The 126,188-nt window shown below is 30.6% G+C and overlaps 6 protein-coding genes and 2 pseudogenes across 16 annotated transcripts; 3 read left to right on the forward strand and 5 right to left on the reverse strand.

The window, feature by feature from the left end:
• Positions 1-5,586: 5,586 nt before the first annotated feature.
• On the reverse strand, positions 5,587-12,063 carry LOC111301225 (tryptophan--tRNA ligase, cytoplasmic). 2 transcript variants are annotated; one of them, XM_022896741.2, is made up of 11 exons: positions 11,626-12,063; positions 11,315-11,500; positions 11,162-11,213; positions 10,944-11,009; positions 10,560-10,646; positions 10,187-10,279; positions 9,338-9,418; positions 6,871-6,942; positions 6,341-6,409; positions 5,994-6,104; positions 5,587-5,880 (listed from the first exon to the last, which is right to left on the reverse strand). In XM_022896741.2, exons 1-11 carry the CDS (start codon positions 11,955-11,957, stop codon positions 5,830-5,832), a joined length of 1,200 nt encoding a protein of 399 aa, XP_022752476.2. In that variant the 5' UTR covers positions 11,958-12,063; the 3' UTR covers positions 5,587-5,829. The 2 variants fall into 2 exon arrangements, with proteins under 2 accessions (XP_022752476.2, XP_022752475.2); XM_022896740.2 differs by lacking the exon at positions 10,944-11,009 and having other exon boundaries at positions 11,626-12,059.
• A 322-nt stretch (positions 12,064-12,385) lies between these two features.
• On the forward strand, positions 12,386-18,395 carry LOC111302437 (molybdopterin biosynthesis protein CNX1-like; annotated as a pseudogene). The gene is made up of 11 exons (XR_016328266.1): positions 12,386-12,640; positions 13,162-13,288; positions 13,851-13,981; positions 14,738-14,839; positions 14,908-14,991; positions 15,632-15,859; positions 16,010-16,200; positions 16,336-16,744; positions 17,020-17,206; positions 18,074-18,180; positions 18,291-18,395. The product of XR_016328266.1 is annotated as a molybdopterin biosynthesis protein CNX1-like (transcript).
• Positions 18,396-24,936: 6,541 nt separating this feature from the next.
• On the forward strand, positions 24,937-25,279 carry LOC149514751 (molybdopterin biosynthesis protein CNX1 pseudogene; annotated as a pseudogene).
• A 3,060-nt stretch (positions 25,280-28,339) lies between these two features.
• Positions 28,340-33,808, forward strand: LOC111301226 (5-methyltetrahydropteroyltriglutamate--homocysteine methyltransferase-like). Of its 2 annotated transcripts, XM_089744715.1 has the most exons (13): positions 28,340-28,446; positions 29,111-29,464; positions 29,551-29,638; positions 30,443-30,570; positions 30,684-31,075; positions 31,166-31,329; positions 31,690-31,770; positions 31,866-32,032; positions 32,120-32,225; positions 32,337-32,361; positions 32,497-32,587; positions 32,666-32,867; positions 33,242-33,808. In XM_089744715.1, exons 2-13 carry the CDS (start codon positions 29,115-29,117, stop codon positions 33,608-33,610), a joined length of 2,163 nt encoding a protein of 720 aa, XP_089600841.1. In that variant the 5' UTR covers positions 28,340-28,446; positions 29,111-29,114; the 3' UTR covers positions 33,611-33,808. The 2 variants fall into 2 exon arrangements, with proteins under 2 accessions (XP_089600841.1, XP_089600840.1); XM_089744714.1 differs by having other exon boundaries at positions 32,337-32,587.
• On the reverse strand, positions 33,779-37,738 carry LOC111301227 (calmodulin-7). Of its 3 annotated transcripts, none has more exons than XM_022896742.2 (3): positions 37,571-37,738; positions 35,928-36,297; positions 33,779-34,124 (listed from the first exon to the last, which is right to left on the reverse strand). In XM_022896742.2, the coding sequence occupies exons 1-3, from the start codon at positions 37,644-37,646 to the stop codon at positions 34,010-34,012; spliced, it is 561 nt and encodes a 186-aa protein (XP_022752477.1). In that variant the 5' UTR covers positions 37,647-37,738; the 3' UTR covers positions 33,779-34,009. The 3 variants fall into 3 exon arrangements, with proteins under 3 accessions (XP_022752477.1, XP_022752479.1, XP_022752480.2); XM_022896744.2 differs by having other exon boundaries at positions 33,779-34,159; XM_022896745.2 differs by lacking the exon at positions 33,779-34,124 and having other exon boundaries at positions 35,595-36,297.
• Positions 37,739-44,645: 6,907 nt separating this feature from the next.
• On the reverse strand, positions 44,646-64,000 carry TTN7 (Structural maintenance of chromosomes (SMC) family protein). The gene is made up of 30 exons (XM_089744717.1): positions 63,671-64,000; positions 62,687-62,726; positions 62,501-62,576; positions 61,794-61,832; positions 61,628-61,695; positions 61,473-61,544; positions 59,008-59,087; positions 58,808-58,886; positions 58,568-58,685; positions 58,281-58,456; positions 56,752-56,997; positions 56,537-56,658; positions 55,983-56,127; positions 54,902-55,068; positions 54,720-54,819; positions 51,807-51,943; positions 51,496-51,697; positions 50,509-50,596; positions 50,270-50,420; positions 49,039-49,189; positions 48,730-48,921; positions 48,458-48,641; positions 48,303-48,373; positions 48,072-48,223; positions 47,568-47,736; positions 47,323-47,469; positions 46,864-46,962; positions 46,357-46,531; positions 45,191-45,382; positions 44,646-44,995 (listed from the first exon to the last, which is right to left on the reverse strand). The coding sequence occupies exons 2-29, from the start codon at positions 62,699-62,701 to the stop codon at positions 45,192-45,194; spliced, it is 3,612 nt and encodes a 1,203-aa protein (XP_089600843.1). The 5' UTR covers positions 62,702-62,726; positions 63,671-64,000; the 3' UTR covers positions 44,646-44,995; position 45,191.
• Positions 64,001-66,070: 2,070 nt separating this feature from the next.
• CRR42 (DUF3148 family protein) lies at positions 66,071-66,862 on the reverse strand. Its single transcript, XM_022897985.2, has 2 exons — positions 66,363-66,862; positions 66,071-66,260 (listed from the first exon to the last, which is right to left on the reverse strand). The coding sequence occupies exons 1-2, from the start codon at positions 66,644-66,646 to the stop codon at positions 66,158-66,160; spliced, it is 387 nt and encodes a 128-aa protein (XP_022753720.2). The 5' UTR covers positions 66,647-66,862; the 3' UTR covers positions 66,071-66,157.
• Positions 66,863-67,571: 709 nt separating this feature from the next.
• Positions 67,572-81,358, reverse strand: TSL (Protein kinase superfamily protein). Of its 6 annotated transcripts, XM_022896753.2 has the most exons (17): positions 81,047-81,184; positions 80,627-80,921; positions 79,998-80,087; positions 79,579-79,785; positions 74,618-74,668; positions 74,288-74,395; positions 74,147-74,209; positions 73,196-73,308; positions 72,180-72,246; positions 71,910-71,976; positions 70,631-70,728; positions 70,333-70,512; positions 69,957-70,170; positions 69,530-69,794; positions 68,773-68,827; positions 68,358-68,519; positions 67,572-67,884 (listed from the first exon to the last, which is right to left on the reverse strand). In XM_022896753.2, exons 2-17 carry the CDS (start codon positions 80,885-80,887, stop codon positions 67,789-67,791), a joined length of 2,097 nt encoding a protein of 698 aa, XP_022752488.2. In that variant the 5' UTR covers positions 80,888-80,921; positions 81,047-81,184; the 3' UTR covers positions 67,572-67,788. The 6 variants fall into 6 exon arrangements, with proteins under 6 accessions (XP_022752488.2, XP_022752491.2, XP_022752490.2 ...); XM_022896756.2 differs by having other exon boundaries at positions 69,957-70,167; positions 74,147-74,191; positions 80,627-81,358; XM_022896755.2 differs by having other exon boundaries at positions 74,147-74,191; positions 80,627-81,253.
• Between the last annotated feature and the right edge of the window lie 44,830 nt (positions 81,359-126,188).

Raw genomic sequence — 126,188 nt, forward strand, 5'->3', positions numbered from 1 at the left:
TACCATTTTACAATTCAATGCTGCAGTTATTCTGGTGCTTATTGTCTACTTTTAAGGCTGAAAGTCTAAAAAATAGAAAAATAATATATATATATATATATATATACTAGTTTTCTTTAACGCGCTGTGTACATAATTATTAACTAAATTATAATTTTAATATAATAAAATAATTTTAATATTTTTATAATAATAAAATTGAAATAACTATCATCATATTAAATTAAATTGAAAATATAAATTTAAGTTTGAAAAAATTAAATATAACAAAAATTTTAAATTAAAATTTCAATAAAAAATAAATATTTAATCTTTCTCTATTTTGATTTTTTTTAGAAGTTTTATTTTAAGTCTTTTGATTTTAGGTTATCATCTTCATTCATTTTATATATATATTTTAAATTTTTTCAGATAATTATATTCTATCACAATCAAATTGAATTTCATACTTCCTTTTATTCTTTATTTTATATTTTTTCTTGAGTTTTTTCTTTTAACTTTTTTGGTAGTAAATTTTTATTTTCAATTCTATAAATTTTTTACACGATTATCGATGAATTTATTTAAACTCTTGCTTTTTATATATTTTTTATTGAAAATTTAAATTTTTTATTTTGATTTGAAATCATATTGTTAATAAGTTTTTGTTGCTTGAAATAAAGCAAATATTTAATGTTTTCTTTTTCATGATCAGTTACTTCTATTTTTGATATGTACTTATTAATGTCATATAAATCATTTTGTAATTTAATTTTATAGCAAAAAAATACATATTTACATGAATTTTACTAATTAATAATATTAATTTATAAATATATTCTAAAAAAAGAGATTTGAAGCAATCAAGAATTATTAATATCTCGATGTAATCATCAATAATGTTTATTTATGTATTTACAATGAATATTGACTAAAATTACTTTTAATATCAAATATTAATTTCTTAAAAAGCTACTAAATATACATAACTTACTAAAATATGTTATAATAAGAGTTTAAATAATGTAATTTACTCAAAGGTATATCTTATCATAATCAAATAGTAATTTTATATTGTTCTTTAAATATTGAAATACTTTTCTCAATTAACTTTAGTTCAATATTGTTATTATTTGTTAAATAATGAAATATAAGAATTTTAAAATTAATAAGATATGACCTATTTTAGATAAATATCAAAAGATGTTATTATATTTTGAAGGTAAACTATGTTTTAAATCTTAAACTTTAAAATTGATAATTAATATATTTTTAATATTTGAACTCTTTTTTAATTAAAATTGAGTAATTTTTTTATTCGACGAATACTTAATTATATATCTAGTATAAGTCATACAAAAAATTCATCATTTAACAGATATTGTTATAAAATTATAATTTATAGAATCCATATTATTATTAGTATTATTAAATCATATATTTTAATTTAAAATATTATGTACTTGAAATAATAACTTACAGATAATTTTTTTATGGTGTTTTCTAATAAGTTTAGACTTATTTTTTCTTTCTTTTATTTTAAAAATATCTTTAAAGATAATAATTTTTTGTATAATTGCTATCAATGTTGTAAAGGATACCACATAATACAACAATTTATTTTTAGTAAAGATATAGCATTAATCTAGTTATTATTAATTTGTTATCAAGTAGACAATCAATGACATGTAAATTTAGATAAAGTCATTCAAAATTTTCACTTCAAAAATTGATTTTTTTCAATAAAATTATGTTGTTATAGTAATTGGTACATGGATATTGTTTTAATAATTTATATGTGTACAATAATCACAAATATTTGTAATTCAATATCTTAATATTAAAATGGCAATAAATATAATTTTTTTAAATGAATCAAATATGTTAGACATATTAAAAAAATATTGCTCCATATTAATATTCAACCAAAACATAAAAAAAAAATTTACTAAGTTAGCAATGATTTACTATTATATATTATCAATGATTTACTACTACGTTATATCACTAATTTACTATTAAAATATGAATAATCTATTATTAAGTTATCCATACTTTACTATTAAGCTAAAATTGATTTATTATAAATTATCATTAATTTATTATTATTACTAATTTATAATTAAATTATAACTTATTTATCATTAAGTTATTAATAAATTAAGATTAAGTTAACACTGATTATTATTATAAGTAATTTATTAATAAGTTTTGACTTTACTCTTGCTAGTAACCAGAGTTTAATCATTAAAAACTTCAAGTATAAAAAAATTTATCACTGATTGAAAATTAAGTTATCATTGATTTATTACTATGTTATTAGTGATTTGTTATTAAATTATCAATGATTTACTATTAAGTTATGAATGATTTACTATTAAATTATTGATAATTTATTATAAAGTTATAGCTAATTTTCTATGAAGTTATTAATGATTTACTATAAAATTATCAATGATTAACTAATTTACTACTAAATTATCATATACAATAAAATTATAAGTGATTTATTAGTATATTATTAGTGATTTACTACTAAATTCAATGATTTTCTACTATTTTATTATGCATTTACTAATTACCATTTATCTATTAATAACTTGTTAATAATTAGCTATTAAGTTATCAATTATTTACTATTAAGTTATCAACTGAATTACAACTAAGTTATTTATGATTTACTATTAATTTATCAATAAATTACCATATATGAGATCATTTTCTTTTTATATAATAACATCATTGTTTCATTCAAACTTATAATTTTTTTACTAAATTTTTTTAATGAATAAGTTCATAGTAGATTCATTCTAGCTCCTAATGATAAAAGTTCAAGCTTTGCTCTTTTTAGTAACCAAAGTTCAATCACTGGTAACTTTAAGTATAATAAAATGTTATCACTAATTAACAAATAAGTTATCAATTACATATTATTATCCTATCATTTATTTACTACTATATTATCATCAATTTATCACTAAGTTATAGATGATTTACTACTGAATTATTGATAATTTACTGTTAAGTTATAGATAATATATTATAAAGTTATTACTAATTTACTATGAAGTTATTGATAATTTACTATGAAATTTTTAATAATTAACTAATTTACAACTAAATTATCATTATTTTATAACTAAATTATCACTGATTTATAGCTAAGTTATCAATGATTTATTACGACGTTAGTAGTGATTTATTACTAAATTATCAATAATTTACTATTAAATTATCAATTATTTACTATATAACGTTATGCATTTACTACAATATTATCATTAGTTTACTATTGAGTTTTAGTGATTAACTACTAAATTATCATTGATTTATTGCTAAGTTATTTATGATTTACTGCTAAATTTAATTAACCATGGTAATCATTAAACATAAAAATGTATATTTATCATAAAAATAAAAAAAAATCAAACATACAAGCTTATTATAATACGTGTATTACTCTTTTTGAATAATTTTTTGATAATTTAATATATAATTTTGTATGAACTTTAAGGACTCATGATATGTACCATTAAAGAAAATAAAGAGTAAATTAGATTGTATCTTGAAAATAAAAAATTATATGCTTTACTTAAGATAAAGTTAAATGTTTTTGGGGCATGCACATTATGATCTAATAATTTAGAATAAAATAATTAGTAATTAAAAAACAGGAAAAAGATTTTGTCTATGTTTTATTCAATATCATGGACTCATAGTATGCCACTGCCTATAGAATGAGAATGTATTTTATATAAATTTGATTAAATTATTACTTATGAAATTTAACAAAAAAAATCTAAAAATAAAGATGTGAATAAATTTGAGTTAATTTTGAACAATAGATCCACCATATCTCACAAATAAAATTTTAATGTAATTTAATTTAATATAAATTTTATTTGTAAATTTTTAATTGATTTAAATTTAAATAACTAACGAATAAAAAGTTATATATTTAATGACAAATAATTTTTATTAAATAAATAAAAAATGATTGAAATTGAAATATAAATTTGTTATTTTTTAAAATTTATAAAGGTATTTATGTTATTCATTTCTAACACTTTTAGATTTAAATTTAAATAACTAACCAATAAAAGCTATATATTTAATGATAAGTAATTTTTATTAAATAAATAAAAAATATTATAAATTTAAAGATAAATTTATTATTTCTTAAAATTCATAAGAATAAATATGTCGTTCACTTTTAATATTTTTAAAATTCAAACTTTTAGAATATATAAATATATATATATATATATTCAAGTTTTTCGAGTGTACTCACCAAAGCATACCATAATTTTTGTGAGAATTGGTGATATATGGTGCTTTCATCGAGTCAGCTTATCCCGATTGCATATCCATGTTTGAATTTTTTGTTTGTAAATGTGACTAAGAGGGTCTATATTTATGTCCCTGGTTTGTTCTTTTCTGTCAGAACTAATGTGTAGGAATCTTCCACACCATATTTATTTTTTAAAAGAATTTTATCACTTTATTTAAATAAATTCATATATTTTTATTGTATTTAAATAAACTTTTATTTTTGGATTTGTATTCTCATATATCTTTATTTCAAACAGAAGATTTATTTGTGTTAAAGTTTATTTAGGTATAAATTAAAAAATAAGTGTTTATTTAGATACAAATTAAAATTTAAAAAATTATTTGAATGCAAAATAAAAATGAAAGGTATATTTGAGTGCAATAAAAATATAAATTTATTTAAATAAAATGATAAAGCTTAAGAATTTTTTTTTATTGTTTTAGACTCCTTCAATCTATTAAGTTGTCAACCGATCCTTGATGAATCTCAATTAACTTGAGAGAAAACAGAGTGTTGAGTACGAGAGTAGCAAAGTTTCATCACCATTATGATCTAGGTTTCAAAGCTTTAACATCATACGGTATGAAGCTTGGTTTTCCTGTTTATAATGAAGCCTTTTCATGCTATGTTAAGGCTGTTTAAAAGCGTGATTACCTATGCTTGGCATTTTAATTTGAAGTTGGTTTACGCGCAAAGCAAAGAACCATAATTGCTTTACGTGTTTGAACTTCAAATTCTGCATCATGCGGACTTTTGTTGGAACTTTGCTGGCATCTCGTATATTTATTTAATCATTTAAAAAATGGCAGCATCACGCCCCTTTTTTTTTTTCTTTCTATCAAAGATGATACACTTTTGATTGAAAGAGTTCTACCAATTCCAACAATTTTTCTTTTTGATTTGAAAATAGTTTGAATTGGAGCCTTTCGATTTCTATATCGAAAATAGACTTACAAAGTTGTTCCAACTTATTGATTTCCATTAACTAACCTTAGATTCTTGGCCCTGAAAAGTGGATGCTTTTCGAGCTCCTTCCGGAATCAAACCTGAAAATCCAAAACCTGAACCAAGCCCCAAGTCCAATTTGCTTCAGTTCAAAATTTTTTCAGATTCCATATTGGAAACCCATCATTTCAAATTGAATTGCAATGAGCAATAATGGTATGATGAACAATGTAAAATTGAAAATCCTTGGTCTAAAATGAAATCTAAATTGGCAACTGAAACTAAAATCTGACTCAAATTGACATGCAATATTTTGCACAACTCAATCATTTTGTAAATTGCTCTCCCTTCATTATGTCTCTAAAATTGAATATTTGTGTTCAAAAATTAAATTTCTAATTAACCCCGGAATTTCATCATAAAATATACTTCCCTAAAGCTGAATTCAGTAATTTACCGAACGTAGGATGCAAGGGAATACAATTTGAACCTGAAATTGTGTTCTTGCACTATAATCTGGAAAACCTCTCATCAATTTCATTATCTTGAATTCAGTCAAACATATTGGGAATTCAGTCAAACATATTGGGAAGGGGTCTCACAGCCATAAATGCATCCACCATCTGGGAGAAGAAGAGTTCACTATCAGTTCTTGATCTTGATGATTGAATTAGTTGGGATTAGAAGATCCATATATCAAGGGAGTAATCCTTACTGAGCAATGCAAGAATCTTACCTCATCAGTTACTGCTGCTCGAGCCCTGCGGTGTCTTTCTACTAGTTCAGTTAAAACTTCAATAAGTCGCTTTTTCACCTCACCTGTAAGCATGCGTCCCGCACCATACTCCTAGTAGATGATGAACAAGTATTTATTTATTTTTTCACAAAAATTTAAAACATGCAATATTAATGCATTAAAAGCAGCAAAGATGAGGACAAAATTGGATTATAGGGGTTGAATGCATCGCAAAAGAAAAAGAGAAGCAAAAAAGAAAGAAACTGGCAGTTCAAGCAAGGATCAGACAAAACCATAAAGTACAACAGCAGAAAACTAGATGAAACCACTGAAGGCAGCAAGCTTACCTTCTTTATGTGCTCAAGTTCAGCATCGTCCTCAAGGAAAAAGTTGAGATATTTGATTGGTATATCTACCTGAAACCCAACCAAAAAAAAAAACATTTTACCATTCAGTATTTCAGTTACACCATAGCTACAAAATAAAGAAGAAAGCAAAAATCAAAAGAAGGATACTAAAATGGTAAATCTTATGCAAAGCTAAATCCAAAATGTGTGCCTGAGTAGATGCATCACATGCACACAGACAAACAATAAGTCCACTAATCCTGGCTCCAAAAGAAAGAAGGAAACCAGAATATCAACAGCTTCTGCAAAACTAAACAAGGACCTATATGTTTGTTTGCATGTATGTGCATTTGCTTCTCTATGTGTGAGTGTCTGCATTCTGTGCAGCTAATGAGGAAATCAAATCACCATCCCCTAGTGGTAATAACATTACAAAGGAAACTTCATGTGATACTTAAAAGCTAAGCACAAACTGGAAAGGAAAATTCATCTGATATGTTAGAAAGACAAAGGAACTACCAATTTAATACCTCAAGATTTGCTCCATATTGCCTGTGTTTTTCTATGGATTCTTGACCGCCTGTGAATGCATGTTTGTTTACCTAAAGATAAAATGCAAATTACAGTCTGTAGAGAGATAAATAAGAGCAAGTAATTAAATAGTAATCTAATTGATATTTCTCTTTGCTATAAGCTATCCTCATAATGATCCTCTAGTCACAAAATACATGTAACATGTACAACACCACATGGCTATCACTTATCAGACGGGGCAAAGACCTTATGCCCCTTAAAATTGCTAGAAAATGAATCAAGAAAAAGGAAATTGATACAAGTCAAGAAAATAGAGTGCAGAATTTGCAATACAGCAGCAATAATAAAGCAAGAACAGGTACAGGAAATCTAACGGATTTATAGATGTTGGTAATATGCCCTAAGACCAATCGGATTGGCTACAGAATACATGTCGTATTATGCATTTATATTATTATCATTGTATACACATAATTAATATTACTTACTTCTTATAGATAAAGTCCTTAGAATAAATATACTTTGCAAGGGAAATACAGTGAGATTGTAATTATGAGATCGCATTAAAGCATTATTCCTAAATTATTCCTAGTCAATGCTTTGTCAAGAAAGAACATTAATAAAAGCTATTAAGACCAACACATGGTTATACTCTTACTTATGAAGCAAGCAATCGATCTCACAAGTTGAAGTTTGAATAAACTTGAGCTAACATATGGGTGTCTGTTGCAAAACAAATTCATTGAACATGACCTGAGACAAGAATACTATATGGTATTTCACGTAGTGTCTATAGCTACATTCTCATGTGATGGTTAAAGTCTATGGCTACATTCTCATGTGATGGTTGTATAAGTGATCTTTTGACTTGAGAATACTTATGATCTTATATGATAAGTGTTATACTTTGACTATACTTTATCTATAGTTCTAACCAAGAACGCTCTAGTCAAGTGTAATTGGGTATAACATGAGGCATATGAAGATGCAAGAAATAATCAAGATAGGATTCATCACCCTGTGTGACCAAAAGAGTATCTCAATTAGTCTTGATTGAATTAACTCAAGAAATTTTTAGCCAAAGTGAAATAAGAGTTTAGAATTATTCTAAAGCTTATTTGCAAGTTAATGTCAATGACAAGACTTAACATGATTGAACAAAAAATTTGAGTAGAAACTAAACCATACTTGATGTTCAAGCTGATATCCTTAGTGATGAAAGGATATTAATTATACATCAAGACCATATATGAATAGGTTGTCAAGCCATATTGACTTTCTTTAGTAATTGGAGGTCATGACAATGTAGCTAGCATTGATCATAATTCATAAACATTAGATTGGCTAATTATATAATTGATGATGAAGTCAAAAGGCTTGATTCATCTAAATCTGAATATAAGGATTACAATACTTATGTTTATTGCCAGCATGCTAAGAAATGTAATGGGTCACATACAATAAGACATGTTGTGCAAGATTAAAATTGGGATAAATTAAGTTGGACTTAATATATTGGGTTAAAATCTAATATAGAGAAACATACAAAAGTCCAATACTAAATGGTACATTGTATAGCCGGCCAAGTAAGTAACCCTATTGAGAATAGGACTTGGTCAAGGGGTTATTCTATTGAGAATAAAATTAAGCATGAGGAAACCCTAATACCCTAGGGTTTTGACTTACCCCTTGTCTTTACATAAGGAACTTAAGCCGCCCGTCTCTTTTAGCATTCTAAAAGAATAGACATCTCATGCGTTGAGAATAATTAAGAGAAAACACAAAGAGGGCAATCGACTAATCTCACTGGCTAGAGAATTTCGTTTTGTTCTTCCCATCCCTTGGAAAAGTTTCTTTCACCTTGTTCGTGTGGATTACCATTAGAGGCTGAACGTTTGGACAGCTCTAGGCTTGCTAAAACAAATTCGGTGAACTCTAGATTGGTGCAAAGTGAAGTCGAAACTAGAGTTAATATACTATTAGCCAAAACTAATTGTTCTGTTTGTATGATCTTGTTGATTGATCTTGGCTTTAGGGAGTTGAAAAATTTTAAAATTCCACAGCTAATACTCTGTATATTGATACACAATTCCCTTCAATAGATCCAACATGCTAATCTGAAAGAACTACATCAGACTCAACAGCATTTAGATTGACATTTGATTGACAATCTTCCAACAAGTGCTTAAGAATAGAATGAGCAATAATATTCTACCAACTTTTAGATCATAAAAAATGATTAATCTTAATGAATCACGAGGGCATAGAAAGCCTTGGAATATATCTATGACGCACAAGATGAATCTACTTAAACACAATGAGAATTAACTAAACTCCCCATCACAACAAATTTTTAAGGTCTTTCCATTACACTAGAAAAAGGCAGCAGGTCAAACATATACCATGGTGTCTAGAAAGTTAGAAAGTAGCCCAACAGAATGAAGAGGAATTTCATAAACAAACCTTGTTCTTGATGTCCTTTGCAGAATCAGTCACGTAAATCGCAGAATTTGGATCACTAGCTGACATTTTCCCCGTCTCTCCCTGCAATTATGCAAGTGTAGATATATAATGGCTAATGTTACCACTAAAGAGTAATTACAAATGTATAAATCTATACAAACAGAAATGTAGCATATTTTGGATTGAACATGGCATCACATTTAACATTCCACGGCCTAAATTCATGTCTGAGGCATCTCACATAAATGACATTTGAAGCCAATGAAATGATGAACTAAAAGAACATAATGGTAGTGTGCAGACAAATGTTCCAGTATAAACCTAGCAAAAAAAAAACACTGCCATGTGCTCATAGAATTAAAACATAAACTTTTGTGACAGTAAACGCAATGCCATCATGTAGAGAATAACATGCAATTTTTAAGCTCTCAACCTCAAATGAAATGTCAAGAAACAACTAATTAAATGAAGGAGCTCAGAGTAAAACAATAAGTCCATGATTGCTTTATAAATTCATATAAAGAAGCTACAGTAAATACATCTTTTGCTTTAAATTGCACAATAACTGAACAACCCTTAAAAATATATGAACTATTTAGAAGATCAATGACAAATAGAAAAAAGGAAAAGGAAAAATAAAAGAAATTTAAACCAAAATAGAGGGGCACAATATCAAACTTTGCCCACATATATGCAACAGACCTTGTTTGCAAACTTGTGGGCTCTATTGTTTAAACTTTATCTTACAAGAAATAATCCAGTTGCTGTGGCTTGTCAATAGTAGATCTTTATCCAGAAAACATAACAATATCTCATGCATAATAATGCTACTATGCCCACACAGAATACCTGGAGAGCAGGGAAGAACAATGATTCAATCAATGCAGGCTTGTGATACCCTATCCGAGGAGCAACATCCCGTGTCATTCTGAAATATGGATCCTGAGCACATCAACAAGTATAAACAATAAAAAAATTTCAGAAATAGACCTGCATACAAACAGAGCTATAAAGAAAAACCCCAAGAGAAAGGATTGGAGGGAGAATCATTTAAAATAACCAGGGAAAAACATCAGTTTTTACCATTTATAGACAAATGATTAACTATGTATTTCAATAAATTTTAAAATTACTTTAGGTTAAGGTTTAGTTTAAGTTGCATAGTGACAAGGCTACAAGACCCAACATCTAAAATTACACGAATCTAAACAAAGCACTGAACCTGGTCAATTGCACATGGAATTAGACAACGTAGGTCATCCTTGCCAGAGAATAGATGTGGGAATGATGAGGGAAATGATGGAACAGCCTGCATCAACAGAATATAAGCATAATCATCACCACATAGATATATTTGACACAAATAGGTTGCAAAAAAAACAAAGCAGCTATTTGTTCCATAATTCTTGATGAGTCACATTAGATTTCATTATAAGTTGGTAGTAGCAACATTTTAAAGAAAACAATATATAATTAGGAACAATCTCTGAAGCTCACATCAAAGCAAAAGGAGCAATAAAAGAGCAAAAGATGAAAGAAAACATCATTGTGACCACACAAGTAAAAGTCATCACTAAGCAGTAAATAGTGAAGCAAAGAAATTTACCTGCACGGGTGGAAAGCTAACTTTTCCGATATGATCCTCACCCGTGAACCCAAATATGCCAACAACCTAAACATCAGTGATAAGGAATACAACAACTCAAACAATTAAGACATATATATCAGCAATAAAGAATACAATAACTCAAACAATTAAGACGAAGACTCCTCCACCACAGAGAGAAACGAATAGAAAGAGAGAGAGAGGAGGTGAACAAGCACCTTGTTGTACGTGACACACTTGGCAACCTTGACCATATTCTTATAGAAAGCACTGCAAATTAAAACAAACAAACAAAAAATTTATAATAGCTTCCAAAGGCTACTCCACAACAAAGTTAAAAAGAAATGCTTAAAATTCCTCTGTTTTCTTACCCTCCAACATAATCGAAGTCTGAGAATATGAATGTCTTTGATATATCAAAACCACAAGCAATAATGTCTTTAGCGTTCTCGCGGGCAAGTCTTTGGCTCTCCTCCACAGAAAGGTTTTTCCACATGCACTTCTCATCATCAGTCAGTTGTATAACGAGAGGGACCTTGAAGGCATCTTGAAGATATCTGCAAGAAGCATCAAGCATGGAACAACTGATTGATGAAAAATCACAGTTTTTTTTTTTTTTACAATAATTAAGATGCAAATTCCGTTAATTTAAACCAACTGATTCATAAAAAAAAAAAGTTACTTGGTAAACATAAAAGGAATCAAATGGCCCAAATGCAAAGCTTCAGAAGAAGGTCCTCGGCCGGTATACAAATAAAACTTGTCCCCTCGCTCGTAGGCATCCAAAATTTCATTTAAATCCCGATGGGCGAAGAAGACGCCACGGCGGAGGAAGACGTGAGGAGGACGAGAAGTGAGACGTTGGACGCGGTCGACGAAGGATTGATCCAGCCTTTGGCAGCCGAATTTGTCAATGAGCTTGTCGTAATCGATCTTTCCGCCGTCTTTGGCTGACACTTCCCATGGATTTACCACTTGCTCTTCTTCTTGCAGATGGCCCTCTTTCTTCTCCATTGCGGCTTCGCTCTCGCCAGCCAGGAAAGCAAGAAACTGATATTTTACTGTACTAGGTTATGGAGACGGATCAAACTGACTGACAATTTTTTTTATTTTTTTAATAAAATTGACAAATAATGTTACTGTGTGAAAATAAGAGTAACTAGCTAACCAGATGAATTGACAGAATTGCCACTTAAAATTTATGAATTGAAATGAGTTTAGTGTATAATATTTTTTTTTCGGTTTGGTATACAGTGGGAAAATAAATTTAAAGTTAAATTAAAAATAAAAATAAATAAATACATATAATTGGAATCGCTGTTTGGTTACGAGTATAAACGTCGCCGCACCTTGCGCTTGTGTCCAAACAGCCTGTCTCAAATCTGCTTATCCAATCACCCATTCCACCGTTTTTAACACCAAGTCATCAACTCCGTACTCTTGTCTTGTCTGAGACGTCTCTGACTTACACTCTGACACTTTCAATAAAAACGTCGGAAATGGCGGAGACCGGCAGCGTCACCTGCGGTAGCACCAACCAGAAGATGATCTCAGCCGACGAAGCTCTTCAAATTGTTCTCAGCGTGGCCCAGAAACTGCCACCTCTCACCGTCCTACTTCACCAAGCTCTCGGAAAAGTTTTAGCCCAAGGTATCCGTGCTCCTGACCCCTTGCCTCCTTGTCCAGCTTCAATTAAGGTTTCCCAAAAATCCAAACTTGTTCTATAAAAAAGAATCAATTTTGAAGAGATTAACAGGGTTGTTTAATTATAGTTTGATTGGTATTTTGAGTTGTATAGATTGAATAGGCACTTGAGTATTGGTTAGTTTTTTACTTGAAGGGCAAATGATTGCCTTTTTGAACCACAGTTTTATTAGAAACAATTGGATGTTTTGGTTTGTTACATAAAAGTTGCAGGATTCATCATCTTGGACTTGCTTGCAATTTCTTTGCTTCTTGCATATAAATGGCTTTGCATTTTGCTTTTTCGTTTAGATTTAGGGTGAAAGTTCCTTGGCGGGATACGCAGTGCATAAAAAGACAAGTTAGAAATAGTAGATGAAGCTATATTTCTGTAATAAAGCATCTTCCCTTGTTTTTAAGAACCTAGTTCTTAGAAGAAAATAAGGTTGTTGTATATTTCATAGTTGGGTAGATTTTTAGTGTGAATTATCTGAATATACTAAGAATTTGGTTGCATATATATGATGTCTTGCAGGATGGTTATGCAGTGGTTGCTTCAGATGGCCCTGGAGAGTATCATATAATAACTGAATCAAGAGCTGGAAATGATGGGGTTGATATCACAGTGACTCCTGGAACCGTTGCATATGTGACAACTGGAGGTTAGTCTCTTCGTCCTGTTATTATATGGACACTAAAGAGTCCTATTATTTCTGCAATTTTGAGGACAATTGGCATTCCATGTGCGATAATTTAAGACATCTTTCATAATGCGGCCCTTAATCACTCTTGTTAAGATTAACAAATTCAGGTCTGCAAAAGGAAGCCAATATAAGCAGGTGAAAAACAAGCATGTGTGTAGGATGCATGTGGCTAACCTATATATGTCATTCATCTTGAATTAATCTTCCATTTCATGATGGGGCATATTATTCGTACATGATAAATAAATCTGTCTTAACATAACATTGCTTCTTGAATGGCCAATTGAGTTATTGTCTTTTGCTAAATGAGCAAGCTCTTAAAAATGATCTTAAGCATGATCATGCATTTCATAAAATGAGATTGGCAGCTTCTTCTTATTTTTTGGCATTGTATGGTTTCTTTGAGCCTCAAATATGTTTGAATCATGCCCCTAATGGGTTAAATCATTTAAGCATGGTGTTTTGGGCAGTTCTTTTTCTCAAAATTTGCTCCCTTTTGGACTTTTTTGTTGCCCCTTAGGACCAACACCTGATACTGCTGATGCAGTTGTCCAAGTTGAGGACACTGAACAGGTGAAAGCTCCTTCAGTTGAATCAAAGCATGTAAGGATATTGGTGCAAACTAGCAAAGGTGTTGATATTCATCCGGTGGTATGACATCATTGGTTCCTCTCTCTTAGTGTACTTTCCTCTCCTCTTTGCTTTCTCCTCCTCTCTTTACCTTTTTCTGCTCCCAACCATCATCTGTGATAAAAAAAAATCTTGGTTGTTTTGCCACTCCCTCAAAGTCCTTATTACAACAGCTAAGTCAATGATTCTGAAGATTGAAGTAATATGTTCATAGTCAAAATTTAGTTATTTATAGCCCCCTGGTGGTATTTTAAGGTGTCAAGGTCTCAGTTGGAAAGTACACCTCATTTGAGTTCTCTAAATGTCAGCATGCAGTTGAGGTGGTTCTTAAATTCTAGATCTACCAACTTAGCTTTGTGATTTTGGCCCAAAGGTCTTGGTATGAGTAGTTTATTTAGTTCTATGTGCGGTTAGAAGTAATTTACAGCCATAGTTATTGTTTAAAAACTTTAAATCTTAATTTTTAAACTGAGAGGCCCTTTTGGACATGCTGGCAGCCCTTGCAAACTTTATGGTCTCTTAGCTTGGTGGAGAATATGAATGAAGTTAAACTTCCCTGGCTTCTCACCTTCTATATAAATTGACCTCTTTGTTTATCTATAGTGAAATAAAAATGAAATAAAAAATGGAGAAGAAGCAGAACACTATGCACTTGACTACAATGTCCTGTAGTGTGTAGTTTCTAACGTTTTTCTTTATAATGATTGACTTGATTTTAAGTAACTTTACATTTGCATGCTTTCTTTTCAAAAGCTCAAACAAGCATCTATGTTGCAGGGATGTGACATTCAGAAAGATGCAGTGGTTCTAAAATCTGGAGAAACAATAGGTGCTTCGGAAGTGGGACTACTTGCTAAAGTGGGTGTTACAATGGTGAAGGTACTATATTGCCCACTATTTTGGTTTTAATGACTTTGCATAATCTGAAGGATATGGCTGATTTACAGGTGCAACCTACACCAACAATTGCTGTACTTTCTACTGGAGATGAACTTTTAGAGCCAACAACAGAGTCCCTAAGTCATGGCCAGGTATTGTGGGGCTGTCTCAGAAGTTCAATGTGCATAATGTGGATTATTGTTTCGAAGCTTTCAGCTTCTCTATACTAAATTTATTCAAGGTTGAATTCTCAGAAGGATTTAGGGAAGGTTATGGCTCTTCCCCGAGCACCTCCCCTACCCCAAAAGGGGGAAAGAAAGAAGAAAAGAAAAACTGAATCAGAAGGAGGGCCTGTATGATTGGAATTAGTAGAAAATTTATTCTTGGCAGAAAGGTTGGAGTTGGAGAGTTTGAGGATGTTGAGACTTGAGATATTGCAACTATGGTGATAGTGAGATTATACATAACTACATGGGATGCTAGTGAGGTACCTTGAAAACAAGCCTTCGAGACTTGAGTATGCTAGTTGTCATACCTTACTCTGCAGTTATCTTAAGAGTAGTCTTTATTTGATAAAAATGGTTTTTACATGGACCATATTTACAAAATCTGCGAGCAATAACGATCATTCTCTGTCTTTGTTGCTCTCTTCATCTCTTCCTATTACCGTTTTTTGTAGATTTCCCCCAGCCCATATTTTGATGGATGGGCTTCTTTTTCCTGCACAAAACCTACCATGTTACATGAATTGTCCTTTGAGATATCATCTAGGTTGCCTGATGTCTTGTGCAGATTAGGGATTCCAACCGTGCTATGTTATTGGCAGCTGCAACGCAGCAATAATGCACAGTGCTTGACCTTGGTATTGTTGGAGATGATAAAGAAGAACTTGAGAGGGTCTTGGATAGTGCTTTTTCTTCTGGGATTAATATTCTTCTGACTTCTGGAGGTGTTTCCATGGGAGATAAGGATTTTGTGAAGCCACTGCTTGAAAAGAAAGGGACAGTGCACGTCAACAAGGTCATTTTCCAGATAGATTTCTTTGTGAGAAAATTTGCTTTTGAATAATTAGGCCAACACGTGCAAACTGTGTCTAGGAGCTTTAAATTTTTGTATGATATCCTGAGCATCATGAAGTAGACATCTATGTTAACTTTGTTTGCTCTACAGGTATGCACGAAACCAGGGAAACCATTGACATTTGCAGAGATATATTTAAATCGGGCAGAGAATGAACCAGTGAACAAAGTTCTTGCGTTTGGTTTACCTGGAAATCCAGATAGCTGTCTAATTTGTTTCCATCTCTTTGTGGTCCCTACCATTCGTCACCTAGCAGGATGGGCAAATCCACATCTTGTGAGGTTGCTGAAACTCCCAGTAAAATTTTCAATTTCTGTTACCTGTTTCTGTTGCTGTCTGTTCATTGTTAAATTTAAATATAGTGTAAAACAGATTTAATTTGTGACCATCATGTTTTCCTTCTGTTTGTTATACAGAGTGCAAGCTTGACTTCAACAACTGATAAAGACAGATCCAGGCCGGCCAGAATTTCATCATGCCACTATCGGATGGGAGGTTAATGATGGATCAGTCAATCCTGGGTAACTTTAGTGTTATTGTTTTCTTGATCACAGGTCTCTTCGTTGTTCAGTTAGATCCTTCTTGGACCTGATTTACTCTTTAAATGTCATGGTTTTTGGTGTTTATTCTACCCTGAACACTATAATAATTGTGTTGAGAGGCACTGAGCGATGCTGCTTTGTCATCAGATTCAGGTTCTAGTACTACACGACATAAAAGTGCATTGAATGAAATAACCATAGATGGATCTCAGGATGCTCAGTTCAAAGTAGCTGTTCTTACAGTGAGTGATACTGTTGCATCAGGTGCGGGGCCTGATCAAAGGTATGTTATATAGCATATTACTTCTTCAAATATTGAATCATTTCCTGGGTTAAGTTCCTTATGAATTTCCTATAGAGGAATGTGTAGCATCTCAAGATATCCCTTTTTTACCAATTGAAAGCACCTGATTCCAAAGGCTACAACCATTGACATGGAAAACTTGAATTAGGATAATTTTTAAATAATTTTCTTTTAGGATATTTGACTATAAATCTTTTGCTTCTTGCAAGTTGTTCACTTAAATGTCATCTGTTTGAAATTAAATGTGATGGTAGGGATATGGCCGGGTGCATTTTGGGTGTGTTTCTAATACTCTTCCTCAGTTACATATTTTGAGGGGCATATCACCCCTAACCACAACTCATCCACTGATTCTTTAACATCTAATCCTTCTACCCCCATGATCATTTTATGGTGGAGAGTGAGATTATGAAGGTTTCTTGTTCAACCGAAAGCATCCAGGTACACCACTTTGTTCTAGTTTGTCAAAATGTTCACTTTATGGATGCTAAAGTGATCATGCAGAGTTGATGTTCCACTGTGTTCAAGTTAGATATGAAATGGATGAAAGCTCTGCTACAATATAGAGCCAAATGTTTATTTGGTATTGATCATGTACATCCCTGGCTAAGTTTATCTTGTGACTTTTCTTTTCTAACAATGGTTTTCAAAGGGTAATGGATTAATCAGGCTTCCAGTTTAAACGCATCTAGATACACCTTTGAATAATTGTTTCATAAAGGTCACAAAATTGATGCTAAAGAAAACGAGCAAAGTTGATATTTTCCCATGACAAAGTGAGACTTGGGAATACTGAATGCTTTGCAGCAACATTTGGAAACAGAAGTAGTACATTTTGCATGAAGAGATTTTGCATTTTAAGTCTTAGTTTTTTAGGTACTGTTTCTTCTGTAATTTTCTTCTATCTTTTTCTTGGGTGCATTTCACTAATTTGACCTTAACCTAACCATCAATGTCTTAGCAATTTCACCCTTCCCTTTAATGGTTCTATCTATTGATCTCAGACCAGAAACGTTCAAAATGCTGCAATTGCAAGTTGTCTAAATTGGTAAAATGACCCATTATCTATATATAATTTAACTGATTCTTAACAATCATTGCAAGTCACTTGGTTGAAAATAGGTAGTTGCTCCCACCACCCGTTTCCATCATTTTCTGCTTTCTAATGCTTTGTTCTGTGAATATCTTCTAGAAGGTTTTTCTTCCTTCGTACTTGTTCATCTAAACTTTTTATAAGAAATTGTAGAATGATTATGAAATTGAAGTGGTCCTAGGGCAGTGTCCGTTCTAAATTCCTCATCTGAACAGTTAGGAGGAGCAAAGGTAGTTGCTACAGATGTGGTTTCGGGGAAAGATCAAGGAAGTTTTGCAGAAATGGAGTGATATCGACAAAATGGATCTTATCCTTACACTTGGTGGGTTTCTTGTCCTCGCCATCCTCCTTTTTCTTCATTCGATATAGACATTTCCTTTTTGGTTTTATTTATTTTCAGCCCTTTCTCAAAGTTGTATTATCTTCATTAAGGTGGCACTGGCTTCACCCCAAGAGATGTGACCCCTGAAGCAACCAAAGAGCTGATTGAAAAAGAAACACCTGGTCTTCTGTATGTCATGATGCAAGCTTTTAAAGGTAATAAACTGCATAAAATTAGTTTAGAACTCTTTTTTTTCTTTTCTTTTTCTTCTACATAATCATTTTTATGAGAGATGGTTTGCCTGTTGACTTTATTTTATAATGACTCGGCCTTGTAAGTGGAACTGTCCATGGGCTGGGCCCGGCTTATTTCTAATATTAGCAACATTTTATGCTTTCCCAGGTCCAGCTTAGCTTGATGTGCAGTCTATACCAAATAAATGAAGCTAAAGCAGCTCCTATAAACCTACATACCAACATCCATAAGAATATGTGGTGGATCTAGCTGAAAGATCGAAATTGACATACCCATTTAAGACCGAAAATGTATACAAATTAAATCAAGCAAATCTATCTTAAAAAAAAAGGCCTCAAAATTCATGATGAGAGACGAAGGCTAGTGGAATAGAAACTTCCTTGTCATTCATGCAAATGAACACAACCATCTGACAAGCTTGCAGGCTTGAGCGGATATGCCAGGCCATGGACAACTTTATTTGCAAGTTGCTGATATGGAATTACCCCTTATAATATCTTATGACAATTTGTCAATTTTCAGGGTATGGCATTATTTATTGCCCAATAGATTCTCAATTCCTACATGTAATTTGTTGTTTCTTAAGTATCCCAATGAGTTGACCGTAGTTTATGTCTTAAGAGGTTTCATGAAAGGCTTAATATGCAGGAAAACTCTTATTTACAGTTGGTTGTAATATTATAATTTGTATATTTATATTTGTATCTCTAGAATTAAGTATTTATATCCCTAAAATTAAGGACAAAAAATTAAGATAGACAATCTCTCAATTATAAGATTAGTTTTTTTAGGAAGATTTAGTTTCCTAGTTTAACCTTTAGTTAGTTGTATATAAACCTAAGGTTATTGTATATTTCTTAATGAGCAGTTTTTCAATATATATTCAGTTTTTCTTTACTTTTTCACAGATTTATTTTTTAGTTTTTTCACATGGTATCAGAGCTTTAGGCTTTTCTTGAAAAATAAAATTTTTAGCATTCATTGCTGACTTCTATTTTAAGCTTTCATTGTCGAACCCTGTTTAGGCCTTCATTGCCAACCCTTTCAAAGAAATATATCATTACCACCCAATTTGAGAAATTGTCAATTAAAAAAATCACTGGAGTACTACAGATATCTTGAAAACAATGAGAGTTTGACAGGGAAGAGATTGAAAAGTTGAGAAACTTATTGAAAATCCTTGAAAAATTTACTGTGGTATTTTTCTTGGGTAAAGTTTCTAGTTCAAGTAAAGCTTTTGGTTCTCATGGATTATATGTCTCGGTTAAGCTTATTACAAGTTCTTGGGTCATTGACTCAGGAGTTACAGACCATATGACACATTTCTCACAGAAGTTTAGTACATATATCATGTGTCCTAGTAATAAGAAAATTATTGTTGCATTTGGTTCACTTACTACAGTGACAGGATTAGGAAATGTTCAAGTTAATCCCTCATTTATTTTAAAAATTATTCTTCATATTCATAGATTGTCTACTAATATGATATTTATACAAAAACTTACCAAAAAATATGAATTGCAAAGTGACTTTTTATCTCTCTTATTATGAATTTCAAGACCAGAGTTCGAAAAAGATAATTGGACTTGCTAAGGAGAAGGATGGACTATATTATCTTAAGACATAAAATAACACAAGTAATATCAAGAATAGTTTACCTTTGTCATTTCTTTATGAAAAATCTTTCAATAAAGATAAAATTTGGCGTTATTATTTTCGTCTTGGACATCTTTTTTTTGAAACTTTAAGAATCATGTTTTTTTTTTATTTGAAGGATTAAATGTCGAAGATTTCATTGTGATGTTTGTGAACTTGCAAAGCATAGATGTGTCTTTTTCAATTAGTAACAAAAAAGTTATACTTTCTTTTACTTGATTCATAGTGACATTTTGGGTCTCTCTATAATTCTTAATATTTCTAGTGCAAGATGGTTTGTTTTATTCATAAATGATAGTACCAGGGTCTCTTGAATTTTTTTACTTAAATTCAAATCAGATGTGAATAGTGTGTTTTTAAGCTTTCAAAATATGATCCAAAATCAATTTGAAATGAGAATCAAGAGATTTAGGTCTGATAATGCAAGAGACTACTTCAATCAAAGTTTATCCACCTATTTTCAAAAAGAAGAGATTATTTATGAGTCATCTTGTGTTAATACTTCACAGCAGAATGGAGTGTCAAAGAGAAAAAATAGTCATTTACTAGCCATAACCCGAGCTTTTTTTTTTCAAGTAAATGTACCTAAATCTTATTGAGGGGAAGCTGTTTTCACTGTCACACACATTATAAATAGGTTAAGTGCAAAGGTTTTGGGATTTAAAACTCCTATGAAACTACTCTCATAATTTTATCACAACCTTAATACCACAAATAATCTCACACTTAAGATATTTAGTTGTAAATCATTTATTCATGTTCACAGTCATAATAGGGGAAAGTTAGATCCAAGAACGATTAAGTGTATTTTTGTGGGGTATTTTTCAACTCAAAAAAAGATATAAGTGTTATCATTCTCTTATCAAAAAATTTTATGTGTCTGTAGATGTCATTTTTTAAGAAAGTAAATCATTTTTTACCTAACCTTATCTTCAGGGGAAGACTTCATTCATGAAAGATAAGGATAAAGACTTATTTTTGCTTAATTTGTCTCATTCTTCAACATTTACACCCATTAATTCTTTTAAGTGGAAATTTGATTCTGCTGAGCTCAAGTTAAACACTGAATTTAAATCTGAACCTATTCCAAATATAGAAGATGTGACAAAAGATAATATTGTTCTTGATTCTATGAAGGAATTACAGGTGTACTCAAGAAAGAAAGCTCTAGATCCTGAATCAGTGTCAGTCTAAGAATCTGATCTTAACTCTGAAAATAAGATAACTATAGTTTTTTATTTTATTTCTCAAAATGAGCATGAATCTCTTAAAATTATAACTAGTGATTATGATCTGTCTATTGTCATTAGAAAAAGAATCAGAGAATGTACTAAGCATCCATTAACCCAATCTTTAATTTTGTGTCATTTGAAAAATTTTCATCATCCCACAAAAATTTTCTTATGAGCCTAAACTCTATTTCTGTTTCAACTACATTATCCGAGGCATTATCCAGTGAGAAATAGAGGCAAGCCATGAAAATAAAAATGGATGTCTTAGAGAAAAATCAAACATGAGAACTGGTAGAGTTACCTAAAGAAAAAAATTCAGTGAGAGTGTAAATAGATTTTTACTGTAAAATACAAAGATGATGGTACTGTTGAAAGGTATAAAGCCAGGTTAGTGGCTAAGGGCTACACTCAAACCTATGGAATAGATTATCAATAAACCTTTGTTCCAGTTACCAAGATGAATACAGTTAGAATTTTGTTATCATTAGTTGCAAATTACAATTGGTAGCTTCAACAATTTGATATAAAGTATGTTTTTCTACATGGTGATTTGGAAGAAAAAATATATATAAAGATTCCACCGAAATTTGAAGGTCATCTAGAAGCAAACAAAGTATGCAGGCTGAAAAAAGCTTTATATGACCTTAAATAGTCTCTTAGAATTTAGTTCAAGAGATTTGTTAAAGTGATGCTAGTAATGAGATATAATCAAAGTCAAAGAGATCACACATTGTTTATTAAGTACTTTGATTCAGGGAGAGTTACAGTTCTATTAGTGTATGTTGATGATATAATTGTAATTGAAGATGATGAAAAAGAGAGAGAATCTCTAAAACAGTGTTTGGCTAGAGAATTTAAGATAAAAGAGCTAAGGGAATTGAAGTATTTTCTAAGAATTGAAGTAGCTCACTCATGGCATAGTATCTTCATCTCACAATAAAAATATATGATGGATCTTCTGAAGGAAATTGAAAAGCTCGCATGTAAACTTACAAATATCCCTATAGATCATAATCATAAAATTAGAGAAGCTAATGAAGAGGTTGTTGTAAATAGAGAGATGTACCAAAGATTAATTGGAAGATTCATTTATCTCTCACATACTAAACCTAATATAGCATATGTTGTGAATGTAGTAAGTCAATTTATGCATAGTCCTAAAGAAGTACACCTACAGATTGTCTATCGTATATTGCACTATTTGAAGGCCAATCCTGAGAGAGGTATCTTATTAAAAAAAATTTAGGGTTAGTTCTAGAAGTATATACAGATGCTGATTATACAGGTTCAGTAACTGATAGAAGATTCACCTCAGGTTATTGTATTTTTTTAGGTAGTAATCTTATGACTTGGAGGAGTAAAAAATAAAATGTAGTGACAAGATCAAGTGCTAAAGCAGAGTTCAGAGCAATGGTTCAAGAAATTTGTGAACTATTATGGTTAAAGATTATCCTAAAAGACTTGAAGATCAAGTGGGATAGACCAATGAGACTACTGTGATAACAAGTCTGCAACAAGCATTGCACACAATCTTGTGTAATATGACAGAACAAAATACATTAAAGTAGACTGATATTTTCATAAAGGAAAAATTAGACAGTGGGTTGATTTGGCACTTTATGTATCAACCAAGGGTCAACTTGCAGATGTGTTGACTAAAGGTCTTAGCAGTGCAATATTTCAAGAAATTATTTTCAAACTGGGAATGAAAAACACCTATTCACCAGCTTAAGGGGGAGTGTAGGAAAACACTTATTTATAGTTAGTTGTAATCTTGTAATTTGTATATTTATATTTGTATCTCTGAAATTAAGTATTTGTATCCCTAAAATTAACGACAAAAAATTATGATAGACAATCTCTCAATTATAGAATTAGTTTTTTTATGGAGATTAAGTTTCCCAATTTAACCCATAGTTAGTTATATATAAACCTAAGGTTTTTGTATATTTCTTAATGAGCAGTTTTTCAATATACATTCAGTTTTTCCTTTGACTTTTTCACACAGATTTATTTCTTAGTTTTTTCACACATACCATTTTTATATTTTCTTTTTGTGACATAAAATGAAGGAATGTTGATTATCTATGCAGTTTTATCATTGTCAAATCTTCAGTTTCTGGGGTATATATGAAGAAACTAACTACAACAAACCCTTGTGTGATGATTTTTTATTTTTCTTGTAATTTGTTCACCATTTTATGCAGAAAATGGTTGATTCAACTCAAATTTTCATGTTGAGGAAGCATATTATTGCATGTATCTAATCTATATTTCTACATGTATACATTACAAACAATGTCATGCAACATTAGTTGTATATGAAAATGTCACTTAAAAACTGACCTCTTTTAACAGTTATGATCAAGGATTCAAATAGCGATTTAAAAGCGGAATAGCGATCGTAAAATAGCGGTAGCATCATCACCTGCCACTGTTATTGGACAAAACACGGTTGTGAAATTCATTCACGATAAAAACGGAGTGTAACAGTCGCAAATAATGGCTTAACAGAGAATAACGGTAATAACGGATCGTTATTGTCGCTATTTCATTTTTCTACATTGATCTAATACACGGATCTAATAATTCGAGAAAAAAAAATTTCAAGTTTCAACCATTCAGCATTTCAACACCCAAATTCAAATCAGCATCAAGTTTTCAATCAACATTCAAGATCAAATAAGGTAAGAAAAGAAAGTTAAATTATTTTTTTTTTATAAAATTTTTGTAAAATGATCTGTTGTGAGAGTTTGAGACTTGAGAAAGACGAATGAGGTGTACTGGGTAAGTGATAATGATAAAAAGATGCGAGAGAAAATGAGAGATGAAAAAAAAAAAAAAAAAAGAAGAAGAAATTTTGCTATGCTCTCAAGCTCAACAACAGAAACAAGAGGGTCAACCTTGGTAAGTTTGAAGTTATAATTGTTATCATTACAGTTAATTACATCTTCTATTTTGCTCCGTCTCACAGAATTTAGATTTAATCTTCGCTTATTTTGGTTTGATAATTGTTTTTGTAACTAATAACTTAGTAGGACTAGGCTCCATTGCTATGCACTCGTGTTGGTTTTGGGTGTGACGCATGGGTATAACTTGTTGATTGCCTTAAGATGCAAGGGTAAAGCATAAAAGGTCCAAAGATGGAATTAGCTATATGAATTTAACTTGATTAAGATTTGACTTTAGGTAATAGAGATGATTGACATGTTGATATGCCTTCACCGTAGACCTAACAATTTAAAACATGACGTTAAACAATATGAAAAAGGTCATAAAGGTTAGATGATTTAAAATTTTAGCAAGAATTATTTATAGGTTTAACTAAAATCAAGTCATGTATTTTATGTTTATGTGTAAACATAAATTATGACACGTAATTTTCGTGTAAAAAATAATACGAATATATGAATTACTAGTGTTTTACATAAATATAGATACAAGAATTGTCATGTCTCACCAAATGTGATTAATTCTTTAATATAAGTTTGCAATTTCATTTTGATGCGCTTAGGGAGAAAGTGAAAACTCAAGCCATATTATGTGAAACTAGGAACTATTATCTGTACTATTCTTTTACGAAACATGTTTATAATGCTATATCATTTATCCGGATCATCAACATGCCCGGAAATCCAAATGCAGTCGCTGAGTGCATGGAGGCTTTGTTGCCTGCCCTTAAGCATGCACTAAAGCAGATAAAGGGTGACAAAAGGGAGAAATATCCCCGGCATGGCCATCACCAACAAGCTACTCCCGTGGATACCGCGCAGCCATCAGTTGGCCTCTCTGCCGGTGGCATTGGAACCCACTTGTTCTTGTTCCCATTAAAGTTGACCACTGCATTGTAGCTTGAGCCCAAGCTCCTTTGGTTTCGGCCTAGCCTGGTTTCGCTTATTGGTCCTCTAGCCCCAAACGCATAAATCAAACAAGCTCTTTAGTTTCATTTCTAAAGAAATTTGATATTACTTAAAATATCTCAAAGAGAAATATATTTTTAATTTTTTTTATCAATATATCATATATGATTTGTGCGCATATGTAATTTTGTATCGTTGTTTGAGTCTCAATAAATTTTATAATGAAAGTTATAAATGTCTAATTAATTTTTAGTAACATATCATCTTTTTGACCTAGTGAAATTAAACTATAGTATAGAAAACAAGAAGGAAAGTATATTAATAATCCCAAAAAAATGTAAAATTATCTTAATTTTATATGAAAGAGAGGCTTACACAAGAACTTCAATGGATTAAAGTCCCCCTTGACCTACTTAACAGCAACAATTCGTAGATGCTTATTATTGAGAAAAAGGAGGAAAAAAAAAGGGTAATATGTTACAAATTTGCAACTGACTTTTAATCCTAACAAATCCAGCTTGAGTAGAATGCATGCCACGCAAAAATGGCAAAGAAATTGCTTGCCAATAGTACCACCTTTTGCCTATCAACCCGTATCATACTAGCACTAATATATTGGATTCTATCAAAATTTTGACATTAAGCATACTTGGATTAGAATAATATTAAAATAGGTGACGTTTTACTTTTTAAGAAGTTTTCATGCTAAACCCATTTTTTTTTTTATTTATAAAAAAAAAAGATTATAAAATGAAAAATCAATTGCAAAGATTTTTGGTTAAGATCATGTTTGTTTAGGATTATTTCATTCCACCAAAAATCTACATATCATCAAACTCAATAGTTAATGGACTATTTGTTGTCACATAAAATATGATCCTATGAATATATAAATGTTTCTGCCTAAGAGACATAAAGTTTACTTTGATTAAAAAAATTAAATAAAAAAAAAAACTCGTCTTATTTTTAGCTAAAAAAACATTTCAAGTAAAAAGCTTTGATTCATAATCTAAACTTCATATCAGGCTTTAGGAGAAGGAACATGCAAATTCTAAATGTGGAAGAGAAATTGCATACTGTATATTAATCTAACAATTTTAATCTGAATAAAACTATTTGATCATTTTTGGTCTTTTCTACATGTTTTCCAAATAACTTTTATTATTCCCAAACAGCATCAAACTTCGGTTCTATATATCAATATCAAGCAGGGACGGATCTACATGGAAGTTCCTAAAATTTGCCCCCACTGATTCCTAAATTTTTTTGGGTTTATTATAAAAATTTTAAAAAGTTTTGAAAATTCAAAAATTTGCCCCCACTGAAAATTTTTGTAATCATATTTGCCCCACTAAATTACGATTAATACAAGAAAATTTTTATTGTTTATCTAGTAATTGAATATTGACATTTTAAGAGCTAAGCAATTTTAATATAATATATATTTATATATTTTCAAGTGTGTAAAATTGAAGTAAATTATTTTTAAAGAATTTAAAATTGTTAAATTTGTAATATCTCTTAAAATTTTGTTTAAATTGATGCAAGATAATCTTATAAGGGTAATGAGACTTGAAGCTTGCATTACTTTAACTACTTTGTAACACCAAAAAATAACATAAAAATACAAAATAATAAAAATAAAAATAAATAATCATCTTTAACTAATATAGATTTATGTTTTCATTCTTCTTTTCATTATATCTAAGAAAAGAATCATTTTTATTCTCTAAATTATAATGCAAAAAAATATATTTATTTATTAAAAAATGATAAAACTAATATATTAAAAGTAAATAATAAAATTCGATATATTAATTTTTATTTCATTCTTTCACGTATTATATCTTTTTTTTAAAAATTTTATAAGTAAAATTTTTTAAAATTAATATATTTATATGTGTCTATTATGAAAAATAATTTTCATTAAAAATTATATAATTAATTATGCAAAAATTATTCTATTGCAAAAAATATTATACATGTTAATTTTATTTATAATTTTTAAAATTAATTTATATTTCAACAAAAAATTTTAAATTAACTTAAATTATTTAACCCACTGACCGTAAATGCTACCTCCGTCTGAGATATCAAAGTTGGTGAATGATCTTTGGTGTAGTAGACCCCTGAATTTCTTGCAAACTAAACACCTGAAAACTCCTATTCCAACCAAAAAAAAATTTAAAAAAAAATAGTAGTGGCAGGTAAGAGAGGAGGAGTGTGCAAAAGAAGCGGAGGAAGGAGAATAGAGTAGAACGTGTAATGTTATCATGTAGTTACAAGAATGATGGTAGTAGATTAAGAGATAAAATAACTTGGGTTACGAAGGAATTTACCAACAAAATAGAAATAAAGTTACAAGAAGAAACAAAGAATGTTGATAAACTGTCACGTGAAGTGTACGATTTTGATTATCAATTAGTTATGTGACAGTAAAATTAGAATACTGAATATATTGGGAATAATTGTGAGTTTACTGAATATAGTAAAAATAGTCATGCAATAGTAAAATTACTGAAAATGATTTATAAATCTGTAAATAATCATTTTAAAATTATTAATAAAAATTACTACTGAATCCTCTCTCAATTTTTTTTGTCTCATATTCTACTATTTTTTTTATATAATCTTTTTTTTAATTTAATCTCTTTCGTCACTATCCATTTTATCACAAATTGCTATATTTTTAGATCTCATATTTTATTATTTTTTGGTTTAATCTCTTTTTTTTAGTCTAATCTCTTTCATTATTATCCATTTTATCACAAATTACTATTAGAGTTAGGTTCATCTAAACATTTTGAAAAAACACAAAAACCAACCACGCATGATAAAAAGTACTCGATATAATATTTTTCATGATCAAGTTACAGAAAAAAATAAAAACAATGCAAGGCATGAAAAGAACTAGATTTTTATACTGTTTTTTAAATAAAAAAAGAAAAATTATCGATCAAAGTTTAAACAATCATTTCAAAATTATGAATAAAATTTACCATTGAATTTTCTCTCGACCTTTTTTTTTTTCAATTTCATGTTGTACTCTTTTCTATCTAATCTCTTCCATCACTATTCATTTTATCATGGAACGGTAAAAAAAAAACGAGCCAAGTCTCTCTTAAATCTCTCGCGCCGTTGTCTTCTCCTTCTCTTGTTTCCAAAACAAAGTTACCATCTTTTCCTTTTCCTCGCTCTCTTTCTTTCCCCAAAACCTCTCCTCCTCTTTTTCTCCGTTTCACTTTCCGTTCTTTCTCTGTAAGGTAACTTCTTTTCTGACAAATCTGTTTTTTTTTTTTTTGTTTATGTTTGGAAACGAATAGCAAATAAAAGAAGCGCAAAAGTAAAAATTTGAGCTTTTGTTAAGCTAAATTGAAAACCCGTTTTGAAATTCCTTATTTTAAGGATTTTAGAAAGTGTTTATGATTTGACAAACACTGGAGTTTTTCTTTTCATTTCCTTCTTATTCAATCTATTTCTGAGTAACCAAACAGACTACCAAGTTAATTCTTTCCTGTTTCGTTTCTGTTTATTTTTTGCTGCTAATTTTGCCTCTTTTTTCTCTCATATAATGTACCGATATCTGATTTTTATAGTATTATTTTGTTCATATATGAAATTCAAGTTAGTTCCTGTTATTGTTATCTTTGTTACAATTCAAATTTTCTTGGATCAATTTTTTTTTTTAATTTGATTTGAATTTGTAGTATTCAATTGGAAAAGTTGGATTAAAAATGTGTACTTTTGATTAAAAAAAAAACTCTTAATTTTAACTAGTTATGCTTCAATAGAAATTTAAATGTAGTTTCAAATTACTCCTTTTGATGACAAAAGGAAATACTTTGTTTGATTTTACTTGCAAAGATCTTGACTTTTTGGTTGAATCCGAGTTTGAAATCATAATAATAACCTTTCATTCTGAAACAGAGCAATGGCATCCCACATTGTTGGTTACCCTCGGATGGGTCCCAAAAGGGAGTTAAAATTTGCATTGGAATCTTTCTGGGATGGTAAAAGCAGTTCCGACGAGCTGCTGAAGGTGGCGGCAGATCTCAGGTCATCCATCTGGAAGCTGATGGCTGAGGCCGGAATCAAGTATATTCCTAGCAACACATTTTCATACTATGATCAAGTGTTAGACAACACGGCAATGCTTGGTGCAGTCCCTCCTAGATATGGTTGGAATGGTGGTGAGATCAGTTTCGATGTTTATTTCTCGATGGCTAGGGGTAATGCTTCTGTGCCTGCGATGGAAATGACTAAGTGGTTTGACACCAACTAGTAAGTGACGAAAACTTTGTATACAGTACTTTTTGCAAAATTTATCTTATTTTTCTTGACATTAATGACATTTATCATTTTTGAAGTCACTACATTGTCCCGGAATTGGGACCAGATGTCAAGTTCTCCTATGCATCTCACAAGGCTGTTGATGAATACAAGGAGGCCAAAGCCGTGAGCTTGCTAATTCTCATGCTATCCTTTTCTTTTCTTTTCTTTTCTTTTTTGCTGTTTAAGATTTTTAGTTAACAGGGAAGTTCTCAAAAAAAAATTTTTCTTTTATTTCAGTTCATTTTCCATAGGCTATTAAATTTTTATCTTCTCGTGCTTCCTTGGTAATGTTAACACCATTAATAATTGAAGGAATTGCTACATTTTTTTCTTTAGAAAGAAATGCTAAGGCATTTTTTATTTTCGTGAGATTCGATTTACTATTAATATAATGAACCAGTTACGATTATATTTCTGTGAGTTCTGTTTTTCTCTAAACTTTTTGTAGCTTGGAGGCTATATGGTGTAAAAATATGAAAATAAGTCCTAAAGAATAAGCCAGGAAGATGTATACTTAGCTAAAACAAACTTTTACATAAATCCATATGTTATAAGGATCTGTTACACACTTGAAGCCTTAGATATGGAATGTCAAATAATCTTTAAATGGATTCCATATATCAGAACTACATTTGACATCTATTGATCCAGACTTCATGGCTTTACTTTTATAGTATCAGCATTGCAGATGAAAGTTGTTATTTAAGAGGAATACCATTTTAGCTCCATAACATGGCATCCAAATCATAAAATGGTTGCTTTTCATTTAGAATGTCCTCCTAGGAGTATTTTACTTGGGGAAATTGTTCATTGACTGTGAAAAGATGCTTCAAGGTTTGCTTTTTCACTTTATTGACAGTGTTGGAAAATTCTCTACCTAATCATGTTTGTTGAATTGCTAATTTTTATTTCATTGTTGTGATGCAGCTTGGAGTTGACACTGTTCCCGTCCTTATAGGCCCTGTGTCTTACTTGTTGCTATCGAAACCAGCAAAAGGTGTGAATAAATCCTTCTCTCTTCTTTCCCTAATTGGCAAGATCCTTCCAATTTACAAGTAAGGCACTAAACTGTTTGCTTGACCTTGGTGAATCTGCAAATTATTGGGCTAAGCTGTGCTGAAATCAGTGCAGGCATATTGTCTTCATTCTTATAATTGTTACTTGTCAGGGAAGTTGTTGCTGAACTGAAGGTAGCTGGTGCAACATGGATCCAGTTTGATGAGCCCACCCTTGTGTTGGATCTTGAGTCGCATCAACTGCAAGCATTTACTGATGCCTACTCAGAGCTAGAATCATCTTTATCTGGCATGAATGTTCTTATTGAAACTTACTTTGCTGATGTTCCTGTTGAGACATACAAAACACTTACTTCATTAAAGGGTGTAGCTGGCTTTGGATTTGATTTAGTTCGTGGAACAAAAACACTTGACTTGATAAAGAGTGGATTTCCTTCTGATAAATACTTGTTTGCTGGAGTGGTTGATGGAAGAAACATTTGGGCTAATGATTTAGCTTCTTCACTTGGTACCCTACAGGCTCTTGAGGGTATTGTTGGTAAAGGTATTTAGACATTTACATTCATTTCTACATGGAATTTTAGTATGTAATTTGCTAAAAGTTAAGAAAAATTTTTGTTTTGTTCTCCTACAGACAAAGTTGTGGTCTCTACATCATGCTCTCTTCTCCACACTGCAGTGGACCTTGTGAATGAAACTAAGTTGGACAAAGAGCTCAGGTCCTGGCTTGCATTTGCAGCACAAAAAATAGTTGAAGTAAATGCCTTGGCCAATGCATTGGTCGGGCAAAAGGATGAGGTATTTCTTTCTTACTAGTTTTGGTGGGTTAATGCTAAATACTATTAGACTGTTGCAAGCTTTAACTGGTATTAGTCAACAACTATAGAACTTTATAGAGGATATATGTTTTAGCTATGTATGAGTTTTCCGCACATTTACATTCCAGATACTTGAATTACATTCCACAACCACCTTAGCTTTATACCAGCAAGCTCGCACCTTTCTCTACCTCACTTCTTCTCTTGATTGTCAATCTACTAGGCGGACGAATGATTGCTCTCTATAGCTTTGAAATATGTTGTATATGTTCTAACTATTTATGGTGATGCAGTCAGTTGGAATGCTCTAGGCGTCTTATTATTTTTATCTTTTTTATAGGCATTTTTTGCTTCCAATGCTACAGCTCATGCATCAAGAAAATCCTCTCCTAGAGTGACAAATGAAGCTGTGCAGAAGGCTGTATGTAGTTATCGGAGAACTGTCATGGTCATTCATTTTCTGAAATGATTTATGACCTTGTTTTTTTACTTACATTTTGGTCCTTTCTTGTATAGGCTGATGCCTTGAGGGGCTCTGATCATCGTCGTGCCACTACTGTAAGTGCTAGACTGGATACTCAGCAGAAGAAGTTGAAACTACCGATTCTTCCTACCACCACTACTGGATCTTTCCCTCAAACCATGGATCTTAGAAGAGTGCGTCGTGAGTACAAGGCTAAAAAGTGAGATTATTTGCTTTTTAGTTTATGTTGCTATTCAAATCTTTGTTCATGTTGCATAATAAACCAGTTTTGCCCATATATTTTTAGGATCTCTGAAAATGATTATGTCAATGCCATCAAGGAGGAAATTAACAAAGTTGTCAAGCTCCAGGAAGAGCTTGACATTGATGTTATGGTGCATGGAGAGCCAGAGGTGAGCTTTTATCATTATTAAAATGGTTAGGTATGCCTAGGCTTTAACTTCTGATGGGAATAAAGGTCTTAATTTCTCATTGTCTTATGCAAATGTACTTTGTCAATGCAGAGAAATGACATGGTTGAATACTTTGGTGAGCAATTATCTGGTTTTGCCTTTACTGTGAATGGGTGGGTTCAGTCATATGGATCCCGTTGTGTCAAGCCTCCTATCATTTACGGTGATGTGAGCCGTCCTAAGGCCATGACTGTTTTTTGGTCTTCAACAGCTCAGAGTATGACTAAACGGCCTATGAAAGGAATGCTTACTGGCCCTGTTACAATTCTGAACTGGTCCTTTGTGAGAAATGACCAACCAAGGTGAGTTAATGCAAGTAGTTATGATGCAAAATTATATATTTTCTATTCTTTAACTCAGTACTGTTGCCTGTTTCTTAGGCATGAAACCTGCTACCAGATTGCTTTGGCTATTAAGAATGAGGTTGAGGATCTTGAGAAGGCTGGCATTACTATTATCCAGATTGATGAAGCTGCTTTAAGAGAGGGTTTGCCTCTTAGGAAATCTGAGCAGTCTTTCTATCTGGAATGGGCTGTTCACTCCTTCAGGATTACTAACTGTGGCGTCGAAGACACTACTCAGGTTTCTAATTCCTATCCTCTTTTTAGTAACTGAGGCATCACTGAAACTACTTGGCTTCTTAAGCCTTTAACCATTTTATAAATCAATGGTATTCTAAAACATGTTAGATGTATAAATTACAAGGTTAAGAATAATAATATTTACCATTGTTAAAGCTTCTAGAGCAATGAAAATTCTTAGAAAAAATCAATGAAAGAATCTTTTTTCTTTCTTTTGAAGAAGGAAAAAGTTTTGAAATGACACGAATAAATTTATAGAACCTTATTAGCATTTGTTAATACGATTCAATACGGAAATTTTCTGTATAAAATTTGATTTACGTGTACAAAATGTTTGGATTTTTCTGAACGTGATATTGCAAATTTATTGGATAGATTCACACCCACATGTGCTACTCAAACTTCAATGACATCATTCACTCTATTATAAACATGGATTCTGATGTGATCACCATCGAGAACTCGAGATCAGATGAAAAGCTTCTATCTGTCTTCCGCGAAGGTGTCAAATATGGAGCTGGCATTGGTCCTGGTGTGTATGACATTCATTCTCCTAGGATCCCATCCATCGAAGAAGTTGCTGACCGCATCAACAAGATGCTTGCAGTCCTTGAGAGCAATATTCTGTGGGTCAATCCTGATTGCGGTCTCAAGACTCGCAAATATTCTGAAGTCCGGCCTGCTCTTAGCAACATGGTTGCTGCTGCCAAGCTCATCCGTACCCAGTTGGCAGGTGCCAAGTGAGTTTAAAGAGTGCCACAAGATTATCTCGAAAACTTTCAGAAGGGAAAAGAATCTGCCAGAGCATGAATAATATTTCGGCTTTTTGTTGAAATGATTTACCTTTCTTTTTTCTTTGCTTAGGAGTTAATTGCTATGTATTCATATCCGGATAGATCCGAAGGTCTTACATCTTTATATATATCTTTCGATCTCCATGAAGCTGGGTCTCCATTCTCTGAAGGTTTTTTCATTTTTTCTTGATACTTGAGATTGTCAAATGAGTTACAGAAGCTAGGATTTATTTAAGTTGCAACATGATATGCATTATATAATAGTATTGTGCTGAATTATTGGAGTATGGGACTAAGGATGGTGGTGGTGAAGCAGAAGCAGCAACCCTTGGCCTTGAAAATGGTAAAACTAGAGAAAAACACAATCACGAATCTTGGCTAGCTTACGACGTTTCTGTCCAGCGTTTGCTTTCTTTTCCTTTTCCTTTTGGCTCCGTTTGCTGTTCACTGTCCTCTCCTTCCTTCTGTCAAATTCAAATCAACGCTAGATTTATTGGAGCTGAAAGAAAGAAAGAAAGGTTTGCCAAGAAATGTTGTTGAATTAATAAAGGTGAAATAAAAATGGCATTGTTGCAGATTGATGGAAGTGGAACCCCCCACAGGCAACAGTGGACGCATCATCCATCTACTATTTTGGAATAAAAGGTCTCACTTTCAATGAAGGAAGATTGAAAGACCCAGATTTGTTCCATTTCTAATGAACCCAAAAGATTCGTCAATCTCAGTTTATTTTTTCATTTTTTGGGCTAAAACAAACAGGATTTTTCCAGATGGAATCAGGTGCTTTTCGATAGGGACGCTAGTGGGCCAATTCCAACTTTAAAACTAATACCTGCATATATTCCGATATAGGTTAATGCCTCCATATATTCCGATATAGGCTTTTGGAATTTGGAAGATATATATCGGAAATCTGAAGTCTAAGATTTAAAAAAGAAAAAAACAAAAACAAAAATACTTCGGTTTTATAAAAACATTGTGAATTTGTTTTCCGACTGGGAACCTTATTTCCCTTTTTGGACCGGAAAATAAAGATCAGCGGCATGCTTCAAGCAGCGGAGTCCACGGTCCACACCCGATAAAACTCATTTTCTCTATCTAGGAGCATCATTTTTTTCTAATATACCACAAACCCACAAACCATTTTTTTACTTAAAAAAGAATCCTTGTCTTTTTTTTTTTTTTTTTATTTAAGTTGCATATAAAAAATCAACTTGGAACGAGCCAACCATAAAACATAACGAATTCAGTATTTTTCCTTTCACTAAACAAGTAATAAATATGTTTCAAAAAATAAATAAATAGATAAATAAAACGCTTTATATCTTTTTGCTTATCGAACAGTAGAAAATGAGTCAATGAATTTATAATCTCAAGACGAGGAAAAGTAAATTAGTTTGACCCTACCACTAACTTGTCGCACAACTTGATATTGATATCGCTTGGTCTGGGGTTATAGCCATCGGTTAAAAAGTAACATGGAAAAAGGTTTTTCTCATCAAGGATGAATTCTTAATTATAAAACTTAAATCTTAGCGGCGAATTTGTTTGGTTACACTTATGAGCGCTCATTTAATTCGTTCTAAGATCTTTTAAGACCGTATAAACAGAAGCAACTTACTCGGTCAAAACAAACAGCTTTGAGAACCTAAGTTCAAACTTTTAAAGGATTAGAGAGGTAAACGAGAGAAATGACTCAAATTTTCCTCAATAAGAGGATGAGATGAAGAGAGTATCAAACCAAACATAGATTGGATAAATTCAGAGAAACCAACTTAAAACCAAATAACGTTTACAACCTTGTTTTGTCTCATTAGATAATGGGACCAAAGATAAGCACAAAAGAAGAAAATGTGAGCTCAGCATATTTTTGTGCGTGTGTGAGATGATCAGAGTAAGCAAAACGCGTATTGAAAATCAAATCAGACAAACCATAGAAAATAAAGATATACTGAAATTTTGAAAGATACGCAAAAACGTCAAATCTTTCAAATTGGTCTAGGTTCATGGCAGCAAGAATAGAAAGAAAACACCAAACGTAAAAGATAACCGCTAACAACCCATACTACTGAACAAAAAACAGAGGAAACAAGCAGGACACAAGGTCCGGTCCATAAAATAATGCAAACAAGAAACAGACAACCACCCAACCAAAGCTAGTAACATAAAAACATAGATGTCCTACTGAGAAATAGAAATCTTAGCAAACTTATCTGCCCTGTTCCCTTTTTTTCCCATTTTTGGATTATGGTTCGAGAGGTCCTTACTTGGCCATCATGACTTTCACGAACTCCTCATAGTTGATCTGCCCATCACCATCAACATCAGCTTCGCGGATCATCTCATCAACTTCCTCATCTGTTAGCTTTTCGCCAAGATTAGTCATGACATGGCGAAGCTCAGCAGCAGATATGAAACCATTCTGATCCTTGTCAAACACCCTGAAAGCCTCTTTAAGTTCCTCCTCTGAGTCAGTATCCTTCATCTTCCTTGCCATCAGGTTAAGGAATTCAGGAAAATCAATGGTCCCATTTCCATCAGCATCAACTTCGTTAATCATATCTTGAAGTTCTGCCTCAGTAGGGTTCTGCCCAAGTGACCGCATCACAGTCCCCAGCTCCTTGGTAGTAATGCAACCTGGACAAGGATGAGAAAGAAATGCGACAATATAAGACTACATTATTGGTTATAAAACAACGAACACAACCAAATACATTTGACCAGAAAAACAGACAAACAATTACTTTAATACCTATAGAAGACAAAAAGGGTCAATAATATTTTCAAACTGTTTTCATGCCATAAATCTCCGCCGATATACTTCATAGAGACAAATACATAGCCAAACAAGCACAGAAGGGGACTCTGAACATTTTTCCAATGTGACAATAAAGACATGGAAATTTGCACAGCAATGTATTCAGTCTAACTTATCGAGCTACAATAATCTAGCCACTGAAAAGTTTCAGACTGCAGAAGCATCAAGAATTGGAAGTTTGATAACTCATGGATCAGCTCATAAATACCAAAGAAAGATGTAATTACAAAAAATAAGTATACATATTTTCTGGTCATCAACTGATTCGATAACCTTCAAGTAATAAGTATCAAATATAATATTTCATGTTTAGGATTATATATCACAAAATTAACCAATTGAATGGTCCACAGAAACTCTTGACTTTTCGCAACTTAACAATAAAATGCTGATTATGATTCATAATTATCAAGCATGCATAATACAAACATAACAGCTGATATCCAGGATGGAACAATGAGTCTGACTATACTGCCAATACGCATGTCCCATAAAATACTAATAATGGTCCTATATCTTAATATAGGTTGAAAATGCAGGTTCAATCAAAGGGAATCACATTCAAAACCATGGGAGCTTTGCTAATCATATTAAAGTTAAACACTTACACAAAACAAATGAACCTTTAATCATGATTAAATCGCAAATCAAATCAAATCACAATCCAAATCTCAAACATAAATTATGCAACAACTCACCAAATAAAATGAAGATCTAGGCAAGTCTCGTTTGCATCTAAAAGGATCTAACCCTAACAAGTCAGATAGATAATGAAACTGAAAATGAAAAAATAATTAAAGCGATGAAAATCAAGAGCAACAGCAATCAAAAAACAAGGAAATGAAATAAAAATAGAAGGTCAAGCAGGACAATAATTCCATAATCGGAACCCTAGATCCGTTACATAACTCAAATCACAAAAGAAAGCGATCCAAAGTTAATTAATGAAACAAAAATTAAGCATCAAAAACAAAAACGATGCTTAGATCCGCAAATCAGAGCTGAATCGGACGAAGAATATCATTAAAACATAATTAAAATGAAAAACATCAAAGAAGAAAATAAAAAAGAAAGAGAGATGAGAGAAAGGACCATCGCCGTCCTTGTCAAAGAGGCTGAAGGCCTCCTTGAACTCAGAGATCTGGTCGTCAGTAAGCTGATCGGCCATCTTCCCTTAAGCTTTTCTTTTTCTCAGAAAGGATGTGCTTGAGGAGAGAGATTAGCAGATGAAAATGATAAGAGATTGCGAGATTGATTGTTGAAAATATAGAAGGCGGTGGAAAGGGTATATAAAGGGCCCAAAGTTGGGCCCAACACAAATTAAGGCATCTGATTCTCTCTCATCCTCACGCATTTGCTCGCTCTCTTCTTTTTTTTTTTTTTTCCTTCTTTTTTGAATTCTTTAACTGCTACTTATTACGTATCAAGTTCTACGTATTTTTTCATTGTTAATATTCCACGTGTAGGGATGGACCTACTATAAATTTTTTATTTTATTTATAAAATTAAAAATTTTATTAATATATATTAAATAATTTCTCGTAAAATGAATTAAAAGTGTATATTCACTATTTCTAAAAGCACAAAAGTGGGAGTATTATTCCGCATGGTGGGTCCATTGCCTGTTGGCCACGAAATGCACAATTAGGAGAGTTGAAATTTCAAACAAACCTTTACTCAAAATAAAGGACGAAAAGCAAAAGAAAGTTTCTAGACAATGAGTGAAAAGAACAATGCTACAATAAAATATCATATCAGGAGAAATTCTTTGTGCTTTTTTTTTTTGGTTCAAATATAAAGGCAATTCTTGGTGCTTTTCAGCTAAGGGAAATGCCAAAAAGTACATAAAAATAAATACTATTAAAGATTGTTGGAATTAAGAGGATAATTGATTTAGATTTGGTTTTGTCTTTCTTTGAGATGCTTTGTTTAGGTTTGTGTAAAATAATTTGTTGTGTTACAACATCTAAATCTTGTATTACTTAAATGATTTTAATCATTTTCATAAAAAAAAAATTTATATATGAAAGAGAGCTATATTAATTATATGTTGACTGATCCTTTGATCAATTGATATATCATTAAATTAATATTTAAGAATTACGAATTTAAAAGAATTTATACATGTATTATTCTCTTCAGTCAAATAAATATTAAATAATAGAGTAAAAAATTTAAAGATAGATTAAAATTTTCAAAAAAAATTTATACAATACTTAGGAATTTTTCCTTTACTTTTTTTTTTTTTGTTTATAATTTACTGTACATATATTTATAAAATTGTATGTGAAAAGGAGTTGTTTATCAGTTAATTAAAACTCCTTTAGATTAAGTTTAAAAAAAAAAAAGGGCTGTTTACTTTCCCAAAAAAAATTTCTTTATTTTTTCCAATCTCACCAAATACAAAAATATACAATTATGGATTTCATTTTCATTTTCCCTAATATATTTCTTGAACCAAACATGACCTAAGGTTTTTGTGATTAAAATTAATATTGTAAAGTTAAAAATTAAAAGAAAGTTATTTAAGAAAAACTATAGTACAACTTAAAAAATTCAAGTAAAATAGTAATGTTTTTTTATCTTCACTAAAGTTTAGTACATTTCAAGTCACATATATATATTTATATTAAATCATGTTATAAGTAAGTACATTTTCTCATAAAATAAATAATTAAGTAAATGTATACATGTGATAGGTTGCACAACCAGAATTAATACTCTTTTATCTCATAAATTTCATTTTAAAATTCAAATTTAAATTTTTAAGTTAAAATCTTTAATTCTAATCATAAAGATGTTCTTTTGAAAACTATGTATTTAATTAATTAATACTTGCTTTAGGTGTTTGTTATTTTATTATTTATTTATTTTATCTCATTAAAATTTATTACATAACTTTTAAAGTAGAAATCTACTTATATTAATATAAGTGTTACACTCATTTTTGACCCTTTAATTAAAATTAAATTCATAAAACTTACAATTTAGTCATTTTAATCCAAGAGTCTAAAAAAAATGTAACAATGTAAGTAGATTCCTCTTTAATTTTTTAAATTATTAATTGATTACTCTAATGGTTGAGTAAAGATTAAATAATATGAATAAAAAATTATGATTAATTAAAAATCAAATAATATGAATAAAAGATTATATTTATTTATATGGACATGAATATTATAATTAACATTTGGTAAATTTTTAATTTGATTAAATTAATTAATTAATATATATTATATTAATTCATATTAAATTTTAATAATACAAAAATTAAAAAAAATAACTTTTTATTATTTATATTTAAGTTTTTAATATTTTAATATCCCTACCAGGGGATCGAATTGAGATTTCGAGCTACGTTGATGATTCAAGTGTTATCTATGAGTTGAGACTTGGACCATCATATCTCTTTTGCTCCAAAACAAAAATGGATCTCTTTCATTTTTAAATTAAAAAAAATGATGAAAGAAAGAAAATGATAAAGACGAAAGAAAAAAAAAAAACTTTGATTAAAGAAAAGTAAAAGTATGTCAAAATATTTATTTTTTAGTATTTAAAACTTTATTTTTTTGAAAAAAGTTGAGTTTTTTGATGATTTTGGAAGCTAAAAATGAGCTTGTTGTTTGGTATTTTACATCTTTTTATTTGATAAATTGGATTTGTTTTGAAATTATTAATAGATATTTTGTGCTAGAAAAACCAAAAAAACATTATGTAAATGATTGACATAAAAGAAACAATTGTAAATCATATTGCGAAAGGGTTTAATTATTTTTTTGTAATTGGTTCAATTTTAATTAGATAAATAAAAATGCAGAATTTGCAATTTATGATGTGAATTTTTGAACCGTTTTCAAATTATTGATTTTATGTATATGTAAATAGTACTGTGTTCGTGAAAAGTACTATAATGAATAATAATGAAACTTTAAAATAAAAGAAAAATTACAAATTGTCAAAGACAAAATGATTTTGTGAAAATTTGTTATAATCATATAAAAATTACTACTCACCCAAAAATGACTTGAGTATTTCAATCAATTTCTTACCCAAAACCTCTTATTTATTGTTAAAACCCCTTACTTTTTGTTTATTTAAAAAAAAAAAAGTGAATTTGAATTGCATTTATGAGACAATGGAACCAAAGATATGGTATTTATAAGCCTCCTTACCCATTTTATAAATTTCATCCAATAATTTAAATTTAATCTTACTAAATCTTCCAACAAATATTTTAATGGTCTAGATTAATTCTCACATCAAAGGTTAGTACTAAATTTTAGAGTAAATTATTTTCATGGTTACTAAATTTTGAGGTAACTATCATTTTGGTATCTAAATTTTAAAAAGTAATAAATTAATCCTTATATTTTTATGATTATAACAAGACGACCCTTTTATTAAAAAAATCGTTAATCTAGCTATTAAAGCAATTTCAAGGATAAAATTAAAAATTAAAAAAGAAAAAAGGATAATGATAAAGCTTTTTTACATGTTATAATTATAATAATAAGTATTTACTAAGAACTTTTTTACAAAAATAATTGCTTTTTTTCCTTTAATTTTGTTAATAAATTTTTTTGGGTTCAGTTTTAAGATAGAAAAAGAAATCTATATTTTGAAAATGAAAATAACTTATTTTTTAAAATTTATTTTTTGTTTGTTTAGAACATACAATTAGTTTATACATTATTATAAAATATTTCATTGTGTATTTGTCATTTATTTTATAATATTTCATCATCATAAAATATATCTTCAAAAGCCAAGTATTTTTAATTATAAAACATTAATATAAAATTTTCAATGAAATATTATAAATTTCACACTTTCACTTATTAATAGAAAATGACAAAATTGAATTATTTAGATTGCAACTAAAAAATTTCATAGACTGAACCAAACTTGGATAATATTTTTAGGTTATATTTGATGCATAAGATTTTTGATATGATAGAATGATAATAATTTTATATCATCGTTGATTTGTATCTAAAGAGAGAGATGTGGATTGTAAATAGGATTATTTAATCTTCTCTAAGTGGAGAAGATTATTTTTAATCCGTGAAATTAAACTTAAATATCCAATTATATTCTTAAAAAATACATCAATAATTTAAATTGTATAAAATTTAAGGAAATATAATTTTGACAAATAAATAAATTATCATATCTTAATATTTACATACATCAAATATAAAATAAAATGACATTATTTAATCTAATTTTATTCATAATATCATTTTATCATATCCTATCATAATATTTTGTATCAAATATGACCTTAAAATCTGACCCAAGATCTAGCTTGACTTATTTATTATTACTTGTCCATTTTACTATTAAAAATTAAAATATTAAAAAAATATTTTTATATTAATATTTTGCTTTTTTAAATATAAATTAAATAAATATATTTTATTAATAAAATAATAATTTGATTGAGTTGAGTCTAGGCCTTAAAAACTCGACTCAAGTCAACTTTGCTTGTTTATTTGGTTGGCAGCTTAATTTATAGATAAATCTATTTGCAGCTTAACAAATTTTTTCTTGAAAAAATAAAAAATATTAATTAATTTAAGAATTAGTATTAAAAAAATAATAATAATGATACATAAGAATTAATTTTCTTAAAATATAAATTAAGAAAATAAAAATTTTCAAACTTTTATTTCCTTCATAATCATTATTTTATCTTTTAATCTTAAACTTATAATATTATCAATTCATTATCTTACTTTGTATTTTTTAATAATGCTAAACTCATAGTTTTGCAGGCAGAATGATTGTTTGGTTACGACCTTCAAGATATAAGGATTAATATATATTCTTTTTTTAAAATTTAAAGACTAAAACGATATTCATCTTAAAATTTAGGGATGATAGAAGTAATTTACCCTAAATTTTACAGCTAACTTTTTCACCATTTTGCTTTAAAAAAAAAAAAAAAAAAACCTTTTTCACTCGACTTGAGTCAACTTTGCTTGTATGCAGGTTGACAGTTTAATTTATAGGTACATCTATTTGCAATTTAACAAATTTTTACGTGAAAAAAATATTAATTAATTTAAAAATTAGTATTACAAAAATAACAATAAAAATACATAAGAATTAATTTTCCTAAAATATAAATTAAGAAAATAAAATTTCTCAAACTTTTATTTTCTTCATAATCATTATTTTTTAAAAAAATTTAAACTTATAATATTATCAATTCATTATCTTACTTTGTATTTTTTTATAATGCTCAACTTATAGTTTCTCAAATGGAATAATTATTTGGTTATGACCATCAAAATATAAAGATTAATATATATACATATATATTACTTTTTAAGGTTTAAGAACTAAAATGATGTTCACCTTAAAATTTAAGGGATCATAGAAGTAATTTACCCTAAATTTTACAACTAACTTTTTCACCATTTTGCTTTAAAAAAAAAAAATTCACTGATTTAAATTAATCCACCTAACTTTTCATTGATTGATTGCTTTATTTTGTTCATAGTATTGTGTTGATGGTATAATTGACCATTTTGTTGCCTTCAGGATATTACATGCCAATTTGGTGCTACTTCTTGTTCTCACCTTATATGTTGTGGAACTATATGATCACTTTCTTGAGCTGATTTTCACTGATATGACAAACAGGTTATTTTCAATTGGGCTGCATAAATTTGGCAAGGGTTACCGGTGGAGTATATCGAGAAATGTACTAGTGGCTAGAACACCTACTCTGGTGGCTAACAATGTTGAAAAGTACTTTCTTCGATAGAGTTCCGTGAAAGAGAGGAAGAGAGCGAGCATCCATGAGGACCATGACATTACCTCAGTTGATAGCATCAGAATCGATGTGCCTGTGGAGCAAAATTGGGTTTCTCTGCCAGGTGGTCCCGTTCAACAGGTACCTGCACTGCAACAGTTACCCTTGCAAGCCATTTACCTGCTCGAGGAGGAGGGTCCTTAGAGTATCAAAACTATGGCTTTCCAATGTAAAGATAGATCAGAGCTCCAACTCCGTATATAAACCAAGTCCCTGTACTCAATAATGCAATTTGTTAAACATGATGTTTATTCGAACCATGAAAAGTAAAGCTGAAATTAAATTGTTCGAAAAGAGTCGTCTTTTTATCTGAAAACATTTTAAAAAAATGTTGCTGGAATAAATGAGATCTATGGAGGAGACATTGATTCTGCAGGTACATGTCTGAACTTCAGAAATATTCTGACTTCATTTTTTTTTCACTTTGGTCATTGGATGACTTGGAGAAGTCACCTTCCTATGAATAATAACATCAGAATATTTTTCTCCATGCTCTGATGATCAGAAATTTTTTCTTCTTGCTCTGATGATCAGAATATTTTTCTTCTTACTCGATGCCGTTCACACTTGCTCTGACACCCTTAACACTTTGAGATCTTTGAATGTTCTGGACAATTCTATATATTTTATCATAGCAGTATCACCCTTTATCTACAGCAACTTCATTACAAGTTATCTATTGTCAATGCAGGCATATATGAATTCTGTGAAATTATCCCCAAGTTCATATCTTGCTTCTTACTTTCTTCCATGTATTACCTAATCTATGGTGTAGCAGTGAGTGAGGGAATTTTATCTATTGCTTCATTTTTTTTTATCTTGATCAATTTCTCAGTGGATTTGGGCATTTAGCAAGTTGAACATGATGCAGAACAAATCATACTGTCATTTTGGACTGACTTGACTGTTACTAATTTTGAAGCTATGGCATTGCAGGTGGATGTAAACCTTGCAACAGGGGAAACAACAACTTTATCAACATCTTTGGTGATTCTCATTACGACCTTTATTCCCCTTGGGCCTTGGCCTCTCGCCCTAACCTGCCAACAAACTAGACTCAAGCGTCTTGCCTTAAATGGTAGTCCTCTTTATTTTGCTTTGTTTTGGATTTTCTCTTTTCTCAATCGTTCTATGGTTTATTTTGACATAAATAGCAATTAATCAATGACTTTTAAGAAGCAAAATTACAAAGTTTACTAGCAAAAAGCTCAAATATGTGTCTCAATAGAGCACCTACTAAAGATATACAAAAAAATAAAAAATAAAAAATTGAGGGGGCTTTTAAGTCGAGAAATTCTTGCCACAAGCCCACAACAAGACATTAAAATATACTTGCTGTAACGGTTCTGAGAAAAATGAAAATTATTTCCTAATTTGATTTAAAAGGTAAACTTGCCAACTTCATTTAACACTAACCACAAAGGAGATTCAATGCTACCAAGCTTACCGCATAAGGCTACATAATATATCATGCATATTCATAATAAGCTCCCAGCAAATTAGGGTAAAACAACTTAACATTCAATTCTTTAGCATTTTACAGCCCTAAGATTTCACAGCAAGACCTACTATTGTACGAAATCCAGATATTGGTCAGAAGAAAGCATGCATCCACATCACACACAGCAACTGAGCAGTATATATTCCACGGTATCCCAAAAGCTTTCTATTCTTTACATAGGATTTTTCTGCAACTGCCAACAACTAAAGGTCAGCTCAAAACATAGATCTAGGGAACTAAAGGAGAAGAATGCAAGGGGGCGAGGGAGATCGGTGCAAAGGGATGGTACAAATTGAGGGGGGGTTGTTCACTAAAATAGTAAGGTTAAAGAAGAAACTTACGCCCACTAGTAAACATATAATTATATAAAACAAGAAAAGATTCCAACCTTAATCAGTATTGTGAGACTGATCATGCTCGATAAAATCTAACGCATCTTCCTTGGAGACAACATTAACACGGCTCACCCTGTTTTTATGTGTCACACCATAAATCTGATCAGCAACTTTGACAAGCTCTGGTCGAAATGTGGTGGTTATGAATTGCGTATTTGCCATGTCCGCCAGACGACGAATCATATCTAGAGAACAAGTAATTAAGGATCCACCAGCAATTCAAAATTATTCATTTTTTACTTACATTTAAATATGAAGAAAAGACAAGGGAATGCAGTTCACATATACCAGAATTATACAAGACAAACCAAATGCTAAGAAACAAAATGATGATAGGCTAAAGGTAAATGAGAGGAACTGCAGCAATTTAAAAATTAACAACAGCTACTTAATCAGCTAATATTGTAAAGGCCAATCAACATACCATGGGAACACATTCTGATTAAAGACATTTCTAACCATATGAAACAAATCAATTCTGCAGGTTCTTTTTCCTTCGTTATTCTTCCGTACCAGGGGATAAAGTTTGAGTGGCAAAAAGTCGTAACCATGCAGTCTGCTGTGTATAATAATTTTACACAGGAATGCACGCTACAGTCACAGATGCATTTATCCACTTGACCTGACTTGACCTATGGAAAAGCTTCAGCCAGTAAAATGACCTGAATGGCCTTGACTTAATTGGCCAACTTTACCCATCCCAAGATGATACACGAGCAACCTGAACAAATAATGATGCAAACCAAACTGAAACCCATCCCAACCAACCTTTTCTCCATACAGCAATTAGGATTCAATTCCTCATGAGACAGCTTCCAATAGGGAGTTAATCAACCATAGAAAGTAGTGTAAGGATGGGACCGCAAGGAGCAAAAGGTTCATATTGCAGCAATTTGATGCTCAAGAAAAGGTAAAACATTTTTTGACCTAAATTGCGTGTTTCTTAACGAGACAATTCTAGGATTCATGGACGTGGGGTCTAAGATGGTCACAGATTTGGCACTAACCCCCAGATTTCCCCGCCTCTGAAAATGAAGAGTAGGTGAGGGAGCATAATTATGAAGAAAGAAATTTAAATAGAGAGGAAGCTAAAAATGGAACCATAAACAAATGTTAATCGTTGACAGAGCCAAATATCTATATATGGGAAATAGGATACTTCCAACAGCAGTCCGGTACTGAGGATCCAGGGCTGCATCTATCTCATCAAAAAGATAAAAGGGAGCAGGATCACATCGTTGAATCGCAAAAATTAACGTGAGGGCTACAACAGTTTTCTGTCCTCCAGACAACTGCTTCATTGATTGTGTCTCACCTTGCCCAGTAAAAGAAACCTACCACATGAATGACAAACTTAGAAACATTATATCCAAACGTATAAGAGGAAATGGAAAATGCTTCCAGATTCAGCTGTAAAATCTAGGAGTTCAGTGCAATAGGCCTATTTTCAAGCCTAACTTTCAGGTTTAAACTTCTACCACCTTTCCGAATACAGACCACATGAAAATTAACAAATATGAACTAGACCATTAATACTTCTACAGAGTACTACAAGTCAACATGGGCACCATCATAGCCCAGCAAGGTCAAGCAAACAACAAGCTTCAGTAGTTAACCATCTCACCTTTGTTAAAGAAAATAAATAACATTGTATAAACATACATACCTTCACTTTTACACCGATGTATTTCTCAACTCTTCCCTCCAAATCTGCCTCACGAGGTCCATCATCATCATGATCATCATCAGCAGCATGATCACCATCCTGTGGAAAAAAATATATAATACAATTATAGTGGAATTGCAATATTTACCGAATAAACATGCTAGTTCTTAACATAAATATGCTAACAAGAAAAACACGGTACTAAGCATAAAATTATCACTCTGCAAGCATAAAATTATCACCTATCGAAGAAAATGCGAAACAAAAAAAAAAAAAAAAACTTTTTTGATGCTCCAAAATCATAAATCCGAAGTGACAAGTCCACTAATCTACAGAACAATGAATTGGCTAGAGAAACAAATCAAACACAGTAGACAACAGATGAGAGAATATATCATTTAAAAGATTTTACAGAAAAATGAAACAAAAAATTAATAAACTTAAGAAGCCCCAACAAACCTTTTTCTTCATCATCACCAAATGGCCGTGACCACCTTGAACAAGTTCGGAGAATACTTCTCGAAAGTGTCGGGCAACACCTTTGAAAGTGCGTTCTATTGATTCATCCTTCCGCTGATCTAAAACTGCTATAAGTTCTTTAATTTTCTGTAAAAAATATATATAATCATATATATACAAGGTTAAGTGGAGCAAAGTTCAATTTGACAGCCCCATTTGCCGGGAAATTAAGGTTTAGTATGTACCTCATCACCAGAATCCAGCTCAGCCTGCCTTTTCTGCAGTTCTTCTCTTTGCTCTGTGAAATTTACGTACTGGTCAAGTGCTTTCTTGTTTACATGGCTGAACTGTTGCAGCTGCTCATTGCACCTATGAAGCATTTTCTGCAACTCTTTCATCTGCTTTCGCTTATACCTGGCAAAGAAAGAATTAAATAATTTAAAAATTAAAAAAAATATATATAACTATTTGAACACAATTGTAGTATATCACCAAGATAAGAAGATACTATCACAACTAAGGTAGACAATAAAACCACCCAATTTTATTACATATTAAATAGTATCAAATAAAACAAAGAAATACATGATGTACATTGATTAAAATACTCAAAAACATGCTAACCTCAACTAGAGGACATAAGAAATCCTTAAAAAAATATATTCAGAGATCAAATATCTGACAACTTTTATGAAGTCCAGATACCATTAGAGGTGGGAGGAAAGTAAAACTTCGGTTAGAAGATATACGTTTCAAAAGCATCTGATGACAAAGGACCCAACTCCCTTATTTTCTTTGAGTACTCCTCCTGCTTAGCAAGAAGATTACTCCTTTTACTTAACAATTGTTCTAACTCTTTTGCTTCATCCTGAAGTGTCCTCTCATAGGCATCTTCCAAACCCTGCACCAGCAAGCAATCTTCTCAGCAGTAACATTAAGCATCAAGGATTAGTGCTAAACATTATCAGAAAACTAGTTACCCTTAGATTGTTCTTTTCATCCTTGATTCCCCTAAGCTGCTTTGTTTGCTCATCAATTCTATCAGAAACTCCTGCAGAGCAAAATCAAAGAGAACAGTGAACATTAGATCTTAACACAATTACTTAATATTGTGGTACCTATTCAAAGCTCTTACTTTTAAGCTGTTGTGTTGCATCTTCAACCAATAATTTAGCATCCATCAGCTCCTGCCTCTTTAATTCAGCTTCATCAAGCAATGCATCAGCCTCTGCCACAGATATTATTGCTTCCAACTCTTGCTTCCGCCTCTTAAGGTTGGTTGTAAGATTTGTCTCAAGTTCTGCTTTTCTTGTTTCAGTCTGTCAATTGAATTGTACATGGAGAAAAATATGTTAAGTGCACTACATGTCATCGAGAAAGAAACCGAATAAGGTGCAGTGAGTAAACCTCAATGCGATCACTCCTGCAATTGATAAGCTGCTCCTTAAGATCTGTTATCTCAGGGTTCAATCTCGACAGAAGGTCCTTCTCTTCTGGTGTTAAGTGATCAATAAGCTCTGTGCCCATTTCAGCATGTTTCATCGCCATACTAGCTCTAAGCTGATCAATTTGCATCTGAACATCTGCAAGTGACTTTTTCTATAAACAAGTGACAAGAGTCAGTGCTGGTTGAACAAGATAAAATAATTATAAATAGCTAATAAAGAATAATCCCAATACAATTATAAAGTAAGTCAATTACAAGTTTTTAAATACCTTATTTTCAAGAGATTTAGATATATATTGCTTTTGCTTATTAGCATCGGCAATGTCCTGTTTATGCTGCTCCAGCAATGATTTGTCAAGAACTCGCTTAGCATCAAGTTGCTGCTGTTCAGTGACAAAAGCTGTAATTTTCTGTTCTAACTGTGAGCTAAATTAAGTTCAAACAAACCATAGAAGCATAGAAGGATTGATGGAAAATAATTCAGGATTACAAAGAATAAAGACCTACATAAATTCATGCATGGTAATTTAGTTAGATTTTTATTCCATCAATCATTCAAAATTAATGGCTCTGTTTCCAGACGATTTTTCAACATGGATAGTTCATCTAAAAATCCCAGTACTTACAAGGAAACAGTTAATCAACCATCATATTGAAAAGGTAAGAAGTCAGGTAACACTGTATAATCATGTTTAGCATGAAAACCAACACAAGCCTTGATTTTATGGGCAGAGAAAGAATAGATCCATGAATTAACCAATTTCTTCCTTTAAGGTTTCCCTAACTTCACAGCCCAAGAATTGAAGGAAATAAAGCTTCCATCAAGAATTAAGAAAAAGAGTATCTCATATCATATAGGTGACATAAGGAAACTATGCTTATCCAAAAAAGACATATGGAAACTAAAGATGTGCTGTACTTGTCTACCCACCTTAATACAAAGGCATGAAAATATGTACTAAGACAAACATTCAACCAGATTCAGAGTGAGGATCAGTACAACTGTGTAAATTACTCTGACTTCAGTTCATTTGAGAAGAGATTGAAGAAGAGCAAAGGAAATTCAGATCATCATGACTAAAACTCACCAAGCCATTCATTGATAAAGTGGATTATGCAGATGAAAGGAAAAATGACGCATAACAGCACAAGAGAACTCAAAAAATCCAAATTCTTTACTGACACAACTTACCCTTTACATGCATCAATAAAAGAACCAGTATGCTCATATTTAGATGTCTTGATGTAAATAAAATTCACATGAATCTGTCCATGTATACAGAATTCACAATGTTAAAAAATTTTTAGAAAGAAAAAGCATAAAAGCTAATTTCTTCATAGACTGAAATTTTAAACTGTTACCAACACACAGACACCAGAACCCAAACTCAAACAAAGTTAACACCTTGATGCAAAACGAACTGAGAAAACAGGTAACCTTAAACTGAGAAAACACAACAAAAACGATAGCATTAAAACTTAAACTACAGAAAAAGGATATTTTGAAGTTCTGAGCCAATTCCTTTCAGTTCTTCTTCCTTCTTATTAATAGACATCGTGTTTTGCATAATTATATTCATGAACTTTAATTTTGAGCGCCTATAATCATAAAATCCCCCAGTCATACCACCTTTTTTGCTAACTTGATCACCTGTAATCAAATGACCAGGAAAATGTTATAAAATTAGAGAAATAAGCCTAAGCCAAACCAAAGAATAGAAGAAACAATCATTGCTAACCTTCCAAAGTTATGCAATCCAGACCATCAGTTCGGGCAACTCTTGTTGCCACATCAATATCCCGGCAGATCACTGTTCTACCAAATACCTGAAAAAGGTAGAATACACAATATAAGGGGATGAAGAGAATGGTGAGAATACATTCACACATTCTAGCAATAAGGAAAACATTATAATCACCAATAAGACTTCTTAATCTTATCCCAATAAGGGATGAAACCCAACTTAGGAATTTCTTTTTCTTTTTTCTTTTTTTCTTTTCAGCAAACTTTACATCTTATTAGGTCATTTACAATTTTCCATTGATTTTTAATATCACAAAAAAGGGTTAAGATATTAAAGTAAACAAAACAGCAATCCCCACTTCCACCCCCACTTTCTGAGCTAAAGTGGTCAGCCAAATATTTAAACGATATAGAAACATGGTTAAACAACTTCAATCATATTAAACCTATCTATCTAGGTCCAATAGCAAAGATGATGCTATCTCTGAGCAAATATTAAATCATTGTCTCTAACAAGGAATAACCATCCAATGCTTTACGCACAATGCAGGGCCGCACAAGGCGAAAAATCTGTCAAAATTCCTCATATTGAAGAAATAGACTACTCTTCATTTAAGTGGTGCAATGGTAAAATCAAATTTTCTTTCTCAATTATTCTAAGTGTCAAATTTGGCTCTATAACATCTAACCAAGTAAAAAAAGGCAAAGTTGTAAAACATGAAGGTAAACACATGGACCAAGGTAAGAATGATTAAAGATGCAAAAGCAAATCAACTTCCTATGACAAAATTAGCTATATAGACATTAATTTACCCATCAATTTACTCATCGAATAAAGGCCCTGACCAAAGGCATAGACATCAAGAGAGAGAAAAAAAAGAGGAATTCCTAAAGCTAAACGTAAATTTACTAAATTTCATCTTAGTTCTTGCAGGTATCCATGCTCATGCTCATTCAAGAAACAGACTTAGGTGGAACTGACCTGTGCAAATGCTGGAGCAAATTTGGGAGAAAAATTCAATTTCTTTAACAGAGGTATCACGTCAGAACTTTGTGGATATGTAACATGTGGAGCCTTCACACGGTTAAGTGGTATAAAAGTAACACGTCCACCTTTCAGTGAATTAAGATGTCGAATTATCTGGGTCGATACCTCATCCTTTTCAACTACCACTTGAAATAAGCTGTGGAAAACAAGATTAACACCATGTAAAGCTCAGCATGCAAAAAGGGAAGTCAAACAGTCATTGAAATAAATTGCAATCTTAGAATAGAAACATCAGCAGATTATACCTGTTTCCAGCAGTTACTTCAACTGCAGTAAAAAACTTCTCATCACACTTAAGCAGCTCAATAATTGGACCAAACACTCCACCAATATTATATTCTCGGCAGATCCTCCTAATAGAATTCAGCCCTCTCCTCACATCCTGATAATATTAAACAAGAGGCAAAGAAGAAAAAGGTAAAAAATATTAAAGGTCAAATAAAAAACTGCCACCTAAGAATCTATTTGCCAAGAGTAAAGCTTTCTAAAAATTAAAGCCAAGGGGGGGCAAATATTAAAAATTAAGAGCCCCTGATTGTTTCTAATACTTTTACAGCAGAAAGAAACACAAGAAGTTCATGAAAAGATAAAAAAAAGACAAAAATATACTATTGAAGCAATGTTTGAACAAAAATTATACTATTGAAGCAAAAAATTTCTAAGTTTTGAACAAAATAGAAAGTAAACTGCAAATGTTTTGGATTTCCTTTTATAACAAAATAACAACAGTCTAGTCCACAAGAAAGGACATTGCATGTACTGTATTGGAGTTAAAACAGATTCTTTTTATGCATACAGCAAAGATGAATGTGTATACAGTTGTCATGGACCTAGGATTAAACCCAAAAAAATCTAGCCTTTAGATGATAATATCATCCCTCCATATATGCTTAAGACATCACAAGCACTTTGACTCAACATGACAACTTCTTCACATGCCAACTCTGCCGTCCAATCCATGGCAACCTAGCCACAGGACCAACACTCTTTTATAAAACAGGTAAAATAGTGCCCCTAAGTCCGCATAATAGTACGCTAGGGTGGCTCATACCATTTGCCATAATCTTGGGAATCAAACCTAAGAGACTGCCCTATTAGTTAAAGATATCCTCCCTCTATATATGCCAAGACATCTGTAATACACATCCAATGCAAGATTCAAAGACATACTTGCACTACATGACATAATGCCCAGATCCCATGTAACAATAGGCCCATTTCAAAAGTATGAATTGGATATCTCTCTCTCTCTCTCTCTCTGTCTCAGACACACACACATACCTAGGATAAAAACAAAAGGTAAAAAATAACAATTTTATCGATATGAATAAAGAATATATGATGCAAAACATCTAAAGCGAGTTCCATATGAGCAAATTAGTACCATAATAATAGGGTTTTTCCTTTGATTCCCATTATCGTAATACATCACATAGGATGAGGAATCACTCTGCTAATAGTGAGAAGAGCCTTCTCTGGTTTTTATTTCTTTCAGCAACAGGAAGGATTCTCCTTTCCAATGTTTGATTTTGACCAAATCAAACCTAACCCTGTAAATTCATCCTCAATATTTAATGCCTTTTGATTTAAGCCATTAATTATAGAGGGTTTATCTCCAATACTTAAAAAAAAATGAAAACAATACCCTCTCTGAGTCACCATATGTTCTTGTTAAGCATCCATCTAAAAAAAATGGTAATAGGTGTAGAGGCCCAACTATAAAACCACAGCAAACTCAAGATTAGCCAGTGTGAGATAACATTCGCCCTCATGTGTAGGCCTTACACTAACAATTGATACAAACAGACCTAACAGGCTAACACATGAACAAACACATAAGGAGCAGCAAAAAATAACGACGTAAAAATCTAGGCAATGATATCATGTGAAGCATCCAACATAAAACCAATTCCCAATAGGAGAGGTCCAACTTAAACATAGAGCCACAGCAAATTTGAGACGTAATCAATGTGGGATAAGACCACGTAACAGTTCTTATTAATTTTTGGACACTTCTCTTCCTCTCTCTAACTCTTTCGACCTTTCCATCTTTTCCCATTTCAATACCATCATTGTCATTTTCACCAATGATACTGACTAGCTTTATTTACTTTCATCTACTCTCTAATCGATGTTCTCAAATAGATCTTCAGATCTCTCTAGCATATAATTCTATCACTAAAGGTTGAACGAAATTTGTTTCTCTGAAGAAGCACCCACGAGCACATCCTTGCAAGAAGAAACTGGTAAGAGATTGCAAGAGCATCCAACAAGCTCTACCTATTCACAGATGGGTTACCTGCAAGATGCTGTGATTCTTGGTAAATTTTATATACTATAGTTTTGTGTTATTTTCTTTATTTTTTGGTTTCATTATTGATACTTTTCTTTTGGGTTGGGGATAGGCAATTCCAAGGCAAGAATTGCATAGGATCAACATGTAATCTTTTGTGTATGTGGAAGGGTCAACTTCTGAAAATTTTAGATTATTGAGAACAATGAGCTAGGTAATGGATGCCTTGAAGAATAGTATTCTATTGGCTGTTGATTAGGCATTGGATCAATCCCCCTACCAAAGGGAGGAAGAGTTGAAACTCTCTGCCAGGAAGAACCTCCCATATTGCATCATAGCTGGAAGAATGGTGGCGAAACTGGACTGCTTGGCTTTGTGAAGGAAGTTTTGCACTAGCTACTAGGTGATGTTGGTTCATGCAAAGGTTTTGAATGATCGAAGCTATTATGGGAAAACTAAACTAGGGCTTGAGTGGCAATGTGCACAGAAAAGAATGGGTGAAGAAGAGATAAGGGTAGAAAAGATAATGAAGAAGACCAAAAGGACAAAAATAAAGTTAGAGAGAGAGAGAGAGAGAGAACATACAGTAGGCAGAGTTATTATTTCACTAAAAAATTAACAGCATAAATAACAAGATGTTTGGTTATAATATTGAAAAAACTAAGCTACAGGTAATTTTCACAAACCATCAGAGCACTAAATTCAATTTCCACTCTTTCTTATGACATAATTACTTAGTAAAACACACCATGTAATATGACTTGGCTGAGTTCTTTCATTACTAGGGTGTGCACCAAGCAAAGAGATCTAGCGAGCAACTGACAAGCAAACATGAAAGAGAATAAAAGAGAAAGTAATCACTCACTCCAGGAGTTGCATGATCGAGGCTCTTCTCTGCTTTCTCAACTTCTGCTTTCAGATTATCAATTTCAGCCGAAAGTTTACTTTCTTTTTCCCATAAGGACCTAGCCAGATAAAAAAAAAAAAGAATCCCGTTAAATATTTGAATATTGACTAGAGATAAACTAAAAGTTTCCTAGGACATACTTCCTTTTATCCTGAAGCTTGTCTCTTTCTGTTTTCTGAGTGTTGAATCGAGACTGTGAGATTGAAGATTCTAACTCTTTGATTTCACTTTTGCGACCTTCAATAGAATCATCCAAGCACTTCAATTCTTCGTTAAGCTTAAAAATTTCCTCCTGAAGTTTTTGCTCCTGAAAAATACAAAGGTATTAGTCAAGTGCTACCAAAAGACAAAAGCAAAGCAAAGGAAGTTATAAATCAGAGTAACATAACAAAAGAACGAGCCACTCATGCACAAAGAGATACAAGGAAAGGCAAGAAACAAGGGATGCAGACAAATGAACAGTATATGTCATTATTTAGGATTGATTCCTCCAAAAATTAGCCAGCATAAACTTGGAAAAAAGGTATATCCAAGTGGAAGTAAGCTGAGTCAACATATGGCAATCAAGAATTTACATCATTTAAAACCGTTATACAAGTTAATAATCATTTACAACCCATACCCCAACCAAATGTCATGTCTTGCCACTAAGCTAATATCCTAGAGGCACTGATAGAATCCAAGTAACATTCTTTACTTGCACAAAGAACATCATAGCTGTTTACAAAATGACTTTCATGGAAAAATATTGCTGTACAGTTTCAAATAATAGAAGTGAAATATGGTATCCATTATCATGCCATAGAAAATGTAAATACTAGCCTCTTTTCCAAGTCAAAGACTCTTCATGATGATCCAACAGGTTGCACCATGAAGCCAATTAAATATTATCGAACTATTAAATATTACAGCATGCATTATTTACGCTAGATATCATTGAATGTGATGCAACATTATTAATACAAAATGGCATCATTATATCAAATAATCAAAACTATCATAAGCATCAGTAGATTAAGATGGAGATCAAAAAAATATATTCATTTCATTCAAGCTTTTTGACCCTTCCCTCTAATATTGCTTCTCCATTTAGATGCATTTTCCTGATTGCATTGACAAGATAAAGTGCTCACATGCTATCTACCATAAAGAATATACTGACAACAATCCAACATAAGATCTCAAACTAAGTAATATGTTCAAAATCAATGTAAAAACAACCTGCATCAAATTTGAAGAAAGCACCCGTTCCAAATCAGCAATTTCCTTCTGAAGCCATTTATCACGAGCAGCTTTACTGGAAAACTGAGTAGCACGGCCTTGTTTTTGATAAAGAATGCTAAGCTGCTTTTCACGCTCCATGATCCTATAAATTATCAGAAATAATCATAAAAAACCAAGAAAAAATCCATAAAGAATATTGTCTGGAGGGCAGAACCATTCCATTATTTTAGGTACAAAGGCAATTGCAATAAAGCACAAAAAAATGAGTAAAGTCACTGCTATAAATGTGGTGAAGTTCAACAAAAGAAAATTATTACATTTTTTGCTTAAGACTGAAAGGGCAGCTTATGAAGTGCAAACTAGGATCATCGTACAGTTGTCAATAAAAGGAACTCAGCTTAACATAAAGTGCTAATCTTAAAAATACTGCCTAGGAAACCAACTTCAAGCATTTTTGAACTTGGCATCTGGCGTCTGGAGATTATAAACATGTGACTAAATGATGGCCCCTCCGTTATAATCAACATAATATAAATTGAGTACAGACATACCCCTTTGTTATATTCTCTTCTTTTTTTACTTGGCTGTCATACAGGGGTTTAATCCTGTTAAGCTCCTCTGTTGAGTCCTCTATTTCCTTCTGCAGTAGAAGAAGCTGTTTGATTGCATCTTCCTGAAAGTATTACAATAATATACCAAAAACATTAAAAATTTCCCCCTTTGTAAAAAACTGAATTAAGGAGGGAATTCTGCAAGATAATAATACTTTGGCTTGCATGTTCCCAGACATCCTCTCTTGTAGATCTTTTACATCAAGTTCAAGTGCAGTCTGCTTCTTTATAGCTTCCGCTTGTTGAATTTCTAAGGCTTCCTTGTCTTTGTTTAAACTTTGAAGCTCCTTTGTTAGATCTTTAGACATCTTGTCTAAGTCCTTAAGCCTTTCATGGGAATCCAGCACAGCATTATACATTTCAGCTGATGTTTCAGAAACCTTGGCTCGAACTTCTTCTACCTGAATTAAAAAATAAGTCATAGAAAGGAGAAGAGGAATTGCACCCATGGATCAAAACAGATTGAACAAGTCAACATTCACACAAAATACATCAGGTATGATTGTCGTAACAATCTGTGCACTAAGCTTCACTGTTGACCAAAGAACTTGAAAATAAATGACCTTCCATTTTCAAGCACAGCATGCTCTCACAATGTTAGGTCGAATATTCCTCATTCCAAGCAAATTTTAATATCAAGTAAAACACCTTTTTTTTACCATAAGAACCTAAGATGGAGGCTAAGCTAAGAAAATTTGGTACTTAAAATTATTCCACTCACCACGTGGATAATAAAAATTATCCAACTTGTTTAATATGGCAGATAACCACTGTATGCCTTCTAAATAAGCACATAGGGACAAACTGACATATGCACATGTGCTTACACACAGAAAGAAGAGCCTATTACACGCAAGGGAAAAGAAAGAGGAAATGTAACAAAAGATGAACATAGAAAACAGGAATATATAAGCATATAGAGAAGAAGAAGCATGCATCTATATTTGTGCATGTTTGTACAAGTCTACAATGAAAATAATTAAACACAAATGTTTCCAAGTGTGATAAAATCTTATGGTTAAGATGCACACATTTTGAATGGGCGATGGTATTAGAATTCTTATAGAGGCTCATTTTGAGTGACAACAAAATCTGAGAAAGCTACAAGACAGCATTCAATCTCAAATACTATTCACTATCTCAATTGTATCAACAAGTACTTAGCACATAAAGGAAGAATAGTTTTTTATGGATAACTATGAAGAAAGTAGGCATATTGGCACATCAGAAACCATTTGGGCCCATCAGATCAAAGCTATATTCATACCAATTTAATCTCATTTTTTACCTCCTAGGAACTCTTTAGAAAAGAAAAATAAAGCATATAAACTTCAACTTGTGTGTCCAGCAAATTGGCAACATATATATAGATATATAAATGTATGTATATTTGAGTGTGCGTCCAGCAAAGTAATAATATCCCCCAGGTATATATAAAATAATTCATCAATGTATAGAAAACGGTAGGATGTTTACAATTTTGTCGGAAAACATGTAAATTATTTCATAGTCATTTCTTCCAATAGTAATGGCTAGATGGTTATGCATGTGTTTAACAACAGAAGTTCACATGGAAGCATGCACACACATCACTTCTTCAGTGGTATATCTTTCACCAAATGTATGTACTAGTTAACACTCTGATTAGCAGTAACATTGTCCATGCACCTAACATTAAACTAACCTCTTCCAATTTATGCCGAGCATCTTGAAGTTCTTTATCATAAATGGTGTATTCTAGTGACTTTCTCTGCTTGTCAAGCTGCTGATATTTTCTAAGCTCTTCTTTCTCTTCATCCAGTTCTTTTAATCTCTCATCTAAGTACTGAACCACTTGTATTATTTGCTTCCTTTTATTACCTGCTTAACAGAAAAAATAAATGTAGCAAAGAAAAAAAAATGCACGGACGCATACTAGGATATATAATAATAGAAAGAGAGAAAGAGAGAGGGAATTCAATAATGACTTGCCAGTTTCCTGCATGATTTTCAAGCTTTCACGACGTCTCTCTTCATAAACTCGAGTACCACCAATTTCTTTCAGTAAGTCCAGCCTCTCTGAATCTTTCATCAATGTCAATGATGCTATCTATTGACCAGCCCACAATGTTTTATAAGTTAAACGTAGAAAATGAAGCAGCAACAGCTCCACTGAGCGAATTTTCAACAAGATTGGCAGTTACATGTGATTAAATAACAGAAGCTGCTTACCTTGCCTTGTTGCACAACATAATAAGGATTAGAACGAGAGAACCCAGCACTTTCCAGTAAATTCATAACTTCTGTTTTCCTGCACATTAACTTCTTGTATTATTCAACAAAGATTAACCATGGGAAAGGTTGTAAGGCCCATACAACAAAATATAGAGAACATTAACCACTTTCAATTACTAGAAGAAGAAGAAGCTCACGTAATATGCTTTCCATCCAAGAAGTACTCATCTTTCTTCAACCCAATTGTTCGACGTAGGCGTACCTCCTCCTTGTCAACCTTTTCAAAAGAGCATACGCATGCTAAACATTTTAATACAATGCCTAACAATTTATTATCTAGTCATAATCTACTCGTATCACTATCATTCAAAATAAATCATAAAAGACCATATTAATGCCAGAATAACCACATCATAGCCCTATTTTTGGTCTCAACAAGTTTTTATTGATATGATTCATCTGAGATCAAATGAACACCTTCCAACTCCAGTTTCCATGACATGAGGCAGAAGCAAAAAGTTTTTCGCAAAGAATTACCATAGCAAAGACACTCTTCAATCTTCATGCTACTATAAGATTAACTAGTTAAGGCAGCAAAGAGAGGGAGACCTCCTAGGCTGAATATAAAGCACAATGGAAAGAAACTAATTTCTGAAAAGCTATAATATTGGAATTAAGTTTGTTGATGGCACAATGTTTAATAATTTTAGAGAATGCCAACCCTGGTTATCATTCTTGATTCAGCCAATTGGAAAACAAGTTAAAGTTTGCATTCAAAGAGCAAGGCTCAGTGTGATGGAGATAAGGTTGACATTGTGAATGGTATTATTCCCCATAGGTTGGTTTTTAAAGTTTGTTATGGCCTTATATTCAGGTTGCATGTTACACAACCTATTGCTAATTGGTTCTAGATGGGAAACTTGACACAGTATCAAAGCAGCTTAGATCATGTCTATTATTGTCTCTTTCGTTCTACATCAATTTTAGGGTTTTTCAATGAGCCCTTTCCCTATTTTGGCATTTATATCACCTTTCTCAACATCCATTGATGGACTTTGATCCCTTTTGTATGCCAAGTTTCAATTTCTCAGAATTCATAGCATATTTACACATTCAAAGTGCAAAGGTTCCTCATGAATGAGCCAAGCTTAACATGTATCTGGTAGGGTATCATTGTAACAATGTATCCAAGACAGCATCAAGACTAAGGATGGACAGAGTTGCCATGATTAACCATGGCAAAAAATTTTCTTTCCACACTGAGGAATTGGTACAAAAGGATGGGAAAAAAATTAACTTACTTAAGCAAAGCACCGTTCACCTTATTGTCTGAGTACTGTTACCAATTGTCATTTTAAGGTATGTCTTTTTGGGTTACTTTCTTGAACTTTATTTGTATGGATGAAATTAGACTTATTTAGGGGCTAGCATTCAGTCTATTCAGGATTTTATGCTACATAAAAAGAACTTATATGATTAATAAGGGTATTTGGATCTTGTCAGAAAAAAGTTCAAGAAAAAGCCTTCTCTTTCACACCCTGACCTTAGAAGCCAGGAGAGCAGTCCCTTTTCACTCTGTATTTGATCTCCTCTGCTCTCCTTATATTATCTTACTCTCTACCTCAATAACTGAGGGGTCCTTTTCATCATCACAACATTAGTAGAGGAGAAGATGCTAGGCTCAAAAATACCCTTAATAATGTGCATTTCATCACAAAAACCAAAAGAAACAAAAGGACCTAATCTGGGATAAACTACCAACTCAGAAGGTAAGTTGCTTCATCCAAAATCCTAGAAATGGACTAAATTTTGAAAGCTTGCATTCAAAAGCCAAATGATAGTAAGAGTTAAGAGGCAGCACTTGGCATTTTTACAAATACAGAAAATTTGAATAGCAGTCACCAGGAATCATTTAAGAATTATCTAGAAAGAGATTATGGTTATCAGAGGAATATTTACAGAACTTATAACAATATACAAAGTTTAAACAGCCAACTGCAAGGAACAGTTTGAGGAAGAAGGTTCTACAGGTTGAGAATTTACCAGTGATTGATTTAAGAATCATCCAGAAAGTGGCTTTGGTTATCGAAGGAATATCTAAAAGAGGACCTAAGTAATCATAGTCTATTCAGATCTCCTAAAGCATCAGAAAGATAAATAAAATAAAATAGAACATATTGAAAATTTCCATCATTAGGCCCCAGAAACCCTTTTTATTTTCTCATGCTCTCCAATTCTTTCTAGAGACAAAACCAGATAGCCAATACATAAATCAACAGTCAGTCATTATCATGACCTAAAAGATTTAGTCATTTTTCAAAGCATTAATGTCTTTCTCTGCAAATAAGAGAACACCTTGAGCATTGTTATTCAAAAGAATGATGGCAAAAAAAATAAATAAATAAAATGGTCCGATCATCAAGAGAAAGCAAAAGAAACAATCATCTCAAAATGATACAATTTAGGTTAATTTTTACATTTAAATTTTAAACACCACAGAGCAGCATTGATCACCAACTTTGCTAACAACCAAAATAAACCCTAACAGGAATAAAAAGTATAAGAGAACATCACAGACATTCATCTACAATAGAAAAATAGTGGTGTCATACAACTTTCCTCTGCCAAAGAAAAGAAAAAATGAGAAGTAACACGTTATTACCGGGATACGATTGTCAGAATTATCAAAAACAATCTCCACAAATGCAGATAAAACCTGGTGTCCTGCACCTTCCTGTTTGATTTGGCATATATTAAAATTAAAGAATGAAAGATCCACATCAAAATAGTTTAAAGGAAATGTACTGTGAAACATACATGTAACAGTGCCTGCCTATCTTCACTGCGCAGATTCTGGAAGAGGTCACTCAAAACAAAGCGAATTGCTACGATAAAAACCATAAGAGAAAGTTCAATGTCATTTGGTTTTAAGAAGTACCAGTCAACAAATAGAAGTGAAGTAACATAATTAAAGTATAGTTACCATGGAAAAAGTTTGTTTTGCCAGATCCATTAGCACCAACTGCAGAAGCAATTATTTAAATAAATATCAAATGTTAGACATAACATCACCTAATTTCAATAGTGCAGTGTCAGAATTGATAACAGATTATAACTCAGACATCAAGGTAGACAAAATAAAAGACTTTACAGAACACAGAAACACACACAAAAACAAAGAATATGTACATGTCCATGAAAGCAAAGTGCAATAGTTTATTTATTTCAAAGCATTATAAGCCCACCTCAAAAACCACATGGGTAACATTGGTTACAGATAAAGCATCAATAAAGTTCCCAATGATCTTCATACTATAATTGTAATATAAAAGTTTATTTTCTTTAATAATGGGAAATTTTCACAAGCACATGATTAATTAAGGGCATTCTTCCAACCAAAAGCAGGAGAAAAGTGATTCCCCTGCAAATTCTAAACCAAAATTTCCATTAAGACAAAGTTAATGAAACTATCTGATTATTTAATACTTTTCAGGGTCCAAAGAAATTACTTGCAAAAAATATGTTGAACACTTCTCCATACAACTAAATCAGTGTACTTTTGAAATCACAAAAAAATGAAACAAGTACGAAAATGCAAAAGACAGGAATTTCATATAATGCCCTCTATAGTTGTCTCCAACAAGCAAAGAAAAATATCAACTAGCATTTTTTAAGGAAATACAACATTACCAACACAATTAACTTTAGGACTGAAAGGCTCAGTAGCAATCTGCTCCCTGTAGCTTTTGAACCCTTCTATAATAACCTAAATTGATATAAAAGATAATAAAAAATAAAATAAAACTCATCAAAAAATGAACTGAAGGCAGAAATTTCAAAACTAATAAGCCAACTCTACCACAAACTAATGATCACCTGTTTTATAAACATGATGAACTACCGAATTAGCCAGTCTCTGTAAGAGAATTTGGAAGAATACAGAGTCAGTAACAATTACCAGAAATGATAGATAGTATTACGTTACCTAGAATGTAAGAGTAAGTTCCTCAACATTAGATGAATAAAGAAATGAAGAAATAAATAAATAAAGACGAATACACATCATAAAGCAACAATACCACATCCTAAACACTATGCCTACACATTTAACAACTTTAAAAGCATCATCTCGTTATTACCTAACAATAAGTGTGTTTGGGATACAAAACAAATAGTACTAAGATTTTGAATAATTTAAAATTAAAAACCATATTCTTTTTCATGTCAAAATGAATGGTTTAAACATAAAAACTATGTTCGAAAGTGCTCCTCATTTTAGCTATTTGTTCATTTTTAGTTAAGTATATGATTTAGCTTTTCATTGTTTACTAGTGTTTTTTAGCAACTTTCGAGGAAGTTAAAGCGGAAAAGCAAACAAACAAAGCCTAAATTATTCTCTTTCTGAATTCACTTTTCACTTTTTTCTTTCAAATGCTGTACAATTTATAAACTCCAAAACTATAACATAATAAAAAAATTTTAAAAAATCAGACCTCTCTAGCGTACAGAAATCATCGTCATTCTTACAAACAGAAAAATTCAAGTAATAAAGCTCCCACAACGAAAAAAAAAAAAAACAAAACAAAACCACTTCCAAAAATCATCTCCAAGCATGAAAAACAGCAGTGAAATCCATCAGCAGTGGCTAGGGTTTCGAGTGCTTGGAAATTTCCAAATCAAGAAACAAAAAAAAAAAACCCCAGCCAAACAACAAATAAATCGAAAATATCACAAATTATCTACAGGAATTTTCACTCTAGGGTTCTTAACAACTAAACTATTTTTTTTAAAATAAATTGCAGTTAAAAAGCGTAATAAATCGTAAAAGAAATTGATGAAATTAATGTTATAAAAACTTACAGCTAAGAGCAGCTAAGTTGAGTTCATGTGCCTCGAAGAGGAAAATAGGGAGAAAGGATATTGACTTGCAGTGGAAAAATGTAGGAGTAAAGGCAGCTCAGTTTTTTTCTTTTTTTTTTTCCTTTTCCGGTTTTTTAGGTGCCAAGGTTTTTATTGCAAGGCGACTGCAGGGTGCGCAGGTTAAGGGGTGTGCGCATGGGATGAAGTTTAGACAGGTTCGCTCGCGTATCGGTGGGAGGCAAAAAAGTGCAAAATTATGGGCTGCAAAACTGAAATTATTTCTGGATTTTGTTATGGTGCGCCTTAAAAGGGCGTATTGTGAATGATTGTAATCGGACTGTTTGTTTATGAGATTTTGCTATCCCTGGAGAGAATAAGACTCGCTTGCAAGGGCACGGCTAAATGTAACGAAAACATAGTGATTTCGAATATTTATATAATATAAAATATAAAATTTTATATATTTATATTATATTTTATATAAAAATTATGTATTATAATTTTTTATGATATAAAAATATAAAATATATATTTTTTAATTTTATTAAATTTAAATATAATTATTATTAAAATTTTAAATTACGTTATTTTTATATTTTATATTCGTATCATATTTATATTTTTTTATTATATCATATTTTAAATTATTAAATCAACATGATATAATGTTTAAATACGAAATATAAAAAAAACAAAAAGAATAATTATGGAAAGATTTTAGCAATATTTTTTTAATCTTAAATTTAAATTTGATTGTAATTCATTTTAATCTTTAATATATTTTTATTTATTATTTTTATATTTTGTATAAAAAACTTATTTATAAATAAAATTTTTATGTATCTTTAAATTTTCACATATGTAAAGTTTCACTTCCAACTAATCATCAAACATGTTTAATTACAACAACCCCAATCAAATTTTCTAACCCATTATAAAGTTGATTTTACAAATTATAAAATTGTATGAATATCATGACATGTTAAAAATTCAACTCTTCTTTTTTTATTTTGATTTCTATAAAGAGATATAAAAAAATAGTTTATATATTTTCAGATTTTTTCAAGAACAATTATAAGAAATTCTTAAAAAATGAAAAATTTTGAAAATAAAAATAAATAATTAATTCTTGAAATAGGAAACATATTTTAAATCAACTCTAAATAATTATATTACCTAATAAATCTCTAGGACTTCTAAATGCATCATCCAAATTTCTCTATACACCTAATCAATTTTTTTTTTCAAAAACACCTATATAACAAATATCAAATTTATCATTTAATAAATTACAATTTTACAGTATTTTTCTTCTTTTCCTTTTTTTTTTCCCTCTTTCATCCTTCTTTTTCTTATATCCAATTGAATCTTATTTTTTTTATATTTTTATAAATCTATTTTCGAGAATATAAATAATTTTTGAAAATTTATATTCGAAATTTATTATTTATTTTCAAAAATAAATTTCTAAAATTTATGTTATGTTTTTCATAGATGGATTTTCAAGAACCTTAAAAGGTTTCTTGGAAATACTTTAAAAACTTATCGAAAACCAAAATAGATTTTTAAGAAGTTTAAAAGTTTTTTTTTTAAATAATGCATTTTTTAGAGTCTCAAAGGTTTTTTAAAAATCTATTTTCAAAGAGTTTTAAAAATTTCTTGAAAATCTACTTTTAAGAAACTTGAATTTTGCAAAATTCATTTAATAAATTCTAACCTATTTTTGCATACATTTAAACTAAATCAAACAAAATAAATCTTAAAATCTTACTTTTAATCAATAGAAAACTTTTAAAAAAAATGTAAAATTAAGGTTAATTTGATGGATTTAGAGTTAATATGAGTTTCAGATTGAAAAGAGAATAAGAGAGAAGAAAGAAAAAATATTGAGAGTATGAAGAGAAAATCAATTGTTGAGGGATGAAAATTATTTAGTGAAAATAATAAATTTAAATTTGAATTTGAGGTGTATTTAGTAACGGATAAATCTCCCTTATTATTATTTTTCATAATAACAATTATATATATTTTAATATAAAATAAAGAATAAACAACCTTGACCAAAAAAACAACAATGAACAATGTAACCTTTCAATATTTTATTAAATGGTCACAATTTTTGGTTCCCCTAAATATGGGATTGTATAAAATCACGTTATTGTTTTATAAATTGAATAAATTCAACATGATAAATCAAGCATTGAAATTTCAATTTTGAAAATTTTAAGTATTGAAATTATGATATAAAAATTGTTTGGTATGTTATTGAAAATTAAATGTTTAATAAATTTTTTTATTAATCTTTTATAAATGAAAATTATGATTTTATAATTTTTTTAATTGGTAAAAGTTTAAAAAAATAAATAGTTGAAAGAAGCTCCCTACCAATTACACAACCAATTACATTGAAATTAAGCAAAATTTTTATTGAAATCCAAAATCAAATTATAGGCACAATCTATAGAAGCTCCCAAGCTATGTTCTGAATCATTCATCAAACTCCAAAGCTTTGAAGTATTTCCCATCCAAGAGATAGGAGCCAATAGCCAGACGAACAGCCCACACGTCCTTGGGTTTTCTTGAAACAATTCTGCAAAGTCAGTACTCACTCACATTATTCCAAGCATTTCATTAGCATAAAAGCATTTGTTTTTATAAAAAATTAAGTTTGTGTAGCTAAGAAGGCTCAAACCTTCCAACATCTCCAGGCTTGACCAAGCCAGAATTGACTCGGAGGCATGGAACTGATGCTGCAGTCTTTATCATTTTGGGTGCTTCAACCACAATTATAGGAGACCCTATTTCGAGCCTTGAGCTTCTTGCTGGCAACCCCGAGTCGGCTGAAGATGATTCACACCTCAGAAGTAGGGTTGGGTTTCGAATTTGACGTCTGGTTGAGCTGTTGAGTCGTACGGTTTGATTGTCGTGACAAATTGGGCATGGAAATGTTGAAGTAGAAGAAACTGAGAGTGCCATAAGATACGAGATGGATAATATTTTTGTGGCAACGGGGAAAGTGTTTTTTCCTCTGCACTGTTTTTATTGTATAGTCGTTTTGCGTGCTATGTACTTGAAGACTTAAACCGTTCATTCTCGAGCATTTTTATACGTATTCATGTATCAATATCATATTTATTTTATATTAAATACATAGGTTATATTTAATATACAAAATTAAAATAAAATAAAATAAGATAATATTATGAATAAAAATACATTAAATAATATCATCATATTTTATACTTGATGTATATAAAAATTAAAATAAAATAATTTATTTATTGATTAAAATTATTTTTACTCAAAATTTATACAATTTAAATTATTAATATAAATTTTTAAAAAATAATAATCGAACAAGTAAATTTAACCTTATGAAATAAAAATAATTCTGTTCATTTTAAAATGATTAAATCATCATATATTAAGATGATAATAATTCTCTTTTTAATCTTATCATTTTCAATTAGATATAAATCAAACATGATATAAAATAATTATTATATTATTTCATCAATTATTTTATGCACAAAATATAATCATAAAATATTAAAATTATCATATTATGTTGACACAAAAATTCTAAACATATTTTTTTGATTTTTGTTAAATTTATGTGTAAATTTTATCAAATTTTAAAATTATATTGTTTTTGTGTTTTTTTTTTTTATTGTGTATAAATTCTTTTAAGACTATTAGAAGTTTAACATTGCAAATAGACCAAAATAAATATTTTAAATAAGATAGTAAAAAACAATCCTAAATAAAATGATTCTAGGCACTGATAAATACAACTTTCGAGGTCATTCAACGAAGTTTTTTTAATTGATAAAAAAAGCTTTTATCATTTTAAGTATTTTTTAATAAAAATTAAAAGAAAGAAAGATGCTTTCATTCAATCTAATCAAGTTAAAACCATCTTTTTCTATATATCTAATCAAGAAAAATGAAAAATCACCATTCGCACAAAATACAAAACAAAAGAAAATGAATCGAACTTAAACGATCAACCAAAAAAATCAAGTGAAAACAAGCAGGGTATAATCTCAAAACCTTTAGTCCTTCGCAATCTATACCCCTACTCTTTTCGAACCCTTTGGCTGTGTCTGTGTGCATTTTTACTTCTTCGAATATGTAAGATATGGATCCTGTGCTATTGTCAAAACATCTGGCCTTTCTGCTTGGTTATATGTTAGACATCGGCGAATCAAATCCTGCACAGTTAAAAATATGATTAAGTCATCATTAAGCTATCAAAAGTTCTCACAAATTGGCTTTCCATGACAGTCAAGCAACTGACAGTCTGAAACTGCAGAAATATGGTATTGAATCCAGCGAATCTGCAGTATATACATCGACATAGAAAGCAAATGCTCTTATTGTTCATGCATCAGTAAAATTTCTTTGCTTCTTAAAGACAGGGAAAGAGAATAACTAAACTCTGCAGTTATTGTGGCCAAAAAAATAAGAAAAAGAACTCTGCAGTTATTGGATTTGGATCACCATTGAGAGGAAGTATTATCTGGAAAGAGATTATCTACAATAATCGACTGAATGCCAGTCAAAGTCAAACTGTCATACTGCCGTAAGTGTAATATATAACTCCACTTTTGATGCTTATGTACAGAAGTTGTTTCATCCATCAAGACAAAAATATGCATCAGAAACTTAGATAGATTGAACTAACCTTTGCCTCATTGGAGACAGTAGGTCTTGATGGGAATTCAACCTTGAGTGCTTTGATTATTGTGTCTTCACGTAATATTCGTTCTTGAGTCTGGTCATGCCCAAAGGGGCGTCGACCAAAAAGCATTTGGTAAAATAAAACACCAGCAGACCAAACATCCACCTATTCCAAAGGAATATCACGTCAAAAAAGCTGAAGACCAAATATCGAATCATAAGCAATAATGGTGCATGGGGTCAGATAACTATTTAGGTATCTACAACCAATGAACTAGAACAAAAACTCACGAGGGCAGAAAAGTTAAACTCTATATGGTAATGAAACCATCCACTTACTATGTTTCACAAACATGGCCCCATCCTCACTTAGCAAGGAAAACAGAGAGAAGGAAGAGATCGGGGACAGAATCACTGACCTTTGATGAAATCAGAGGTGTCTTACTGAGCTCAAAGCATTCTGGGGGCAAGTACCTGAAATTACAGAACAACAGTCGAAGCACTTTTGCTCATGAAAAGAATCAGAGAAGATGACTACGCACTATAAACAAGCATAAATAAAAAAGAAGAGGTTATATCCAAAATAAGGAAACTAGAATCACCGGCTAATTCAAACGCAATACAGAGAAAAGGGGGGCAATGATAAAGAAGCCTACACACAATCATTAGAGTGGATTAACAAGTCCGCCCGTATGGAAAGAGAGCCTGTTATGACAGCTACTGAACACTGATATAAACTAAATCCAGTTTCAAGGACATAGTACAATGCACTATCTTTCAAACATAAAATATATAGCACAAAGAATTATATTCAGAGAGAGAAGGAATTCTCATTCCAATAATTTATCCTCATAAATAATTTACTAAATTTATGACCACGACATCAATAATTATCCAAGTGACATCAGCAATCTTTTTTCTGACAATATTTCAAACTCGTACAGTCATTTGTACAGAATCAAATTCAATGACATGCAGCACAAATACCCAAACCCTTCTCAAAGGTCAGATTAAGTATTCAACTGAGATTCGTTATGGTATTTAAGTTGAAAAAGTGCTACATTTAGCATGCAATCGACAAAAGATATGAGGAAATTGCAGCAAAAATGAGGAGAAAAAGCAGAAGAGCTGGACATTTCAAATGTTCAAGGAGGGATATTAAACTTCATAACTCACCAATATGTTCCAGCTCCCTGGGATGTAAGCTCCATGCCCTGGGATCCAACATCATCCTCTACTATTTTGCTAAGACCAAAATCAGTCACTTTTGCTACACCTAACTCATCAAAGAGGACATTCCCAGGCTTCAGATCATAATGGATAATCTTTTGTGATCTTTTATTCAAGTATACAAGGCCTTGAAATATTTGAACTATGATAATCCTAGCTTCTTTCTCAGGCAACACAGGTGTTGCCTTCAAAACAGCATCGAGATCTTTGCCTGAAAGCAATAAAAGAAAACAAAAGACAAAAAGAAATGAAAATTAAGCATGCGAGGCAGATATATATATCCATCATCTGGATAGGATTTGCAGGTCTTCTCTACCAAGTAAACTAAATAAAAAAAGACTCCTAGAAAAATGATGTGGTTCAGAGAGTTTACCACTGCAGTACTCTAAGACCGTGCAGAAAGTATTATGGTCAATCTCAAAAATGTCCCAAAGCCGAACAATGTGATGGTGCACCAATGTCTTGTGAATGTTGTACTCTCGAATTGCATGCCGTATGTAACTTTGCTTCTTATCCTCGCTCCACTGAGCATTCAAACCATGAAGCTTACACGCAACATATCTATGCTCTACCAAGTCATAAGCCTGCTGGAAATTTCTTACTTCAAATCACTGCAAAAAGATATATTTTCACAATTGCCAATTTTGGCAAAGGAATTCTAGACTTTTGACATAGCAAATAGGCCTTGGTCAAACATGCTTAGCAAATCATTTGAATCTCAAAAGAGAAAAGCTTGCCAAAGTTCTTACCTTATAAACCTCACTGAATCCTCCTTTGCCAAGAAGGTTTAAAAGGGCAAATCGATTATTCAGTATTTGAAAATTGTTAAAACGGGAACCATCCTCATCTCGAATGCGCTTCATTTCACGTATAAGCCTTCCCTTATCTAGTTCATAGCGATCTCTTTCACGGAGAATACTTTCCTCCTCCTACAGAAAATCCGCAACTCAATCATGAAGAATGTGCAAGGAAAAATCAAGAGAACTTTTGTGATCCTTAATGATATCAAATAGAATAAAGAACAATCATATGCAATGATAAACTTACACGTTTAATACTGGCTAGACGTGATTTGTATATCTCATCCTGGATGAGGATATCTTCTTCTTGTGCACCAGATTCCACATCAGTCGCATCACCCTTGTCTTCAAGCAAGAGAAAATTGCTCTTCTTTCAGATGCATACTCTTTTACATATTTATTTCTGTCTCCAAAGTTGTGTTGGATGTGTGTGTGTGTGTGTGTGTGTATGTGTGTGTGTGTGTTTATGTTCCATACTTATGAGTATGTTGGTTTTTGTGTGTATGTAACAATCTGTTAGGTGCATATACACCAAGAGTAAAGCCTTCAAATAAAAGTTAGGTGCATGTAAATGAGATGCCACCAATGCCAGTTTAATAAGTCAAATATGCAATTAAAATCTTTTTAAATATGCACCAAGTGCAAGGCATGGCTAAAAAACAGTATGATATGTTAAATATATAGCTAGGCCCCAGGTTAGCACATGCTTCTGTTCTGAGGTGCCCCAAAATAGCAAATTTTTTACACTATTGAAGCTTTTTGGCCTTCAGCATGCGCTAAAGGGTCTCTATAGAGCATTGCATCTGGTAGGTCATATGATAGGTCACCAGAAACTGATTCAACTTCTTTGCCACAGACTAAAGAGATATTAGTAAAATAGTGGTCCGCTAGAAAGATCCCAACTGATCCTAACATATTTTCTTTTCCTTATCTTGTGTAATTGCTATCTAATTATTAATATCTGATATTGACATTTATTTTATGTAACAGTAGTTCAAATTTATTTTTATGTTCAATTTATAAATATATTTATTGTCAAGATTAAATTATAGTTTAAGAGATTGACTCTCAAAAGGTTTATACCTCATTTACTTTAAGATTTCTTGCCTCATAAGAGGCAAAAAAAACAGCTTGTCTAATGCTTATTATATATCTTTATAGTTTTATCATCATGATATTAATAGTTGATTTAATATGCTCTTTTATTTAAAAATCCATTTATGGTTTTATCAAGTATATCAATAATTAAGTATTTGGGCATCGGCCCTTCATTGAAAAAGAGGTCTTTTTGGTCCTAGAGAAGACGCCCTGGTAGCTAATTAGGCTTTATGCATATATTCAGCCTAGTAGCTGGTTTTGTGACTGGAAATATGTGAACTCACATCCTTAAGTTATCCTGTTTATAATCCCATAATACTTAAAACAGACTGAACAGATGCCTAAATCTATTCCCATGAGTTTAAGAACTTGAATTAGTACAGACCATAGGAATTCTTAAACCATGTAATTGCAGAATTATGCTTTACCAGATTGTCGCTTCTTTAATTGTTTCCTCTGTCGTTCAACAGCCTCCTTAGCTTCCAACAATTGTCTCTAAAAGAAAAGAAAATGAAAGGGAATCATATTTAAAAAGGAAAAAATATAAAACATCATGCTAGCACAATAAAAAAAGGAGAATCCTCAAGCTAAATTATTATATCAACTAATTTCTCCTTTTATCGCTCATTAAATATATATATATATATATATATAGAGAGAGAGAGAGAGAGAGAGAGAGAGATGAGAGAAGAACATACAAGATGAGCATTTAGATCTTTCAGCGCTTGCCCATCCTCCCATGTCTCAGATATCAGTGTTCCAGCTCTGAAGGCAAAAAGAACACGGGGCCAACTCATAAATCAAGAAATGCAAAGAGTGGTAATACTAATACTGCAGTTCCACACAAACATGAATGAGGCACATGAGACAAAAAGAAAGAAAAATATTAAACCAAGGGACACTCTTGGATACTTAAACCATACACCTCCAGCAGCATGTAGAGAGAATTATAAGAATTAAGAATATTAAATTTGCATAATTCACCAAAACACTTTTTTCCTCCCGCTTAAGTTTAACATCAGGATCTCATGTTTTACTAATCCCCGGGAATTGTGATTATTATCAACACTGAAGACTGCCTTTCAAAAATTTATAATGTGAAATAGAATTTTTCTCTGCTAGTAAAAACTCCCTATGAGAATTGAGGAATCACACTATCCATGCCTTATTTACTTCTTTTAGCAATGTAGGTAGTGACATTCATAATGAACTGCATGATAATGTTCTCAAATAACAGATAGCAACTTTGTGAGTCCATCTATATCAATACATTCCTACATTGAACACTTCTAAATACTTAAATAGTCACCATTTGTCTGCTTTTGATTATGCAATCAAATACAACAACATTCCAAAAAATTATTTTTGCCTTTCTCTCACTCTGACCAAAAACTATATCAAGCATGAAGAGCCCATAGCAAGCACATTATCTAAAGCTAAAATTTTTTTATAAACCTGATTACACCTACATTGCCAAGTCTCAAGGATTGTAGCATGCATCCATCCTAGTTGTCATTCTTTTGCTTTTATTAAACACTTTTAGATACTTAATATAGTTGACATTCTTTTGCCTTTCATTGTATGAAACATTTCAACATTCTTTTACCAAAATTTTCTTCTATTTGCTTTTTCTCTCACTCAGAGTAACCAGCATGTCAAGCATGAAGAACATGTTCCAAGCACTTTAACTAAATCTGGAAAGCTCTTTATATACCTGATTACACCCACATTCCCAAGTCTCAAAGAATCCTGCCGTACTTTCATCCTCGCTTCCTGTCTCTCAGACTTTGAAACAGCTATCAGCAGATCTGATATCATTTTTGTTCTCTGAATCACAATCAGATAAGAGGGCCTAGAATTAAAACAACACCATAAATTGCTATCAAGCACCCTAGTAAATATATTTTTCTAGTCATTTTCCTTTTCCTGTTTAGGTATGAGAGAAAATATTTATAAAGTTTGATATTTTATCTTGTGAACTGAACAACAATTTTAGAAGTTCAATTATGCACATAGAATTAACAGTTCACAAGAACATTACAGAAACGGGTTTCCTGTGAAGACGCAGAGGTATATAGAATATAAACCAAACTTTATATATCAGAATGAAGCAAAGATCAAGGCCTGTATTATAGCTAATAACAAGAATCCAGGTGCCTTAGATTCCGTTATCATATAACTTCTAAGCTTCCGTCAGAGATGAGTCAAATTATGTAGGAAGAAAAATGGCTATTTTTCTGACATTGCCTTAGAAGACGAATTCCATGCATCAAAGGGGCTTCTAATCATTGATGCCTGTTACTACAACTTCAGTTTATCGCAGTATACAAGAATTTTGCTACTGCTGTATTCCAACAAAATTAAAAAAAAAAAAATTGCATTTCCAAAATGGGTACAGTTGCTTCTAAGCATAAAAGAAAGAAGTTTTCAGATCCCTTCCAGGCTTTTGTTAACGACAGAGATAGAGAATTTATATATTTCTTATTTGAAAGTTAAACATTTTAATCGTCCAATCCCCCTACCGTGGGGCAGGAAAAACACAAAAAAATCTTGCTTATCTATCTAGACTATAAATGTGTGATATACACTCATATCTATGGCTATTGGATAAAGTTAGAATTTGCAGTAGATTGAGATCCATCAATAAAGCGTAAGTAATAGCCACCTTCGGCTTCATTTGCTGGTCATAATCTTTAATATCTTTCAATTCCTGACAACACAATAAACACTAAAAGGTAAGTAGTAAGTACATAAAGAACTATGCATCAAATATTAAAAAAAGTCACATAGCAGAGACACTTAAAACCTTCTCTATTTGCCGACATAGATTTTGATAATCAGAGGCTTCTTGACGACACTTCCGTAGGTCTTCCTCCAATGCCGTAACTTTTGCAAGTAAAGATGTCACCTCTTCCTAAGTTATGGCAACAAAAGGATTAGAACTCTGAGTTACAAAATCTGCACTATAAGGAAAATAACCCAAAAATATATTTTAGAAAAAAATAACTAGTTGAAAAAGCAAATCATAGTTCTTTTTCCTCCACATTTTCTGGACTAAAAAGAAATAAATTTTATTGCCAAAAAGTAAAGAAATTTAAATAGTTTAAATGAAAACAAACTTTACCAAAATACATACCTCTAGTGAAATGCGGTCATCAGCCAAGAACTGCTCTTTAGGCCTACTATCCTGCAAGATGGACATAAATATCAAAACGCTTGTAATTTTTTGTATGTGATTATGTGGGAAAACACTTATTTACAGCTGGTTGTAATCTTGTAATCTGTATATTTATATTTGTATCTCTAGAATTAAGTATTTGTATCCCTAAAATTAGGATAGACAATCCCTCAATTATAGGATTAGTTTTTTAGGAAGATTTAGTTTCCTAGTTTAACCCCTAGTTAGTTGTATATAAACCTAAGATTCTTGTATAATTCTTAACAAGCAGTTTTCCAACATACATTTAGTTTTCACACTGATTTATTTCTTAATTTTTTCACATGGTATCAGAGCTTTAGGCTCTTCTTGGGAAGCAAAATTTTCAGCCTTCATTGCTGACTTTTTTAGGCCTTCATTGCCGAATCCTGTTTAGGCCTTCATTGCCGAACCCTTTCAAAGAAAGATATCACTACCACTCAATTTGAGGAAATGTTAACTGGAAAAATCACTGGAGTACTACAGATGTCTCATAAACAAGGAGAGTTCGACAGGGAAGAGATTGAAAAGCTAAGAAACTTATTGAAAATCCTTAAAAAGCCTACTGTGGTATGTTCTTTGGGTAAGGTTTCTAGTTCAGGTAAAGCTTCCGGTTCTCATGGATTAAATGTCTCGACTAAGCCTATTACGAGTTCTTGGGTCATTGACTCAGAAGCCACAAACCACATGACACATTCCTCACAAAAGTTTAGTACATATAACCTGTGTCCTAGTAATAAGAAAATTGTTGTTGCAGATGGTTCACTTACCACAGTGGCAGGATTAGGAGATGTTCAAGTTAATCCCTCGTTTGTTCTAAAAAATGTTCTTCATGTTCCTGGATTGTCTACTAATCTGATATCTATACAAAAACTTACTAGAGATATGAATTACAAAGTAACTTTTTATCCCTCTTATTGTGAATTTCAGGACTAGAGTTCGAGGAAGATGATTGGACTTGCTAAGGAGAAGGATGGACTATACTATCTCGAGACATCAAATAACACAAGTAGTATCAAGAATAGTTTACCTTTGTCATTTCTTTCTGAAAAATCTTCCAATAAAGACAAAATCTGGCTTTATCATTTTCGTCTTGGACATCCTTCTTTTGGAACCTTGAGAAACATGTTTCCTTCTTTGTTCAAAGGATTAAATGTCGAAGATTTTCATTGTGATGTTTGCGAACTTGCAAAGCATAGAGGTGTGTCTTTTCCAATCAGTAACAAAAGAAGTTCTACTCCCTTTTACTTGATTCATAGTGACATTTGGGGTCCCTCTACAATTCCTAATATTTCTGGTGCAAGATGGTTTGTTTCATTCATAGATGATAGTACCGGGGTTTCTTGGGTTTTTTTACTTAAATCAAAATCAGATGTGAATAGTGTGTTTTTAAGCTTCCAAAACATGATCCAAAATCAATTTGGAGTGAGAATCAAGAGATTTAGGTCTAATAATGCAAGAGACTACTTCAACCAAAGTCTATCTACCTATTTCCAAAAAGAGGGGATCATCCATGAGTCATCTTGTGTTAATACTCCATAGCACAATGGAGTGGCAGAGAAGAAAAATAGCCATTTACTAGCCACAACCCCAGCCTTTCTTTTTCAAGCAAATATACCTAAATTTTACTGGGGGGAAGCTGTTCTCACTGCCACACATATTATAAATAGGTTACCTTCAAGGATTTTGGGATTTAAAACTCTTATGGAACTACTTTCACAATTTTATCCCAACCTCAATACCACAAATAATCTCACACCTAGGATATTTGGTTGTACATCATTTGTTCATGTTCACAGTGATAACAGGGGAAAGTTGGATCCAAGAGCGATTAAGTGTATTTTTGTGGGGTATTCTTCAACTCAAAAAGGATATAAGTGCTATCATCCTCCTACCAAAAAATTCTATGTGTCTGCAGATGTCACTTTTGAAGAAAATAAATCATTTTTTACTCAATCTTATCTTCAGGGGGAGACTTCATTCATGGAAGATAAGGATAAAGACTTCTTTTTGCTTGATTTGCCCTCTTTTTCAACATTTACGCCCATTAATTCTTCTGAGTGGAAACCTGTTTCTGTTGAGCCCAAGTCAAACATTAAATTTGAGTCTGAACCCATTCCAAATATGGAAGATGTGACAAAGGATAATATTGTTCTTGATTCTATGATGGAATTATAGGTGTACTCAAGAAGGAAAGTTTTAGATCCTGAACCAGTGCGAGTCCAAGAACCTGATCCTAACTCTGAAAATGAGGTAACTACAGTTTTTTACTCTGTTTCTCAAAATGAGCATGAATCTTCTAAAACTATAACTAGTGATTATGATCTGCCTATTGTCATTAGGAAAGGAACCAGAGAATGTACCAAGCATCCACTATACCCAATCTCTAATTTTGTGTCATTTGAAAAATTTTCACCATCCCACAAAAATTTTCTTGTGAGTCTAAACACTTTTCTGTTCCAACTACATTATCCGAGGCATTATCCAGTGAGAAATGGAGGTAAGCCATGAAAATAGAAATGGAGGCCTTAGAGAAAAATCAGACATGGGAACTGGTAGAGTTGCCTAAAAGAAAAAATCCAGTGGGGTGTAAATGGATTTTCACTGTAAAATACAAGGCAGATGGTACTGTTGAAAGGTATAAAGCCAGGTTAGTGACTAAGGGCTACACTCAAACCTATGGAGTGGATTACCAGGAAACCTTTACTCCAGTTGCCAAGATGAATACAGTTAGGATTTTGTTATCATTGGCTGCAAATTACAGTTGGCAGCTTCAACAATTTGATGTAAAGAATGCTTTTCTACATGGTGATTTGGAAGAAGAAATATATATGAAGTTTCCATCGGGATTTGGAGGTCATCTAGAAGCAAACAAAGTATGCAGGCTGAAAAAAGCTTTATATGGCCTTAAACAGTCTCCTAGAGCTTTATTAGCCAAAGTGATGCTAGCAATGGGATATAAACAGAGTCAAGGAGATCACACATTGTTTATCAAGCACTCTGATTCAGGGAGAGCCACAGTTCTATTAGTGTATGTTGATGATATAATTGTAACTGGAGATGATGAAAAAGAGAGAGAATCTCTAAAACAGTGTTTGACTAGAGAATTTGAGATAAAAGAGCTAGAGAGATTAAAGTACTTCCTAGGAATTAAAGTAGCTCACTCACGGCATGGTATTTTCATTTCACAACAGAAATATGTGATGGATCTTCTGAAGGAAACTGGGAAGCTTGCATGTAAACCTGCAAATACCTCTATAGATCCTAATCATAAAATTGGAGAAGCTAATGAAGATGTTGCTGTAAATAGAGAGATGTACCAAAGATTAGTTGGAAGACTCATTTATCTCTCACATACTAGACCTGATATAGCATATGCTGTGAGTGTGATAAGTCAATTTATGCATAGTCCTAAAGAAGTGCACCTACAGGCTGTCTACCGTATATTGCACAATTTGAAGGTCAATCCTGGGAGAGATATCTTATTCAAAAGAAATTCGGGGTTAGTTCTAGAAGCATATACAGATGTTGATTATGCAGGTTCAATAACTGATAGAAAATTCACCTCATGCTACTACACTTTCTTAGGTGGTAATTTTATGACTTGGAGGAGTAAAAAACAGAATGTGGTGGCAAGATCAAGTGCTAAAGCAGAGTTCAGAGCAATGGCTCAAGGAATTTGTGAACTACTATGGTTAAAGATTATCCTAGAAGACTTGAAGATCAAGTGGGATGGACCAATGATACTCTACTGTGATAACAAGTCTGCAATAAGCATTGCATACAATCCTGTGCAACATGATAGAACAAAACACATTGAAGTAGACCGGCATTTCATAAAGGAGAAACTAGATAGTGGGTTGATTTGTACGCCTTATGTATCAACCAAGGGTCAACTTGCAGATATGTTGACTAAAGGTCTCAGTAGTGCAACATTTCAAGAAATTATTTCCAAGCTGGGAATGGAAAACACCTATTCACCAGCTTGAGGGGGAGTGTGGGAAAACACTTATTTACAGCTGGTTGTAATCTTGTAATCTGTATATTTATATTGGTATCTCTAGAATTAAGTATTTGTATCCCTAAAATTAGGATAAACAATCCCTCAATTATAAGATTAGTTTTCTAAGAAGATTTAGTTTCCTAGTTTAACCCCTAGTTAGTTGTATATAAACCTAAGATTCTTGTATAATTCTTAACAAGCAGTTTTCCAACATACATTCAGTTTCCACACTGATTTATTTCTTAGTTTTTCCACAGATTAGACTTTTACAACTAGTCAGGTATAATAATTATGTAATTTTGCTAACTAGTCTGGTATGCCATAAAGGAAGGGAATAAAAATGTTCTTTTTTACTCTCAATTTCCCCCTATTTGTTTCAAATTTTAAGAAAAGAAAAGTCCTTAAATTTTCCTTCTCAATAAACCAGCTATATGTGGTAGGGGAAAATGACAAACACTTGGGTAAAAGAGTCCCATTGGTTTAAGCTCCAGTTTATAACCATTTTCTCTTATCAAAAGAAACCTCACTTTTTTTATTTTCCTTCATGTATCTCCTTCCTCTTGAACAGTGTACAGAGCAGAATATAAAGGACTCACAGAAAATAAGCTTAAATACTGAAACAGAAGAAAATGTGAGCCATGTCCTCAAGATTAGTTTATTTTCCTTTCGTTTTTTCACCTTTACTTTTTAAACATTAAAAGTTTGACCTCTAAATGCCCCCCTAGCCCATCTTCACCGCCACTTGAGCTAAGCAAGTACAACAGCCTCAAATGAATGGTCCAATAAGCCAAAAAGGTAAGTAGAGAACACTCTAAAAGAGCAATTTTGGCTTTGGTGACTTTAGCTATAATTGGTGAGAGAACAGAAAACAGAACATCCTGTGGCAGTGAAGGCATACCTTATGATACGAGTTCTCAAGCTGACCATTTGGAGGTGTTACTATCGAACTAGATATTTGTTGTCTGGTCTGATCATTAGCTCTAGAACCACGGCCTCTGCTTGAAACAGAATGGCCCCTTCCACGGCATTGTTTTCTCCTATTTCCATCCAAACTTGCCTTGGACTCCACAGCTTCCACAATCTTTTGCCTCCCTTCAGCAACCACCTGATTCATTTTGCAAACAAAGATCAATAAGCAATCATTTTTTGGAGAGCAAAAAAGGAAAAATTACAGTGCACGGAGAAATAAATAGATACAGTGAAACTATCCAACAAATTGCTTCACTAAAAAAGTCATCAAAATACCTTGAAGAGCTCAGAAGCAAAGAAATTATTTCCAAACCTCCAAAAAGATTAGCTCATGAATCATAAACCTACCTCAACATGCTCAAAGACTGGTGAGTTGTCATCTCCCTGAACCTTCTGGCGCTTCAGAGTATTGGCTTGTATTAAAAACTCTCCTCCATTCTAGCATCATAAGACATATAAAAAGACATCAATCAAAGTCTTAAAACTTGAATGATATCAATGAATTCCACAACACAACACTTGAAGATGGGAAGGGTTCACATAATCCAAATAGTATATATAAATAGTGAAACCAGCAAAGATATCATAGAGATGATTATTCTTTCGATCAAATGGTACAAAATTTATGGACAAACTTGGTAACAACTGCAAGCATGAAAACACAGTTATTAACCAAACATTCTGTCCATTTCAATGATCCATAATAATGAATCTAAACTTCTAATAATTTACATTTACACCAATCGTTTCTATCAAGCATTTTGTATGGCAATCCAAAGTAAAGGAAGCCAATGCCACGCTGAACCAGTACTTTTCAAAGCAATAAACAATAAACATCATAACATCCAATGGCAATTGTTCCATCAAAAACAAAAAATTGCTAGGAAATGTGCTCCAAGACTTACAGTTATTTTCTATTATTCCGCATTTGAAACAAAAAAAAAATGTTGAAAGAATGGTAAAGGCTTTTTATTTACCTGATCATCGGAATCACTTGAACTAGTAGCCTCCGGCAAGTCCTCAGCGGATGAGAATTTCGAAGCCGACGATAGAGAAGTCCAAGGCGGCTGTTGTTGCTGCTGCGGCTGCTGCTGTAGTTGCTGCGGTTGCTGAGACACAGTTGCAGAAGATGCCTTGCCTACCAAGCGAGCTTCGAGCTTTGCAATCTTGGTGGGCAAAGAATGGTCCGATTGATTTGAGGAATTTGAAGAAAAATGTAATAACATATCGTCCGACATTGCGGACCAAACTCTACCAGAAAAACCAAATTGACTGGTCAGATCATTAAGGAAAAAAAGGATAAAACTGGAAAACTATTTTCCTTTTGAAGAATTTAGGGTTTTGAATGTTTTAGTAGAAGGATAGGGGAAGAATCAAGGGAAAGCGAAGAAGGATACGAAGCTATGAGAAATTTTCTTCTGTTTTGCGTCAGGTTTTTGAAGTTTTGATTTTTTATATTAAATGAAAAAGAAAGGAGTTTTTGAATGGTATTATGATTTGGGGTTAGGGTCTACAACTCAGGATTTGTATGAACAACATGGGGCACTAGTTGTGGGTATTTGGATGAAAAGCATGATGCACTGGTTGTGGAATTGTGTGAGTAGAAAAGAATTAGACGAGGAGGCAAATGAGGATATGGACTCATAGGTTTGGCTGTCCGCGTTATTTGGAGAGAAAAATATCGAGGCGCGTTTGGCTAATTGGACCGTAGATTTTGAGAGAATGCGTGATCTTTAAAAGAGTATGGTATTAGAGTTTTTCATTTTTTATTTTTAATCATATTCAAATTCATTTATTTAGTTAAAGTAATTCATGTATATTAATTTTTAAATAATTATTATAATTTTTTTGACATATATAATGAAAAATTTTCATTAATTTTTATTAATAATAAATATTTAAACAATAAATGATATATTTAATAGTAAAAAATATTTTTATGATTATCATTTTTATTTATAAAATATCATTAATAAAAAATATAAAAAATTATTTAAGGTGTTTTTATTGAGAAACACCTTAAATAATTTCATTTATTATTTTAAAAGAGATTATTTAAAAAATTTTTCAAACAAAAAATACATTAAATAATATCTTTTAAAAAAATAAAAAAAATTATTTAAGGTATTTTTGAATAAAAAATACTTTAAATAGTTCTTTTATTTTTTTAAACGACATTATTTAAAGTGTTTTTGAACAAAAACACATTAAATAATGCCTTTTAAAAAAATGAATTATTTAAAACGTATTTTATTTAAAAATACCTTAAATCCTTTAAAAATAAGATGATTATTTAAAGCACAATTGGACAAAAAACGCTTTAAATAATCATCGTTAAAAATATCACAGTCTTATTTAAGGTATTTTGTCCTTGTTAAAAAAAATAAGGGATTATTTAAAGTATTGTTAAATCAAAAACATTTCAAATAATACCTTTAAAAATGTTTTGTGATATTATTTAAGCAAAAACACCTTAAATAATGTTGATATATTTGTTAAAGGGCATTATTTAAGAAATTTTTTGTCCAAAAAGCTTTAAATAATTCCTTTTACAAAAATAAAGGGTATTATTTAAGGCGTTTTTTTTTCAGAAACGCCTTAAATAATGTTTTTATATTAATATTAACCTTAAACCCTATAATATAAAATGATTATTTAAGGTTTTTTTTTATAGAATCGTCTTAAATAATCAATTTATAAAAATATAAAAAAATTATTTAAGACTTTTTCTATACAAAAATGCCTTAAATAATTTATTTATAAAAATATAAAAAGATTATTTAAGACCTTTTCTCTACAAAAATGCCTTAAATATAAAAATATTAACCCTAAACCCTAAATCTTAAAATATAAAAGGATTATTTAAAGCATTTTTATATAAAAATGCCTTAAATAATCTACTTATAAAAAAAAAAAAAAAATTATTCAAAGTGTTTCTTCATACCCAACGCCTTAATTGCAATATAAAAAAATTTTTATAAAAGCTTACAACTGAGTTCCAATCATTTTCAAACATACTTTTTAAAAGGGTACTTCATAATTTTTTATTTAGGTCAATTTTGTAAATAAGGAAACTTTGCCCCCGAAATCTTAAAATACTATGGGAAAGGTGAGTTTTTTATTCCGAGATTTTGGGTACTGTTAGGAATCTATCACTTTTTCCCATAATCGGATTACCTTAAACCAAACGTGAGAATAAAATACCCACCATCAAGATTATGAGGAAAAATTTATGGATTTCCCCAAACCAAATGCCACTTAAAAAGTTAAAGTGCCTACCATCTACTTAGGTTTGGATGCTTCTAAATGCGCTTTTTTTTTTCTAAATTATCTTTAAAAAATTACTTAATTATTTTTTTCATTGCAATTTTAATGCTTCCAAATACATGTTTAATAAATTTTATAATTTATCAGATATGTGCATCCAGTAAATTATACAGCTTACCAAATTTTCATATATGGTAAACTACATTTAAAGTTTAGTAAATAAAATCAATCGAAAAATCTCATATTTTGAAGAATTTTCATAACATTATAAAGAAAAAGCATGATTTGTTTCAAATAGTTGTAAACTTATTTATAAATTGATAAAGAAAAACTACATATGTGAGTTTTTATTTTTATTTTCTTATTTAAACGATCTAGGACATAAATTAAAAATTTTTAGATATATGAATTCGAAAATTTTGCAAATCCAAAACTTTTAAAAACTTTCAGATTTATAAATTCCAAAATCTTAAAAGTGATAGGGTTTTGAAAAAAATTATAATTAAATAATTTTATTTATGAATAATTTTAAAAAATGATGTGAAAACATTACCAGAAATAAGTCCAATACCGACGGATTTTTACCAGTTAAAAAGTTCCATCGATAATTATCGACAAATTTGTGACGGTTTACCTATGAAAATACAAAAAAAAATTTTACCAATAAAATACCGATGTAAAAAATTTTGTTAGTAATTCATCACTAAAAGTTGATGAGGAAAAATGAGCATTTATAGTCACTTTTAGCGATGAATTTTTTTCGTTGGTAATTTGTCGCTAAAAGTTTTAATGATGAATTACTGATGAAAAAAAATTGTCGTTAAAAGAAATTTTAGTAAAAAAAAGTTAAAAAAATTTTTTCGAGGAAATTTTTTTTAACGACGGATTCTGTTGGTAATCTGTCACCAAAAGTAAACATTAGCGATGGATTCCATCAGTAATCCATTGCTAAGAGTAAAAAAAAAAAAAATTGAATTACTGATGAAAAATCCCTGAGTAATTTGTCACTAAAAGTCTGTTTTTAGTCAAAATCCTTTTCACCTCTCATTTCTTACCCGATTCCAATCCTTAATTCTTGTTTAACCTTTCTTCCCTCTCTCTTCTCATCTCTCTCCTCTCACCGGTAATCCCTACTGGCCTCAACCCTCATACCTATGCCATCATCTCCAAGCTGCCCTCCAACCCATATATTTGCCCTTGAGCCCGCGCCATTCTTTTCTTTCTTTACCTTTCAACCCATGCCTTTTTCCTCGTGTTGCCCTTGAACCCATACGTGCCGCCCTTGAGCCTGTGATTGCAACATCTTAGCCAAGGTATAATTTCATTACTTGGCTTGATGATTTTGATTTTTTTTAGAGATACATGAATAGTATGCATTTATCACATTTGATATCAAAAAATTTTGTATTATTTTTTAATAATATTACAAAATTAGTAAGGTGACACTTAAAAATAAGAATATTAAAAAATTTTTTTTACTATAATTGTATTTTGATAAGGGTTACATTAATATGTAATATGAATAAATTAAATAAACTTAAAGGTAATAAATTAAATAAACATAAAAGTTTAAGTAATTAAGAATCTTGAATCACTTGAATGCAATGATTGTTATATAATTTTAAAGATTTGAGTTAAAACTTTGACAATTAAGTCCTAAACCCTAATCATATACTCATTTCAATAATTTGTTTTAAATTTTGATGTTGAAAATTATATAGAGAAACAATACATGCAATGAGAAAAATATTAGGTCTTTTTAGTTTCACATTCTAAAATTGATACTTGCAATTTTGTTTTAGGATCATCTATGCAATTTTTTTATATTTAAGATTATTAAAAATTAAAGTTTAAACATTAAAATTAAAAATTGAACACTTTTATCATTAAATTATACTATTGTTGGCATACTTACAATTCGTAGTTTAGAAATTAAGTCTTTGAACATTGCCTTAGTATATCTCTTTAATTAAAAATATTCATTAAGATAATCATGGACCATGTTCACAATGATTTGCCAATAAAAAAAGAAATGGTTTAATTTTGTTACATAATTCTCTTCCACAAACAATTCTATAAAAAGTTATAAAAAAGATAAAATATTAAATTTTATCTTTTTTCAATTTAAAATTTTGTAATTGCCTAAAATTGACTTTAAATTGCTTATTTTTCAATTTAATATACTAAGAGTAATATTTTTTGAACCTTTATGATGATGCAATTGGGGTTGAAAAAATAGACAAAGGTGTAATGACTATATAGTGTATTAAATAGATGGTATAGTAATTAAAAGACTAAAATATTGTAGGAAATTTAGTATCGAACTATATAGTATATTGTGCTTATTGAGATGCAATGACTTTGTGAAAAGTAAAAATTATTATGTATTTTGCTTTGGATTCTGGTTATGTATTGTGATTGTTGATGAAGTAGATAGTATAGTAATTGAAAGCCTAAACATTGTAGGACAAATGGTATTAACTGTGTTGGAATGATATTGTACTTGTATTGGAATGATAATTATTTTAAACTTTTTGTAAGAAAACTATACTGCTGCATTATTTTAGAAATATGGTGAAAACTCTTCTAATCATCCAGATTTCAATCCATAGGTATGGACTGAAGTTATTAAATGAGTTGAAGCTATGCACACTCATATATATGGCTTGGGATCTACAAATAGATCTCAATACCTATTTTACTTAAGTTAGTCCACTGTTACAGTAATAATGTCTCACTCTGTTTATGGTCTGTCATTAGTGCCTCTTCTGCCTTTTTGGCCTCAGATACAAGATCAAATTGATGAGTCGAGGATCAAGTTAAGGATTGAGCTTAGGTCTTTTCATGAATCAGATAATGCAGTTAATGGGGTCTAGATAATTTTCGCTAACACAATTTTCCAAACCTGACAATGGCAATACCGATTTTGGATTAGAACATGTAACAACATAATGAGTTTTTATCTTTATGGATATTTTTATGGATGTGGATGTTATGGATATTTTTGGAATGTTATAGATATTTTTATGGATGTTATGAATTGACTTTTGGTATTATATTTTGTTGATGTTAGAGATGTTAAGAATGTTAAATTTATAATTTGAATTTACTCAATGGTTATTATGTGGATTTGATATATGGATTTTTGTATTTTTATTAAAAATAATAATAGAAATAATAAGCTTTTTAATTAAGTACACATGTTTACAATTTTCTTAAATTATTATAGATAAAATTAATCAAATTATGAATGAAATTAAAATTATACCGACGGATTTTATTGATGAAATTTTGTTATTACTAATGGTTTACATTACCTACAAAATCAGTGATTGACTTGCGGTTAGTTATTGATCGATTAACGACAAATTATTGACGGATTATCGATCCACTTTAGTGATAGATTATTGATGGAATTTTTCGATGGAATTTTTATTGATGAAAAAATTGTATTGGTAAATTTCATCAGTAATTACTAATAGAATTTGACTTTCACCGACAAAATAGCATTACCGACTTACTTACTACCAATGCAATTTTTTCGTTGGTAAAGGTATTATGGACAGAATATTAACTTTTTTTGACAAAAAATTTCATCAATAAAAATAATTTTTCTAGTAATGAAAATAAAAAATGGGATGCAAATAGAAACTTTCTTTAGAGTTTTTTTTTTTTTAAATAAATGAATAAGTAAAATAATTTATTATGTTTATTTTTATATAAAAAAGTCAATAAAAAATTATAAGCTATAAATTTTGAATTTTAAAGTTAGAGTAGGGAAGATTTGTAATTGATAAAATTTAAATTTTACATATATTAGATGTTATCTTGTGATAGCACTAACGTACCAAATTAAATCTTGAATTCATTATATCTATTTATTCAAATCAATATCTTTTCATTGTTTTTTAAGTAAATGCAACAATGTTTATAATTTTTTTTATAAATTATGAACTTTACGTGTATATAATATGAACTTTACGTGCATATAAATGATAATTAAGAATATGTGAAATAAAATTACAACATTATATTTATAGAATAATAGATTATAATTAAATTTGTTAATTTATATTTTTTTTAACTTTCTAATTATAAAATATTAGTGTGTGCCCTGATTACATTGGAGATTACATATTTTTTATTTAAAATATAAATTATTTAAATTTTATTTTAATAGAAAGTATATTTATCTAATTCATTTGATGATTTGTGTTTGATTATTTTTAACAAAAATAATATATATTATTATATTACAACATATATAGATATATAATAAGATTTATCATATAAACGTTTATATGGATGACTTTTTTAGATGACATGTAAGATAGTTTTTCTAGATAATATAATTTCTTTTAATTACAAATTAGATAATTTTAAATTTATTCAAATATAAAAATTATTCAAGTTATAATTACAAATCAAATTAATTTATATATGTTTTTTTTTCAAATTAAAAAATTGAGCTATGGATTTTATCTTAATAGTTTTAATTTTTTACCATATAATCTTATTTTACAAAAATCTTACATCATATTTTTAAACTATAAAGATTAAGTTTATTTAAATCTTTCCAAAACTCACTATTTTCTTTTATCTTAATTTGTATCAAGTAAAAATTATCTTTTCAAAAATTTATGTAAAATATAAAAAATTCAAATAGTTTTTTCATATTCAATATTTAAATAATAGGATATATATCTATCTCAGCTCTAATTATCAATTTTATATTTAAAAAAAAGGTAAAAGTTTTGATAATTTTTATCACTTAATATACCCTTTTAATTTTTTTAAAATATTAATTTGAAATTATCTATTTAATCCTAAATGTCATCAAAAATTATTTTACAAATTAAAGATTATAAATGTACTATGTTATATCATTGTTTTTTTATTATTCAGTTTGCAAGTTTTTGGAATTTTATAACTATAGCAATTTATTTTTTTGGTTTGCATCTTTCTTTTTTCAAAGTATATTATATTACTATTGCAAGTTTTTTCTTATGAAAATTAGTATTTAAAAAAATTTTTTTTTTCACACATCTCCTAACACTTTTCGTATTTTATATAGTAATTTGAATATTATTACAAAAGTGAAAGAATGTCTTTACTTTTTTATTATTTAATCCATTATTTGATAATATATATGTTTTGTTTTTTTAAAGGAAAACATGTAATTAGTTTTTATTTGATATAAATTTTAGGTGTATAAATATTATAGTAAAAAAAATGGTGTAAAGTGAAGACATGTAATTTTCTTTTTACTTTTTTAAAAAATTATTTTTTTATAATAAGTTAGTTAAATATAAAATTTTATATATGTTATGAATTTTGAAATTTTGAATATAATTTTAAAAAGAATATTAATTTATATGTATATGCATATGAAATAAATAATGTAGACACCAAATTTATCCGGATTTTAGTTAATAGTTCTCAAGCTATCAGGCTGAGACCCGATTTTAATTCAATTGGGCTTTAGGTCCGATTTCAATTCAATTATGCCTAAAGTCTAATTTTGATTGGGCTCGAAGCCCATCTTGTTCTTTAGGCCCAATTTGCCTTTTATTTTCTTTATTTTATTAAATTAAACAAAAATATAAAAAAATACAAAAAAGAGAAAAATACAAAATACAAATATAGAAAAAACAAAAAAAGGGGTTAATGGCAGTGGTGCCTTGCACGGCACCACTGGCCACCCACCCCTCTGATCACCCATCCCTCTGGTCACCAATACCCTACTGACCTTATCCACCCCATCAGCACTCCTTAAAAACCACGCCCTATACTTAAAACCATCGTGTCCTACCACTGTTGGATAAGACAAAAGAAATAAAAGGGATAAGGAGCTCGTACTTGCACCCCATGTCGCGCCCTGTGCCATTCACTCAGGCACAAGGCAGACCGGAGCTCTATAAATAGAGCTTTTGATCGAACCAAAAAAAAAGGGGAAGGAGGATCGAAAAAAAACTGCCAAAAAATTTTCAAAATAAAAAAAAAAGGCGTTCTGTAAAAAATGATACATTGCCAAAAAAAAAAGCTTTCTGCCAAAAAAATAATAAAAAATATACAAAAAAATCAACTCAGTCCCTTGGAACAGGGAACCCAACACCGAGATCACTTAAAAAAAAGAAGCAAAGTCAGTTAAAAAAAAGGTTAGAATACAAAATAAAAATAAAAATAAAAATTTTCGTCAAATCTTTCAGGCCAAATTTGCACGATTTGAAGCATTTTTTCATAAAACTGAGCCCAAATTTGGACTTAAGAGGCCGTAAGGAGTTTTTTTAGAGATTTTAAAAATTTTCAGCACCAGCGATGATGGTCAGAGTTCACCGACGGCGAGGAACATGGTGGTTGTCACGACGGACGTCACCAGCCCCAAATCAGTCTAAGAAAAAAAAAAGGAAAAGAGAATTTTTTTTTAGAAGAGAGGAAGAAATGAGCTAAAGAAATTTTTAGGCTTTTATAAAAACTATCAAAGGCTAAAACGACATCGTTTTGACAACGACGTCGTTTCAATAAATGTCAAAATGATGTTATTTTAAGCACCTAAGATCCGCGTGTCAACCTGTCGATCCGACCTGAGGTCCGCGTAATCGACCTAACTACTCGACTCACCTTTGACCCTGACCGATCTAAAAAATCAGCCTAGACTAAACCAAATTAACACTGAACCATTGATCCACCCCGATCGAATCGAGCCACCGAACTGATCGGACCCAGCATTGACCAGTTCAGTTTAGGTAAAAAAAATTTTTTTTGAATTTTTTTCCTTTTTTATATATTATCTTTATAATATTTATGCATATTAAAATATTTAAATTTATTAGAATAAGTTTTATGTAGTTAAACTTTTTATAATTATGTTAATTTTAGGATAAACTTTAATAATAAAAAATAAATAATGAAAAAATAAAAAAATAAAAAAAAACTTTCTAATAGTATAAATTAAATAAAAATATAAAAAAAAATTTTATCTGATGATGAGATTTAAAGTACTACGAGTAGTGATGCCTACGGAATTTCTAGGTGAGAAAATTTTTTTTAAAATACTACCAGTGTATTGGAGTATTTATAAAAAGTTTTCAATGCAATAAAATTTTCCTTTTTATTAATAAAAATAAAAAATTATTTATTTATTAAAAAATAACAATATAAATAAGGAAAAAAAATTTTATCCAATGATGAGATTCTAAAAGTATTCCAAGTAGTGATACTTTATGAAATCTCTATATAAGTAGATTTTTTTAAATATTATCAGTGTATTAGAATATTTATTAAAAAAAACTTCAATATAATAAAAATTCTTTTTTTTCTTCAAAAATTTAAATTAAAAATAAAATAATTAATAAAATTTCTAAAAAAGAGAATAAAATATGTGCATCAACATTGTAACATTCTGCATTACATGCACGATATAGCTAATTTTTACGAAAAGTAAATTCGAACCTCCGAGGATGAGATTCTAAGGTATTCCAAAAAGCAATGTCTAAGAAATTTCTAGGTGAGAAAAAGTTCTTCTAATGTTACCAACGTACTAGAACATTTTAAGAATTATTTCAATAAAAGGGTTCAAATTTATTTTTCTTGAATTAAACTTGAATAATAAATATGAAATAAAATTAAAGGAAAAACCAAAAAATGCAATAAACAAAAAGAAATCAAGGAAATTACTTTATAAACACCAAAATTAAAATTGTTTTCTATCAAAATCAATGGATAACATGTAGTTAATTGGTACCATTTTTTAAATGGGCATTGTGGGGGTGCTAATCATTCCCCATACGTAACCGACTTCCGAACCCAGACTGTTGCGCAGACCCTAAAATTATCCTTTTAATAAATTTAATTAATTTTAAGATTTCATTAGAAGGATATGTTTTAATAGGTGGCCAATCGCACATAGCCAAAAAAGATTCGTGGCGACTCTATTATTTTTTTTATTTTTGTTTTCAAATTCATCAGGTGAACACAAAATCGTTACGACAGCTTGACGACTCTGCTGGGGACCCCATTTGTTTTTTAGAGTCAGGCCAAAATTAACTACGTGTTATCCTTAAATTTTGATTTAAATAGTCCTAATCGATCTCTTAGCTTTTTTATTTTTCATTTTCAATAAAAAGGTCAAAAGAAAAAAAAACAAATCGAAAGCAAAAAGGAAAAAAATTTCCCTCACATTTCTTTTACTATGCCTCTTATGCTTTATTTTTCTGTATATACTTACTCTTAATAAATTAGGACATACTTGCACACATAATGACATGATACATCTCATGCATAAGCGTTATACCCGAGCTCCGTCCCTTATAGAAGAAAGTAGAGTACCTATGCCTTCGTGAGGTGATAACCTCCGTAATGGCAAGCGAAATACTTTCACTCAAATTGAACCATTTTCGTTCGTAGCCTGTAATGGGTGAGGATCAAGGTACCTCACTAGTCCAGCATGGATAACAGTGAAAAACAATTTGGAAACCTTTGGACATGTGTCAATCCAAACTCAGCATGTAATAAGCCTAGGAAACCAACCTTAAGAAGAGTTTCGTTTACCGTCTTGTAGAAAATACCTAAGAATAAAAGTTATTTATAATACAAAAAAAAATCTTAAAACTCAAAAAAATGTTTTTTTCAAACCACATCTTCACACTAACTCAATTTTGTTTCATTTTTTTTCTTTTTTGTATTAATCATATCATACAGTTTTACATCAAGATATTTGCTTTAAGACATATTTTTTTCAAGAAATTTTCATAGATCCCATAGAATTACAGATTTGCTCATCCTCAGTTAGTGTCCCATGTGAGCCGTATAATGAAGTATATATTTAATCGAAAGAAGCTCAACAAGAGAATGAATATTGCTTACCTATCTGCTATGTGTTTGAGTTACCCAAGAGGGTGCATTTAAATCTCACACAGAATAATTTACAAGACTTAGTTGCTATCTGAGGTCAGTTAAGTGAAGAAAAAAAAGCTTTTGTAAAAAGCACGAGCAGATTGCATCTTTCATTTCAGTAGTGATCGATGAATAGTTGGTCAGAGTAACTATACAATTTTGAGATCCATCTTATAGATGCTTCATTTTTAATTAGAAAGATTTGGTGCCAACTATTAAAGAGTATTTGATTTTGCTTGGAATAAAACTACAATGTCTAGATAAAGTATTTACTCGAAAGCCAAAATCAGGTTATCGTAAAAAGTTAGCCAAGCTTATGAGGGTTAAAGTGGAAACCATTGATTCATTCGTAAAACCTAAAGGTGAACATCTTGACATTCATTAAAACTTTCTTCAAAACTTTATTCAAGGGCATTTAAATGATGATCAAGACATGGTTGTGTTTGTTCTAGCATTGTATAGCATGATAATCTTTTTGAAAACTTTGGGTTATATTGAAATAACTGTGGTAGGCATTTTTGAGTAAATTAAAACTTAAGCAATTAATCCCGTTCTAGCAGTCATAGCTGAAACCATCAGGTTATTGAATTTTTATCGACCAAAAGGAAAAAGACAATTTATAATATGTGCATCGCTATTATATATGTGGGTTAAAATTAATTTCAAGTGAGGGAAGAGTGTTTTCTTAAAGTCGTATCTTGAAATAAGACACCAATTGAAGAGTTCTGTAAAAGTTGATGGCCAACATTGAAGATTAAAAAAGAGTGGATCATTTTCTTATAAAGGCTTATTGGGGATAAAATCGAATTGATGACCCATTAGATGCCTCATGTACCTTTATTGTATCATGGAAGAAACAAGCCGTGGATACCATTGTTAGGGCTATGGAGTGTTGTGAGTTACGCTCCGTTGATGGTGCTTAGGTAATTTGGTGCAAAATAATTTGTTCCTGCTACTCATAGCCTGGTTCAGGTAGAATTCATTTATGGGAAACCAAATCCACCAAGAACCTCGGAGCAATTGATCCAAGCATGAAAGAAAATATGAAGAATGGGATTAGGACCTCTTATCGACAAAGTCACTCATGATTATTAGATTTAAAAAGTAAAGCGACCTAAAGACATAGTACTCCCTCCTGATAATAACTTATATCAGTTAGCTAATCTTTTGACAGAAGTGTAATTATCAGAAGTTGAACTTGTCAAGAAAAAATTAGAAACTGAAAAAACAATAAGAAGAGAAAATTTAAGTCTTCGTGAAAAGGTGGGACAGTTAAAATATAAAGTAAAAATATGAGGAAACAGATTGGCAATGATCATAAAAGAACGAGTATGGCCAACAATGATTTGAAAGATCTATATCAAGAAAATAAGAGGTTATGAGTCTGATTCAAAATTGAAAAAGTCACCAAGTCTTACCTTAGTTGGCAATGTGAAATAGATGAGCTCCGAGAGGAAATGAACCAATGGAAAGGCAAAGCTGAAGAAAAGCAAGAGGAGACCATCAAAATTTCTCAAAAATGTCAGAATTAAAAGGGGTTATACTCTACAACCTCAGTAAGATTGGTGGAATGCCAAAAAGAAAAAGAAAGGTTGAAAGCCATGCTTACGAAAGAGAGAAAAAAATATTTTAAAGTACTGAATGAAAAATAATCACTTCACCAGGTGATCCAAGGATTAAAGATGCAATTGCAAGACCACAAAAGTCATATTTCAGCAATAATAGACGAACGGCATAGAAAATAAAAATATTAGATCTTCACGTGATTCAAAAATGGATGCTCGCATGAAAGGGAAATCAGAAAGCTTAAGGAGGCAATAGTACATAAAGCACCTGATTAATCAAGTTTGCAAGGTAGTGAAGACAGCATGGGAGATGGTTGAAAAAGTAAAAGCGTTAAGAAGAGAAGTCAATTTCATAGAAGAATATGGACAACACCTAGTGAACTTTTTAGATGAGGCGAAAAACCATTATAAACAAGTCAAATGCTTCTATGGATATAATTTTAGGATGACAAATCCCATGTAATAAAAGTTGTATGGAATCAATAAAAATTTCTAGTGTTAAAATTCGTCCAAAAGTAAATATCTCTCACTTGCATTCATGCATCATGTACATCATTTTCATAAGATAAATGAAAAAATAAAAATTTCAAGATATAGCATTCTGATTTAAAAAAAAAAATTTATGGTAATAAAGGTTCAAGAATAGCTCATCCATAAAAAATCTTAACCTAACCTACTCGTTATTCATATAATACTAGGACTCAAATAAGAATCATGGAATAAAAACAGGCCAATCGATTTGAGAGAATCGAGAAAGTTTAAAAAAAACTAAGAGGGGATCTTAGTATAATAATGGATATGCTCAGAAAACTTGACAAAAGAAAAACAGTGGAAGAAAATCCTAACTTTTAAGAGCAATCACCAGATATGGTAGATCCTGTTTATCCTTTAGGGTTTAAGCCACGATCGACCCAGCCTTCTCAATAAACTAAAGTATAAATTTCTACTCCTAATGGATATCCCAATCTTTATCCAGGAATGATATCCACACCTTTACTAGGACAATTTTAAAATTTTGTTAATCCTGTTATGATGAAAAAACCACCTGATCCAATCTTAGTTCCTAATTTAAATTATCTCAAGGAGAAAAAAAAGCTAGGGATAAAGATACCTAAAAAAGTGAAAGATACCAGTTCTCAGAATAAGATAAAGTTATTAAAAGAAAGGCTTAGGATCGTAGAAAAAATGAATTTTTATGGCTCTACAGATGTAGCTGACCTTTGTTTAGTCTTAGATATGGTCATTTCACCAAAATTTAAGGTCTTTAAATTTAAAAAATATGATGACACGAAATGTCTAATGACTCATATCATCATGTATTATCGTAAGATGATAGCATATACTGGTGACGAGAAGTTGATGATGCATGTATTTTAAAATAACCTTATGAGATCTACAATAAGATGGTATGTTCAACTAGACATGACTAGTATTCATTCCTGGAAAGAGCTCATAAAAGTATTTTTTACATAATATCAACATGTTAGGGATCTAGCTCCAGATCGTCTATCTTTATAAGGCATGAAAAAGAAAGTAACTAAGAGCTTTAAAGAATATGCATAAAGATGGAGAGATATGGCTATACAAGTATAATATTTTTTCATTGAGAAAGAAATAACTGTTTTATTTGTGAATACCTTGAAAGTATCATACTATAAGAAATTAATAGGCAATGTAAACAAAAACTTTACAGATATGGTGATATCGGGGAAAATTATCGAAAGTGCCATAAAAAATGACAAGCTCGATGCAGAAGAGACGAGTGGAGTAAAAAAAGGTAGAGTTCCAAAAAAGAAAGAAAATGAAGCTTAAGTAGTGAACTACATGTGACAACAATTCGGAGGTTTCATGTCTTATCCTGCACCAATTTACCAAACCCATTAGCCTCCCATAAATAATATTGCATCCATTCTTCATCCATATCAGTCATTACCACAATCAGCTTATTCACCTCAGTTTCAGCTATCTTTTTGGACACCCACCTATTCCTACAACCGTCCTACTACACCTACCAGATCAGAATAGAGACCTAGTAATGGTCCAAGAGCCCTAAGAAATATTAAAAAAAAACATATATTTGACCACATTCTATGACATACATAGATTTGTATCCCCAACTTGTTGAGAAATATTTACTTACTTATGTTATTGTTGAACCTCTGAAACCTTCGTTTCCTAAATGGTATGATCCTAATGCGTATTATGATTATCACTATGAAAACTCATATCATTATACTAAGAACTGTACTGTCCTGAAGTGCAAAGTGCAAGAATTAATCAATGAAGGGGTGTTAAATTTTTGAAACCAACCAACTAGAAACTTCAAATGTTAATGAGAACCCTCTACGAAATCATATCAGACCATCAATAAATGCTTTAATTGATGGGCAAGCAAGCTATATGAAGAAGTGGATAAAGAAAATTAAAACTCCGATGGTTAAGGTGTTTGAAGCCTTAATTAAGGTCAATATGTTAAAATTAATAGAATCTCAGCATTGCTATAAAACGATTAACCCCACTAAGAGCTATAATTATCATAAAGGTGCTTGTGATATTCTATCGGGAGTTGTCACCAATTTCGTCAGGAGGTACAAAAGTTAATAGATATGGATCAAATAAAATTTTATGAAAAAAAAAGAGTTAATGAAAGCTAAAGTGTCTACCATTGATTCAAACAATAAGTTTGTGCGTAGACTAATAACAATTTATTATGATGAGAAGTCAACGCCTAGGCCAAAAAAACCCATCTTTCGACCAATAATGATAATTAAAGTTTCTGACCCATTTTTATACCAGAATGACAAAGTAGTACCATGAAAGTATGATTATGATGTCATAATCAATTTAGATACTTTAAACATAACGGACAAAAAAGATATGACTTGAAGTAGAATGTGTTATACTCTCGAAGCTCTAGAGAAAGCCAGAAAGAGAAAACAAAGGTAAAAAAAGAAAAACAAGTCAAAGTAATCTTGTTGCAGCCTCAAAAGAAGAATGTCAGAAGTCGATCTCTGAGAGTGAAGCTTGTGAGTTCTTAAAGCTAATAAAACATAGCGAATATAGTGTAGTAGAACAGTTGAACAAGATACCAGCTAAAATTTCGTTATTGTCGTTAGTGCTTAGCTTAGAATCACATCGAAATGCTTTGCTGAAAGTGTTAAATCAAGCATATGTATTTCACAATATTTTCTCTAAATATGTGGAAGAACTTATTGACAATTTGACAATTTCAAATTATATCTCTTTTAATAATAAAGAGATTCCTTCTGAAAGTCGAGAAAATACCAAGGTTTTTCACATTATTATGAAATGCAAGAGTCATATAATGGCTAAAGTTTTGATCGATAATGGCTCATCCATCAATGTTATGCCTATGACTAATCTGACAAAACTCTCTGTTGATGGATCTTATATGCAGCCTAGTCATCTAATAGTTTAAGCCTTCTATGAGACTCAAAGAGAGGTGTTTAGAGATATAAAAATACCATTACAGATTGGTCTATAGACTTTCAACTTAAAATTTTAAGTTATGGATATATCTCTCTCGTACAGTTACTTATTGGGTAGGCCGTATATTCATATAACGGGTGCTATTTCATCTTCATTGTATAAAAAAGTTAAATTCATTATTAAAAAATTAACATGTGTGGTAAGAGAAAAAGATTTACTGGTCATCCAACCAGTAAATACTTCTTATGTAAAAGTAGCAGACGAAGCCATGAAGTGCTCATATAGATTTTTTGAGATTGCTAATGTAACCTATATGGCTGAAGGATCTAAATTATATTCACCACACCTATCTACGACTACTAAAATAGTCGTTAAGTAGCTCACTAAAATAGGATGGCAACTTGAAATTGGACTAGAAAAGAACCTATAAAGAATTATAGAGCCATCAGCAATATATGACAAGAAAGACAGATTCGACTTAAGATATAAGCCAACAAGAGGGGATAGAATAAAAATGGTGAATGAGAAAAAAGATAAGAAGATGGCTAATCTTGAGGGATATGAGCTGGAGTCAGAGCCTATGGTTATTCTATACCTCTATGATTCTTTTCATTCGGGATGATATATTTACCTAGATTTACTTGAAGCTCTAAGTGTAAGATTCATGAAAAAGTTTTCTGAGTTGACCATTCAAATTATGGATGACGAAGAAAAAAAAAGACGAGATGAAGAGTTATTCGTGCACCCTTGTCCTTCAGATTTTGAACTAAATAATTGAAAATTCGTAGAGTTACCTATTATTTTAGAAAATTTTTAAAAAGTAATGTATTGTAGAACTTTAAATCCCTAATTGCTTTTATGAGCATTGGGTGATCTTTTGTGGTATCTTTTTGTTTGTTGTTTTAATAAAAGACTTAGAAGATACATCCGTATTTTTTTTATTGTTTTCATCTTTATTTTGCTTTTCATTTTCTCTTTTCATCAATTTTTTATCATTCTATTTTTGTGTGCCAATATTCTCTTCATCTTACCCTTTACAAAGTCTCAAGTAATGAACACGAAGATAATCATGACAATAATCTCAAATTTGATTTTGAAAACTTAATTTATATTGATGAACTTGATAATGAAAAAGATTTAGATAATTACACATTGCCTCCTGATTTGTTTAAATTAATAGAGCATGAAGATAAGCCAATAGAGCCTCACCAAGACATTATTGAATTAGTGAATTTGGGGATGATAAAAATAAAAGAGAGGTTAAAGTTGGTACATCCCTTTTACTAACTGAAAGGTAAAAGTTAGATGAGCTACTTTGAGAATATGTAGATGTGTTTGTGTAGTCTTACTAGGATATGTCAAGACTCAGTATAGTAAAAGCTAAGGTACATGAAGTCAAAGATGCTTTTAAAACTAGAATGCAAGCCAGTACAGTAAAAGCTAAGGTGCATGAAGTCAAAGATGCTACTAAAAATTAAAAAAGAGGTGAAAAAATAATTTGATGCAGGATTTTTAGAGGTGGTAAAATATTCTGAATGGGTAGCCAACATAGAGTCAGTTCTCAAGAAAGATAGAAAAGTGAGAATGTGTGTCGACTATCAAGATCTTAATAGAGTGAGTCCTAAGGATAATTTTTCTCTACCCCATATCAATACCTTAGTGGATAATACTACTAGGCATTCCATATTTTCTTTTATGGATGGCTTCTCAAGTTACAACCAAATTAAGATGGCCAGAGATGATATGGAAAAACTCACATTTATGACTATATGGGGGAGTTCTACTACAAAGTCATACCTTTTGAGTTAAAAAATACTAGTGCTACTTATTAAAAAGTAATGGTAACTTTCTTTCATGACATGATGTATAAAGAGATAGAAGTGTATATGGATGATATGATTATAAAATCTTATGAAAAGAAAGATCTTGTAGTCAATCTTAAAAAGCTGTTTGATAGATTGAGAAGGTTCTAGTTGAAGTTGAATCCTGCTAAATGTACTTTCAGTGTCAAAACAAAAAAATTATTAGGTTTTGTGATCAATGAAAGAAGAATCAAAGTGGATCCATATAAAATACAGGCTACTCAAAATTTATCCTCATTTCGTACCCTAAAAGAGGTGCGAGGCTTTATGGGAAGATTGAATTATATTGCTCGTTTCATCTTTCAACTCACCTACAAGTGTGATCTTATTTTTAAGTTTTTTAGAAAACATGATCCAAGAGAATAGAAAGATGAATGCCAAAAAGCTTTTGACAAAATAAAAAAGTACTTATCAAATTTGCCCAATTGGTGCCACTTGTTCCAGTGAAGGCTTTGATTTTATACTTAATAGTATACGAAAAATCAATAGAATGTGTGCTGGGGTAAAAAGATAAAACTAACAAAAAAGAATGAGCAATTTACTACTTGAGTAAAAAATTTACTGATTATGAGTCTAAGTACTCACCATTAGAGAAGGTATATTGTGCATTAGCTTGGACAGCTTGATGGCTTAGACAATAAATGCTCTATCACACTACTTGGCTCATAGCAAAGTTGAATCCTATTAAATATATATTTGAGAAGCCATCATTGACAAGAAGAATAGCATGGTGGTAAGTTATGCTTTCAAAATATGATAATGTTTATGTGACTCAAAAGGCTGTAAAAAAGAGTGCAGTAGTCGAGTTCTTTGTCGATCGTGCTACCAAAAATTATAAACCAATGAACCTGAATTTTTCTAATAAAGATGTGATGGCCATTGAAAAAAATAAACCTGCTGAAGAATCTTGGAAAATGTATTTTGATAGAGCAGTAAATGCTTTAGGCCATGGTAATGGGGTAATTTTAATATCTTTCAACAGGTATTATTATCGCATTACATCTAGGTTGAATTTCAATTGCACAAATAATATGGCTGAATACGAGGCTTGTGTTATGAGTTTACAAGCAGCAATTGAAAAGAAGATAAAAATGTTAGATGTGTTTGGAGATTTAACTCTGATCATCTATCAGTTACGAAGAGAATGAGAAACAAGAGATTCTAAGTTGATCTGGTATCATAAATACATCTTTGAATTGGTCAAACAATTTAAAAAAATTCAGTTCGAGCATCTACCTAAGGAAGAGAACCAAATTATTAATGCATTAGTTACTCTAGTTGCAATGATTAAAATAGATGCAAATGCCGAGATCCAACCCATCAAGTTGAATATGAAGGATGAACCAGCACATTGCTTATGTGTTGAAGAAAAAGTTGATGGAAAGTCATGGTATCATGATCTTATACAATACATTAAAAGTTAACAATACCCAAAATGTGTAACAAAAATGATAAAAGAACTATCAGAAGGTTGGCTATGAGTTTTTTTAGATGAAGATATCCTCTATAAAAAGAGTTGAGATCAATTGCTCTTAAGGTGTATGAATGCAGCTGAAGTAAAGAAGATTATTGAAAAAGTGCATGATGAGATTTATAAGGCACATACGAATGGTCATATGATGGCTAGACAAATTATGAGAGTCGATTACTCTTGGTTGACAATAAAGAGTGATTATATTAATTATGCTAGAAGATGCCATAAGTGTCAGATTTATGCTGATAAAATCCATGCTCCTCTAATAGCATTACTCGTTTTGGCTCATCCGTAGCTATTTTTTATGTGGAGCATAAATGTCATCGGTCTTATCACTTCAAAAGCTTCAAATAGGCATAGATTCATCTCTGTGATGATTGATTACTTCATCAAGTGGGTAGAAACTGTATTATATGCTAGTGTGACCCGGTCTGTGGTATGTAAGTTTATAAAAAATGAGATAATATGCAGATATGGGCTTTCAAAGATAATTATTTTTGATAATACCATAAACTTAAACAGTAAAATAAGGAATAAAGTGTGCACTCAATTCAAGATCCATCATCATAATTTGGTACCATATCATCTAAAGATGAATGTGATAGTAAAGGTTACAAACAAGAATATTAAAAGAATCATAAAGAAAATGATTGGTACTTATAAAGATTGACATGAGAAGTTACCTTTTGCTTTGTATGCTTATAGAACATCAGTTCGAACATCTACTAGGGCCATCTCATTTTCTTTAGTATATGAAATCGAAGCTGTGTTACCAATCGAAGTAAAAATTTTCTCGCATTGAGAGTCCTGATAGAGGTAGAGTTAAAAGAAGCAGAGTGGGTTCAAAATCACTACGAGCAATTGAACCTCATTGAAGAGAAAAGACTTACAGCATTTTGTCATAGTCAATTATATCAAAAGAGGATTATAAGAGCACATAATAAGAAAATCCATCCCCATCGCTTTAGGGAATAAGACTTAGTGCTGAAAAGGATTTCAAATCAACATGACAATTGAAAAAAATAGACATCAAATTGGAAAGGCCCGTACATGGTCAAGAAGGCCTTTTTTGGTGGGGCATTAATTGTGGTAAAGATGGATGGAGGTGATTTACCTACTCTAATAAATTCATATGTTGTAAAAAAATGATGACTTATCTAAGCTGAAAACCTAAAAAAGTGGCTTGGATACGAAGAAGAAGCATCATCAAGAGAATATCCCATAACATGGGGCAAGTGTAGTTTGACGAACTCTGAAGAATCAAAAAAGTCGTTTGATTTAGTTTTAGAAAAATAATCTAGAAATATTTTGTTCATGATTATGTTAAGATCATTACTCAGGCACCTTTGTTTCGACTCAAACATTTCACCATCTAGTGAAATTTGCTATCTTTCTTTTGAAAATAATGCCTATCCATTCCTTTATTCTCATTGGATATTTCTTCACCGTACAAATAAGAGAAATGTGTGATTGCATTTTGTTTGTCTTGAACTTCAAATGATGAGAAAAAACACAAACATGAAAGATTTCAGCATTATTTTTCTAAAAGTTGACAAAGGTAAATGAAAAAAGATGAGAAAAGCATGATAAAACATTGATGTTGCAGACTTTTGAAGAAGAGAAATATTGTTAAGGAAGAATATAATGGTCAAATGTTAATAACAAATTAGTCATATGAAATTGTGGAGAACTCTGACAAAAGAAGCCAAAAAGTGAGAGATTTTGAGAATCTTTTTACCACAATGAATAATTTTGATTGCATTACATACATTGCATTTAGAGTACTCAGTACATGTATCCATGAGTAGTTATAATAAGGATAGAGACTTTCCATCTCCTAATAAAAAATAAGATTTTGATAATCGGATGAAGATAATAATTAAACAGAAGATTTCAAAAGAGAGAAATTTACTTGTTCAAAAATAAAACTCGGTTTGGAAAACAGATGAAATTTTTTTTAAAATTGTTGAGTCTCTACTGAGATGAGCCTTTTTCAAGATGGAGTTTTAAAGTTATTGAGCCTTTGCTGAGATGAGCTTTTTCAAGATGAGAATTTTTTTAAAGTTGTTGAGCCTCCTGCTGAGAAAAGCTTTTTCAAGATGAGAATTTCTTTAAAGTTGTTGAGCCTCTGCTGAGAGGAGCTTTTTTAAGATAAATTTTAAAGTTGTTAGACCTCTGCTTAGAGGACCTTTTTTAGATGATATTTTTAAAATTGTTGAGTCTCTACTGAGAGAAGCTTTTTCAAGATAAGATTTTAGCAGATGAGCTTTTTTCAGAAAAATTTTTAAAGTTATTTAGCCTTTGCTGATAGGAGCTTTTTCAAGATGAAAATTTCTTTAAAATTGTTGAGCTTCTACTGAGATGAGCTTTTTTCATATTTCAAATTTTCAAAAGTTATCGACTCTCAAATGAGAGGAGCATTTTTTATTTGATGTGAAGAAGTTTATGATTAGTTTAAGTTGAAAAAGAAAAGAAAATCCCTTTAGATTTCGGACAAAATTGTTGTCTTTGTCTTTGCTCTATTCTTGATTCTCAGCAATGCGCAAAGAGGGACAACTGTAGACACCAAATTTATCCAAATTTTAATTAATAGTTCTTAGGCTATCGGATCGAGACCCGATTTCAATTCAATTGAGTTTCAGATTCGATTTTAATTCGACTAGGTTAAAGTCTGATTTCGATCGAGCTCGAAGCTCATCTTGTTCTTTAGGCCCAGCCTGCCTTTTATTTTCTTTATTTTATTAAATTAAACAAAAATATAAAAATACAAAAAATAAAAAAATAGAAAAAATAAGAAAGGGGCCTGATGGCAGTGGTGCCTTGCACGGCACTATTAGCCACCCACCCCTTTAATCATCCATCCTTCTGGTCATCATGCCCTGTAAACCTTATCCACCTTATCAGCACTCTTAAGCCACTACGTCCTATACTCCTAACCATCGTGCCTTACCACTGTCGGATAAGATAAAAGAAATAAAAGAGGTAAGGAGCTTGTGCTTGTACCCATACCGTGCCCTGTGCCTGAGTGAGTGGCATAGGGCACGATCGGAGCTCTATAAATAGAGCTCCTAGCCGAACCCAAAAAATAGGGGAAGAAGGATCGAAAAAAAACTGCCAAAAATTTTAAAAAAAAATGTTATGTCAAAAAAGGATACACTGCCAAAAAAATAGAAAAGCTTTCTTCTTGAAAAATAATAAAAAGAATACAAAAAAATCAACTCAGTCCCTTGGAATAGGTAAACCCAGCGTCAAGATCACTTGTAAAAAATGAAGTAACGTTAGTTAAAAAAATAAGGGTCAGAATACAAAAATAAATAAAAAAAATAAAAATTTTGGTCGAATCTTTCAAACCAGATCTACGTGATTTGGAGCTTTTTTTCGTAGAAGTGAGCTCAGATCTAGACTCAGGAGGTCGTAAAAAGTTTTTTGGCACCGACGACGGTGGTTAAAGTTCGTCAACAACGAAGAACACGGCAACCGTCACGGCGGACAGTCATTGACCCTAAATAGGTCTAAAAAAAAAGGGAAGAGAGAAATTTTTTTGAAAAAGGAGGAAGAAATGAGCTAAAAATAATTTTCAGGCTTTTATAAAAACTGCCAAATGCCAAAACGACGTCATTTTAAGCACCCAAATCTACGCGTCAACCTGTTGACCCGACCCGGAGTTCGTGTAATCGATTCGACTACCCGACTCACCCTTTGACCCTGATCGATCTAGATAAATCGGCCTAGATCGAATCAAACCGGCATTGAACAGTCGACCCACCCCAATTGAATCGAGCTACCAAACAGATCGAACCCAACGTTGACCGATCCGGTTCAGGTAAAAATAAATTTTTTTTAGTTTTTTCCTTTTTTTATATATTATCTTTCTAATATTTATGCATATTAAAATATTTAAATTTGTTAGAATAAGTTTTTATGTAGTTAAAATTTTTATAATTATGTTAATTTTAAGATAAACTTTAATAATAATAAATAAATAATGAAAAAATAATAAAATAAAAAAATAAAAATGAACTTTCTAATAGTATAAATCAAATAAAAATATAAGAAAAAAAATTTTTATTCGACGATAAGATTCAAAGTACTCCGGGTAGTGATACCTAACAATATTTAAGTGAGAAGATTTTTTTTTAAATACTACTAGTGTATTAGAGTATTTATAAAAAGTTTTCAAAACAATAAATTTTTTTATTAATAAAAAATAAAAAATAATTAATTTATTAATTTATTAAAAAATAACAATATAAATAAGAAAAAAGGAAATTTTATCTAATGATAGGATTCTAAAAGTATTTTGAGTAGTGATATTTTACAAAATCCCTAGATGAGAAGATTTTTTTAAATATTACAAGTGTATTCGAATATTTATTAAAAAAAAAACTTCAATATAATAAAATTTTCTTTTTTCTTCAAAAATTTAAATTAAAAATAGAAAAAATTAATAAAATTTCTAAAAAAGGGAATAAAATGTGTGCATCAACATGGTAACATTCTGCATTACATGCACGATATTGCTAATTTTTACGAAAAGTAAATTTGAACTTCCGAGGATGAGATTCTAAGATATTCAAAGGAGCGATACCTAAGAATTTATATGTCAAAAAAAGTTCTTCTAATGTTACCAACATACTGGAACATTTTAAGAATTATTTCAAGAAACTGGTTCAAATTTATTTTTCTCGAATTAAACTTGAATAATAAATATGAAATAAAATTAAAAGAAAAACCAAAAAATGCAATAAACAAAAAGAAATTAAGGAAATTACTTTATAAACACCGAAATTAAGACTGTTTTCTATCAAAATCAAAGGATAACATGTAGTTAATTGGTACCATTTTTTAAATGGGCACTATGAGGATGCTAATCCTTCTCCACACGTAACCAACTCCTGAATCCAGATTGTTGCGCAAACCCTAAAATTAATCTTTTAATAAATTTAAAGATTTCATTATAAATGATATTTTTTAATAGGTGGCTAATCGCACCTATTCAAAAAAGCTTGGTGGCGACTCCGTTATTTTTTTTATTTTCATTTCCAAATTTGTCGGGTGGATACAAAATCGTTACGATAAATAAAATTATTTTATACATCGTACTAGTTACAATCTAGTGTAATAATAAATTAAAAACATATATATTTTCTCAATTATTTTAATTATTTGAAATCAAAATTTATTTAACAAAATTTTTTATTTAATTGTTTAATTATTTAAAAAAATTGTGTTTTATTTCTTACTTGATTATTTTATTATTTTATTTATTCAATTATTTTAATCTTACTCTTAAATTTAATTTGTAAACAAAATTTTTTAAAAAAATAAATAAAATGGGTTAGCAAATATTTAAATTGTTATTGTTTAGCCTAAATTTATGGTTTTTTTTATGTGAATTGTGTTTGTTTTCTGATTATTGTTTGCTAAAAAAGAGACTATCAAATTGAGGATCATATCCTATCACCACCACTTCTATACAAATGTAAATGATGCACTTGTCCTAACATGTTGATAAAAAACTAGGAACTGGTAGAATATGTGATTGGTTGATTGTTGTTGATGTTTCTTGTCAATGGATAAAGCTTCAAGTTTTAAATATTTCATCAAAATGTTTTTGTAGTCCTTGCTTTCCTTTCTCCATCCTCCATATAATTATATGGATACACCTACACAAAATCATAAAGAAAGAAAAGTTTTGTTAGAAAGGAGCTTTTTTATTCAAACTAGAAGCAAAGTCGCTTTTAAGGAGAATTTTACAAGGAAACGCTACATATTCAGTTGTTAGGAACATTGTCCTGAAAGCAAATGATGGCCAAAATGAGAGTATGAAAGCATTGCATCTTTATTTATTTAATTATTTTTTGGTTATAAAAAGTTTAAGGTAGATAGGTTGTTTAGTCTCCTAGATTAGAAAAAAAATATGTTATACTTGACAACTTAAGACAGATGATTATAGGTTATGCATTCGAGATGACCCCAACAAACGACTACTGATAAAACTTGAACCTAACACCTCTTCATAAAAAAAAAATGAGTTTTAATCGATTAAATCAATCACTTATTGATGAAAGTATTGCATTCTAATGTAGTATTCTTTAACTTTTTCGATCTATGATATTATCTATTTTCATGGTTGAATGATTGGTTAAAGCTTTACCAGTTTAGCAATATCGTTTCTAACCCACCCTGCCATAAAATTCTAGAGGATTAGGGGATCTGTCTCATCGAACATTCGGCATCAGGTTTCCCTCTTTATTCGTCCAATGCATTAGGTGAGAACTTTTCTTAATTTTTCATTTGAGTTCAAGGTCATGTCCCAAAAAATGGGAGAATTAAGAGGAAATATAAAGGTTAAATTGCTAGGCCATGTTTTGACTCTCAAATGCTTTTGCCAATGCATTTGATAGGTCTCATGGTATTTGTTTCAAAATAAAAAAAGTTTTATTTTGGTTGACTATTTTTTATCTCTATTTCTTTTGAATTATTCTGGAGTTATCTTAATTTTATATATATTTAAAATTCTTCATATTACTTATTCTCAATTGAAGCAAGAGAAATTGTAAAGGAATTCATGTGGGATTTTTCAAAATTTAAACCTTTCAAAAGAAAAAAAAAAAGAGGATGCTACACTTTTATGCATTTTAGTATTATTATTATTTAAAATCCAATTGCCATGGAAATTCATTAGTTCAATATAGATTTTATTTATTTTTGGGTAGAATAACAATTTTTTTTTTTTACTTTCTAAGCAATTAACTAAAAAGACTTGTCTATGAATGGCTTATACAATTTGAGATGAATATTGGTCTTAAGGTATGATGATTTCCTTTTTAAAATCAACTATTAGATGGAATGAGCTTTATACATACTCAGGTTAGACATGATATTTTTAGATTTCATATGACAATAAATGATACTAAAATAATATAAAAATAAAAATTATGATTTGATGTTGATAAAAATGTATGAGTTTGTAAAATTAAAAAAAATTGTGATTTATTCTTGATACATTGATATGAATTTTGATACGATAATTTGTATATTTTACACATATTTAACAACAAAATAAATGTACTAATTATCAAATTTAAATCACTTGATATTATAGAAAATTTTTTAAAAATTAAAAATACTAATGAAATTATTAAATATGCATGGTCGATAGCATAATATTATTATAATAGAAATGATTTGATATATTATCAATAATTTTTTTTATTTTTATAAACAATATTAAAAAGTCGACACATATATAAATTTTTATAGTTAATTTTTAATTTTTTAAATATATCCAAGAGATGTGTGTTACTCTGTTAATTTTACTAGTTTAGTTTAAAAACTCTACTATCAGTATATTTGATCATTTTTTTTATTATTATGATTTATGATTTTTTTTAGAAATAATATACTGTGTTTGTGTACCATATATGTACTTTTTGGTATTTAAACATGAAGAATAATATAATAACATGATGAATAAGATCATATATCATAAATAATGCGAAAAACGTATTTGGTTCAGAAGCATAGTGGAAGCATTTTTACGGAAGTGTAACTTGATTCACTAGTTGGGGATAAGATTAGGCATTCAGAAATTATCTATTATCCACAACGTAAGTTTTTAAATACCAGTGCAAGAGATTCCTTGAAGAGTTTCCTTCTTTATGTCGATCTCTCTTATTTTCTCTCTTATTCTCTATATGACTCATTACATAGTTCCATATGAATAAGACTTATCTCATACTTGATTTGAATGAACATATTTATCCTTTTTGTTTCTTATATATAGAATGCCATGTCTTATCAAAAGAGGAAAAGACCACGACTACCACATTTTCATTTTTTCTATACATTAGCTAAATGCCATTTTTCTTCTTCTTTTACTATGGCCAGTTGCCATATTAAAGGAATTGGGAAGCATGGCAATTTATATTCATGGCTTTAATTAAAAAAAAACCAATACATATTAACTCATATGGCAATTTCCTTTTCTTGGTTATTTAATATAAAAATTTATCTTCCCATTGTGGGCGGATATTTCCTACATCTCCCATTCGTACAGAATAGGTAGCAAACTCTCATGATTAAAAGAATGTTTTCTCAACTCTTTGTAATGGGTTCATACAAAAAAATAAGTCGTACGACCAGTATACTTCTATAGCTTGGTTGTTATACGACTATTAGGTGCATATAACAACTATTGGTATGTATAGTAACTCTCAAGTACAAGTAAAATAAGTATGCAGCACCCTAGATCTATTTAGTCATATTTCAAGTTCTTTATGATCTCTCTTTTATCATATTGCATGATACACTTGTATATTCACAACTACATTTAACATCTCAAATATAATTGGTCAACTTTTGAATATAATCAAATGTGACACCAAAATGACATTCCCTTATTCTAGAATCTCTTTATTTCAATTCAACTACTATTCAGATATGTCCTATTAGATTGAATCATCCATGATTATTGGCAACATTCCAAGATAGCAAACATTAAACTAAAATTTTACAAAACAATTAAAAGTCCTTAAGGGTATTAAATATGAGATTCTCTGATCTTCAAGGTTTCACACAACAAAAAGTAAAGATCTATTCTTCTGTTACCCTTATTGTTTGAACAATGCACATATAGTATGCAACACATGCTATTGTATTACTCTCTTTTCTCATGGAGCATATGTATTTATTATTAGATATCAATACCATACAAATGATAGTTTAGATATTCCTAGTATCTATCTTGAGTCCACAACTATACTTGATTTCACATAATCAACCAAACTTTCATTTGGCATTTAAGACAAACAAAGTGAACTATGAGGTTATTCACTTTCGATCATAAATCTCAGTATCAAGTGGCCTCATCTTGATCCGTTATCAAGGTGATTCTATTTTAAACTTGGGCTCTCGATCTATAACTTAAAACTAATCTCATCTTCATGGTGCCAAACTATTAAAACAATTGCCTACGTGAGAAGGCTAATCATTTGTTCAACTTACCTTTCAAATCATATTGTATATGTACATATGCATATACATGTGTTCATGCTTTATAAAACAAAGTACTAAACTTTACTGGTATTAATTGTATTCAATATAAATAAACTCAAATGAAAAAAATCATAGATTGTTCACATGAAACGTCTTAATCGATACATCCATATCTATGCAGCTCTAGAGATTTCACGTGGCTATGAAAACATATCTTTAGGCATGCACTTTGTTAATGGATCTACAATTATCTTTGTGTAGAAATATACTTGTTGACTTTTTTTTTGTGCAACTATGTCTTTCATAAAATTATGCTTGGTATATTTACATTGGTCTTTAGGATTCATTTGTGAATGCAAGTACTGCTTGACTATCACAATTCACTAACATTGCATTAGGCTTATTTTTTTCAATTCTCAAATGATTTAAAAATCTCATAAGCCAAACAACTTCTTGCATTGCCATTGAAAATGCTACAAATTTAGCTTTCATTATATGTTGTATTATTCAATTCTTTGTCTTACTAATCCAAGATATAGCCCAATATTCAATAAGAAAAACATAACCAGAGGTAGATTTTTATGTCATTGAAATCTCTTTTCAATTGGCGTTCATATAGCCAATTAAATGTAGATCACTTTGTTGGTAACACAACAAATAATCCACTGTACCTTTACGATACCTTAATATTTTTTTCATAGCTTTTCAATAAGATTGATCTGGATTGGATTGATATCTACTTATCATGCTCACAGCATAGCATATGTTCGACCCTGTGCACATCATAATATACATAAGGCTTCCAATAACACTAGAGTAAGAAATTTTTGTCATTTGTTCCTTTACCTTGTGGAGTCCCACAACGCATTATTTAGCTCAAGCCTTCACCTTTTGCTATAAGACTATTAATTGGCTTGTAGTCTTGCATACTAAATCGTTTAAGAATTTTTTTAATATGTTACTCTTATGAAAGAGAATAGTTTTTTTGAAACGATCTCTTCTAATTTTTAAACAAAGTAAGTAAGTTGTTTCAAACCTGTCTTTTATTTCAAATTTAAGGACAACCAATTTTTACCATAATGAAATATTATTTACCATTTTTAGTCAACAGTATGTCATCCACATAGAGTGACAAGATTATAAGCTCATCTATAACTCTTTTGACATACACGCAGTGATATTCATTAATCATGATAAAATCATATAAAATTATCACTTGATGAATACTAATGTATTATTACTTGAAAGATTCTTTAAGAGCATAAAATGATCTTAATCATCTGCACACATTTTATTTTACTGTTGACCTCTGTCAATGAAACTTATAGGTCATTCCATATAAATTTTCTCTTCCAATTCTCTTTTTAGAAAGTTGCTCGTCATATCTATTTGATGTAACTCCAAATCTAAACATGTCATGGCTAGAATTGCATCATTTGGGTAGATCAATCAATTCACATACATTATTTGATCTTATACTCCACTTTTCTTCTTTCATTGCTTTATCCATTTTTCTTTTACCTTACTTCTAATTCTTATAAAACAAATTTAATAAATTCATAAACTTTAGTCATGCTCCTACTTGGATGAGATATTGTTGGTTATTGATCAAGAGTATGCATTAATTGATTTGTAACTTACCAAATCATTTGCATCCTTAATTTCATAAAGAGACAATTTTTCACTCATTTCACCTTTATTTTCAAAATTTTGTTTTTCAAAAAAATAACATTATGAGACTCAAAATTCAATTACACTCTCACTCAATTGTTCACTTATGAACACATATCCTTTTGGAATATTTAAAGTATCATACAAATATACTTTTTTTGTATTGTGGTCCTAAAACTTGCTATGTTAATGAACGAATTAAAAACTAAACAATACAGCCTCAAATTCATAAGTTATTGAGATTGGGTTTTCTACCAATTCATAATTCATAAAAAGTGGTTATAACTGACTTAGAGAATACTTAATTGAATATATAAATAGTTGATAACAATATTTCACCTCAAAAGTAATTTACAAACTCATTTAAGTCAAAATTGACCTAACCATTTTCAGAAGAGTTTTATTTCTTCTCTCTACAATACTGTTTTGATATGAATTCATTGGAATGGTTAACTATCTATTAGTTTCATTTTCATCACATATCTATTTGAACTAATTAGGTAAGTAATATCAACAATCATTTCTCAATGCCTTAATGCTTTTATCTAATTGATTTTTCATTAAGTACACATAATTTTCAAAGCACTTTAAAGCTTTAGACTTGTGAAAAATCAAATAGACAAAACTAAAAAGTGTGTTATCATTAATAAATGTGATAAAATATTAACCTTTAATGCGTGTCCTTACATACATTAAGACATAAATATCAGAATGAATCAATTGCAATGGAACTTCAACTTTAATTTCTTTATCAAATGATTTTCTTGCCAGTTTCTTTGTTAGATAATTTATACATAATTTGTTGATTAACCTTATCATATAAGGCATTGTAATCCCTCTTTTACTAATCTATCCATTCTTTGTTGACCTATATGGCTAAGCCTAGCATGCTAAATATTCATATTAATATTGACATAATAAAACTATTTAATAAACATCTAGATCCATAATAATTTATTTTAAAAAATAAATCCATATTAGTGTTATTAAAATTTGTAACAAATCCTAACAAAGAAGAATAGTGATAGAAGTTAAATTCCATCAAATATCAAGAACAAATAGTACATTAATAGGATGAGGCTTTTTTCACCTTACGCATTTAACTTATAGGTGTAAACTCCTTTTACTTCAATCATTTGATTGTTTCTTACATAAATATATTTTTCTCATGTCTCGTGCTACATGGTTTGTGGTTCATGAGTCTTTTTCATCTTTTTACATTCAAAAGCAAAATGACTCTCTTTATCATAACTAACATACTTGACTTTAGCTTTGTTCTTTTTAGATTGAGGTTAGGGACTATTCTCTTTGCCATTTTGATCACTCTTTGATCTTTTAGGAGCTTTATCTTTGTTCCTACCTTATGACTTATGCTAGAAGCCTATAGTTTCTTTTAAACATGTGTATGCCAAATACACATCAGCACTAGGCTTAGATACTTCTTATACGATTTTTCTCTAATTAAAGATGACAAGAAAATCATTAAGAGTCCTTACACTCTTATTATGGGTCAATTGTACCTTAATGTACTCTCAATTATGTGGCAAGGATCGAATTATAGTTTGAACCTCTTTTTCATCTGTCAGAGTGTGATTAACCTCCTTTTTAACCAAATTTTATTGTTAAGACACTCTTTATCTCTTTTAGCAATATCATATTACCTAAACTCACGTATGATATCATTTTTCATATTGTTTAGTAACATAATATGAGTAATGGAGTTTTCTCTATCTAGATTTTATAAGTTTTTGGTCCCTTTTGTGTATGACATATTCTTATACTTAGGCTCCACAAGGATAATGTTTAGAATTTCAAGAACCTCTTGTTCTTCTAACACATATTAGATTTTCATATTCTAGATTCCATAATTATCCTCATTTAGTAACTATATACTTAAAAAAAAAGTCATATTTAAACGATAATTCAATATTGAGAGACATATGCACTAATTAATGCCAAACATTGTACACATATATTTAGCCACAATGTCATAAATAAAATAATAACAATCATTCACATAAAAATGATTTTTTGTAACATCTATACGAGAAATTTCATAAATACATATAAGTCTCATAGTAATTAAAACATATTTTAAGCATTCTTGTGCTTTTCATCTTTTTAAAGTTAAATAAGAACTTAACCAAAAAAATTTTTAAACATTTTATTTCTTTAAAAAAAATTTTATTTTTCAATTTGCTGAAAAATCACTTATGATATTCGAATTTTCTAAGAAGGTATTCAAATGCCTATTAAAAAAATAGGTTAAAAATTGACATTTTGCTTAGTGCATTCCAATGCCTTGCTGAACATTCTAATGTTTGAGTTATAAAAATTGAAAACTCGATCCAAAATAATCGAAATGATAATGGCAACTTGTATTTGAATATTTCAAAACATTGATAACAACTTTTTACAACAAAATTACATAGTATTGTGTAATGCTTCCATAGATTTTCGAATACATTCCGATAAGAACTCAAGAACATGTTTATAATTTTAGTGTTTCAAAACAAACATTGAAACAATCAGGAATCAAGCCAACTTAATTTTGATACCAATGAAGGATAATCTGATAATATGATGAACAAGATCATATATTATTAATAACGTGAAAAACTTACTTGGTGCGGAAGCACAACAAAAGCATTTTTATGGAAGTGTTGCGAAAACGACGCTAACTTGATTCATTAGTCGAGAATAAGCTCACGCATTTGAAAATTGTCCATTATCCATAGTGTAAGTCCTTAAACACTGATGCAAGGGATTCCTCAAAGAGTTTCCTTCTTTATGTCAATCTTTTTCTTTTCCTCTCTTATTCTCTGTGTGACTTATCATATAGTTTTACATGACTAAAACTTATCTTATACTTAATTTGGATGAACATATTCACTTTTTTATTTTTCATCATGTCAAATGCTATGTCTTATTGAAAAAGGAAGAAACCACGACAACCATATGTTTCATCTTTTTCATACAATGGCTGAATGCCATTTTTTTTCTCCATTTGTTATGGCTGGTTACCATATTAAAGGAAGTGGGGAAGCATGGCAATTTATGTTCATAGTTTTAATTAAAAGAAAAAGGTAGTTTCCTTTTCTTGGTTATTTAATATAAGAATTTATCTTTCCATTATGGGCAAGTATTTCCTACAAAACCTGTATATATATTTTATTTAGAAGTGTCAAATGGGATAGGTGGCCCATGGCTCGACACGATTCAATACAAGGATGGCCCATTGTTAAATAATTAGGCTAAGCCAAGCACAGTATATATATATATATATATGTGTGTGTGTGTGTGTATGTGTGTGTGTGTGCCGTGCTGGGCTAGAAGTTTTTACACTCATGGGTTTGCACGACATGCCCGCTAAAGGTCAATGTTAGCACATGGCACGTAAACTATGTCATGCGATGTTGGCCATAATTGTTATAAATAGGCTTCTGGCCTTTGAGTGTATTCATGTTATTTTTTATATTCTAATGAAATTATATTTACTTTTTGATAATTTATAAAATAAAATTATATTAAATAAATTTACTTATTAAACATTTAAATTATTGATAGATAAATTATATCTAACTAGTTTGCGAATCGTTCGATGCACAAATTATTTTCATTTATGTAAATTTATGTGTATGAAAAAATTAATATTCTTTTTGAAATTATATGATCAAAATCTTCAAACTTATAATATATATAAAATAATTTATTTATGGTGACATGTCATGTAAAGATAAAATGCATTGCTTTAATCCAAAATAAAAGCTCTACTTGCAATTGTAATTTATGAAGATAAAAATTATATTTGAGATTTGTAAATTTTTTAAAAAATAAATTTATTTGCAATTGTAATTAGCATAATAACATTTCATCTAACTCCACAAATCAAGTTAGTTTAAAAAAAAACACTCAAGAAAAGGGTGCTTTAAATACACCACAAAATTTTAATATATACCCCATAAATTTTTTTTCAAAAATACTCACATACCAAATATCAAATTTAGCCTTTAGTAAATTAGAATAATACCCTTAAACTCTCATATATCTACCTTTTTTTACTTTTTTCCCTTTTTTCCATCTTTTTCTTCCTTTTTCATCTCTCTTTCTTATACATTAAACCTTAAATCTTTAAGACTAAAACCAAACTTTTGAAACCTTTGTTAAATCTTACAAATTGTGTAAGAATGGATTCAAAAATGATAAACAATAGTGGGGTAGATGACCTTAACATGGTGGAGTCTAACTTTTTTATGTTTTCGAAAATCCATTTTCAAGAATACAAAAAAAAAAATTTGGAAATGGATTTTCGAATAATATTGTGTATTTTTAGAATCCATTTTCGAAAACACAATGTAATTCTTAGACCATTTTCAAAAATTCATTTTCGAGAATACAATATAATTTTCAAAAAATAATTATCATAAATCCATTTTCAAAAATGCATTATAATTTTCTACAATCTTTATAGTTTTCTAAATGATTTTTTTAACATATTGTGATATGTAAATCAATTTGAAAATTGCATTGATAGAGTGGGATCAATCACTAGACAATGTAGATACTAGATATGATTGCACAGATTCATTTACTATGGAGGAGGTAAGATTATATTTATGAGATTTAATGTTATTGGAAGACATAGAAATATAGAATGTTAGTTTGTATAGACGTAACAAGTTAAAAATGTTGTGCAAGTGTTTTGTAGTAAAGAACTTTGATTTCATAGGCTAAACGTATTGGAAAAGATGAATGTTTTATGATTGTGATTAAAAACTTTGAGGTGGGAGGCTTGAAGAAACCTAGAATAAAATTGGCATGTAAACGAAGTGAAAAATACAAATAGCTAAAAAATAAGGGCAATGTAAAAGAAATGAAATGTAAGAGAATAGGGTGAGTTACATGGGATTAAGTTGGCAATGGGTGATGAATGAGGCGTGAAAGTAGTCTATGAAATTTACAATCATCTACCAGTATAACAATTAGAGAAACATTCATATGTGGGTTAATTAATTGAAAAAAAAAATTAATTGCTGATATGTCAAATAATATAGTTGAACCCAGAAACATATTATTAACCATAAAATAACATAACAAGAAGAATGTTAGCATTATAAAAACAACATACAATAAATGCAAAAAACACAATATATTAAGAAAGCTGACAAATCACAAATACAACAATTGATGAAAAAATTGAGTGATTGTAGATACCTAGAATGGCATAGGACTGACGAGTCAAGCAATAGTGTGAAAGACCTGTTCTGGGTTCATCATACTAGTGTAGAATTATTGCAAACCTTCTCATTAGTCTTGATTATGGATTGTACTTATAAAATGAATAGGTATCACATGCCATTACTTGAAATTATTGGTGTGACTTCCATTGAGATGACTTTTTCTATTATATTTATGTACATAGAGGTTGAGTGTTCTTAGAATTACTTTTGGGCATTGGATAAGTTAAAAGATTTGATACTTGCTAGTAAATTTTCTTATTACTAATAAAAAGTTGGCATTGATGAATGCCATAGATGTAGTGTTTTCGAGAACGATCAATCTTCTTTATAGATTGCATATTAATTGAAATATGTTAGCAAATTGTAAGAAATTTTTTAATAAAAGGAGAAATGAAAGGGATTCATGTCCAGTTAGAGTGTACTAGTGTATTCTTCTACCTATAATAAGTACAAAGATATCTGAGCTCATTAAAAATTGATTATCAAACTTATCCAAATGTCTTAAAGTATGTGAAAGATAAGTGGTTGGCAAAGTATAAGGATAGATTTATTGCTACTTGGATGAATAAAGAAATGCACTTTGGCATTACAACAAATTGGCAAGATTTATGTTACATTATTCAGATTATTTATGATTTTAATGTTTCATAGCAAATCATTAATATAACTTTATTATTTCATTTAGGGTCGAGAGTGCACATTTGAATTTAAAGAGGCAAGTTGAATCAACTTAGGGAGATTTTGAATCATTATAGAATATAGTCAACGCATTTATTGAGCTCTAATATACAGAGATCAATGCTTCATTTGAGTGAAGTCTTATTGTTGTCAAGCATAATTTTAAGCTTTTATTATTTAAAGAGTTATGAGATTTTGTATTTAGGAGCGTATTGAATATGATATTGATAAAGGTCAAATGAGCTACTTATGTTAGGATTGATGCAAATGCTTGTGATTGGGTAAGTAGAAGCACGTATAGATTACTTTGTACTCATAAAATTATAGAGCATATAAGGGTGAAAAGTTTAATTTTTTTATCTAAAGTGTATCTAGATTGGAAAAAGTTGGATTTAATGAAGTGCGAAGATAATGAAATATCTAAAGAGTTAACCATATAGTTCGAGGTTAATCGAATCATAAAATACTTCAATGAATGTGATAAGTTCGGTAAGTTGGCAATGAAAAGAAAGCTACGAGAACTTAGTGATCGATCTACAACTGCCTTGATGTCACCATTAGAGATGGCTAAGCTAAAAAGTTGTAGAGATATAAAAACATATACCTTTACACGACGTGACTCGTCACATTAACAGATATGTTATCAGCTTAGGATAGTATATCACCACTAACCATTGTAAATTCAATGAAATTGACAAAACATATCGATAAACTTCTTGTTAATCGATCCCATGGTAAATAAAAAATGCTATATTTGGAAAGTTTACCAATAGAGTTACATCTGTATATATAGATCATCATTGATGTTGAGGCAGATGGACATTATGATTTTTATTATGTTGCTAGGTTGCTTTGATTGGGATTAGATGGTTGGGTACAATGCGATGAGATTTAATTGAATAGCTTAATTGGTTTCAAGGCTATTATATGACTTTATATGGATCCATGGAGCGTGTTAAGAAATTGTTACAAGCCTTGTCATGTTTTAACATTTCAGCCTCATAATGATAAGTGGATGACATTACCTGATATTGGTCATTTGATTGCCTCCCTATATAATGTCGTGCTAGTACATGTCAGTTTGAGACAATATTTGATATATCTCCCTATTAGATCTGTATCACTGCACCATTGAAGCACAGATTAATTATGATTGGATTTGTTAATGATTATCATTTTATGTAGATATTGTTAATTAGCGTTGTCATTTACTATTTGTATTTATTGTTCCTGTTTTAGTTAATGACATTATATAAATAACATTCATATTGCATGTAGGAGTTAATAAAGCCATTATCACCAACATCTCAAATTGCATGCAATTGGCATAAGATTCAATACAATTATGCTTGAGGGTGAGAGATTCCATATGTACCTCACATTGAAGATTTCAAGTTGTTGTTTAGTTTAAATTTTGATATGGCTATTCAAAAAACAATAAACATTGATTGAATATCTTTTTGTAATAATTTTTAACAGTTTATATTAATGTTTATGGTTTATATTTGTTTGTGCTTTACATATTGAATATGTTATCCAATTGACGATTGTCTTATTTGATATTTTATGTAATGGGATGTGTCATATTGAAGAGGTAATAATCTAATAAATATTTGATAAATAGAACCTAAATATAAACAAAATGAAATAAATATAAAATCAATATTAGTACATGCTAATAATAAAAAATTAGTATCAATCCCTATCCCTTGATTCTTCCTTGGCCTTTTGTTTCACATATATAAACGTGGTATAAGAGAAGTGGGTTTTGCTATCTATGTGAAAGTCTCTGGTAGGGGTGATACTATTATTTCTGCAAGGGAAAACCAGGCAAAGATGATGATATGGCCAATGCTGCTAGTGGTGGAGATGGTGTAGATGCAATCAGGTTAAAAGTTACCGATACAACATACATAAGAGGGCTAGGAGGTGTCGATGTCGATGGGATTGTGGATGGAGTAGGCACGAGTGACCTAGGTCTAGACGGTTTGAATGTATGAACTGATGGTGTAAAAGTCAATATCGATCTAAACAGAATGCTGTTGCCTGTAATAGTATGGTCAAACTTGTCTAATATGGCTCGTACTCAGATAATGGCATCTCTACAATAGTTAATGCTCTGACTAAATTCATCAACCAATATTTGATTAACAAAAAATAAAACAGCTGAGCTCTACAACAAAAATATTAATAACATTATTAGTATTGCTATTATATAATTAAAATTAACCAATTAATAAAAAAATCTTAAAATGATAAAATTTATAACTTACTGAATCACTCATATTTGTAATGTTAATTGGCTAAGGCCGAAATCTAGATCGATGCTTTGAATTTTGAATTTAAGGGTATGAAATGATTATGAATCAAGTATCATAGTTGGATGAACACTTTTTCGACCTTTGACATCTCTGACCTTGATGCTCAACCAGCATAACATGCATACCCTATCTATCCCAATACTAGTGCAAAAAGTTATATGTAATATTATACTAATTGGATGATGCTTCTCAATCAGAAAGGGACAGGGCCAATGGTCTAAGAGGAATAGTTTGTACAAAGCCAAATTATCATTTAAACTTCTTTGAAAGATACGATTTTATGACTGCTCGACACATGAAACATCTAGTAAAAAAGGCCACATCGGATAATAGATGTGCCTCTCGCTTATCGACGTATGGCTCATAGTACATCTCAGATATTGTCAAACCATCCAAGCACTTCCATAATGCTTGTAATGTATCAGTATAAGCGTGAGCCTTTCATCATTGAGTACGTGGTAGAGTGGCTACGTATGTTAAATTGGTGACTGGTTCCAAAGATGAAAAGTGCTCGTAAATCTATGTTTATAAAAAATACATAAGTAATCTTTAAATAGATAATCATATATATTAATAATAATAAATACATCAAATAATTATAATATTTTATGAGTAATTATAAATATATACCTAAAAAAGTGTTAGATATCCGAAAATCTGATGCATATCAGCTTTGCTTGCAATGCCAAGCAGCTTATACAAGTAAATGAGACTAACTATCCTCAAAGTATAGCTACATCTGACAATGAGATCCTCTATTAGAGGTAAGTACATTATTGAGACTATTATCACAGTTTTGTCACTAAATAGTATACACTCTAGCAAATTTAGTAGAAAAGCCCAATATGCACAAGCAATCATCTTATCATTTGATGCATTAGTGACATGTTAGAAGGTATTACGCAACTAAGCTAGTCGAATAGTAGATCCCTTAACCCGTTTGGTCCAATTTCGTCTCTAACTGGCTTATAAAAAACTCCAAAGCAACCATGCCAATATTTGCCTTAAGTATCATCAAATGATTCACTAAAACTATGGTCCTAGTGATCGATATGTATAAAAAAATGAACACATCATCTAACATGATAGTCATCTTATTAAATAACATATGAAATGTATTAGTCTTCAATTGCCACCTCTTAACAAAAGCGGAGACTATTGTGTTGTTTGATGGCATGATAGGTGAAGTCGATGAATAAGAATAACACCGACTGGTCAACATGGGCTCGAATCATGTTGCGTGTATCTTTTAGATGCCATTGATGTAACTTTGGCCTGTGGTTAATCAATTTCAACGTATCTCGCTCCTACAGCAATAACAACAACAACAATAAAAATAAGATTAACAACATACATAATAAAATCAATAATAATAATCAACCAAGGCACTATAAAGACATAAACTGACATGATTTATATTATATGATTTGAGTGATTACTTGACCATTCCAAATTTGGAATGCAACATGATAAGCGAAACTTAATACACTTAAGGTATTAATCAAACTTCCTAGAAAAAAGTCCACCTGATGCTTATCTATGGTGGAAATGAAAGGCTCAGCATGAAGAATGTCATCGATTGTCTAGTCTTTCGACTCATCGTCCCAACTACTCATCTTTTCCTCTAGGATATAGTCGAACACTTTTAACTAGGATCGCCATTAGCTACGGTACCTCTGCCTCATGCAGGAATATCTCTTTCTTAGGTACATCTATATTTGTAACAAAAATAACTAACTCATTAAGCTTAGATAATATATTTAACAAACTTTCATAAATGAAAAATGAAAACATGTTAAATATCAAGTTAAGGCTTTCATAAATGAAAATATGGATTGATTTGAATAGCACAGGGGATCGATCCTCACAGAAAACAAGAAAATGGACTTAAAGGCTTATTAGAAATGAATTTTTAAAAAGCCTTAAATCTTTTTGAAAATCCATTTTTGAAAAGCTTGAATTCATCTTAAATTCTACCGTAAACCATAACCTACATTCACATGTATTTAAACTAAATTTCAACCAAATCAATAGAAAACAGCTAGAAATCTAACCTTTAATTAGTGGAAAACTAAACATTACTGGTGATTTGGTGTTAGTTTGATGAATTTAAGGTTTTTTTTTTTTTTTTTTGATTGAAATGTGAAGAGAGAATAAATGAATGAAATGGTAGGAAGACAAAATGAAAATTAAAGGGTGGGATGTATTTAGTAAAAATAAGATATTTAATTTTGAATTTGTGGTGTATTTAGTATGTGGTATATAGAGTTAAAAAAATGGTGTAAATAGAATTTCCTTCCAAAAATCAAACAACGGTAAAATATTTAATTTCATTGTTTTGTTTCAAAATAAGTAACGACAATTTGCTATTAACAAACAAACAATAAAATTATTTAATTTCATTGCTTTTAATTAACAATGGTTACTTTTTTCTACATGTATAAATACCTTCTAATCTTTTACAATTTTTGTCAAACAAATCATCTTCCATTTTCTCAACCTCTCTAAATTTCTCTACCACTGACGTTTTCATCAATCTCTTAAAGTTGCTTAGTCACTTTTCATTTTGTTTGGTTTTTTATGTTAACCTTTCTTAGTTTACTCAATTTCCTTAAGTTAAGATATCAAATAACAAGTAAAGTGAAAAGGTATGCCTAAGAAAAAAGGCACTTTCAATAAAACGATTATGCCATTTTGGTAATAATATTATATTTATTTTTATTATGCTATATTGGTTATTTTATTTTGTTACAGTGATAATTTTATTTTATAATTTAAAGAGTAAATAGTACCCGTGATCCTTAAATTTTGGGCCAAATTCTATCTTGGTCCCTAAACTTTAAAAATTCTAATTGAGTCTTTAATTGTCTAAACATGTAGCAATATAGTCCTTTCATTTGCTGAACCATCTAAATTAAAAAAAAATCAAATGTGGCATGACACAAATCTAGCGTGGCATGACACATACCTTTACAAAGTTGTATAATGTGTAAGGTTAATATTCTATCCTTAATTTTAAGCAAAAGAATTCTCAGACTAAAGAGGAATCGAACAATTGGAAAGACAAACAATAAACAATTAAAGACAGAAGCAATCAAGCACATATCAAGTAATACACAGGGGAAGCAATTTGGCAATACGCATTCAAGCAATTCTATAGCAAATTCAATTAGCTTCCAAACAAAAAATCCATCAAACTATACCTAAAAACCCGTTAAAAATTACAACCCAATCAATCCACAATCTCCAATTTAGCAGAAATCCACAACACCAGCAAGCAAACCCAAAATCATCCATACTTACAACCCATAAGTAACTACACCTAATAATTGACCCTTAGCTAAACCAGTTTATAGAAAATCAAAAGCTTTAACCTAAAAAATAGAACCCATTAAGATTAAACAAAAGTCAAACATAAAAAGAGAGATATCACAAAAGAAGTGTCAAACAGCAAAATTTTTCAGAGTTTGGTGGTTTTGTTTGGGTTTTCAAAATAAAAAAAGAAAGGCCAAATTCGTTGAGATTTGGGTTGTAGCTAGGTCTTGATCAGTGAAGAGAATAAAAGATTCAAAAAAAGTTTCTAGCATAAACACAGAGACTGACAATTGTCACTAGTGAGATCAATGGTTGGCAATAGAAGTAGTGGACAATTTCATGGTGGTAGGTGCTGGCTTTTGGGTTAGTACTGTTGATATTAATTAGGTTTGAAGAAGAGGAATTTAGATAGAGATTGGACAAAAAAGAGAAGCTTAAAATGAAAAATAGAAGCTGCTGACTTTGAAGTTTTTTACTCTATACAAATAGTATTGTTTAGGGTTGAAGAGATAGGGCCACACCCATTCAATCCACGTGGAAGGCCCACAATACATATGTCCTTGATTGTAAAGTTACATGTCATGTCACACTAGATTTTTTGTCAATATTAGACAGTATAGTAGACTGAGGGAATATATTGATACACATTTTGACAATTGAAGACTTAATTAAAACTTTTTAAAATTTAGAAATCAATATAGAATTTGACCCAAAATTTAAGGACCACATGTGCTATTTACTCTAATTTAAATTTATCACTTGTTTATTTTATTTTTACAATATCATCATGAGTAGTTCATCTTAAAAATTTTGACTTTATGCATGATTTATATTTTAATGATACTTTCAAGTCACAATTTGATAGTTCTACTCTTTTTTTCGAATCACGTGATGATATAGCAAAACATAATGATAAAGAAATAATTAATTAAATTGGTGCTAAAGAAAAGCATTGTAAGAAAAGAATAAGTGATATATAGAATTTATTTAAAATAGAAGGGGTTGAAGGTAAAAGGACAAGAGCTATATGTAAGAAATGTAAAAAGATTTTAATTGTAAAAAATATGAAGGATTGGTTATTTGAAAAGACATAAGGAAAAACATGAGGCTACATCTGTCGCTTCTAATGATCCCATACAAATTACAATTAGTCCACGCCCTAATGGTTCTTTAGCTGCATTTTATTTTTCATAAGATAAATGATGTAATCAATTAGCTAGATTTATAGTGTGACTGAAGAACCATTTGATTTTACAGATGATGAACGTTTTAATGATTTAATTAGAAATAATATACTATCCAATTATGAAATAGTATACTATCCAATTGTAAAATAGTTTCAAGAAATACTATTAGATCATATGCTTTTAAAATATTTTTTTCTTATAATAAAATTTAATGTGTAGTTAATATAAAATTTCCTCTAGAATTTCACTTACTTCTGATATATGAACTAGTCGGCAAAATCTTAGTTACATGTGTATTACTGGGCATTGGATAGATAATGATTGGAATATAGAAAAAAGAGTTTTAAGTTTTAAACACATTGAACATAGACATATTAGAATCGATGATTGCTAATGCAAATTCTAAAATTGTGAAAGAATATCATATTGAAAACAATTTTTTTTTATTTTATTTGATAAACTAGCAACAATAATGTAGCAATTGAACTTTTAAAATCTAATTTAAAATAAATTTTAAATGGTAAACTATTTCACATTAGATGTGCAGGTCATATTTTAAAATTATGTGTTCAATAAGGTTTAAATCATATTCACAATCATATTTCAAAAATTCAAGATTGTGTTCAACTTTTGCATTTTAGTGCCAGATTTCAAGAATTTAAAAAATTGTGTTTGACACATAAGAAGAAAGTTAGAAAAATGAAATTGGATGTTCCACATAGGTGGAATTCTACTTATGAAATGTTGCTTGTTACAATAGAACTTAAAGATATTCTTACTATGTTTTACAACGAAAGGATGCATGAATCAAGTCATATAACTTTTGCTAAATGGGATCTAAGTATTTTGATTTGCAACTTTTTAGAAACATTTTATAAAACTATTCAAAGTTTTTGAAGTGTCTACTATCCAACTTTATGCATTTTTCTTAACAGACTTTGGGAAATTAGTACATGTTTTTCATCATTTAGAAAAGCATGAATGTTTCAACTTATTTTGTGTTGGTATGGGATTTAAATTACAAAAATATTGGCAAAATCTCTTACTTGTAAGTTGTTTGGCTGTAATCATGGATCCTATAATAAAATTAGCTTGTATAGAATTATTTATAAACTCATATTATAAAAATATGCAAAATTTTATTGACATTGATAGTGTTAAAAAATTCATTCATCAAACTTTGTGTTCTATGTATACATTATATGATTCCTTATATGGTAATGGTAAAAAATAAATTCAAAATTAACCTTCCATTAGTACTAAAAACAAAGAAGCTTTTTCATGGAATTTTCTAGAACAAAATCTAGTAAATCAATGTAGTAGTAGTATTTTTACTTTTACTTCTGATATTAGTTTTTACATTGAACTTCAATTTTATTGGCAAAATAAAACTTTTATCACTTGCAGATGATGAAGTGGAGATTTTTGATCTTTTGGTCTGGAGGATAAAACTACCAAAGTAAATGGCCAATATTTTCCAACATGGCATGTGATTTACTAAGCCCATCCACATTCATAATTGCTTTAAATCAAAATCATGTTTTAGTGCAAGTGTTAGAGTTATTGATGAAAGAAGGACCGAAATGAGAGCAGATACTATTGAATGTGCATATTATTTAATGATTGGTTAGATGGAGAAGTTCGAATACAAAACAAAACGTATTATATGAGTGAAGCATTAGATGATGAGAATGAAAAATAAAATAATAATCTTGTATCTTATAATATATTTTTTGTGTACATGTGTTTTTTTTTTAAATATTTGGATTGTAATTTCAATATCTTTATTTAGTAGATTTTATTATCTATCTCCATAGATGGAGACATTTTGTCGAATCATGTAAATTATTTGTCCTTTTTTCATTTCATTTTGTATTGATTTATTTTTCACATGTTATTTATAATAATTATAGGTGATTTTTTTAAATTAATTAAAATGTTGAAAAAATACTAATGGGTTATGCTTGGCTTAACTCGATATGAAAAACAGTGTTGTGCTTGGCATGGCACGACCCATAAAAATTATGAGCCATATGCTATGCTGGATCATACCCTTAATTTTTATGAGTTGTACCAATATGGCATGTTAAAAAATAATGTTAGATTAACATGATCCATTAATATAGAGATTAATATTTAAATGAATTGTGCTAATCCAACATGTTTCATTTGATAACTCTAATTTTACTGTATCCATATGAGCTCCCAAGAAAAAGAGAATTTTATTTACATTCTCATTTTTTCTTTATACACTTCACTATTAAATACACCTTAAATTCAAACTTAAATTTTTTATTTCTACTAAATAAACCCCACACCTCATTTTTCTATTTTCCTTTTTTACCATTTCATTCTTTCATTCTCTCTTCAATTTCAATAAAAAAAATTTTATATCCATCAAACTTACCTTAAATCATCTGTATTTTGAGTTTTACATTGATTAAAGATAAGATTTTTAATTTGTTTTCAATTGATTTAGTTGAAATTTAATTAAAATGCATCTGAACATAAATTAGGGTTTATGATAGAATTTATGTGAGATTGAACATTTCAAAAATAGATTTTCAAGAAGTCTTAAAATTTTTCGAAAATCTAAAAACTTAAAAGTTTTTCG

Source organism: Durio zibethinus, chromosome 15 (assembly GCF_047325235.1).
Source record: "Durio zibethinus cultivar Kanyao isolate XHJ-2024 chromosome 15, ASM4732523v1, whole genome shotgun sequence".
Classification (NCBI taxonomy): Eukaryota; Viridiplantae; Streptophyta; class Magnoliopsida; order Malvales; family Malvaceae; genus Durio; species Durio zibethinus.

Bases quoted from the DNA above. Each gene is read 5' to 3' on its own strand.
- LOC111301225 (XM_022896741.2), bottom strand. From the start codon at position 11,957: ATGGAGAAGAAAGAGGGCCATCTGCAAGAAGAAGAGCAAGTGGTAAAT. The intron at 10,280-10,559 runs GTTCAGTGCTTT...TGATGTGCTCAG, and splicing joins TTCCATGTGCAATTGACCAG to GATCCATATTTCAGAATGAC. The intron at 9,419-10,186 runs GTATTCTGTGTG...GCATAATTGCAG, and splicing joins TGTTCTTCCCTGCTCTCCAG to GGAGAGACGGGGAAAATGTC.
- LOC111301226 (XM_089744714.1), top strand. From the start codon at position 29,115: ATGGCATCCCACATTGTTGGTTACCCTCGGATGGGTCCCAAAAGGGAG. The intron at 29,639-30,442 runs GTGAGCTTGCTA...GTTGTGATGCAG, and splicing joins AATACAAGGAGGCCAAAGCC to CTTGGAGTTGACACTGTTCC. The intron at 31,076-31,165 runs GTATTTAGACAT...GTTCTCCTACAG, and splicing joins TGAGGGTATTGTTGGTAAAG to ACAAAGTTGTGGTCTCTACA.
- LOC111301227 (XM_022896742.2), bottom strand. From the start codon at position 37,646: ATGGCCGATCAGCTTACTGACGACCAGATCTCTGAGTTCAAGGAGGCC. The intron at 36,298-37,570 runs GTCCTTTCTCTC...ATCCTTGTCCAG, and splicing joins CTTTGACAAGGACGGCGATG to GTTGCATTACTACCAAGGAG. The intron at 34,125-35,927 runs GTAAGGACCTCT...TGAATTTGACAG, and splicing joins GTGAAAGTCATGATGGCCAA to AAGGAAGGAGAGGACAGTGA.
- TTN7 (XM_089744717.1), bottom strand. The intron at 48,374-48,457 runs GTAAGAGCTTTG...TTTGCTCTGCAG, and splicing joins TGCAACACAACAGCTTAAAA to GAGTTTCTGATAGAATTGAT. The intron at 48,224-48,302 runs GTAACTAGTTTT...TTGCTGGTGCAG, and splicing joins ATGAAAAGAACAATCTAAGG to GGTTTGGAAGATGCCTATGA.
- CRR42 (XM_022897985.2), bottom strand. From the start codon at position 66,646: ATGGCACTCTCAGTTTCTTCTACTTCAACATTTCCATGCCCAATTTGT. The intron at 66,261-66,362 runs GTTTGAGCCTTC...CTGACTTTGCAG, and splicing joins AAGCCTGGAGATGTTGGAAG to AATTGTTTCAAGAAAACCCA.
- TSL (XM_022896752.2), bottom strand. From the start codon at position 80,887: ATGTCGGACGATATGTTATTACATTTTTCTTCAAATTCCTCAAATCAA. The intron at 70,729-71,909 runs GTAAAGCATAAT...TCTTGCTTGAAG, and splicing joins ATTAAAGAAGCGACAATCTG to ACAAGGGTGATGCGACTGAT. The intron at 70,171-70,332 runs GTAAGAACTTTG...AGAAATTTCCAG, and splicing joins GATTCAGTGAGGTTTATAAG to CAGGCTTATGACTTGGTAGA.